At 40.7% G+C, this 144,179-nt stretch overlaps 2 protein-coding genes and 1 long non-coding RNA gene across 3 annotated transcripts in view; 2 read left to right on the top strand and 1 right to left on the bottom strand.

Annotated features, from left to right (window-relative positions):
• Positions 1-68,506: 68,506 nt before the first annotated feature.
• Positions 68,507-78,608, bottom strand: LOC115946415 (uncharacterized). The gene is made up of 3 exons (XR_004080491.1): positions 78,341-78,608; positions 70,381-70,484; positions 68,507-68,686 (listed from the first exon to the last, which is right to left on the bottom strand). It is a non-coding gene; the product is annotated as an uncharacterized lncRNA (long non-coding RNA).
• Positions 78,609-86,764: 8,156 nt separating this feature from the next.
• Positions 86,765-125,820, top strand: BOD1L1 (biorientation of chromosomes in cell division 1 like 1). The gene is made up of 26 exons (XM_034064637.1): positions 86,765-86,962; positions 87,459-87,583; positions 88,828-89,018; positions 90,249-90,881; positions 91,344-91,493; positions 92,877-93,046; positions 94,111-94,234; positions 94,591-94,735; positions 95,428-95,503; positions 96,394-102,505; positions 104,605-104,672; positions 106,115-106,184; positions 106,994-106,996; positions 108,672-108,715; positions 109,584-109,671; positions 110,727-110,806; positions 111,470-111,551; positions 112,545-112,618; positions 113,939-114,014; positions 114,095-114,129; positions 116,058-116,103; positions 120,492-120,526; positions 120,640-120,724; positions 121,178-121,331; positions 122,775-122,918; positions 124,418-125,820. Exons 1-26 carry the CDS (start codon positions 86,765-86,767, stop codon positions 124,524-124,526), a joined length of 9,117 nt encoding a protein of 3,038 aa, XP_033920528.1. The 3' UTR covers positions 124,527-125,820.
• A 17,648-nt stretch (positions 125,821-143,468) lies between these two features.
• The window catches only part of NKX3-2 (NK3 homeobox 2), a 1,283-nt gene continuing 572 nt past the window's right edge, over positions 143,469-144,179 (top strand). The window contains exon 1 of the mRNA XM_034064985.1: positions 143,469-143,868. Within this exon, the coding sequence (XP_033920876.1) occupies positions 143,469-143,868 (400 nt within the window). The remainder of the gene's footprint in view (positions 143,869-144,179) is intronic.

Raw genomic sequence — 144,179 nt, 5'->3', positions numbered from 1 at the left:
AACAGGGACTGTGGTGTCCCTGAGTTATACAGGGGGGTACAGAATCCAGCATTAAGACTTGTTAAATTTCATCCCATTATTCATTACCCATTGCTCCAATCTATCTACATCCATGAAATCTCAAAAGGATCCATCCTCCACAAGTTCCAACCTAACTTGCAGAACTGGGAGCTTCAGATAATTCAGTAAATATTTCAGGAATCAGGAGCTTTTCGGGGTATAACTGTTCTATTTCCTCTGTCCTCCAGTCTACAACCACAAAGTAAGAACATCTCCTGGTGAATTTACGGGGTTTCTTTTGTCCACAGAAAAGTCCTACTCTTTTAAGACCTTAATTTAGCTTGAATCTGAATGCTAGACTTTGAGCATTCTTTTAATTATTTACAGGCAGAAATAGTCTTTCCTCACTGCAACATTCTAAGACTTCAGGGTATTATTTGTGATCGTTCCTATAATTTTGTCTGGAACTCGTCAGAACTGTTAGCAAACTTACAGAACTCGACTTCACACCTAATATAAATAAATGTCATTTGTCTGTACAGTAATGAAACTAGCTCTCTACACTTTACACATTAAAGTTTAAACAAACACCCTTTGGCATGCTGTAAGCATTTCTACCTGAAGAACAATAACAATTCCTTTGATTAAAGCTTAGCCATCTTACAGATCATTGATTAATAGGAAGAAAAGTGTGTCAAAACTTTCAAGGGGGAATGGATATTGAGTGGATCTCAGATATTGCAAAACACACAAATTTTTCTTGTTTTAGCAGGCATAGTTTTCTGAAAGATGGAAATTAATCAGGGTTTTTTTTAATAAATGTACTTTCACACACTTCTAAATCTCCATATACACTTGGCCATCTCAGTAGTGCTACGTGACCTTTGGAGACACAGCTCTTGTTTGCCCAGAGCTCTTTTAAACTGACTCACAGGTGAGCAGGCACTAGGCTACAGGTATTGTGCTGACCTGCTGGCAGCAACAGGAGGTGCCGTTTTTTAAATAGTTGGCTGTTACTCAGCTGCTGAAAGAGAGCCTGGTGTTTCTTGCTGTTTCTACAAAAGGCTCCTCTTGGTTGTTCAGGGCACTTCATTTCTTGATTGTATTGTGTACAGCGCTTTTATACTCTTTTGTGGCTAAGATACACTTATTTCAGTACTGCTTATTTCAGTACATGGGAATTCTTTTGAAATCATCTAGAGATTTGTTACATTTCAAGCCAGAAAGGACCATTAGATTGTCTAGTCTTTACATCACGGGCAAATTATGTGTCACACTTGCATGGAGCTTAAAGACTTGTTTCTAACAAAAGTGTAGCTACTACAAAGCTATGAAACCTTGATGAACATTCTAAGCAATGGAAGAAAATCCACCTCTCCTGTGAATAATCTGCTGTAATGGAAATCATTGCTAAAAATCTGTGCTGTATTTTTCAGATTAATGTATCAGCTTCCTGCTTCCAGACACTGATTCCAGAGCAGTCCTTTAGAAAACCAGATTTTTGTTCTTTGTTAAGATATTTGTACACTGTCACCAAGTCTTGTTGGTGAGTTCTTCTTTGTGAAGCATTTCCTCCAGGTCTCCCATAATTTGTGTGTCTCCCTGTAAGTGTCTCCAATTTCTAAACAACTTCTTAAAATGAAGGTGCTGTTAATCTTACTCTAGCATGTGGATGTTAAAATCAGTTCCTCATTTCTCACCAGTGATTTCCAGTGTATACATCCCGAGGTGACACTTCTTGGCAGAATGTAAAAGGAGTTTTGGAATCAGCAGTTTATAACCCTTAAACCCATAGAATAATCCCATTCAGTGACATTTCCCTCTGTGTGTTTATTCCTTGAGATCTATCATTTAGCCGATGCTTAATCCCATTTCAGGTATTCAATACTGATATTATAGGAAGCAACTTTTAAAATAAGGGTCAAATGCAGTGCTAAATCAGATGTTATAGAAGTCTATCGATCTATAAATAATTTCATAAATCAAATATAAATTAAAAATCAAAAAATACATCAGATTTATTTCAAATATTTGAAATAAAAACATATTGTTTCATTTTATATATTTCACCCCTTTTACTTCTTTTCAGATTTAATCCTTCATCAGTTTTTCAGATGTTCCACCTTGTACAGATGGCAGGATAGCCATTCTCTATGTAATCTGTGTTAGCATAAATGGTATTCTTCCACACATCTGTCATTTCCCTGGGTTTCCATAATACCTTACTAGCCAGATCTTCTGGAGATCTTGGGAAAGTTCTCCAATTTTTAAATATTTCTATTTTACAGACACTGTTGTCTTCCTTAGACACTAATGCTAAAGAATACTGGACAGTAATTCGTCACACTTAATGTAACGAAGTACCTCTTGTCCCTTTCCATATTCTCCAGAGCCCATTTGCCTTTAGTAGGCAACAAAAGTGTCAGATACGTTCTAGGCCATCTGTACATCTTGTCAAAATACTTTTCCCGTGGTTCTTTTTGTTGCTGGTGGTTTTGGACAAATACAGACTTCAGTGGTTCAATCTGCTGCTAGAACGTGATGTAAAGGTCTTACATTCCTGTTTATTAACTAGGTTTATTAACAAAATTATTAACCAAAAAACATTTCATCAAACATTGACTTTTTGGATTTGGAAAAGAAAAATCACACACTATTGTTGGGGGTCGAGCATGGGCGCTTTAACAGGCTTGCAGCAAGCTGTGAGAAAGTGAGCCTCTGACCCCAGGCTGGAAGAGGAAGCATCAAGGTCAGCAAAACAGGAGAGCAATAACAAGATGCCAGAAGCATGATGTAACGCTAAGCTGAAGCGAAGGTGTGAAACCAATCAGGAGAGGCAAAGTGGAGCGTGTACCTCTCGCGGGCAGAGTGAAGTAGCCAATCAAGTAGTGCGTGATTGCGTGTGGGACAGTATATTAAGAGCAGCCTTGTAATCAATAAACGGAGCATTTCGTGAACCTACATCGTGTCGGTGTTTCCTCCCCTCCACCTGGCCGCGGCACACTATGTGACCTGAGCTATAATCTCAGACTTCTGTTTCCCACATCCTGCTGAGATTTTCATCTCTGTCAGATGTCCTTGGACTCACCCAAGGGTTCAGAATTACTGGGAGGGTATACAGAGGTGTAGGCACTGCAGGGGCAACATATTGCAGTTTATTCCTGCTTTAAGTAAAGGCAAGCCCAGTCATGGGATTGCTTTTACTCTGGGACCTGGATGCACGGGCAATGCTGTCAGATTTACTACAGATAGAAGCATCCAGAGTGCTGTTGGGCAGGGAGCTGAGATGAACCATTCAAGAAGAGACATGAGATTCTGGCTTGATTTGCATTGGCAAAAGAAAGTCTCAAATGAAATTTCATAATACTGCATTTAATAAATGCATTCTGGGAGATGGGCCAGTATGTCTGAAGGAGAAAATCTGGTCAAAGTAGCAGTGTTGATACCAGTATAAATGGGCCACTACTATGCAGAAATAGACATAAGCTGAAGTCCCTGATGTGAGAGGGCACACTGCAGTATCCTTGCCCTTGCCATCATCCTCAGCAGTTCCTCTCTCTGCTGTGTCCTGTGTAACTGTCGTGGTTTCAACCAAATCCGAACAGCTCGTTACCCCCTTTGCTCCCCCAAGTCCCGGAGAGTTAGGAAGGAGAATCCAAAGAATGTAGCCCCCACGGATTGAGATAAGAATGGTTTAATAGCTAAGGTATAACATAAATCACTACTGCCACTACTACTACAAATAATAATGATACAGCAAACAACAAGTGAAGAGAATACAACACATCACCAGCCACCGACCCATAACTCACTCCACCCTGCCCGGCTGAGCACCGCGTGCTCCTTCCTCCATTTTTCTCCAGAGCTCCACCCCTCCAGCTCCCTCTCCCAGTTGCATACTGGGCATCACGTGCTATGGTATGGAATACCTCATTGGCTAGCCTGGGTCAGGTGTCCTGTCTCTCCTTCCTCCCAGCCTCCCCTCCTCCACCTGGCTGGAGCACGTGCTCAGAAAAAGCCCTGAACAAAAACACCCTCAAAACATGCTCGCCACCAAGCAACTGTTCCCAGCCCAGAACTCAAAACACAGCACTGCACCAGCCACAAGAAGAAAAATGACCACCACGGCTGAACCCATGACATTATCCACCCCTTATTCCATACCATTCACGTCATGCCCCGATCCCACATTTCCAATACACCATCACTCTTAAGTCCACCCCTCAATCATGAGTCAATCTCTATGTTGCATCTCTGACTGATGGCCTGAAATATCTGGGCCCACCAGGCTCAAAATCATTCACCATCCCCTTCAGCAGTTCTACAGCTTGCTGCTGGGGACTCCATACAGCTGCCTTCCACTTCCAATGCTTCCAAAGCACTGGAGGAGCCCAGTGGACCAGATCCCTGGCCATACTGTCCCACATGCCCTGCCACTCATGACTGTCCAGCCTTGGGGACAGTCTCCTGGTGCTCCTATGTACTTGTCTAACCTTAGACAAGACCCAAACCTGACTCTGCTTAACTTTTGGGATCGGCGCTGATGTAGCTGCCCTGCTTGCCAGTTCTCCCACCACCATCTTCTCTTCTCCTGAGTCCGGATCTTCCTTCTCTGCCTTGCTGGGAAATGCTGCGTGGTCTCCTGCATCCTGCTGGGGCTTGGCGGGCGACTTCCGGGGGACACTCTCGGCCGTCGGGGGGTTGGGAACGGCCGCGGGACTCACCTCCCCCGCTGCCTGCTCCCGCTGCTCAGCTACCGCCTCCCTCCGTTCCTCCCCCGCCTGCTCCCGCTGCTCTGCCACAGCCTTTTGGTTCCCCGTGCCGCTCTCCCTGGCAGCCTCAGCTGCCAGCAGCTCCCGGGGCCGCTCCTTCCCGGCTTCACGCAGCCTCATGCAGACAGAGGCGAGGACAAGGACAAGGACGACGAAGAGCAGCAGGACGGCCTGGTACAAGTCCAAGTCCATGGCCACGTCCATCCCCCCCTGGTGCCGGAGCCTCACCATATTACAAGCCTCTGACATAAAGTACAGTGAAACAAGGGCTTTAGCCCAAGCCCCATGATTGATAAACACGAACACAGCTAATCCATACTTAAAGTACCTGGCAAAATCCTGAAACTGTGAGATCCAGAGAAAAACCTCTAAGAGCCAATAAATCAGCATTGTGACAAGAGACCATAAATCCGCTCAGATCTGTTCTTATCTCAAACCCTCGGGCCCCACATTGGGCGCCAAAAATATCATGGTTTAAACCAAATCCGCACAGCTCATTACCCCCTTTGCTCCCCCAAGTCCTGGAGAGTTAGGAAGGAGAATCCAAAGAATGTAGCCCCCACGGATTGAGATAAGAACGGTTTAATAGCTAAGGTATAACATAAATCACTACTGCCACTACTACTACAAATAATAATGATACAGCAAACAACAAGTGAAGAGAATGCAACACCTCACCAGCCACCGACCCATAACTCACTCCACCCTGCCCGGCCAAGCACCGTGTGCTCCCTCCTCCATTTCCCTTCTGAGCTCCACCCCTCCAGCTCCCTCTCCCAGTTGCATCCTGGGCATCACGTGCTATGGTATGGAATACCTCATTGGCTAGCCTGGGTCAGGTGTCCTGTCTCTCCTTCCTCCCAGCCTCCCCTCCTCCCCAGCAGAGCACGTGCTCAGAAAAGGCCTTGAACAAAAAACACCCTCAAAACATGCTCGCCACCAAGCAACTGTTCCCAGCCCAGAACTCAAAACACAGCACTGCACCAGCCACAAGAAGAAAAATGACCTCCATGGCTGAACCCATGACAGTAACCTGTGTACATTTTGGTACGCAAAAAACATGCCTTGAGAGTTACACCGGTCTACACCAGTCTCTGTCATCCTTGAAGAAATAGCTTCAGTTGCAAAGGAAGGACCACTTTTTGTTTATTTCTCAAATGATATTAAAAGTGTTTGGGCAGAAGACAATTTCTGAAAGAGCACACAATACCCTGTCTTGAGTGCTTATGCAATGCAAATAAGGATTTATGTGGGGAGGGAATCAGGTTTGCTTTTCATATTATTTAGTTTTGTTTGCTTGCTTGTTTTATTTTCTTGTTAAACCAAAAATATTTTCCCTCTCATTTTAATAATCATGATTACTGCAGTACCACCTCTGACAGCTGTAACCATTATTTAATAACAAAATAAATAGAAGATAGAAATAATGTGAAACTGCAGTTGCAAGTATAAAGAAAAAGTTCTTTTACACTACATGAGTGAAATGAGTAAATGGGTATTTATTGTTTAGACACGTGGTACTCTTCAAGCATATTGGAAGTGACCTTTCTCCTTCCAGAGCTATACCTTTTTTCATGGTGTCCACCAAGTGTCTTATACTGAACCAATTAAAGTGTATGAACATCCAGAAGGCAATACCAAAAAAAAAAATAGCTACAGTAAAATAAAATATGTTTACAAGAAAACAGGAAAAAGCAGTCAGGTTTGAAATACGTTTTCCTATTACTAAACTAGGCAGCAAAAGCTGTATAATAGAACTAGATTATCACAAACCTGTTTATCATTAGGGTAGGAAGGAAAAGGAAGAAATTTTGAAATAACTTTGCAAGCGGATTTTAACTTTTTAAAATATATATGCCATTCTTCATCATTCATTGACTAATTTTCTACTGTACTTCACTTGGAAGATGTTAGCTACAAGATGAGGACTTCTGATGAGAAACAAGCCTCACATTGTGAATAAGAGGAGCAGAGTCCTTAAAATTAAAGCTACTAAAAATACCACTCTAGTATGAATGATTATGGCTTGTAGGTTGATAATTTTATAGCATGTATCCTTTACGTTTATTTCCTCAGGTCTTAGTCTGTTTTCTGTATTTGCAACAGATTAAATTTATCTTGCTGCCATGATCAGAATGCTTCTCTAGTCATCAGCAGCATATATGAGTTTCCCAGCATTTTCTGCAGACAAGAAACAGGACATAGAGCATCATATTGGAACTTTGCTGTCTGTGCAGGTAATTGCAGACATCTGTACTTGTACACCTGGAGTCCTGTTTTGACCACTGCCAGTGTGCATAGTCAGTGTGAGATCTTCACCTCACTAGCCCCCTGTCTGATGACTGCAGAAAACCAAAGGCTTCGTAACAGCCTTTGTATGGCTGAACTTCACTTTCAAAGAGAAGAGCCCAGTAAGGAAATACAGCAGCATTTTTTATCTCAAAATAATTGCATAATAAGTTACAAGATGTTGAGGCTGTGTCACAGCTCTGAGTAAATCTGAGATTCTTTTGGTGTTCCCTTTCTTCTGCCCATAGCAAGACCCTGGCTGTTAGTGTTACTTTTCATACAGCACCATATTTCCAAGGTGTGGATATCCCCATATGTTTAATATTTTAGATCCTATGCCTTCCAAATGCAGCCAGGTCATCATGACTTTGTAATTTAATGGCAATGGCCTTAGATGAGATAATCTACTAGATAATTAAGCTGCCACAAAATAAAAATGTGAACACCGAGGGAAAAATCCTGCTTGCAGTGCATCCAGCACTGCATTGCTCTTGGATTCAGTCTCCAGCCTGGTTTCATGTACCCCTGCTTCCCTTGACAAGGCTGTGGAGCAAAACCAAGTTAAATATTCACTAACCATCTAAGGCACCCAATATCCTAGGGCTCTATAGATGATATTCTGTCAGGGGAACATACAAATGAAAAACCAACCAAGCTGCAATGCAGCTCAGTAGCAAAGTGCTTACAAATTTGTCATACATACTCTCATTTATTTTGGCCATCAAAAATCTTTCAGCTAGTTAAGTGGTTCAACTATTTGTCAATTTTAAGGCCAGAAGGTATTTATCTGTTCATGTAGCTGACATCTACAATGTTGATGAGGTCAGAGGGACTAATACTCCAACATCTGTCTAGAAGTTGTAATTTCCAGGTGACTTTTAGCTGTAACACATCATCTATAAGGACATCTTGCTCTCTTGAAAGACTTCAGATGGGGAAGTCCATCTACCACAGACCAGTCTAAGGTTTTCAATTATGTAAATAAAATACTACACTGCATGCACTAACTCTGCAGACAGACTAAGAAAAAGAATGAAACACTGTATATAATTTGCCTTGCTTAATATGAAGGAAAGTCCACTGAGGAGTAAACAGTCTTCTGAACAGAGAGACACTGCAAACTCCAGCAGAAAAACTAAGTGAAATACATTGGTGCTCACATAGGAACAAGCTTTTGGGCTTAAGCTTTCCACTGCCTGGGTCCATCTGCCACATTTACCTTGGGTACCTATGTACCTATGTGTAGAGGTACTCTGAGAACAGCATGAAATCTAGCAGCAACATGGAGTTAAAATGTATCATCATTGTCAAAGGATTCTATCTTCTAGTTTCTGACTTGTCCAATACCCAATATTTGTTTCTTTCTTCTCCTGAGAAAATTTATACTGACATTCAATGCTCAATCATTCCTCTCTCAATAAGCACAGTAATTACGAGTCTTTTCCTACCCAATGTACAGGGTTATGTTCATGTCTTTGAAAGTTGCTCACTTGAAAGTTGTCCAAACATAGATGGGTAGAATATTGAACACAAGACACAAAACTTGCTAATATATTTTCCATTTTTACACATTCCTCCCTGCCTTCCTAAATCCTACATTCATCAACTTGCAAGTAGTAGAATTTAATTACTGTAAAGTATCAATCACTGGTTTTAGGTCCATTGTAAAAAGTAAATTAGATTTCCTTGTATATTACAAAGGCCTATCCTTTGTTTTGCAATAGGAATGACAGCACAGACATGAAAAACACAAATAGAAAAAAAGACAAAAGAGAAGAATTGGACTGTGAACATAAAATGTCATAGTTATATTGGTGGACACAATACCACCTCTGGAATTTGAACTTTACAAGCCTGACACATAAGTTAGTACATATGTCAACAGGAGCTGAATGCAGTCCAGCAATCTCATTAATGTAAAAAGAATAGAAAGGCCAAGAATCACAGAATCATAGAATCATTTAGGTTGGGAAAGACCTTTAAGATCATCAAGTCCAGCTGTTTAACCTAGCACTGACAAGTCCACCACACTTGAAAAAATCCCTCCTTTGCCAGGGCATTGCTACTCAGTGAATATAAGAATAGCCGAACTGGTGAGACCCAAGATCAACAGGAGACAGGGTCTGAGGTTACAGTTGCCATAAGGGGGTAAACTAGGGAGGAGTAAGCAAAAGGCAAGAATAGACTATACCTGTCCATGATACTTTCCCAGCCACCACCTATGTTTCAGCTCAGGGACTTCCTCAGCCAAGTCTGGTGACTGTATAGTTGGTATCCCCCAACGTGATCATCATGATCTTCCATTAATGTGCCCAGTCTCTCCTTGGTCCCCCCTAATCCTTTAGTATTCAGTGAATCCTTTTGCAGGCAGTATCACTGACATATTAAGAATATGTATTACTGACATATGAAGAGGTATCACTGACATATGAAAAATAACCTATTTGTTTTGAAGCTTGTTCCTACTATTTTACTTTGATGATCCCCAGTACTTCTAGTGGAAAAGACAGGGAACCATCAAGCTACATCCATCCTCTCCACCTCACTCCTGATTTTATAGCCCTCTAGCATGTCCCCTGTAATTTGTCTCTTTTCCAGAAAGAAGAATCTTAGCTTATTTAGTTATTCCTTACACAGCACATGTCCCATATATTGATAGCCCTTGACAATCAAGGACAATTGAACCTTTTCCAAGTTCTCCTATGTTCTTTCTGAGATGAAAAGAACAGAACAGTATAAAGACACAGACATGCCATACATTTTTATAAAGGCATAATCATGAGCTCTGTTTTTTTCTCTATTGTTTTACCAATAGGTCCTAACATTTGCAGTTTTGTTGTTGTTGTTCAGTGCTGGGGACTGGGCTGTCATTTTCACGGAATTTTCAATTGTGTCCCCAAATTCTCTCTCAAACTCGTAAAGCTTAGGTCAGAACCCCTTGTTTTACAAATTAAATCAGTGTGATGTCTTTCCTGCGTGCATCACTTCATTTTGTCATGCATTTAATATCACCATCTATGCAGGTTGTGCACATTTTCATTCAGATCTGTCTTTTCAGTTATGTTCTGTTCTTAGCAATGTTTCAACAGCTGCTAAGGACATAGCACACCAAAGCCTTAACACAGAAACTAGTATATCTATTGCTACATTCACTAGGACACCTCCCAGCCAAGAGGTCCTACTGAAACATCAATGTGGGCAGAGAGCAGACATAGAGTTCCAAGAAAAAAAACAGACAGGGAGGTAAAAGAATGAAGCTGAAAGAGCATTCTGTCTCTCAGCGATTAATAATGTTCCTCTTTTGGAGAACCTAAACTGTAACTTGTTTAGTCATTTTATAAAGAAGAAAGTGAAATTCAGCCACTGTGTGCACATGGAAGTCCTGTCTCAGGTCAGGAAATCAAAAAGAGGAAAAAACATTTCCTTTAAATGGAATTAAATGGACCTAAGCCTTTCTTAGGGTCCTTATGATGAAGTTTCCCTGTGGGCATATCTAGCTTGTGCCACTGCTTTCCTTGTAAAACTTGATAATGTTTTTTACTGAGGTTATAGGAAGTGTTTATTATACCATTATATATTGGAATTTTTTGCAGCTATGATAAACAAAGGCCAGAAGATCACAAGGGAAACTCTACTAGTAAGACACCAAACAGAGATCTCGAGCTTGTATATTCTATGTTTAGTGAAGAGACATGATTATATACAGTTTTATAAGTTTGTGTGCACTCACAGCACTTTGCTGATCACAGTAATGCAGACCTATCCTATGATGTTTGAAAGCATAATCTGGTTTCTAATTTAGGTGTTCTCTGCAAGGGACATTTACATTATATATTTTTTATATTTTTTACATTATATATATTTACATTACCCTTTTTTTGCTCATATCCATTAAATGTCTCACCCAAAAGACCTGCAAAGGATATGTTCTAAGTTTATTTTCCACTGTTGTAGGTATACTTATTTCCCTGTTTTGGGTCCAGATAAATAACTTCCACTATAGAATTCTACCAGACAGCTCTGCGAAAGAGTTTAAATGTTGATAGTTCATGCAAAGAGAATTACTTTTCAACAACTGTTGAAAAACAATTTTTTTACCCAATGTGGCTGTCTATAGCTAAATTCCACTGGGCTTCTCTAAATGCCTTCCTCCTTTTGTGCCATCCCCAAATGCTTCAGACGGTCACTTAACATTTCATTTGTCCTAAACTATTGAATACCACTGCCCATTGCCACAATTACTGCTTTTCATCTTTCCCTGCAGCTTTGCTGAACCCTCTTTTATGTTAACGCAAGTAGAAACATTTGCAAAGTGCTTAGGGATTCATCTGCTTAGCAGAGTATACATGTAGGATCATTGCCACTGATAATAGTTAATAACCTTCTCCATTCTTGGGGAAAAACCTGTATTTATTTTGTCTAGAGCCCATCTTCAGGAAATAAGATGACACAATTCATCATGATCGAAGTTTGCATTTTCTTAGGTCAGGGAAAAAAAGTTATGTAGTCTGGGAAGTCAGCCTAAAAGCTTCTTAAATACAAATGATGTCAGGGCTTCAGGGGAATGCCAGGGCAGCGTCTTGCCAGCTGCACCCCATCCCTTTGCCTCAACAGGAACTAGGGGAGCAGCCAAGGGCACAGCCAGCCCAGGGCATCAGGCACCTTCCTGGGCACAGGGTTACAGCCAGACTGGGATGGGGGTCAGCGGGGCTGGAATGGGATCCTGGACTAGAGACAGGGTTGGGAACATCCCAGGAGAGTATGGCAGGCACAGTCCATCCCATTGGTGCCCTCAGGCCATGGCAGTGTGCCCTTGGGTGAACTCCAGCTAAACTCATCTTCAAAGAGAGTCTTCATCCTTCATCCACTCTGCGTCTATTAAAACTCTTGAAAACTAGTACCAACAGGTCATAGCATACTAATATTCCTCCTGGCGTGTTGGCTGGCCAAGCTTTAACTGGTGCATGACTGAGTGTTTCAGTCCTGGCTGCATGTCCTGATATTAACTGGGTTTGTCATGCTACGTAAGGGCCGTGATCAGCAGCTGGCCTCAGGCAAAGGGAAAGTAATCAGTCTTTTGGATAACTTTTCCAGTGGCTGCCAAGAATTTTCTGCATGAGGAAGCCTATTAACAAGCATCATGTGAGAGAATGTTTACAAAAACTCAGAAAATGCTGACCCAGGGTAAGGAAAATGTCCCCTCTACGTAGTTTCACAGCTGAATAACTCTCAGATATTTCATTGAAGGGATTTATAGATAAGAGTTACAAAATAACTGGAAAAAAAAGGCTTTTAGAACATGTTTACACCAACAACAGCCCCGTCTTGTATGGTAATTTTTGAGCAGAGATTACATTGCAAGGGACAAAGGAATGTTCCTGGAGTGTAATATGTGTGCAAAGTAAGATCTCAAAGGTCAGATGAAGCATCCGACCCCAGGAGCTGCTTACTCACTGCCTCACCTTGTGACTGAGCCATCGTAACGATAAGCTTGTGAAACCTTGTGCACAAGTTAACTTGATGTGCTCCTAAAGGAAACTCAATAAAACCTCAAGTTGTGTAATGAAAATAAACTACACAATTACCAATGACAGCTATTCTATTATTTATAATCCACAAGGAAAAGGGTATTTTAAAATTCCTTTCCAGGAGCTTTGCCAGAGAAGCAAATATTCCCATAAACTATATCTTTTAATTCTGTTACAATTTTGCTTTTTTAGGCTATAGGAGTTTGTTCAGAGCTGAAACATGGAATTTAAGTGTTTAGGCTGACAAAGTCATTTTCCTCACAAAAATATATATCATAGATTTTTTCTGAGACCAAACATTCACTAATTATATCAGTTCAACAGTTGTCTCTTGCTTGCCTCTAAACTTTGACATGACTGAAGCAAAGCAAGTTCTCAGGTGCTTGCAGGTTGCCTGCCCTAAGCTTGTCACCAGAAATTTACCAGACCCTTGGCAGAGCAGTGCTGATGACCTGTCATCTCATGTTGATGCCCTTCTGTCACCCATGTGATTGCTTTCTTGTCACTGAGCTGGAGGACAGGGAACAAGCTTCCAGCCTCATCTGCTGCTATTTGCACTCAACTGCTGAGACTTTATTGGCCTCATTTAAATTCAAATGAAAAAAAGAAGAACTGAACCAGTTGTGACAGAAGAGATTAGTCCAACTTGTTGCCACATGACATGCCTGAAGTTAATACTCAACATCGCTGCTTTGAAATAGTGACATTTCCATTAAAAAAGCCGGTAATCAAATCACCCTGAACTAAACCATCTGCCTTTGTAACTGAGATTCTATCTTCAGTGGCATTTAACATAAACTGTAAACACAGAAAATGATTTTTCCTTTTATGTATTACCTTGTGGTCTTAGCAGATAGATTTCAAAAGGTGGTATGTTTTATCTCACTTTCCAACTCCTTTGCCTTCTGCCTGTCTGTGCCTATGGACACTGACGCACATGTCCTTAGGTTCTATGTACGCATACAGTGGTAATACTATAAACAAAGTTTCAGAGCAATTTAATACACATCCTTCAGGTGAGCTTTGCTAACTAATTGTGCCTGCATCTCCTAATGTACCTAGTTTTCAGTCCAGCAACTTACAGAAATAAAAGACTCCTGTTAAATGTTCCTGCTTTTCTCAAAAATGCCCAATCTGAAATTTCCTCCACAAATTATACTGGACTGAGTTTTTAGGAATATTGCTTGGTTTAGGTAAGAAAGATACCAAAATCAATGCTTTATGGCAAGGGAAATAAAGTAAATAATGAAACTGCACAGAATCGTGTTTTCATGACCTCTCTTGTGCATCTACTGATGGAAAACAGTATAAATGGTCTATACCCCACACTGATCATGCAGACACTGAGCAGTGTTTCAGCAGGTAAGCAGCCACACACTACCGCAGCTGCTCCTGGAGCTGTGGGTACAGAGATAACAGAACTGGTGGGAATGTGCCCTCAGTGGAAGATGCATCCTTTACCACCTCCTGAAGAAAGGTGTTCATTGAGCAAGAGGTTATGTCCCCTGGGTCTGCACACCCAGGGATGCTCCACTTAGGGAGTCCAAGGCAAAGCTGAGGTAATGTTGGACATGGTGCTGGACATAGATTGAGAAGGCGAAGAACTCTACCCCAAGAGGTGGTGTGAATTCCCTCATGTGGGTTTGCAGGGGTGGTAGGCTGACCCCCAGAGAGCTGCTGTTGTTAAATATTAATGATTAACACACTGCTAATGAAAGGGAGGAGGCCACAGGAGCAATTCTAAGTGACCTGGTGAGATGAGAAATATTGGCAGAAAGTAATCAGCCCTGAATGGAGAAAACTCAAAGAGCAGCTTCAGAACTGCAACTGGAACAGCAAACTTCAAATAGTGAAATGGCAGCAACAAATGCAGAAAATTAATTTAGGATATAACAATTGTATGGTTGTGCCTTTTGCTCACTGACTTCTAGAGATTTTCTTGTACACAGCCAAGGTACAGCAGTTCTGCACTCTCTATATATGCAGCTTATATATGAAGCAATTGGAGCTTAATGGCAATAATTAATGGTTTTGTGAGGAAATTTGAAACATATTCAGTGAAAACTCTTGTGAGGTTTAATTCTTCTCACAATACTAATTTTAAACTGCAAACTTAAATAATTTTCAAAAGTATTTTACTTTTTTCATAAACATGAAATCATAATTCCCTAAGCTCTACAGTTATATAATGCTCTTCGTGACAAAAGCTTTGCTTCTGTGAACACAAAATAGTCTTTTTCCAGGAAATCTGATTCAATCAGAATTAAAAAGCAGTTGAACACACATCTGGTTTCTACAAAATATTTTAACAGAAATCTCCTGACAGCCTTCAGACTCCTACACAGCATATTGTAAAACTAGCTCATTTTGCTTATTTTGACCAACAAACACCTAAATGTGGCATCAGACATTATATATGTCTGTGTTATCATTATCTAGATGAGTACAAAAGATTTAAATTAAAGAGAAAATAAACAATATTGGCATGAATGTCTATCTTAAAAGTTACATGAGTGGTTATTCCTAACGACTGTAAGTTTTCCATCTGAACCTGATTCTTCAAAGCAAGTTCCACACACGTGTTCGAATCTGTGAACAAGTCATGGCCAACACTGGCCAACACAACAACAGCCCGGCTTGGCATCAGAGTAACACAAAGCATTGCTGCCATCACCAAGGTCAATAAGCTTTGTAGTCACACTGTTTGCCTGGAAGCCTTCTCAGGGACTGCTCTGGCCATGCCAAGCACAATCTGGTGTTTGCAGGCTCTGCACTGAATTACACAGACAGAAGCAATCCCAGGCTCTTGGCAGAGACATGCTGGAATCTGGGATGTGCCACCTCATTCCATCACTTTTTTACCTTATGGAAGACATGATTTTTCCATTTAAGAATGCAGAAAAAGCAGTCTGCAACATCTAACTGGCTGATAGAAGCAGCTTTTCCAGAGTGCAGCATAACTGAGGCCTCAGCACAGATCTTGTCACCCCCCTTGCTCCCTATTATATTTCTCACTCTGTACTAAATCCCCTTTTTTGCTCCTGCTTCCTACCCACTTCCCACACATTTCTGACACCCTGATATAAGTACATATAGCTTCATGGGCTCAAAGGATAATGTGGGCTAGGAGGCCTAAAGCCCAACCTGCTGTTCAAAGCAGGATAAGATGGGAGATCAGACCGAGTTGCTCAGCACACATCTGGTTCTCAAAAATCTCTGATGGAGACCACACAGCCTCTCTAGTCAACCTCTCTGTCCCACTGCTTACTATCCACATAGAGAAAAAGCGCCTAAAACACAGGGGTTTCTGACAGTGGCTTTCCATCAGAACTACATAAGCATATATAGATAGAAGCTTCACTCTCCTTTCCATCCAGTGTCCTCAATGGTCACATACTAAACAGCCAATTTGGTATCCTCTGGACCGAGCTCATGGCAGTGTGAATCCTGTGTGGCAGCCTTGGGGAATCTGTGGCCAAGAGCAGAGCTGTGTCAAACCTCTGCATACCCTGTGCCTTGCTGTTTCTGACACCTAAACATGCCCATTTAGAGGACAAAACTCTGTGTCTTCTTCTCTTGCCATCTCTATTTGTCTTTGCTACACTGATGGTAAATGGGAACAGAGACAATGTGACCATCATGTTCAAAAAAATCTCTGGGATTTTGGTGCAAAAGCAGTTAAATGAGCAATGCCAAGATACTTCTCAACTGAAGAAGCATGGAAGGCACAAACGGGTGGTTTTTGAGGACAGCAGTTCTAAGAGTGACAGAAATTTGCAGGCCACAACGCTCAGTGCAGTAGATATATTTTCTCTACTCTGGAACAACAGCTTAGCACTGTGAGAGGCTTTCCACAACTATTTGTCACAGGGTTGGCAAGAGACAACTGAAGGAGATGCACAAGAATCTGACTGACCTTTTGCAACCAGGACCACACAAATGCATTCAATGCAATTACCCTGTGCTATTGTGATGAGAGAAAATTTAATTTTATCTCTGGACCCAGACAACAAGTGTTCCAATACCTTATTTTTTTCCAGTAATAATGTCTGAGGGAAACTCTGAGTCATCCAGAGAGGGAAGAGATAAATAACATCCACCTTGAACTCTAGACATAGATGAGAGCTTTCCAACCTGATGTTGGGAACGAAAAGTCTGTTTGCTTCCTATAAAAGAAGGGTACTATTTTGTGAGAAAAAGTGGAACAGGGGGATACAGAAGCCACTCAATACCTAACTTGTCAGTTATTGCACAGTTATGCCTTCCAGCATCTTCCAGAGCAACCGGTTGCAGCCACTATCAGAATATTGGACTAGTAAATCCTCAGCCTGATTCAGTATAGCATCAATCTTGCATTAGAGCCGTGCTGCAGGGCAAGCAGATTCATACGAATGTTGGTAATGGTTAGCAACATTTTGCTGGGTATGTACTCTGTCACAGGGACTTGAAAGAGAACCACAAAACAGGACACTGACTTGTTTGCCAATATGGAAGCAATTCTACAGGCAACTTTGCTGGCTATACAACCCTCTCCTACAGATTAAGAGCACTGCTATCAGGCACACATTGTGCAGCATAATGGGTTTGAGCCGAGAGTTTGCATACGTCTTTTTGTTATTTAGCTTCCTTCTGATTCTTAGAAGCAAGAAAAATCTCAGAAAAGGTTGATTGGTTTAGTTGTTAGAGCAAGGAGTAAACTGCGGTTGCTCGAGGTCATTTCCCACAGTCTGTCTGGTTTACCAGTGAATGCCTGACAGCTGCTAGTGAAACTGCTGAATTTGTTGTATTTTTTAAATGGTTGAAGACAGAAGCTTCAGCACAGAGAGATCAATTAGCCTGTGGGAATGACCTTTGCAGCATCCTAGATCAATTTGAGCTCTTACATGTGTGCAAAAGATCTGAAAATGTGCAGCAGGCATTTTTTGAAGGGCTCGGATTTCTAAACACAGAAGTAGCAATTCCAAGGAAAACACAGATCCAACAAACTATCAACATAAAAGCCTGAGCTATTTGTGCTATTGGAAAGGAAAATAAAAACGAAGAAGGCTTTCCCAATTAAAATCTCTAGACTACTTCTAGAGTAAAAGTCATACCCAGCTGAATGCAAAAACAAAAATGCCAAATAGTCTGCATTTTAGGATCAGAAAATCAATCTTGGCCTGTGGAGGGGACTTGGGGGAGCCTCCCAGGTTGTTAGTGGTGCCCAGCTCTGGGACTGGGCCTGAACTTTGTGGCTATGGTACTCCCTTCTCCATCAGCATGCCCAAAGCAAAAGGAAGAGTTTGAGCAAAGAGAGAGGTTACCAGAAAATCTGCAATGTATGAGCTCTCACTGTCTTCATCAGCATAATTCCTGCAAGATCCTGGAGTCTAATAGTCTTCAGCACATGCTGAAAGCCTTTTTTGCGGCTGTCTCTGTAATTCGTCCCCATAAATCCTACCGAGGTATGATCTGTCTTGTCTGGGTAAGTCCTTAGTGGCTTCCACTTGGTCACATCATCTGTTACGCCAATGCACACTGCAATCTCAAGCTCAAACTGAGATATTTAGAAGTGGCTGCATTCTTCATATGACACAATGATTATATGAAAGCATCAGTCTACACTGTATGGTCTCTGGGTTAAACTGATCCAATCCAAATTACATTTAAACAGATTCAAATGCACAGCTTTTGGCTCCACTACAAATGAATAAAATTGAAATAATGCCTCCTATAAAGGCAACTGCTCTTGCCAGCTTCTTTAACAAGGCCCTTGATGGCTGGTCCTGTATTTCACCTCAAATTTCACACTAATGTGCATCTATAGGAATTTAATGAAAAAAAATGCTTTGGGCTTTGAGTGGATTAAGTACAAGAGACTTGGACCATCAGAGTGCAAGAAACATCAATGATTTGACCTTTCTAAGCGTTGGACCATCTTGAAGTATTTGTAACCTTGGCTAAGTCAGCAAGCTGGGCCAGGAGCATTTTAGACTAGCCAGTTGGAAATGCCACAGAGAGAGACTATGTCTATGCCTGTGTAGTAGCAACATCAATAAGCTGGAGAAGCAGCATGAGGAGGTGATGACAGTGCTAGAGAAGAGAGAAAAAAAGACTCCCCCCATGCCAACCATTCCTGGCTGGTAGAGACCAAGCCATGATATATCTTACACTAACAGTTATTACTCTGCCTATGTACAGACATACTAGTCCCAGTTAAAAATTTAGAACTCTCTTTGTTTGGTCTTTGACTTTGTGAAACACTTTGTCCTTTTCCTTACTCTGAAAAACAATTAAATAGGATTTACGCCTTGGCAGATGTGGAGCGAAGCCTTTTCCAAATCATGGGAAGGATGCAATATTATTCTACAGGCTTTGATGAGTGAAAGTAGAAAACCAAGAGGCTGGGAAAGGTTTACACATTGATGAACACAGGGCAGAATTAAGGGGAATGAAGAAAATTCCTGGAAAAGTCAATGCACTCTCCTCGAACTATCAGATATTTTGATTCACTTAAGCCATGTGTTTATATTACTATTATTTCCTAAGTTCACCTTGGTAAAAACTAACCGACTCTGTCTTGGTACAATGAGAAACAATTGAGCAGGATAAAGTGAAAGAGAATGAACAATGACCTTTACTTCTGCAGAGCCCATTGCTGAGAGAGGCAGGAAGAGATCTATCTGGTAATGTTTATCTGACTAAGGCAATTTACTGGATGATAGCTTTCCCCAGAAGATCTAAGGACAAAAATGGCATAATATCAACTCACAAGGGACCCACTAATATGAGTCCTAAAATGAAGCCCTCCGTGCTGAACCGACTGTATATTTCACATATAAGCCATGCCATTGGGATGTTTAATGTTCATCTGGAGAGCAATAGACCAGTGACAAGAAAAATAAACAAGAGCTAAAGATGAAGATGTCCTTCAACTGAGAGTGCTTCACTTTAGGAAACCCAATAAAGTGAGTGAGAAACTGTGAAGCATGATTGCATTAAAATAGGCAATATTTTTTGTCTCTTCAGTGGGATGACTTGGGTATTTTATGCCATAGGTTTCCATGTAATTATGAGAACAGTGGTTTCAGCTTGCTGTGTACTACTGAAAGGTGGAACTCCATCTCCTGATGATAAAATCTCATTTTCAGTGGGAGTGGAGGCTTAATCTGTAGCCTCCTATATATGCCCAGGTATCCTCACTATTGGGCTATAGTGTCCCTCTGTCCTTTCTTCCTCATGCATACATTTCCTGACATTTCAGCATATCAATAAAAGTGTTGCTGAATCTGGCTTTTTCCTTTAGAACATTTGATTTTTAACCAACAATTGCTTTGTCAGAAAAATCCCTGCAAGCACCACATGAAATGTACTAACAATTGGGTTAATCTAATAAATACCTTTATTCTCATGCAGCTCATGGCCACAATATGCCAAGCTAAACAATCCAAAAATACACAGAGGTTTGTCGACCTTGTTTTCAAGCACCTGCCTAAATGCATCAAGCCACTAGATCTTGAGTAAATATAATTAAGCAAGCAGAGGTGGAAGGCTATGACTGGTTTCATAAAGCATGTACACACATAAGCACCTATAAGGGTAAATAATCTTTTCTTAGGGTGAAATAGGAAGCAAAAATGTCTGGAGGCATAAAATGATAGAGTTTATGTAATTCCAAGGTTTTCAGAGTAACTGGTTCCTTTGAGGTCACTTGCAGAGTTGTTTTTTTTCCTGTAAATTTTCACTTTTCCATAAGTATTTCAGCATTTCTTATCCCAAATTGTTAGAGATTCCCATTCTGTGAGGAAAAATATATTTCCATCTGTCCTCTTTACTTAAAAGTTAAGCAGAAGTCAAAAGTGTCAAGAGTAGCTTGAGGGGTAGAAAATTCATATATTTTTCTGTTCTAATTTTAAACTTGGAACCTGTGGCCATTCTTAAAATTAAGGTATTGATCATTATTTCCAATCAGTCATGCTACAGTCCTTATTTTCATGCCAAGGTCTTTTTTTAAGCGTGTCGAAAAGTAATCTGCACTATTACTTTCAATTACAGTTTAATAATTTATGAAATTACTTAGTATCATACCTGCAATATGTCAGTCAGGCTTCATTACATTGCAATGAGGTCTGATTTAACACAGTCATTATTGCTGCTGTTAAGAGTTTGTGGGGGAAAGATTCCTGCAACTGTATTAATTTTAGCCATTTTAGACTAAAATAAGCAGCTACAGATAAATGACAGTATACATTGGGGTACTTACGCATACCTAAGACTATGATGTCTCCAAATTGCAAATACTTGCCTTTTGGAACAGCTCCATGCTTTGCACTCCATTAGGGAAACGGCCTCCTACTTTCTAACAGCAGATTGTTTTACAAGGATGAGCTATGAAAACTCATGAGGAAGGCAAAGGCTTACATAGCGTTCCCTGGCAGCTAGCATGCAGGCAGCTTAACGAGCACAAAGACTCTTTGCAAGTGTTGATAAGGACATCATCTTCATACAAAGCATGCTCAGGTCCGTTCTTGGCTTTAAGCTGGCCCCTGTGTTGTGGTTACGCTGACAGTGGGTTTGAGTTTATACCCCTGATGTATGATATCACTGGTGGCACAAGGTGAAACAGTATGCCAAATAATAAGGAAAATCTTTATTCAGTTCAAAAAAACTTTGAATGAAACAACATTTGGGAAGGAAGATTATGAGGCTTTTTCCTTGGCATTAGTTCTCCAATTTACCTTTAGGTGGCCAAAACTAAAGCTTTGCCAACTTTGAGATCAGGGGTTATTGTAAACTTTGAAATTAACATAATAAAACACACGTATCTGGGTTTCTCAGGGCATGTTCTGTTTTGTATCGAAGCATGAAATCCTACAAACATGTAATTCAGCCAAAGCATCATGCAGCATGTAGAAAGTTGCACTTCTTTTTCACTGTTAATATGAAAAGCTACTTTCTCATGTCTCAGTCTTTTCACAAAAAGGCAATCTAATGTTCCTAATCATGTGCATAATGCCAGGCCAGGACAAGGACTGCTTCTTTGCCTGCATGTACCCCAGACCAAGGTAAAGTAGAGGGAAAAAAGCAAACCAAAACCTCTCTTACTTACCCAGGATTTCATCAGGAACAGAATTAAAGCAAAATTTAACTTCCCCAAATAATTGGAAACAGCTTTTACTCCAAGGTTAATGCTTCTGACTGCAAGCCCCGAAGGCAATATTGTCTTCAGTTTGTATTTGATACAGATCCAAGAGCAGCACATTGAAGAAATAATCAGTGTAATTCTTTTCTGTTGCTTTCAGCTCATTAGGTGCTTTTTTTCTGACTCAAGCACCAGTGGCTGAAGATGATTTGAGGCATCAATCGGAGGGGCTGTTTGGGTGCTGTGCTGCTCAGAAGCCACAGCAGACTGGCAAGGTAGAAAGAGTTAACAGAGGCTTCTGCTGGGGAGGGAGATGGCAGACTGGTGTGCAGAATTAGAGTAGGAGCAAATATAAGGGGAAAAATGAATCATAGTATTGATGTCTGGAAAGAACAATATTATGACTATATGGATTTAATGACTGTTGATATCTAGTTCAGTGACAGGTAGTCTCATCCACAGGGACAAAAGTACACTGTGTGCTTCGAGGAGACCTGGAGGCAATCCTTCAACTCAAATCCCATGAGAGGATAATATGCTATGGCTTCTTTTATGCTGGAGGTGGCATCCTTTCTAGATCCCTTCTGAGTATGTCAGTCGATGATAACAGCATAATTTGCCTTAGAAATTTTAATTCCCCACACACGCCCTTTTCCTTACAAAGAAGAAAAGCGTGAACGTTCCCTTTGAGCTGTCCTGAATAAATACTTTAAGAATATTAAAAATGAGAAGTGGATTAAAGCTTTCTGAGTGAATTCCAAACCATGTAGGGCACATAACTAATTTTAAAAGGAGGGATGTTATAACGTTCAGTGCTCACACTGTGACAGGCATCGTTGGTGTTAAAAACAGGCAGAGTCTATCTGTGGCTACAGCCAGATGTATAATCTCTCTTGGAACAACATCTGTCTGCCTCTACGCTGTCACAGAGGAAATTTAGTGAGGAGCAGGTAAAGCAGTCCTGTGACATCATGGTTGTTCTACAGGAACTCCTGGATGTCATTAACTGTTGCACTTTGTTTGCCCGTATTTTATATTCAGCATGCATTAGCAGTTGCTTGTTTTGAAGTTCTCCAGGGTATTCTACAACGAAGTTGCCTGGTAGCAGAACAATCTGTGCTCCTCAGATATGCAAGTGACTAATTTTCCATCAATCAGAGATGAGACTTAAATAAATAAAGGTACTTCATGGGGCTGCTGTGCCTAATGATAAGCAATTATATAAAGTCAAATTAAGGCAGTTCTTTGTGAAGGTCCTGTGAAATTGGTTAAGCAAAAAGAATAACTGCACCATTTCAATGATTCATCCTATTGCTCATTTCAGTGGGAGCATTATCTCAGTTAACTGATGCAATTAATATGAAAATGAGGAAATCATTGTTTAAGGAGATGAGGAGAGAGAGGGGGTCTTAATGCGGTAGCAGTGAAGAAAAAGAGTCACAGAGATGGAAATTTGCATAGGTCAATGGTAATGTAATGCATTTAGCACATATTCAAAGCTTAACTTGCATAGTAATACAGATCCATTAAATTCTCATTATGATGACCTGTGTCCAACACAATTCAATTTTTCTGAATCTTAATGATAAAAAGTTAATTACATAAGGTGAAAACCTTTTGTACTTGGTCTTAAAATAAAGCATTGAAAGGGCATTGAGACTATCTTTTAGATATGGCAGGTAGTTTCACTTCTGCTTAATTCAATATTTTATTAAGCATGACAAGATCTGAAGTTTGGCTTCTGTGTGCACTGCAGATTTTTAATGTAGTCAGTGGCAATAAATAAGCCTTTGTCTGCACAACTACAGTTTAGCGCTAGCCATTTTCTACTTACAGGCTTCAGTTACAGATTACATTCCTATTTTATCCTGGTTTTCTTATTTTTAGTAACCAGAAAGCCTGTCCAAATTTGGGAAAGAGGGGAAAAGACATCTTTCCCCTTTCAGCACTGTATACATATTCTAGCTTTTGTTCCCCAGACAAGTCTAAGCCAACAGCTCTTAACACGGTACAGTGCAAGGTCTCCAGCAGCTGTTTCTTGTCATTACCTGATTTTGATTCTCACCACAGCTACAGGTGGAAGATAAGTGTCTGAGTGCTGTTCAGCCTCACACCATTTCCTTCCACTTATCCCATATTCACAGATAATGGTCATTCTTTGACTTACTCATCCAAGACAGGGAGCAAATGTGCCAGTTTCCTAGTGCTCTGAATCATATTTTGGATTAAGCAGAAGGTGGGGAGATATGCTGTAATCAGATTCAACAAGGCAGGTTGCCATGTGGAACAGGTTGTTGTTCTTAAAAGAGGACATGCCAGAGCAACACCTTCCTTACTCATTTACATTAAAGCCACCATATATCATTCAGGCCATGTCAGGCCATTTTAAATGGTGATTAATATGCATTTAATAGATTTATAAGGCACCTTTATTAACATCTGTGTAATGTAAGTGAGGCTTAGTGCAAACGAAAGCCAAATCCTGCACATATTATTCTCCTTGTCAGGGTCTTTTATCCTGAAATCTGCATTATACTCCCTGCAGTACATGACTGGTGTTTGTGGAGGAGATCCAAGCGATGACTTTAGCCACCTATCACAGAGCCAGATCTTGGGATTCATTTGACAAAATGCAGATATCTGCAGAGCAGATGCCTGTACCTGAGCTAGACACGCAGGGCTATTCATGCAGGAAGTGAAGACACCCAGGCACAACACATCACAGAGCAGACAGCCACATGTGGTCCTGGGCAGCAGCTCAGCCCCAAAGATGCAAAGCTGCATGAAAAAAATATGACACTAATTCTCTAAACCCAAGCCTGATATCCAATCCCTGCCTTACTTTTAAGGCTACAATTCACAGTAGTTAAAATTGCCACAGTCCCCTGAATACACCAAAGTTCTGTTTTTACCTTCCTCTAGTGTTTATCTGAGTCTCTGAGCAGCTATTTGGCCTACCAGGGAGACAGCTCAGCTCTCTCGGCCAGCATAAAACTAAACCAGCCCCTGCCCAAGCATACACACATGTACACGCATGAGAGGGCTCTGGTCAGAGCATCACCAGTGCTGGTGCAAGGCAGGCCATAGGCGCATCTCTTCCCAGCAGTGCCCTTTGCTCCCTGTTGGATCTCTCATCGCCCATGTTACAGTTTCTTAGCACCACACAGGAGATGCACTTTAAAACCATTTCAATGCTTTGGAATGCAGATAAGCTTCAACATCTAAAAGTATGTAAGAGATAGGTAGCTAAATACTTTGTTGGGCCAGAATCCTGTCAGAAAATAATTGATCTTAGTAAGAGTTAAATGTCCATTGTGGCCCAGTCTTAGGTGTCTAACTAACTTTACAGATTTAAGCATATGTGTTTCAAAGGTCTACATCTTTACAGGCAGTTTCCAAACCACAGTTCTGTGTTTTGGAAGAGGTAGAAAATAGATGCAGCACATAAGCTGCAAGGTTATTCAGTCATTCTGCCTGCTCCAGCTGTTTCCATCAGCCTTCTTTCTGGCAACTTGCTGACAGTCACTTGCTGCCCCCCATGAGGTGTCTCAATGTGTGTACAAAATCTATTTGAAAAGTAACTCAGAAGAAAAAAAATCACTCATTAATATCTTGCTTTTAATCTTGTCTGGCTTGTCATTTCACAGCATGGGAAAAGCCAGCAGCTCTGGATGAAACCATGTGGTCAGTCTTGGAGAATGTGGAGAACTGTAAGAAATGGTTATATAAAATTAATTGTGATTAAACCTATAGTAGAAAACAACTTGTAGATCACACTAATCTTTCTTAATGGCAGCATATTCACCAAACTACTTCACAAACACCACTCTAATTAATAAGCTTCAGTTAAAGAAGAAAAATCAATAAATACTGCTATTCATAGGAAATAGGTATTATGTGAGGAAGAAGGCTGGATTTTAAAATAGGTCAGTTTTCTCTAAGCACAAATTACGATTCTTTTAGTGAAAAAAGAAATACCAGGTAGTGACAAATAGAGGAATAATCCAATTAAACTTCCACTGGTTTCATTGTTTATGAAGACTTGATGAAATCATTTTATCTCAAGCATTGGTATTTACCAAAAGGGGAATTCTGTTTCTAATAATAGAGAAAATCCACTTTTCAACACAAACACCATTGCATATTGCTAAAAGAACCTCTAATGTGCCATGTAAACAGAGCAACAAGCAAAAGCAATGCTAGGAAACCCTGATAACTATAAACAGATACCAAGAAATTCACAGTACACGCTGTGAATTCACAGTATACGCTGTGTGATATAAAATCTTTGAGATTAGATTGATTTCCTTTATTGTCACTATAAAGCATCAGAAGAGTCTCTGGATCTTTTTCTTTTAGCTGTACAGGTGTTTTGCAACAAACAGCAATAATTTGCCAACAAAAGAAGAAAACTGGAACATGTCCTGTGATTCCCCACAAAAAGTTTTTCAGAGGACATATTTTTATAAGCTATCAAAATCCTTTTCTTTGTATCTTGTTTGTGTGAGCTGCTTGCGTTTTGTGACAGTATCATGAAACATTGCTGTCCAGTTTCATCTGCAGCCTCCTTGTAGAGGGATGATCTAGAGCCAAGCACTCTGCTGGTATAGATGATCCACTGGGACCTAAGAAGCTATACAAGGGACATGAGAAGAGTCTTACTGATGCTTTGGTATCGTGTTTGTAATCACAGTCTGTTAGGAAAGAAAAATCTTTGAAGTTTTTTTCTCACAGATTTACAGGTTTCAGGTCCTTCTTGAGCTGGACACTGGCAGTGGACATCCAGTACAGTTAGTTTCATGCAAGAGTTGTGTGAATCTCCAGGAATTAGCCTTATCTCTTTGTGGGACACTCTTGGCCCTTGCAACACATGATAGCAAGGAGCTCCTCAGCATCTGTGTTTTAGGCACTATGAATATGTCTCCCTTTCCATCGCTACTTTTTTTCCTGTCCACTTTCTTTTGCATCAAAAAGCTCTCCAGTGGTCTTCTCTAATGACCACTATGGTATCCAGGTCAGCCAAGGACAGTAAACTATTCCAACATGCTGTTGGTTCTTCAGTGCTCATCAGCTTCCACTATAATCTGTAGTTGTTCTTACATAGACTGTCATCCAGGTTCATCTGTATTTTCCACGCCTGTTAAATATCTTTGATCGTCAATGACCCTGAATGGATTTGCCTTCCCTAACTTCAGAGGTATGAAATTAAGCCTTTTGTCTACACTTCCTTGTCTGTGCTCTGTCTTTTCAGATAGATCCCTCTAGAGAGGTATTCAGATCACTTATCTCAGGCCCCTATTTTAGAATGAGATTAATTGCTGCCTGTGAACACATTTCCCTCTCCATTGATGAGGTGACTGACTTAGGCTAGACACACGGATTTTTGATAGCCAAATATAGAAGAGATGACTCTCATGCTGGGTGCCTTCCAAAAGTCAACCAAAAAAAAACCACCCAAAAAAAACAATCCAACCCTACCTTGCATTTCCACATTGTTACAAGTATTAGAAAATTATGTAAGTCATTGGCATGGGCTCACATTCCCGTAGTTCCTTAGCTACTGATTCTGCAGTACTGAAATCAATATAGGCTCTATGCAGAATTTTCTAAAGCAAAAGATGCAGAATCATTATCGATATTATAGGACTAATAGGACACACAGACCCTAAGTGTGTAAGCAAACCCTCTGGAACAGCCTTCTGTCACTCCCTTCAGTATCTGCTCTCTGCAACCCTACCCCAGAGAACTTGCCCAGCCTGTAGACGCAAAAAGCTTAACTCAGCATTAGAACCACATTCAGATTTCACAAATCCTCAGAGCTAAGAGGACAGGTCCAGAGACTTAGGAGAGACCCATTTCTGTTTTAATGCCATCAGTAAAATAATGCTGAAAAACATTCTCCCATTGCCACTCACCAAGGCCAGGCAGTGACCCCTGTGCAGCTCTGCTACTTGCCAATACCCACCCTGGGAAGTCAGAGTCCTTGCAAGCAGCGTTTCTAAGGGCAGTGTCTTGCATGTCATAAATAGGATATCAGGGTTTCTAAAAAAGCTCAACTTGCTTCACTGCTGAAGTCCTGGAAAATCAAGGAAGACAAAAAATGGCATCTTGCCAGCCTGTCAGTTCCTTTCTCTGCTTGTTCCCAAGCTTTTGCTTTTGGCAAGAACACATCCCTCTGCTGCAGTGATCCCTGCATAAAATTTAAGTAATCATCCTGATAGTTTGCTAGACTAAATTTTGCTGGATAAGCATACAAGAATGTGAAAAGCTATTTTTGTGCAACAAATCTTGCTCTGTTCTAGCTCAACAATAGAGAGGAGGGTAGAGCAATGGAAAAAAAGTTAGTGCTGTGGGAGAGGCAACGGGTTTTATTATTTCACTTACACCAGTATAATGCAGCTGTGTCCTTTGATAGCTTTAATGCAGTTCCTTCTAATTTACATTGGTGTAAGTGAAATCAAATAAAACCCATTATGTCCCTGAACCCCAGTAGGCGATCAATGTAATGCAGACTTTTACAAGCCCGGTTTCTTTCTGTAATAGCAAAGGAACAATATGGATTTACAGAAGGGCCAAGCTAAAGATAAACCTCCCCTCCCTTCTCTTTCTTAAGCTGCAATCAGAAGAATCTAAATGGCCATTTGAGTATGAAGACTAAGGTCAAGAAGGACGACAAAAGATCAAGTGAAAGCCTGGAAGCTGAAACTGGAGATAATCGTGCAACTGAAAAATGCTCAGTGCACAGAAGATCATCTACCAATTATGCAAAGATATGAAAAATCAGAACATTAATTAAGATTCTTTTATTACTTCATTAATAATGAAGTCAAATTGAGTTATAACAAGTTAGGATATGAAGATGATTTCTTTGTATTGTTAAATGTACTTGTTTCAATTTTACTGCCTCAGAACTGCAGTCTAAAATGTATTTCAAAATAATAGATACATTTGTAGTAATTATAGAATAGGGGCACACTCAAAACACTTTTAAAATCATGCACTCTCCAGACTCCTTTCAGCACCTCCTGTCTCTGTTTATTTTTCTCTAGTTCTCCTCTCCTAACACTGTCATCTTCACTGTGAGTCGGCAAAACCCCCACCATGTCTGGTGCCAAACCTCCTCTGCAGCTCTGCCAGCTAAAACAGTCTGTCTGTAACTCCTTATTTCAGCACTTTTCTGATCTCCTCAGGAAAAAAAATAAATGGTACAATGGATTCTTTCCTGGGGAATTTGCAACAGGACTCAGAATACCTCCAGGGGCTTCAGTGCAGCTGAACATCAGTTTACCTCAGATGAAAACTGCCGTTCTCCATTCTCGTTTTTCTCATTCGTACGTCCTTTGGTCATATTTCACTCTGCTGCTCTGTTTAATGCAAGATGTGTTGTAGGGACACTGGTTGTATGAAATACATGATGTTAAGCAAATTATATGCTAAACAGTCAAGAGAGTGACAATGCCCTTCCTTGCAAATATTATCTTGAGTCAATGGAAGTGGCTATCATACAGAATATTCAGAAATCAGCTCTCTAATGCAATAGCAGTTCACTTGTGTTGACAGACAGAGATCCAGCTTTCTGGGGCTGGGAGTGACTTGTCTTACATTATTAATTGAAATGAGATGAAGGCATCTTAAAACTAGTGACTTCCACAGACAGCTTGGATGTGCTTTCTCACAATGCAGCACAGGAGCCTCCTAGATGAACTGCTCTACCCCAGCACAAACAGCCTGGGACACAAGTAAGGGAAGAAGGTATCTCAGACGAAGAAAGTGTGGTGGTATTGCCCATGGTCCACTCAGTCCACAATTTCACCTGCACAAGCAGAGGTAGAGAAAAACCCAACTGCCCAATGATGAGGCACAAGCACTCCTAGGAAAGAAATTTCCTGATTCCCAGTCTTGAATTTCTTCTGAAATGAAATATTGTCTGCTCCTACAGTCTCCTGCTTCAACCTTTGCTTTTCATTGCAGATATTGAAATCACCATTCTGTCTTGACACTCGAAGATGCTCTAATCAATACCACTGGAAATGTCATTTAACTTTTCACTTGGGCGAAAGGTGATGCTGACATTCTACTTTTCCTGAGTTTCCCAGGAGAATATTTAATCTCTCTGACCTTGCAGATATTTAAGGAACTATTCACAAGATAACATTGCATCGTGGCAGCCAGCAGGGACTTTCTCACAGACAGCATTTTGCCTACAGGGACCACAGATAACATATGGATTCAGATAGAAAATAATAATAAAAAGGAACACATTATTGTTGTTCATCAGTATCACTCAGGGATGTATTTTTATTTCTGCCTGTTGGAAACAATGCTATTGTGTTTTAAAAGCAAAATGACTGTGACCTATGAATCTGACGATGAGAAACTGTGGTGGTAAAAGCATATGAATAAGATTTACAGTTGCTGAATGTAGACTAGCCCCTGCCATCAGTAATACTTCCTCTTCATGTTTCTCATCCCTTTGGAGGGGATGCGAATGCATTCTATGGATATGCTATCAGATTCAGTGGTCAACAGGGATGGCAGTCACTGGCAGGTATATCTAAAGAGCTCTGGCATAGGCCTCAGAGGAAAGCTGTTTGCTTTGCAAAGCAACAGGGAGAGATACAGGGGTTAAATAGCAGAGAGCATTGGGACCCTAGTGGAGCTGCTTTGGTTGGTCAGGTGTGGGCACAGCAGAAAGCAAAATAAATTAAACTCCTCCAGCTGGAAAATAAATATGAAACAGCAAGTGAATTTGTGCACTTCATGACTGAGTGAGCAAAGCTTAATTCTCTAATTATTACCTCTATTCTACCCACTGAGATAAAGAGCAAGTTAGGAGAGATAATCAGGTTCTAAAATACTGTGCCCTCTTGAATTCAGCCCAAATGTAACAGTCAGCAATCATTCCAAAACTGATGAAGTCTCTTGAAAGATCTATAATAATATAATATTTGCTATTTTGTAATTTTAAGTCAGTAGCAAGTGAAGAAAAGCTTCATTTTTTATTTTTTTAACCCATTTTTCATTGCTGATTCACATGGTTGAATTGCAGAATTGTGCAGGTATTGCACAAAGGTCTGGATAAAGCATTCTACATGACATTGTTATAATATTCATATTCTTCTAATTTAATATAAATTCTGCTAATACCACCCAGATGTAATCTTGCATTCACAGTCTTTAGTTACGTCAATGACATATTGTTTTAGGATTGATCATAAAATTCCCTGGTTTCACAAAGGCGCTCTGTGCATGTAGCTACTCTACAACAAAAAAGAAGGGGGTGAAGTTCTTTTTAGTTTTTGCAATATGAAAAGAATAAAAGATATCAATAGAATAATTCAAAATGCTACTTGCAGTCACATTATGCGTTAATTATCCCATGACCCTTAAGAGTGCCTGATAGCTAAATAACACTCTAATCATTTGTTTCAGCACTTCAAGATTAAATTTTATTCATTCAATACCTGCAGTAGATAAAAGAAGAAATGGAAGAGATTTGACTTGGGTCCATACAATTAAGAAGGGTATCAAGGAAGCTGATCAGTGCCTCCTTCTTATCTCATCCCTTTCTTCATGAAAAAGAGCAGTTAAGAAATAAAAGTCTGACTGAATAGCATCGAAACTGAACACAAAGAGGAAGACATGCAAGCTCACACAGACAGAGGTAGCTACTGCAAGGCAGTAAGTCAGTTGGCAGAGCTTCAGTTTTGAAGAGGTGACACAATTCTCATCACAAACAAAATTGTTACCACAGGAGACGCTTTTACAGAAATGGTTGTTACCATGTGTTGTATATAAGGAAAGGGAACAAGGGAGGAAAATGTATAGCCTCAAAAGCCATAGGTGACTGGAAGAATTATCGCTACTCTTCCGAGCGATGGCTATATAAAGAGGTAAGGGTCCCAGCTTCTTCAGCAAAGCCATGCCAATTAATGGTGCTCAGAGAAGCACGAGATGCTTCTTGATGAGGTGACTGTAGGAAGAGAGAAGTCTGAAATGGTTTTTTGATCACAACAGAAGTGGATCTGCAGAGCAAATTGCTCCATGCTGCACAGTGCACACCTCTGTAGTCAACTTTAACAAGCTCTAGGCTGAGTTTTTAGGTTTGGCTCTAGCATGAGAATGGTTAAGGTGTGCTTCTGGAGTGCACCTTCCAGTTTAGTTTCATTTCAAAGGAACCCATTTTTATGCCTCCAGGTTGCCCTGTGATACTAATCAAAAGTGTATGAAATATGAACAACCGAGTAATGCAAGGTGAAAAGATGCACAGGTTCCAGGATAGGCATCTTTTAAATTATTTTTATTAATTAATTCGAACAGCCAAATAAATGGCCATGAGTTACTCAGTGCAGTGTTTCAGAGAGCTCTCTCATATGTCCTCCTCAGCAGAGTAAGAAAGCTTCTTTTCTTTTCATCTTCTTGTTGATTCATGCTGGTTTCCATACTCTGGTAAGTCTGAAGCCTGTACTTGCTCTTTGCTCAGTACTTACTTTGTCAAATTCCTCAGGGCTTTTCTGAGCAAAGGCAGAAGCAGTGTTCCCCAAGCTCTCCTCACTTGGTATGCAACATGATACACAGGGGCCTTCAGCTCTGAGCTACAGGCACTGCTGTGGGGAAAAAACAGGCTTTTCAGAGCAACCTACCAAACAGGGAATCAGACATATAACACAGAGGCAAACAGCCCAGTGCTGACCATCAGCTACAAGTGAGTGATAGTTGAGGAGGCTTCTCCTATTGCAATCCATAAACCTGGAGTTAAATGTTTCTACCCCTTTTACAAAACATTAAAAAGAGCAAGGGAGTTTCCAGCTCACAGGATCCAATAATCCAATTAGAGCATCCTGGCAATGTCAAAGAGCCAGGTTCAAACCACTCTTCTGTATGATTTGATTTTTGTCTATTCTGTGATGGGGATCCCTCCCGTGGGAGCTATTCATTGTGCACACAGCATTAAACATTTAGCAAGGACTGAGACCTCAGCTTCCTAGATCTCAGCTGAGTGCACTTACCAGAGGGTATAGACTCAGTTAAACCAATATAGAATTGACCTGCATTGAAGTTAGCTGAAGTGCTCCAACAGGAGGAAAACCCATAGAGAGTGACCGGTATCACTTTTCTGGCACATGAGACACCAAAGCCTGCTTCAAAAGCAGAAATTTGAGTCAGAACTTTGCCTGTCCCAGAAAGCACAAGCTCATTTTGGGAGCCAAGGACTGTAACCCATAGGTTACAGGTTATCTTTGCATCCCTAATGCCTCAGGTCATGCTGTTAAAAATTGTGCGAGAATGGCTATTCTGAGAAAACAACAATGGTCCTGCATGGGCAGGGCGATAGAGTATGTGCAGCCTAATGCACTTTCCCCTTCCACATTTTGGGTGAATGTATCTCTGCTGTGCAGTCCAGACCAGTCCATTGCTTGACAAATAAATAGAGCAAATGAACTGGACAAAGATTGAATTCTTTTCTCAGTAATGATACAATTCTCCAAGGTTTCTGATGCTGTCAGTCACTGCAAGATTACAGGTTTTCAGGACAAAGCAGGTGTATGAATATGACATCAGTGTAAAAACACCAGGATCTACCCCCTGCTGCATTGTTGCAGTGACAGGTATGCATTTCTGCCATAAGAAGGGTTGCAAACACAGACAGGTTGTGCTGACAGGACAATACATATATTTTGTGGAGAAAGCTAAAGATGCCAAAAAAAAATGGTCCTTCTATTTCTTTAAATGTAAGTGATTACACAGATAATCTCCTGTCTCTTTGAATCACTGTTTACAGGTCCGCACTGAATCATTTAATCTCAGCAGGCACCATGTTGTTCTAGAATCCTGATGGGCATTTTCTCCCTGGCATATGTTGAAATTCAAATTCACTCCCTGCCCTGTGCCAAAAAAAATTATCCAGATTGTGAACTGGAGCTGGGTATTTGTTACTATCAGCTGACATTTGAGGCATGCTAAGAATTCTCATTATACGGGCTTTAACCCGTGCACTCACATGTCAGCTCTACAGGACAGGCAAAACCACTCTGAAAAAATACAAGTTCTCCAATGATTCACCCTAAAAAAAAATTAAACTTTATGTTAAATTTGCATTTTGTTATTTTAAGATTGTTATGCTTCTATGTTACTCTTCTAACTTTTAGGGGAAAATCACAGAAGGCTGCTTTAGAAATCAGGAAATCTCAGCAGCTTAAAGAAAGGTTTGCTGGATGAGGTAGTGAGCTTCACTTTTAGATCAAGTCTGACCCAGCATGGAACTTCTCTGGACTTCTGAGTGCTGCACATAAAAACTTAGTATAAACCTTGTCCTATTTGAGATCTTTCTGTGTTAATGCTGATTGAGGCATTAAGCAGTTGTAAAATCTGCTGCATAAAGTTTTGAGTAATATAAACTACTAGAATATAGAAACTAACATTAATGTAAAATTCAGGTTACAAACAATAATGCTTAAAAATTAGGAAACAACAAATTTATGTCAAAGTCAGCCATTAATTCTCATCCACTTGCTCCATTATATAGATTATAACACAGGATTTTTCTGCCTGTTATTTTATTCCACCTTTATTCCCATTGATTGCTATAAAATAAGAACATTACAGCAAATTATCTGTAATCATAAGACTACTTATTTTTCGTTCAAATAAAATAGTATAATCACATAAATACAGCTGGGCATGCACTGGATTTCTCTTATACAGAAAACCTTTAATTAGAAGAATCCTAATCCAAGATAGAATGAAAAGCAAAACAATAAGAGGAATTAAATCCCGAAAGAAAATCAAATAGAATGGGCAATTTAATATTAAAATTAAATCATCTTATCTGGAATCTGACTTGCCACAGGATGTGACAGTTGCTAGAAGTTCATATGAGTGCAAAATGCATTTCAATACATTCACAAAAGAATCTGGTGAGGTCTAGTGTACACAGAGATGCCTCCTCTGCCTCACAAAGTTTCTGAACAGAAAATTGCTACAGACTGATAAAATGCTCTGTGAAAGCACATCAAAGTGCTTCCTGAAAGTAGAACAGTTAAATTTTTCCCTGGATATCTGACATTCCTGTGTCAGAGACAAGACACAAAGTTCTGGCATCCATGGATAGGATTGTTGTGCTGTCCCCTAGAACCAAAGCATCACAGAATGGCTGGGGTGGGAATGGACTTCCAGAGATCATCTGGTCCAACCTGCCTCCACACCAAAGCAGGTTCACCTGTAACAGTTTGCACAGGATCATATTCAGGTGGGTTTTGAGTATCTCAAGAGCAGGAGTCTCCAGAACCTCTCTGGGCAGCCATTTCCAGAGCTCTGTCACCCTCAGTGTAAAGGAGTTCTTCCTCATATTCAGATGGAACTTCCTGTGTTACAGTTTGTGCCCTTTACCCCTTATCCTGTCACTGGGCACCACTGAAAAGAGTCTGGCACCATCCCCTTGACAGCAGCCATTCAGGTATTTGGACACACTGATAACATCCCCTCTCAGTCACTCTCCAGGCTAAACAGGCCCAGCTCTCTTAGACTTTCCTCATAAGAGTGATGTTGCAGTTCCCTAATCATCTTCATAGCCCTCTCCTGGACCCTCCCAGGTACTTCTTTGTCTTTCTTCAAATGGGGAGCCCAGAACTGCAGCCTCACCAGGGCAGAGTAGAGGAGAAGGATAACCTCCCCTTGCCTGTTGGCCACACACTTCCAAATGAGCTCCAGCATACTAGTGGCCTCCTTGGCTACTAGGGCATGTTGCTGTCTCATGGTTATCTTGCCCACCAGGACGCCCAGGTCCTTCTCCACAGAGCTGCTTTCCAGCAGGTCAGCTCCTGACCTGTACTGGTGCATGGGTTTATTCACTTCCAGGTGCAGGGCTCTGCACTCACCTTCGTTGAATTCCATTAAGTTCCTCTCCACGCAGCTCTCCAGCCTGTGGAGGTCTCACTGATTGGCAGCACAGCCTTCTGGTGTATCAGCCACTCCTCCCATCCTTGCATCATCACAAAATGTGCTGAGGGCACTCTCTGTCCCTTCATCCAGGTCATCAGCCAGTAAAGTTGAACAGACCCAGACCAGTACTGACCTGGGGAACACCACACACCACAGGCACTAGCCACTGATCACAGCCCTCTGAGCTCCGACATTCAGTCAATTCTCAAGTGCTGATCTAATTTCCATTAATCGCATTTTATTAAACTAGAACAATATAAGGAGCAGGAAGCAATCAAAACAGAGAAATGAGCTATTCCATGCTGAAAAGACCAGGACATTCCATTTTCAATTAGCTTTCCAGAGGAGGATAACCCATCACTTTCCAAAGTAAAAGGGTTACATGAAGAAACATCTTACACCCAATGTTCTCTATCAATCAGCCTTGATGTATAGGTCTAGCAACTAGCAATACAGAAACTCTTGAAGCGAGACAAAAATTAACATTTTTATTTTTACAAGATCGGATTTCCTTTGATCAATGTTTGTAAATGTGGAAATTACATAGAAATGAAAGCAAACTGTAATATTTCACAAATAAATTTACATTGCAGTGACAAACTTCAAAATAATTGTAGGTCTTTCAAGAAAAGGATGTCCAAATTTAAGACTCTGCTTTCACAGACTCCCAAAGACACAACCTTGTTCTGCTTAAGGTCCTGTACTTGCCATTCATCTCCACATCCATTCTGAAAGATGAAACTAGAGGCCATGGATATAAGTACATGCACACAAATGTGTACATTTTTCAGTAGCTGTTTCAGTTAATGTCTATTAGGAAGAAACAATGTGCTTAACACATTAAAAAAAAATGGAAACAAGACATATCCAGAAAGTCTTAGAGCATTAAAACTAACGTGCATGAAGTATCCTAAATGGAGAAACAATCTGGAGTGTTTTCATTTCATTCTTATTACTTTTAGTCTTGTGGGCTCTATGGAAGGTCTCAGTGTTTAGGGGTCTCTGGCATTATGCGTTATTCATTATTGATAAGTGTTTACAGTTCTCCAGGTGGAAATAAAATGTTAAACAATATCCAGCACCATTGTCACATCATTGGATAAGATATTTTCCATCTCCAGAAGTCGAAAGCACTACAAGTGGATAACAGCCCAACTTTCCACAGGCAGGAATTTAAGAGCTTGCAAAATACGCAGGGTTTTCTCATTGAAGAATCATACCATTACAGCTAATGGAGAAGCAGAATGATCTGTTAGAGCTATTGCAAAAATGATTTCAGCTATAAATGTTAAAGGCAAAGAACAGGAGCTCATGAATGTAAAACTGTCTGTGCAACTATAGAGACATGCCTCTTAGTGCTATTGGCTTGGCTGCAGCAAACACCATCTTCAGGACAGAAATTTATACTCTGTTGCCCAACTATTTTCCTCCAGCAGATGATGGTGAACAAATAGAAATGAATGAAGCTGCAATCAAAACATTATTCAGATGCCCACCTTAAAGAGTTCCTATTGCAAAATAAAAGAACAAAGCAAAATAAAATGGCTTTCCATTTCAGCCCTTGCTGCCAGACTGATTCTGGGAATGTTCTACAGGTTGTTTCAGATAAAATATATTTTTTAAAGCCCTTGAAAGAGGAAGAGGTATACAGGATTCCTTTCCCTCATGTGAGCTCCTTTGACCATACCGGTGCAGCTCTTCCATTTCTGACTTAAATAATGCTCAGTTAATATCTGTGGCTTTAAAGATGAGGGTGGAGAAGGGTTTCTTCATCTCCAACATTGACATGGAGAACTCATCCCCACTCCCCACTGCTCTCCAAATCCAAAAGGGTACCAGGAATTTGGTGTCTCTGGACAGGAGACTGGTCTCCTCACCGGTTCTCCTGCTGAGTTCTGGGTGAATGCTGAGCCCAAGCCTGGGACATACATGGGAACTGATGATGAAGAAAATTTGTCAGCTTCAGAGAAAGACCATGCCATAACCATGAGCGATTGAAAAGATGGTGATTTACTTTCACAGAAGTCAGGTAAAATAGAAATAAAAATCAGAAACCAGGATGATCTCAAGATTTTGGGCTCTGGAGACATTTGACAAGTCTAGACCTGAAGGACATGGTGCTTAATGGCTCGTAGAGTAAGTAGTTGAAGAGGAAATGCTTTTTCAGACTTAAAAAAACAAGCGATACTCTAAAGAGGGGGAAAATGGTTCATTTATGTAGCCAAGCCTTACACATCAAGAGGAAAACAGATGTTGACATTTTACACTTTTGTCAGTGAATCCCCAAGTATGAAGCACCCACAAATAAAAGCTTCACATCCATTTTTAACTTCACTTTTTTAGGTGATGAAACTTACTGAAGCAAAAATAAAGCAATGAACTAAAGTAGAAGGCAGCAGACTGAAGTTGTTAACAGGCTAACAGCATGGCCATTGCCTAAAGCCAGAAATAGCTGATGGATGATACAACAACAGTCAACAGACAAATCCTCATTACAATTGTAAATTTTGTGTCCCAAACAATTTACTCTCTTCACTATCATCCCTACACTCACTTTTTGCAGCAGATGCACTACCACCTTTCAGTGCTGGCATAACATGCTTATTCGCCGTCCCTGGCACAGACAGTAAGCTCTGAGATTGCCACTGTCAAAAGTAGAATGATGGTTCTGGAGGAGCATCGTGGCAGAGGGACCAGAGGCAATGTCCAGGTGTGTACTGGCCAGCCTACAGCATGCTGACAAGAAAGGCTGCCTAGTGGGGGATTTTATGGGCAAAATAAATAGGGGAAGGGAACACCCACCCATGATCAGGTGCAGTCCGTACCACATGGCAGAGAGAGAATGTGCAACTATAGCGTGTCTGGATGAACTGTACTCTCAATCCTCAGTTCACAGGAAAAATAAGTCTTCAAAAGAATATAATAGTATTTCAGCAGAAAACTGATGGAAAAATGAGGCATTCAGAAAAAGACACAATGAAGTTTGACACTAAAAAATTCCTCTTGCCTGTTGATGCATATAAATATGTGGTGGCATCTTCTTTTCCACCTAGCACTCTTTTACATATAGTCACATAATTATGGTCTATGAAAAGGTGCCTGGGTAATCTTTACTCTTCCTTCCCTAAGCATCTGCAGGTTCTATTTGCAAACTACAGAATGCTTTTGATATGTAGGATTGGTGTTGCTCACATTACAAATAGATGAAATGGAATAGAACATGCAGAGCTAACTTCCAGTCTGCTGTAAACTCACTGGAATCACTAGAGGAACACAAGTTGCAAACGTGGTCTGCATATAAACAAAGAATGCTTTTTTCTCAACTCATGTGTATTCTGGTTGGGCACTGAGACTGGCTTTATAGAAGAAACTTAACTTACCTTCCTTTAAAAGTAAAGTGGTGAAAGTAACTCTCTAGCTGCTTGATTAATGAAAACAGTCTTCAGTGTGAAGCCTATGACTAACATGTTCAATAGGTCTCTCTTTATTGATAAATTACCATATATCTCCAAGCATGCTATAATTAGGTAATAGGGCAGAGTTGTAAATCTAATTCAATTTTTATTGATGTACCTCAGCTCTGTATCCCATCCTGTGGGACTGCTAGAAAACCAAAGGGTTGTTTTTATACCTTTCTAATTTCAGAGAAATACATCCACTGCACTCATAGAAATCTTCCAGCTACAAGCTATTGCTGAGTGCACCAGACAGGGAACTCATTACTCTCGCACCATTTTTTATTACTTCTTCACCTCTTTTTGTTTGTTCCTGACTTCTAAGCTCAAAGGAAAAAAATGGGAAGGTACTTTCTCACTGTTTAGATGTTGCTGCCTGAGCTTCTGTTTTCCATCTCATTTGAGCTTGGATTCAGCTCACCTATAAATTCATTGACATGTTGAATCTGCTTGAAACATGAAGTGCCAGTGGAAGAATGGACCGTCTCAACTTATTAAGGTCCTAAACAAAAAGGTATCAACCTCCCTGTTCCAGCTGGAAGGATTGAGTCTCCTTTTTTGGTTTGAGTTATTAGCCTTTGCTTTATAAGAAGTTTGCTCATGTGCTCAGCAAGGTAGCCTGAAAGGAATTAAAATTCACCACTGGGATCTAATTATCTCCTCCTGCATGTCATTTTGCACAGTGCAGGAGGAGAAAAAATAAATAAATAAAGATTATCAAAATCTACACATTGGAATAGAAAAATTACTGATCCAGATACTCCTCCATTTATTTCACATGGAAGAAGTAATGACCTGAATCGTTTCAAAGGTGAAATTCAAAGATGAAGCAAACTTTTGACTAATCCTAGCTTTACATATTTCCCCAACCCATGAACCAAAGTGTGTTTGCCAGTCAGGTTCCCCCTCCCAGTGGCAGAGTTTCAACCAAGAAATGTTTTCTTCATTATCCTCCACAGTTCTTTTGCCTTTTTCTGTGTTGCCTCTGCCCATAACATAATTGTCTCCCAGAGTTGCTCTGTGGCTAATTAGGGTCAGACACTTGGATAATGTAAAGCAATTTATTCTGTGGACTTGGAAGAAGCCAAGATGTTGCCACACACCTACCAGTTGAGAACATGGGCACTCTGTATTCCTCTTTTTCTCAAGCACTAGGCTCTGTAGCACACCAGGATTCTTGGGTAATAGGTTCCAAGGGAAACATCAAAAAAGTAGTTTGACTGGATTAGCTTCTCAAATGTTACAGTACATTGATATATCCTTACAAAGGCAGATTCCAACATTTAATTTCTGAATGTCTAAGTTCCCTCTGAGAATTGGAATTCATTTTCATATCTTGTATGAGTGCAGAGAGACATTTACCAAGGTTTATAATGCCAAATATTTAACTATTCCTTTGTATGACAGTGAGCAAGCTTAAAGACTCTGATAAAACTATAGGTTTCTTTAACAGTCTATACTTAGTCTGCTACTATTTCACTTCAAATATTGATTTATTTATTTTTCTGAGTTGTTTGTTGCCTCTCTATTATTCGTTGCCTATTACTCTTAGGGAATCTGGCATATTTTTCCACCAATTGGCTAAGTTTAAGGGCTGATTTACAGATAAGTCAGACTCTTCAAAAGCTGTGGCTGTTGGTCATCAAACTGTCTTCCTCAAAGCCACTAAAACTGTATTCCCTTCTGTTGCCATATCTAACTGCTTGTGCATAGAAATATATGTTCCTTAAGTTATGGGGTGTTGGAAGGCATCAAAGAAAAGGACTGTAGTAGGTATTAATAAGAAGCTGCTGACAAGATGGTCATTGGCAGAAAACATCTCCCTTTTGTATAAAACAGAGGAAGCTGGGATTTTACTTGCTGGATAGAAAGACATAGACATGAAATAATTTTTATTTGCCATTTAATATGTGAACTGTTATTTCAAGACCTGTATCCTGATAAACAATAGCAATAAGACAGGATTGGGCATTTTGAATATTACTGCAGGGCTTATGTTATGGCTTTTTTAGTATGCAGAACTATATGTCACACTTACATCACTAGGCAAATCTCAGCCTTTGCCTAATTTATGGAAAGATAAAAACATCACTGGTTAGAACCAGCAGCTTTTTCAGAGGGGAACACAATAAATCCACAAAAGTACATACTTTTCAATGGACAATACTAGATCATTTGAAAAAAAAAATGGCTGTTTCCATCTGGTCAGCATCTGTTAAGCTCCATATCACTACAGAATGTGTAAGATCTTTTTCCTCTAGTGTTTGCTAAACTTGATGTGATTTAATTTCAAAATCAAGCAATGAACATCTTAGAAAAGAAGAGAAACAGAAAGATAATCTTCTTTATACCTGCCCTCGGAGATACCTGTACTGATCATCTCTTGTATTAAATACAAATGAATTACTTGACTCTTTCTACATGATTATCCAAACTCTCTTTATTTCAGTTCTCAGGGACACTGTCCTTTAATGAAAACCACTATGGACTGGAATATATTTTCTATCCTTTATTTATTATTAGCAGATTTCATTGGCTAGAGACTGTGCAAAATATATAACAATTTCTTCGGTCAAGGACAGCTTCTTAAACTTACGAGACTAACAAGAGATGACATGGGAAAACTGGTGTGCCCAGGATCACTTGCTAGGTCAGTAGCAGCTCTAACTGAGCCTGTCCCTATGTCCCAGCTCAGTTCTCTGTCCGTCACCCAGGATCTCTCTTCATGGTGAGGTTCAAGTAGGTAGCCAATTTACAAGCCATGGTTACAGATCTTATATTTCTCACAACAACCATGAGGCCTTTCTCTAATTTACTTGATTCCCTTCACATGAAAGCTAATTACAGTGGTGAACAAGGCCACTATTCTACCCATTAGCATCATTTGATTTTCATACTTGATAAACATCCAGCTTAATCTTTTGTCACTTCAAGTATTGTAAAATTTCCCCTTTGATAAAATACAGGTGGCAGAAATAGATATGAAATATATGTCTGCTGTATTAGCAGCCATAATGGGGTTTTTTTGGCATCAATGGCTTCTCAGCATGGCAAAGCAGTAAATCCTTTATTTATATGAAACATATTTTCATCCAAAATGCCTTATTATCATGTTTATTGGGTCACTTTCACCTATTTTATATCATTGTTATTCCACTTCCCACAGGGAATCACTGCTGATTTGAAGCACTATTAGATAAAGATGAGCCCGTACCATACCTCAGCATAACTTCAAGTTTATTTTGTGAAAGGTTGATTTAGCATTAGATCAAGCATCTCTTGAGACCTTTTCATAAAATTGAAGTTCTACTGAAATACCATGTTTTGAGATAATCACATGCCTTAGAAGTCGTGGATTATGTGTATCATGTAAGATATTAAACCTGTCAAGATGTTGTTTTTAATATGTCTTTTAGTTAAGACCATATCTTGACATGAATTATTCCTAGCATAGTTTCTCACCCACTGGTTCAGCAAGCAATCATCCACTACATCCATCATTTCTGTTGCTGTCTCACCATATGTCTCAGATGGGGTGGGGAAGGGAAGTTTCCAGTTAATCATGTTTTTTGCATTTGGTATGCAAATCACTGAAAATTGAACGATGTGGCAATTTCAAACAGCATTGACCTAAGGTAGATGGAAGGTTTAAGATGGAACTAAGTTTAATAGGTTTGCTGGGCGTTTTGGTGGTGGGTTTTCTTTTCTTTTGCTTGCATCTTTGCAAAATCTTACAGCTAAAACAAGCTCTCATGATAATCTCTCGCCTATTTCCTCCTCAGAGATGTGTTTGCAAAAATTGGTTTTCTATTATCTTAGTGAGAGGCTTCTGCTTCTGTAATATTTCAAAACTTCATCTGTCCTTGGCTGCCATGACACTCATCCATCTGATGTAAATGGGGAAAAAAAGTGCCTGCCAATGAGTGAATGCTTCTTTAATTTGTTAAGCAGGCATAAAGGGTACTGTGCTCACTGGAGCTGCACTGGCAGCTACATCTTCAAAGGTTTTGTGTCTCCTACAGGCAACGTGTAATACAGGGCAGCAGAACTCATGACTGGACATTCGAACGGTAGCACTTTTGCTTTTAAGAACAATGAGTTTCCACCAGCTGTGAATTAATCCACAGAACAGTGGCACTGCATAGGTTGCTCTTGGCTCTCTGAAGATGCATATAGTGAGATAAACAATGGTTTGTTAATTTTTTATTCATTTTCTAACCTCATGAAAAGTTCCATATACTGCATCCCAACACTGGGAATTGTCCAGCTAGAAATGCACAACAGAAAGCACAGAAGGCTCAAATTTAGGAAGCAGAGCCTTTAGGAGCCTGAATAAAACCTTTGCACAAAACCATCAAGGCACTGACACCTGAGTTTCTCAGCTTTATAAGCCAGGATGCCTGTGCAGTCATGCCTCAGCTGGACACAGAACAACACAGGCATAAGGAGAAGGGACATTACGAGGTTTTATCCTTGTGAAGAGTCCATGCTGTGCACAGGCTCCCAGATAGTCTCTTAGGCTGCCTGCACTTTCTTTCTCTGTAGACAGCAGGAGGGATCCATGGAAGCTATCACCACCAGCAACAACTGGGTTTGATTTCATACTTTCTCTGCAATTAAGACATATTTCATAAGCAGCTCTTTGTTTTGAGGGATCATCAGGTCAGCTTGGAGCTTAGCTCATAAGACAGATACAGCAGCTTACTGAGCATGTTTCCATCTTTTCATTTAGCAAGAAAAGCTTCCTACTTCTGATAAGGGCTCCTCCTACACAGAGCACTTGCACACAATCCAATTAAACAGAAAGTGGATACAAAGAACATAAGGTCAGATTTATTTTTTTTTATGTTATCCAGTGTTTTTTCCATATAAAAGCATGCAGATATGTGTAGGAGCAGGGGTGGTATGCAGATTTCCTTCTGCCAGGTGACTGTAGAAACTGCGAGGTGATACAGTCATATTTCCTCTTGGTCCCTCTTTGATCTACTGAATTATGAAGGTTTTTCTTTGAGGGTAACAGCTTCAGTCAGAGGCACAACAGATGCTCTCTACCCCCTGATGTTCCACTCCAGTTCCTGTATCAGAATCATAGTGGTTGGGCCTTTCATATGGAGAGGTGAGAGATCTGGGTTTGAACCACCCACAGCAAGGCAGAAAGCTGAGATAGAGTCTCTAAGACTCTTCACAAGTGATCCAGCTTTCACTGTAAAACAGACAAACAAACAAAAAACATATAATATCAGGCAGCTGTGGAGTTTAGATTCTTCTATATGTAAGTAAGAGCTGAGAAAATGACTTCAAAATTACAGTTTTTAATATATGCACTTCCATTTTGCCAGGTTTAGGCATCTACACCATTTTTGCAGGAGCTCCTTCTACTGTGTCCTGAAAAGCAGTCCCATTAGTTCCTGAGCAGAAGAGCCACAAACAGTACATTCTCCACTGTTGACAGAGAAGTGGCTGTGTCTCAAGCTGCCTGGATATTACCAGTGACCAGATTTTACAGCTGAGATTATTTCTGTTATTCACTTGTGGTTTACTGCCTGTGAGGGCAATTTTAGCCAGCATAAAGTAGTTCTTTGGAGCTCAGCTGTGTCACTGCACCCAACAATTACTAAGGTATTTTCCTTGCACATCTGTACTTTGAAGCTGTGCCTGAAGTGATCCTGAGTTACATTTGGGGCTCCAAACCTCTGAGTCTTCATTAAAATACAGCCCTGTGTTTCACACAAAGAATATTGGGCTGCTGAAGAGGTAGTCAATGGCCTCCACAAACACCTGTCTGGATCCTCCCACCTCCAGTCACTGAGCCACTGAAAGTCCCATTAGTGGACTGCAGCTCAGAAACTGCTGACCAAAACCTCTGTGGGTCATGCTGGTATTTGGATCTGAAAGTATTTATCTTTCAGACATAGAGCATCTAGGTGCAGAGCAGCCTGAGGCAGAGGGGTTGTCTCCCACAGCATCCCTGTGCTATATGCGGGAGAAGGATGCACTGTCTTTGTCCTAGATCAGTTGGAAAATTATTATCTCCCTTTACTAAAAATATGGGGGGGAAAGCAGGGGGTATTTTACGTTAAAGTAGGGCCTGGGGATGTGACCCAACCTTGATTCATCTCTTGCAAAAGGAAAAAGGAACCACATGCAAATGGAAAATATAGAATAGTCTTTGGCCAGGAACCTCAGCTGAAGACGGCCTATGGAGGGCTGCATTTCACACCATTCCTAAGGGGAAAGGACACTCCTTTAGCCGAAAAAATAATGACCACTCTCTGAAAATCATATATTTTATTTTCCCTGGGTATCTCACAGACGTTTTACAATGGCAATAAAGTTTTAATTTAAAGCATCAATGATGCAATCTTTCAAGATGTAATGCTTGGTTTAGTCTCTGGCAGCTCTTTGGTCCAAATCTCTTGGTCTTCGCTTTTCATGGGCCATTAATGACTAGATGAACTGCAGAAATGAAACCTGATCTATTAAATCCACGCCATTACTTCTTTTGTCCTCTTTATCAACTCTATCCAGACCCAGGTAGTAACTGGAATTTTCCATAAACACCTATTGCTTGTTCCACATTTCTTTCCTCTTTGGGCGGTTGTTATTTTAGTCTATGGATAACTTTTGCCTACAAGACCTCTTGCATGGAGAGGAAACTTACTATGAATACTGATGCTATATTGACTCATTTTATTTCTCAAAAAATGCTATGACTTTGCATAACTCCTGATCTGGAATATATTGTTTTGTTGCCTAAAGAAACATTAATCACACATTCAAGAAAGACAGGGGAACAGAAATAACAAAGATGAAACTGGAACAAGAAATGCATAAAGCATTGGAAAGATGTAAATAAATTAACCAAACATGCCTGTTAAATTCTAAGAATAACAACGATTTTACAGAAATAATTGCATACATGCTAAAGCAAAATGTTTCTGATCGTGACTGTTGTGTTCTGTTTTGATAGCCTAAGATATTCCACTGTCTGAAGCATCTGAGGCATTGAAGTAATTTTCCTTTCAAAGTAAAAAGAAATATCAGATGCATAAATAGAGCCAACAATAAAAGTTTTTTCTACCAAAAAAAAATAAAAACCAAACTAGAACAAAACTAGAACTTGAGAGCTTATTTTAAAGAAGATCATGAAACCAGATTTTCTTTTAATCAGAAAAAAAATGCTATGAACATTTTTAGCAAAAATAGATATTATTTTTATCATCTCTTTACTTGACAAGCTATTTTATTTGAAATATGAACCCAGAAATTTCTCAACCATTTCAGTAACTGATATCATAAAAGGCAATAACTTTTGCTTGGTGGCAATGTCTCTGTGACAGCCATTTTGCTGTGTGAGTTTCTTAGACTCGCTTATCACCTTAGAATTTGGAAGTCATTTAATAATATTAAGGAAACACAAAAATTGTCTTCCAAACACAAGAGGGGACACTAAAACAGACAGACATAGTTAAGCCAAAGCTTCAAAAACATCTACTCTGTTTTGGATGGTGAGTTTGAATTCTTCCAAGCTAAGCACAGGAAAGACAGAGGATCTGAAATTAATGGGCCTGTATTAATAGCCTAATCAAGGACACTGAGGAGAAAACTACAGAAACATACATGAATTCACTCTCAGTACCGTTCCCCATTGAGGCTGCCTTCCCCTTCCCATCAATGTGGTGGGAGAGTCAGTCAAAGCTGGCATTTATTCTTCACCACCCTGACAGAGGGTAATTTACAGTACCAATGGCAGGAGGAACCACTAGCTGCTATAGAAGACTGGGCAAAATATATCCAATCCTGTAAAAACTGTCTGATGGAGGAATCTCTGTATAACCATGTGGAGGTACGATTTCTGTTGAAATAGCAGTCAGAGGTTGTAACCAGGGACATGTTCCTACTTCCGTATCATGGTTCCCTTCCTTCCCTTCTGGGGCAGGAGTTTCCAGGCATAGAGCTGGAAGAAGCAGGACACAATAGCTTGCAGACCTGTCTGAACACACTGGCAACCCACTGTATGGTCAAGGTCACACAGAATCACAGAATCACAGCATCACAGAATGGCTGGGGTTGGAATGGACTTCCAGAGATCATCCAGTGACACACCACCACCACCAAAGCAGGTTCACCTAGAGCAGGCTGCACAGGAATCAGGTTCAGGATGATTTTGAATAGCTCCAGAGAAGGAGACTACACAGCTTCTCCGGGCCTCTGTTCCAGTGCTTTGTAACCCTCAAAGTAAAGAACTTCATCCTCATATTCAGATGGAACTTCCTGTGCTTCAGTTTGTGTCCACTGCCTCTCATCCTGTCATGAGGCACCACTGAAGAGTCTGGCACCGTCCTCTTGACACCCACTCTTGAGATATCAGTATGCACAAATAAGATCCCCTCTCAGTCAACTCTTTTCCAGGCTGAACAGGCTCAGCTCTCTCAGACTTTCCTCATAAGAGGACTTTCCTTACCTTCATAGCCCTCTGCTGGACCCTCTCCAGTAGTTCCTTGTCTTTCTTCAGCTGGGGAGCCCAGAACTGGACATATAGTCCATGTGCAGCCTCAGCAGGGTAGAGCTGAACTCCATTAGGTTCCTTTCCACCAGGTCTCCAGCCTGTGCAGGTCTCACTGGCAGCACAGCCTTCTGGTGTATCAGCCACTCCTCCCATCCTTGCATCATCAGAAAATGTGCTGAGGGCACTCTCTGTCCCTTCATCCAGGTCATCAGCCAGTAAAGTTGAACAAGACCAGATCCAGACCCGTACTGACCTGGGAACACCACCAGTTACCCACTTTCAACAAGACTCTGCACCACTGATCACAACCCTCTGAGCTCTGCCATTCAGCCAATTCTCAATCCACTTAAGTATCCATTCATCTAACCCACACTTCCTCAGCTTACCTGTGAGGATTTATAGGAGACAGTGTCAAAAGCCTTGCTGAAGTCATGGTAGACAACATCCACTGTTCTGTCATGTACCCAGCCAGTCGTTCCGTCATAGATGGCTATCAGATCGGTCAGGCATGACTTCCCCTTTGTGAATCCATGTTGACTACTCCTGATAACCTTCATTTTCTCCACGTAATTAGAGATAACATCCAGGATGAATGGACCTATCTCCTTTCCAGGAATTGAAGTGAGGCTGACTGGTCCTCCTTCTTGCCTTTTTGAAGGCTGGAGTGACATTTGCTTTTCTCCAGATGGCACAAACAGGCATAGTTTCAATTCAGATAACACAATCAGCCTCTTATTTCCTTACATTATACAGCAGCACCAGAACCACTCATTGTCTCAGTTTGCCATGTAGACTACCTGCTTCCATACTTCATCCAACACTCTTCCTCTACAGGAATTTGAATTTACAGGCTTTGTCAGCATATGAATGTTCTTCATCTTCTGAGGGGTTGCTAACATCTCATCAGTTAACTCAGGATGCCAAAAAAACCCAATTTTTTTTTTGTTTTCTGAAGCTAAAGGAAAAAAACCCCAGCAGCAATGAAATTTAAATTATGCATTTTATCCCATTTATTAGCCACTAAATTTCATTGTGCAGATGTTTCTAGTGTACATCACTGTTTCCCTGTCTTTTCTTTCTTCCTTCCTTACAAAGATATGAGCAATTCACATCCTAGCTAATATGGTACTGACCTGTAAAAAACACAAAGAACGTGTTTAACAGAAAGGAGAGAAACACTAAATCAATGTATATTTATTTTGTTTGTCTCAGAACACACACAGACAAATACACACACACAGAGGTTTCAATGCTGTTTTACTAAAACAAATCTTTAGACCCCCATCAACAAACAGCCGGTCACTTATTAGTAGGAATCCAAATGGATATTACAGAACCTGACTACTTGTGCTTTTGAGATGTAAATATCGAAATTGCTTTTTGAAGAAGCAAAATGTAAAAGCAGTTAAAGTTCAGGATTCAATTTTTTCCTCTTCTTTTGATAAATGCATTTACATTTTAATTTTCAGTGTTTTCAATTTTCATCAGTGAAAGGCTGCATCTCTGGATGAAAAGTACAATAATAAAATGTTCTCAACTCCATAATTTTCTTGTAATTCACGGAAATGATCTGAGGGCATATAGCTCACGACAATATATATTATACTGTTCAGTGCAGAGAACTCAATTGTTAGGGCTGCAATTTCAAACATATGTATATTAATGAACTGGCTGTGGCTTCATTTTAAATTCCTATAGACTTTTTTGCTGACATAGAATCATCACTGCTGTAATCTTACAAATCTGCAAAGATTGTCAGAACTGTGCATGTTATTTCATTTATTCTATCAATATAAGTGTCAACGCCAATTACACTGCAGAAATCCATGTAATAGTCCTATTTTTTTAAGTCCATATGGCACCATAGATTATGAAAGGAATGGAACAATGCAACATGCTATGTCTCACATAATTTGGCAAAGCAGCGTGGCTTTATTTATAAGAAGAATATACTATAAATCCTTTTCTGCTTTTACTGCAATCAGTTCCCTTTCTGTGCTCGAAATGACAAAGATTTTTCCAATGTAACAAAAAATGTCCAACCAAACACTGGAAACATTATTGGTCTTCATCCATAGCATGGGATAGATTTTAGCTACACACTTTAATCACTCTGGCTACTAGAAGCCAAAGAAAAAATTATTGTAACTTGCCAAACAGACAAACAGCAGCTACAGTTAACAACTGTTCAATGCGGTACCCATTGTAAAATGTAAGACTGGTGTGCAGAGCTACAAAAAGCATAGAGGCTCTGTTCTCAGAAAAGCTGGTACATCAATAAATAAGTTGAGAAACCAGAGAATAAGGCAAAATACGTAGGAGGTCAACAAAGTCTGGTAGATAAAGCTCAGAAGTGAGGCTGAAAAACAGCACAGGATGGAGAATACATTCAGCACGTTGCCGAAGAATAGAGACAGGCTGCAAGTAATAACAGGCTTTCTTGGGGGAGCTGCAATTTCATCTCAGCACAGAGAGCTTGCCGATGTAGGAAAGTGTCCCTCTGCCCATGCTAAGGAAGCCCAGGGAGCTGTTTGAAGGCTTGCTCTTTGGGGAGACTGCATTCTTCTTTATTGCACGTACTGCAATAGGGTTTTCTTTCTGCTTGCAGCAGACACCTTTCCCTGCTCATGTTCTTTCTTCATTCACTTTCATTCTTCACTCTTTCCCTCTCTAAAGCTTTGTTTCTTCCTGCCCAGGTTTGCAGATGCTCCCACCAGCATTCCTTGCACTGATTTATGTCTTCTGATCAAGTTTCATTGTTTAGGTTTGATCAGCATTCTCCTCTACCCACAACTGTCTGGTTTATTCTCTTTCAGTGCGGAGAGATGGAACTAAGAGAGACCTATAGCCCTCCCTCCTTCAGCTCTGGTGCTTGTGAAGGTACTTCCCATAGGCTTTCTCCTCCATCTCCACATCATCCCATCTGGACAGAAGAGGGTCTCTTTTAGAATAGGAGGTGAAAAATCTGGCCCTAGCAATCCAGTGACTGAGAGCTGGCTGCTTTCTGGAAATACATCTAAGAATAAGCACCAGGAAGATCTGTTTAAACTAGAAGTTAGTACTGGCACTAGCATGGTCGGAAAGGAGGCATGAACAACATAAGACTGGAAACAAACACACACAAATAGTTTGGTCTAGCAGCCTAACTTATTTTGAAAGAATAGTCAATAAACATAAGAATATGCAACATAATGCTTGCTTGCTCAAATCTAGTGTCCTAGGCCCTGATACAACTGATACCATTTCATATGATCAGTGAACTTTAAAAATGGGACGAAAGCATGTTCACTCCTGCAATAATTATTCCTCATTATATTTACAACATTATACACATTATTCTAAACATATGTGTATTTATTCACATAGTGATATTGTCAATATTGTTTTCCTGAGAAAGCCTCTACTGAAGTAGTGCTGAAACCTGAATACTTTGGTGGAATTGTATACATAGCACTTGTTCACTCACAGGATTAGGTCCTTTGGAAACTTAGTCAAGATTGTTGTGTTTACTCATCCTAAATTTATTTGACCTTAATCCATGCTTGATGATGCACTGAAAAAGCCAGAAGGGACACAGCAGACATAATAAGAGATGTGCCTCATGGCAGGGAACAGTTTATTCTAATGATTATTTATAAACCCCTTCAGTTCCCCAAGATGTGCTTTAGCAGTTGATTATGGGGCTTTTTTCAGTGTCTTAGAAGCTGTTCCTAATAATATAACAGATTTTTTTTCTAGGTGTTAGAATTGTTTAAGTTTCTGATTAATTTTGTATCAGCTGTGATACTAAGAGGAGATACTTGCCCCTAGTCACAGCCTGTAAAGCCAGAGATAACTTCACTGCTAAACACCTACCCTAGTACAAGCAGGCAGTTGAGAGGGTTTCAAAGATGAAACTCCCTTTGATTGCTCCAGATATTTTTTTCCCCAGGTTAAGGCTGCAGGACTTGGCTGTGAGTTTGCAAGTGCCGAGGAGCTGAACCAAGTTTTACTACTCCATTACTCATGTGTCTATTTTTCCCCAAACTCTCTATATAGCTGCCACAGTTCCACTGCACCTTGCAAGAGACGGATGAGCCAAGAAACACTTCTTTAGCAATACATGCAGCACTTCCCAAGTGCCAAGTCATCTATTTTACGCAGGATATAAGCAGTAGCTCTGTGTGCTAGACTGCAGGCTAACTGTCCTGTATATAAATCCTGGTCTTTCCAAGCTCACTCTCTGTGCACATTTAAACACTTCATCCTGCAGGACTCAGGGCTGCACTGTCATGCACAGCAGCTAGAAGAAGGAGCCTGCAGTCACAGCCAGCCTGCAGTAAACTACCAGGGGCATCAGTATAGACAGCTTCCCAGAGAAGTTGTTGATTACCAAAGTCAGGATTAGAATCTGACCACTTCTGCCTCAGACCAGGACGTTGCTGCTCTCTCTTCTTGCACAGGTTTGACCCTGGGATTACAGGAGCTGAGGTTTCCCTTACCGTCCTTCTTGGCAGCTAGCTGCAATGAAGAGAGAGTCCACAGTGGGGTAGAGAGGACAAGGGAAATAAATAGTGGTGTTAGCCAAAGCTTGCTGTTACCTGTACATTGCATTCTCCACTGCAAATGCTTGGCAGAGATGTTTGTTTCTTAGGAACCATTGAAGCTATTTGCAAGCTGCTTGTACCACAAAATGACTGATTGTTCCTATTCATAGGCAGGGCTAATTTACCTTTCTGCCAAAGCAGTTTTCATGGAAAACAGAGTTTTAGACAACTGCAAAAAATACCTTCTTTGTAGAAAGACACAACTGACAAGCAGTGACCTCCCTGACCCCAGCCCAAAGATGTAGATTTTATGCAGGAGTCGGAAAAAAATCTACAACTGGTGATGAGGGAAATCACTGCATCCTTTCAGGATTATTATGTGCTCTTCCAGCACCTACTTCTCTGAAGGGCTGGATCCTGCAGCATGACAGCAGTCACTGTGGTTCTGTGCATGCTGCAATGTCACTGCTGGCCTGACAAGGTGAGATAAGCTACATTGTGCTGACTCGCAGTCCCACACACTTGCTGTGACCATTACATGCACAAAGACACTGAGCATTTGACTCACTAAATCCGTTGGGGGTTATAATATTGTTTCATTAGCGGCCATGCAGTGGCATTCTTCCAAAATCAGGTTCTCCCACACTTGGGCAAAGCTATGCCACAGTAAACTGCACGAATGGGTTTATAGCTTGGAAATAGCTACCACAGTCAAAGTATAGTCCTGTTCCCACTGCAGTCAACTGCAAAACGACTTGAGTACACGGGCATACATGAGGCTGAATTAAGCCCATTCCCTCTTCTGCAGCACAACTTCTTCCCCAGTATCCCCCCTTCCCATTTAAGCACAAGTAAAGAAGCTTCTCACTGTCTCTTCAACCTGCAGCCTGTGCAGAGCATCTCAGCTACGAATGCCTGCCCCCCCCCGACCTTCTGCAGCCCACAGTACCTCAGTACCATGCCCTGGCTTATCCCAGGTATGAAGTGGAAAAAAACCTACTTAGAGGGGGCTTTGGTTTTGTTAGTCTGTATCCTCTGGATTTGGTGGGGTTTTCTGGTTGCAGTTGAGCTGACTTTCACAGCAAACAGCATAGATTAAGGTCTGCGCTCTGAGCAGGGATTTCTCATTTCATACACCATTTATAATTTTCTGCAGCAGTTCCACAAAGTCAGTATCTCTCCACAACACAAAGATGAGAAGGATGGAAAATACAGCTGAAAAAGTGACAAACCTGCAAATTGCATTTACGTGGAGTTTTGGTGCCACAAAGCTTCCACAGCAATTTTATGGAAACCTAGCAAATTCAGTATAAATAAATTTGCAGTTTAGGAATGTTATGCATTTATGGATTTCAGCACAGTGCTATATTACAGCTTAGGAGAGATGCTAAATATCTTCACACAAAATGGAAATGAAATCCGCTGTTCTATTTTGTCAGGGCTTTGCCTGTGGTATACTGGGCATAGATTTCACTGCTCTTCTCTCACAGAAGTTGCAGTAGCAGTGAAAAATCACACAAACAAAGCCCACTTTTGCAAAGGTTGCAGACACCAAGTACACCAGATTGCTCCGTAACTGGCAAGTGAAGTCTTTTTTCAGTTTCTCTGGGGTATTCTGTCCATTGCTCATTACCAGAAACTGAACAGAGGCTATTATAGGAGAACCCCAGGATATTTTGGTGACATCCTGATTCCAGTGAAGTAAGCAGCAAAAATCCCACAGGTTTTATTAGAGCCACAAACTGCTCCTTTGTACTGAGTGCTTGTTTTTATAGCCAGAGCCAGTTGCCAAAATGCTGGTCCTGATCCCACTTCCATAGCTGGATATTCAGGATTTACAGTGACCTAAATGGGTGAAGTCAGGATGGTGTAAACGAGAGGGGAACTGTGGCCATCTGCTGTAAATTCCAGACACCAGAAAGCAACTGAAGGAGTGAGAGACTTTTTTACCAGCCTTTAATTCCTAATGGGCAAAGGTTTACAAAGAAAAGTCCTATCGTGCCTGTCACCCATATCTTAAGTCAGTAGGAAATAACGTCAGGAGTATACACACACTCACAAACACACACATATGAAAACATATAATTGAACTCAGGTTGAAACGATTTTCATTTCAGAACAGCATATTGCCATCAGATAAAATACATATATATATATATTATTCTCTGCCTCTTCCAAAGGAAATAATACCAAAGGTTTAAGAACATGCATTGGCTTCCTTCCTGATAGGATTTAAAATGTTCTTTTCCAATGTAAGTGCAAAACCAAACATTAAGGTTGAAAATCAAGCACACTACTCACGCACATTCAAAACTGATGTGAAAAACCTGGACCTGCTGAAGCCAGTGGCACAACTCCCATTGACTTCCATGGGGCCAAGATTCCATCCAGTGCTCCTAGGAGAACATTCAATTGGCCACATTGTGTATCTCATTTAAAGAGCTACACAAACAGACATGATTTATTAAGATTTACATCCAACAAAGAAATCAGTTGAATTGTAGAAAGTATTTAAATTAATGTATCCATAACAATAGGACCTCTAAATTAAAGTACCATTTGAAATCTTATATTTGGTACTGCCTGACTTCTTGCTTTCCAAAGAAGCATTGCAGTAAGGGAATTTTGAACTTAGTTTCCCACTTTTCTCAGCAGCAAAGGGATCAGCTAACATATGAGTTTTATCAAAAGCCTCCTTAATAAATAAATAAACCTTTCAAATCAGAACATATTAAGGCACAAAATGCATAGAGACATGGGTAAATTATTTTGCTCTTATTTTTCTCAAACCAATTCCCTGCTTATTTTTAACCCGATTACAAATGTAGTGGCTGCCAGTAAAATTTGGATCTAAATTTTTCTGCTAACCAAGTGAAATCATTTGGATAGCAAACTCAGGATTTCTAACATCTTAATCAGGTTGCTTTCTGACTCTTTTAATAGCAAAAGTAATTGGGTACATTTAACTCCAATTCTTTAAAGTCAAGACAAACATCATAATAAAACACCCATTTCTTTGGGGAAAATCCTAATATGAGAATGAAACCAATAGGATTTTGTTGAAATTACTTCAGTTAGCAGTTAACAGATCAAGCTACTTTCTGTGAGTTTGGTGCATCTTAGGTAGTTTCATAGGAGGACTGGAATTACATATTCTATTACACAGCTGCTACACATCTTAAAAAGTTATGAATTTCTTGCAACTTCATGGTGGCCAGAACAGACAAGCAGATCATTCCTATATGGCAAAGCTGGAATATTCTACTCATTTTGCTTTGTGCAGTATTTGGCCTCAAGCACCTCAGTAAGCGAGAGACTAAGCTGTCATGCCCTGCCAGTCACCCCAGGCTGGTCACATTCTTCTGTGCCCCTGCAAGAGCAGTGCATTGACTGGCAAGGGAAAGGCAGGCAATACCAGCACCCTTTGTGCTACAAATGGTGGGAGAAAGCAGCTGAACCACAGCACAAACCCTGCTGATTCTCAGCAGGGGCACCCACTGATGTGCAGGCAGGCTCTGTGCCATGCTATGGGCCAGAGGCAATGCTTCTGTGTGCAGGCAGGGGCCCAAAAATGGCCATCGGGCAGACCCTGAGCATGTAGAAAGCATACACAAAACAACCACTGAGAATGATTTTAACTTCCACGAGCAAATAATTGCCACCCCCACCCAGCCCCAGACAAAATATTTCCAGGCAAATCTGTACGGAAAGGGAATAAAGTCTGACTACTGTAGGCAACTGTCAGAAACTCTAAATAATGAGCTTGGTTATAGGCATTTCTTAATGCAGAACAGCAGTAGCAATGAATATGCTGGGACAATGCAGGGGTTTTTGTTCACTTTCTGTGGAAGAAAATAAATGGGGAACTTCATATATTCACTGGTTCCAAAGCCAAGAAAAAATAATCACAACCACCCAGCATAACCCATTGCACAAGCAAGTTGTATAACTTCTCCCGAGTGCTTGATTAAATAGCCTCCTAAAAGATGTGCTTTATTTTTCCCATAAACACATAAAGAGATGCTGAATTTACCACATTCCTTGATAAATTATTCCTTTTCTCCCTGCTAAGAAACTGCATCTTTTCTCAGGATTCATTTTATCAAACTTCAATTTGCAGCCATCTTGTTATGCTTTTCTCAGCAAGACTGAAAAATCCTCAGTAAAGAGCCTCACTGAAGAACTGTGCTGCATTTTGCTATGCATTAAGCATCCTTCCTCCAAGCCATCTCTCAACTTTCCCTTTGATAAGGAGTTCAATCTGTTCACAGCTTCTCACACCATGACACTTCACATCCAGCCACTGCAGCCCCTCTGTGCTTCATAGCCCTTCCAGTCCTGACCTTTAAATAATATTCCTGTCTTGCATATGCTCTCTCATTTGTGTTGCAAACTTTACAAACCCAGAGCCTTCCAAACACCCTATCAGTATACTGTAACCAGCAAAACTCTCACTGAAACTCACCTGTTAACCACTGAAATGGGATCTTTTGCTGTGTTTCTACAATAACAAGAAACTTTTACAGCAATTAAATCACATCAACTTGCTCTAAACCCCGACCTGTGGACATACCATGCCCTGGATCTCCCCTTGAAGTACCATGGGAAATACAGCCTATCACCATAAGTACTTATATTCCCTTTCTGTTACTCTTCCCAACCACGACAGCTTCCTACCAGCATGGTGCAAGGTATGGTTTGTCTGCAGAGCTGCAGAGGTGCTGCCCTCCCTTCCTCACCCATCTCCTCCTACTTTCCACAGCTTCACCTGGCCACAAATATCTAATACCATGCCTCAGACCGTAATTTTTCTTCATCTGTTGGGGTTTTTTTTTTCACAATGGAAAGAGAATACAGTTTATGAGTTGGATTCTGTGGGTTTTCTAAATATCACTAGAGGAAGCCAATATTTTACCGACTGAAAGAAATTTATAAACAGCCAATATCTAAATGAAACAGATGGCTTATTAAAAATGAGCAGTCACTTCTCTGGCACACACAAAACTACTTTTAATTCTTTTTGTATTATAATATTACTGGCTTTGTGTATGTTACAAGAAGAGTAACAGTTCTCATAGACCCATCACGTTAAGCAACAAATTGAAAAAAATCAGATGTTTTTGTTACAAATTGCAAAGATCCTATTACCTTCACTTCAATGTGTGTAACAGAACTAAGGAAAACATGAAGCTAGTGCTGAGCTCTTGAACAACTGCATTCATTTATTGCTAAACATTTGCAAAATTGACCCAGACCTGCTAGACAGAAAAATCACCACACTGGACTTCAGAAACGAGTGCTGATGCCATGGTGCCCCTTTTTCACCTAACTCACAGTTAGATCGCTCACCCAGGATGTGGGTAATCTAAGTTAGCCAGAGATGTAGGGACTTCTTTTCTTCTTAGAAAGTGAAGAAAACCTCATAGCACATGAACAAAAGCCTCAGTAATTCAGACTGCCCACAGATGTAGCCTAAACAAATAATCATGTATGAGACAGCCTTAACTTCATAATTGCAAAAATGAATAAAGACGTTTTCCTGCTGAGTTGGACAAAAATCTAAAGGACTTTCATTTTTCATCAAAACTTTCCACATAAAGCTTCACACAAGCTTTGTGTATATATATATATATGGACATATATGTATTACATATATGCTGTAGATGTGTCATTCAAATACAGCTTTAATTTCTAAGAAGTTAGGGAACTGGAACTTGGTTTCTCTCCATTTATCACATCTAACCAGAACACTGGAAACAGCACACTAGTCAGAGTCAGAACCTCACATGCCCAAGATTTCATAAGACATGAAAACAAATTAAAAGACAAACTTGCACGTTCCTTATCCAAAGACTGTGACTGTTCATCTGAATGAAACTCCTGAGCTAAATCCTGAAACTTGTAAGATTTCCTTTTCTTCATCAGTGTACTGTATGGAACAAGCAGTTTTGAATATATTTGTTTGAAACTGAAGAATATTGCTCCAGAAGAATATCAATAAACCTAAAGAATATTAATACATCTATACCGGTGAAAGGTATGATAATTCACCATCTGAAATCGCTGTTTGGATTTTCTTCACAGACACAGAGCAAGCAAGCATTGAACTCTAGAACTATTTTCAGCAGAAAAAGGGGGGTCATTGCAAAACCTATATACACACCAGCAAGCTAAGATATTTTGCAGCCAAGGATTTGCATGTTTGTTGATTATCTAGTGTGTAGAGCTTTCAAAAGCTTTAATCAAGCACCCTCCATGGCGGAGAAAAAAGTTATCACCTTAGTCACAAATGTATTTCCATAACAAATAACTTCCCCAATCTTCCCAAATAAGCCTACACTCTACTTTTCTAGAACCACGTTGCTAACACTGTCATAAGATATTGGTATATTTGAGCTAAGTTTGAGGATTTCAAATGACGTTCAAAGATAGTAACCTCATGACTTTCTAGAACTGGGTCTCTGTCTTGATGCTAATGAATAATGAATTTGCAGTAATTTCATTTAGAGAGAAGCATAGAAAGGTCACTTCAAACATGGGAAATTAGGCAATATGATTCTATCAGAAATCATGTCGATAGGATTCATTTCTTCAAAAATAAAATAAAAGAGCAGATAGAAATATTAATCTTGTTCCAAAGAAGTTTGATAGAAAAGAACACATGAAAGACGCCCCCAGCCTGGAACAGATACACTGCCACATTCAGTCTGTGATTCAATTAGACAAAGACAACATGTATATATATATATAGGCTGCATTTTATTTCAGTTGTTGCTTCCCTTCTCTAGGATATTACGTGTTGGAAACTGCAGCTGTTCAGTGCCGTGCTGAAGGAAACAGCACGGTCTCCCGCTGCTGCAGGATGTTGTCCAGAATACATGAAGACACCATGGCATTATTTCACCATCTTTTCTGGGCATTAGGAGAAGAGTACAAGGAAAAAAAGAGTACCAGCAGTCCTGACACATTGTAGGTACCATGATTTGATTTTTGATAGCAACTGAGCTCATTTCTAACATCCATGTTTTATCAGATCATCCTCTTTAACCAACAGTAGTTTTAGATGCTGACGTGTGCTGCAGTCCTTCAGTAGCTTGCCTTTCCTGTGATAAAACATGGTATTTTCTACCTTATAGCTACACCCCACCCTAAAAGGTTGTCATTTTTGCATTGGCCATACCAGATAACATTTATACAGACTAACAGTGATTGATATTTTTCAGTCTTAAAATATTAGCAGTATGGCAAGCATCTAATTGCTCTGCTTAGTCTAAAACCAGAAATAATATCCAGTCTGAGCTGAATTAAACGCCAGACAGTGACAAAACCAAGAGGATTTGTGTGTGTGACAGTGCACTTGATTTATTGCCTCAGATTGCAAGTAGTAAAAAGCAATGTCAGTACTCATTTTCAGGTGACAAAAGATATAAAGAGGTTATTGTAAGGACTCGAACAAGTTTCTACAGGTCTGATTTGAGAGAAGATAGTAACATTAGGTGTTACATAGGGGTGCAGCAGAAACACAGGAGACCGAGAATAACTGTCCATGGAGAAGCTTCTCTGTAAGCAGCTGAGGGCTTCAACCCTCAAGAGCTGTATACACTCAAAACACAGATTTTCAAAGCTTTTATCTAGTCCTGAGGCATTCAAGCTGCTAACAAACAGTGAAGTCCCCAAGGCATGTAGTATTTTGTTTCTAGGCGAAAAACTATGATCAGAAATGAAGAGCTCAGCACTGAGCTCATGCTTAATTCCCAGCAGGACTGGCACAGTGAGGTCCCCTGTCTCTCTGCGTGGTTTAGCCCCACAAGGTCATGCACACTGGCAACATGTACCCCACTCAGAGCAGACAGCGTACCCTTTGCATCATTTAGGGGGGCTGTCAAGGGAAACATACTCAAATCCCTGATGCTTACACAACCCATTTCTCAGAGCAGGACCCCAGCATCCAGCTTCAGGGTACTCAGAGGTGAGCCACTGGTAATAAAAATCAATGGCAAAATCTCAGCAGTCACATATTTCACACTTGTCTCTTTTATGCTTTCACTAGGCCACTGAAAAAAACAGTTAAGTCAGTTGGGGTGGGTTTCACCTTGTCTAATTTCAGCTGCCTGAAAGTTAAGTACCTGTTCAAGGGGATATTGTCAACGCAGAGACACTAGCAGGGAGCAATTTATCCCATGGATCTCAGACACCCACCTTAGGATCAGACAGCTCGCTGTCTGGAGGTGTCTCTTTCTGTTAGGGATTGGGTATGTCTGTACTGCAGGACACTGCAATCCTGTAGGCCAGCTCACTCTGTAATGAGCCCAGAGAAGTACTGCGACTCTCAGGGCTCCCCACCCAGCCCATGGGCTCAGGTTTTCCTGCAGAAACAGGCAGGGCATGCAGAAGGACAGCAAAAACTCCAATTTTACCCAAAAATTTAGTTGGGTTACAGCTTCATCTGAGGATGAAGACCATTGAGGGTATTACAGTACTATACATTGTAATATAAACACAGCCGTGATCCATAGCTTAGGTAAGGAACATTTTAGACAGATAATTAGAGGAGATGGATCCAGAATTTAATTATACATACATTAATGACACTTTTAATGCTACTTATGAAGCAAATGACACCAGAATAAACCTTCAATACACACTCTCTCACTGTCTTTCAGACTGAACCCATGCTAATGGGTTTTAATGATGATAACAAATCTGGTGCTTGATTTGAAATAACCATGTTGCAAAGAAATATTCATTGAAATGTCACTTAAAGAGAACTTTACATAAATAAGACAAAAACGGGTCATATTTTGTGAAATTTTTTCTTCTTTTTTCAACTCAAATTGGCCAAGTCAGAGATGAAAAGAAGCTTCTTTCCCATTCTGTTTTACTGTCTTCTGAAAATAAGGTCTTAACTGGTGTTACTTTTCAGAATTATGTCAAAACTAGAAGTAAACACCTGCCTGCACATACATACCATTAACATGGTAGCATTTAATATTACAGTGTTGAGGTACCTCTGCTAGTGCTTTGCTTGCCACAATTAAGTCTTTAACACTGTGCTACCCCAAATGTTTTGTGGATCCTATACAAAATGATTGGTATTTTGCATGTTACTTCCTTCGGTGAGTGTCACAAAAAGGTGGACAACACAAAGACTGCTCTATTAACTGAGTACACATTCCCAGTTGTTACAGGTTTCTTTTGAATTGTCTCAAGTTTCTGTGGGATTTATGAGCTTAGGCATGGAGCTATCTACATAACATAGGGTAGGGGAGAGAGGAGATGTGAACTATCAAAAAGCATTAATTTCATTTTCAAATGCTTGCTAAATAAAATGCTTCACAAGGTACTAGAATAGCTACTCTAGTGGAAAACAGGAATTTAGCTAATGTGTTTTGGTTTGTAAGTATATAAGATAAAACTAATGAATGTCTGACATACAACAAACAATGAAATATGGGCTGAATACCAGCTATTCTCAGCAAATAAAAAATACTCTCCTAGAACTATCTTCTGTAATCCCAATTTATCTTAGTAAAGCAAGTCAGGACCTTCAAGCAGTAAATGCTCCATCCCTGGCAGTGTTCAAGGCCAGGCTGGACAGAGCCTTGGGTGATATGGTTTAGTGCGAGGTGTCCCTGCCCATGGCAGGGGGGGTTGGAACTTGGTGATCTTAAGGTCCTTTCTAACCCTAACTATTCTATGATTCTATGGACTCCTAGAGAACAGAAATACTTTTACAGCCCCCTTATCCCCCCAGTTCATCCAGCCAAGTTCATAGGTACAGTGCTGTCACTGAGCTCTTGATCCCATATAACCTCCATGTCAGTACCACCAAAACAATGTCCTAGCAGCCTTTTGTCTAACAGCTACATATGGAGTGTCATACCAGGTTAGCCAAAAGAATAAATGAGCTTGAAGACCTCTGGTTTTCAGTTACTACCAAAGTTTGCTTTTTGAGGGAAAATGGGCGACAGTGGGAAATTCTCTCCCTTATTCGTGCCCTTTCCCTAATCATTTGGGGTCTGATGACACATTTGGATTGCACAGAAAGCTCGACACTATGGCTTTGTTCTTATATCCACTGTCTTTGCTGCACTGGACATGCAGCCCACATACCTGTTACACACATACAGTGTTACTGTGCTCAACACATCAACAGATGTAAAACCTTGCTGATAAACCTTGCAATAAACATTGCAATAAACAATAAACGTGGCACATACACACATAGGTTTGCTCAGGAGAAAAAGAGAAGCACAGCTTCTGTGGAGCTGAGCCCCTTAGAAAATACTAAGAAATAATCAGGTAGGAAGGCAATTGGTTTTAGAGGTTAAGGAAAGCAAAATAGGTGCATATGCTGCCATTACAGCTTTAAGAGAACATTCTCTCTTCTGGGGATGCAAATAGAGCAAGAGCCCTGCAGGCCTGCACCTGGACTGGCCCTGCTATCGGTTCATCTCTTTGAACCTTTGTCTGGCAGATGCTGTATGGAAAAAAATAGGTTTGTACCATCTACCTAGAGCATGTGCCATCGAGGGTTCACTAGAGCAGTTCTGATTTACCGTGCCTGGTCAGTGAACGGTACACTGAGCCAGGCAAGTCTTTGCAGCCAGGCGCGAAGCAGGACGAACAGGAACCTGGTGAGGCAGATCATTCTCAACAACAGTCTCTAATTCAGAATGAAGTGGCAGAAACAGTACATTATGGATATTATCGTCATTATCTCTTGCTACCTCTAATAGGTTTTTATATCATTTTGCTCATTTTTATAGCTTGCTGGCTCAGAATCGACATTCTTCGTAATTCAGTGGAAGAAATGCTTGATTTCAGATCCCCTTGTTCTAGCCATCCACAGAATGGATGCAGTGGGGTTGTGATTGCTGGGGTAGAACAACTTATTCTTGCATGATTCAAACTAAGACATTTCTAAAGCACGATATTTTTATACACAAAGGGATAAAGGAAATTTCCTTTCACATTTCTTTTGGTCCAGATTTTGTTGTTGGGTTGGAAAGTTTTTTATTTCTTTGTGCTCATAAAAAAAAATACAGAAAGGAGCAAACTGGGCAAAACGCAGTGTTCTTGAAGCTGCAAGGAGAGATTCAGCAGTGAAAAAATCTCAGAGGACTACATAAAATGGTTACACAACCACCTGAACCAGGATCTGTAGGATTTTCCCAGATGACAATTGATAGTCTGCCTCTTTCAAACTGTCTCAGGACACGGACTAGAATGATGCCTCATTATGGAAATATCATAAATTGTCCCTCTGTTTTTATCATCTGAAATTGAAACCTCTTCTATAAGAAGGCTAACAGCAGGTTAGCAATCTGTGTTTCGATAGAAACCCTGCTGTAAATACACAATAGTTTAAAATAACCACTATCCTGGGGTGTGCCAAGAGCCTGCACCAGGGCAACTCTTGGGTAGCAGGTAATGTGTGCTGCTTTCTACTTCTTCTTTCAGCAGCTTATTGCTCTTCTCATGTGTTTGCTGCTATAAGCAATGCCCTGCATTTCTGCATGTTCTGCAGGGATGAACACCCCAAGGAGGGAGCACAGGGAAAGCAAGGAAGTTCCAGTTTGGGGACATAGAGGAGAACAAGGGCCAATGGGCATTGTAGAGGGTGGAGAAAAGCAGAAGCTAAGGGGCAGAGTGGCAGCTGGACTGGGAGGAACATGACAGTAGAGAGGCATGAACAGGATCCTGGGGAAAGAAAGCCAAGTTTGGAAATATGGTGCAAACACAGATCAGTGGGAAAATGGGATTGTGCACAAAGCATCTGAGAGGTAGGAGGTGTGAGATGAAAAAGAAGTAATCTACCACAGGTACAGGAGAAAAGCAGGGATACAGCCACCAGCAGCACACTGCAATGCTGATGGACACCTGCAGCATGGGGATTAGGAGCTTGCAAAACAAAGTAAAATATACATACTGACAGGCAGCTTCAAGTGTCACATCCACTGCTGTTTCACACCACTAAGTCTTTATTAGCCTGCCCACACATTTGCCTTGCATTCCCCACTCATACTCTTACCTCTGAGTATTCTGCTGGCCCTGTTCTTATTTCATTCAGTATTTATCAAAATGGTGGGTGTTTGATCTGTTGTGGGAAAGGAACAAGAGCTCACTGGGGAATTTGGGTGAGTTTTCCACCTCACTTTCTCTGTATTCTTTGCTAGACAATGCATTATTCTCTTAATGTCTTTTCTATTTTTTAAGGTAAGTACAGTTAATTCCTTGCAGTATCTCTTATGCTGTTTACTACTGACAGTGTTCTCTGCTAACACACTCAGTACTGCTTCCAGCTGGGCTGGGCCTGTATTGCTTCATATACCTTCCGTATTGCTCCAGCTCTTCTAGATAAGGTCCAATCAGAAGCAATTCTGGATGACGTGACAGACAGTAGCTACACATCCCCTGAAAGACTACTTGCATACACCTGTTCAGTTTTGGTAGGAGTTTATACATCATCTCTAAATGTTATTATGCCACTTAGGCAAGTGCAAAGACTTGTGCTTGAGGAGGAAGATAGTAGGTTTGGGATTATACTCATTTACTGTGGGTGTTCTGTCTAATCTTAGACAGTCTGTCAAGAAATCTCTATTCCCAACACAGCCAAATGTAACCTTTATCTGTAGGAAGTTCTGTTATGCCGGAGACATAGAAACCTTGAGCATAGTCTTTATTGCAAAGCTTTAGACCCCCAGCTATCAGAGGTCTGAAGAATGAGGTCCAAAGCCTTGGATTTATCCTGGGGATCTGCAGGTTGGTTTGGGGAATAGAAAAGGTACAGGTTGTGTGGGCATATGTTGTTTTCCACAACTTGCTGGGATGGTCAGTGCCAAGCATTTCCACACAGGTTCAGGGGATTGCCACTGCCTGCAGGAAAATGGAGTCACAGGGAATAGGTTGATGTTTCTGAGATGGAGCTAGGGTCCTCAGGATAGCTGGAGATGGTAGAAAATATTCCATGCTGCTATACCACTGTGCAAGAGCTTGTTTGAAATCTACATATCTGACTGGCAGTCAGGTGCCTATTGTGTAATCTCTTATGTAGTGTTTGAAAATATAAGTTAAATAAGGCAGGGTAAAAAAGATTTTATCCTGCAAGGACTCTACAAGTGAAAGAGTCTCATAGGGAACACTGACAGGTCCTAGATACAGTCCTCAGGGTTTACACTGTTAAATTCTGTATGTAATACATGCTCACACTCTGCTGTTTTCTAAGGAGAACTGAAACACATACAGGTTTTTATCCCCCTTGGGCAAGTGGTGTCATTCTAATGCTTCCTATATATTTCTCAGAGATAACATCCCACTATACTATGCTGTATTTTGTCTGGACTGCCTGTATGTAAATAAAACCATCACCACCAAGGAAGAAACAGATATATCAGCCAAATACTGTTTCCTTCTCCAAGTTCTGGAAAAAAAAGCTGTGTTTTATGAATAAATATTAATCTGATTATTAAGATCATTTATTTAATCTTAGATCTGTAAGCTTATGTAAGACTGTGTTTAAGATCCATTACTGACTGCTTTTCTTCTGCATGCAACCATGCTTTGTGAAAGGAAATAATGAAAATCTCATCACTGTCCCTATTAAAGTGGATGTTGAAGGTTTGGTTTCATCTGTTGAAACTGTTATTGACATTACCTTAAGGCCACACACCACTGGTAGTTTGTTTACATATCCCACAAAAACAGTACAAGCATATTTTTAAACTGGTGGCTTCTCACACCACTGGTTTTCTCTTCTAAATGTAGGACTAAACTCTGATGAAAGGGATGTACATGTGCAGTTGTTAGAAAAGAGCTCACACCTGTACAAAGCAATGAACCTCTGCCCACAGATTTCTTCCAGATGCCAGTAAATGCACCAGTCTATGTGTATTTTTCTTATAGAGTTACTACTATACTATTTTTCATAAATCAAAATATGCACGAATCCTGTCCCCAAATTAATCAGCTATAATTTTCAGCCCAAATAGTGGCACAGTGTAATAGATACAATTTGTTGCCAATCCAATTTCTTGATCACAGTTGACTGTGTTGGACAATGCTGTGAGTAGTAAGAAAACAAAGCATTTCTATTTCATAGTAATGCCATGGTACTTTACTGACAGTGAAGATTGTTGCTGAGAATCCTGATTATAAAACTGACTTCATACAGTTCCATCCTAGGATATGTTTTTCAAGCTATAATTATCTAATCATGCATTCATTCAACACGAACTTTGTCTTCACATGAAAAAATATTATATTATACAGTTTAAAATAAAATGTGGAACTGCAACCACATATTTTAGTTTTTCTTGCAATGCTAGAATACACACAGCCATGCTAGCTTTTGAGAGGAAGCACACATTAAAAATGTGTGTTATGAAATGCATTTCATGTGAATAGATGTCAAAATGGCACAGTTTCACCCCTTGACTAAGCTAAAGAATCCATTTAACATATTAAAATGAAACTAGATAGATTACAATGGGTAAAATATAAGTAGAGTATCAAATTCAGATTATTATTACCTGCTATCCTACAGAGACTGTCTTGTTTTTCTACTTCAACCCACCAACCATCCTGCTCACTTTTAGAAATCATATAGTTCGAGAAAGCTATACTGGAGTGGCAGATACAGCCTGCACATGCCTTTGGGTGAGCTAGTAATGCAGAGCTGTTAAATCAAGAGAGCAAATCTTAGGAGCAACACTGCGCATTACAACCTCTGCATCACGCAGCCCAGTGCCGTGACTGCAGGGATACTGCAGGGTGAGAGCACACCAAAGGTACAGCCCTGTTTACAAGCTCTTCATAGTACTTGGATAATAAAATTACTGTTAGATAGAAAGGAAAAAGAAAATATTGTTACCTGTGCCATATTAGCGACATTTCCTACAGCAGTGTTTTTTTTTTTTTCAAGGATAAGCAGAATGTGATGTGCTTTTTAAAGAAAAGGAGAAAGAGCTAAGGCATCTGCACATATACAGCAAGTAGCTTACTTCGGAGTTCTCTTCTCTACTTGTGCATGGAAAAGACAAACATAAGTGCTTACAGTAGAAGCCCCATTTTGGGAGCATTTTCCACCAGAAGGAAGTATGTCACAATACTATCCCATGGACACTAACCCCACATATGACATGTGAAGAAGCTAGAGAAAGTAGTTTGATAATAGGAAAGCAGGAAAGCATACTGGGTGTAGCTGTTCCCTTCATGACCCTGAATCCCATTCAATCTATTACATAAGGGCACAGGTAGTTAAAAAATAGCACTTACTGGAGCCTCAGATGCTCAGCTTGCTCAAGGGTGATACAGGAGAAACTCTCTAGCCAATAGCCATTTATGTCTTCCTCCTGATTTACTTACTGAAATGTTTTTCCCCACTGATTAAGGTAGTTAGGCATGGTTTTCCATGCACCTGCTTTGGGGACTTGCAGCCCTGTAACCAGTTCAGCTGCACAGGGGAAGGCTACAGGAAACTTGGGTTTCATTGTATAAATTTTTTAAGCATTCATTGAGGTTAGTGGCATCAGACTACATTCTAAGAGAGAATGAGGCCAAACAATAGTTTCTAAAAGACATGAGTATTTAGGAAGAACAGGCTTCTTCTTTACAAAGAGGAAATGATAGAGACAGAAACTGCTTTCTGCTGGGAAAAAATGTACCACATATGCAAAACTGGAAGATGCCTAGGGGAAAAGACAAAGTTGATATCAATGTGAGTGGCATCTTGGGGAAAACCCCAGCTGACAGAAGGAGGCTGCATAGAGGGAGGAGTGCTGGGAACTACTAGACGACTGACTGGCACATATGTGGTTTCTGGTGATTAAAATAAGCCATTTAAAAACAGACCTGCTTGAAAAGCAAAAAAGTAAATTACATTATACTGGATGGAGCAGCTACCAGATGGTCCAGTTACCAGAAGCTACTAGATTTTGTCTGGAGGGGGAGGGTGTTGTTGGTTTTGTGGGGTATTTTAATACACACATGCGCTCACACGAGCAAACGCTCATGGGCCAAACTGGACTGTAAAAGCCATCTGGCACTGCCTGTGTAAGTTTACTACATTGCTAAACCTCATTCTCTGTGACATTATTTATGGTTAGAGGACTAATTCCGGTTTCAGCCAGGCAACTAGACTGCAGTCTGGAGCTCAAAAATCAGAGGGCATGGAAAAAAAGCAGTGAGCCATAGGGTGGATTCTCAGCTGTGAAGAGACAATTTCCAAAAGGAAAATGAACTTCACTTTCTCTATTCCTAACATGAGTAATGGGATGGTAAAAAGAAAATTCCCCTCATTCTTTGCTATAAATCAAGACCTGTAAAAACCTCCCCCCACCCTTTACACACAGCCAAGCTCCACAATCCTTTTCCAACCAGGATTTATTTTTTTACAGTCACCCATTGCTTTTGTCCATCTTCTGTCCTTCAAGACTTCATAACATTTGATAAGTTTCTGTTCTCCATTCACTCATCTTCTTCCAGTCCAATTCCACTTTCCTGCTCTGGTATATTAAGGGGGTTGTGATCATCTCCAGGTGTATCCTAAAAATCATAGAATCATAGAATGGTTGGTGTTGGAAGAGACCTTAATGATCTACCACCATGCACAAATGGCATCTCTCACCACAAAGCATTTATAAAACACACTTATACAACTCACTATATTACATCTCCTGTATATCTTAACTTTTAAGGAAGAAGTTTAACAATGCTGGCTTGAAATGAAAGGATTCAGTAACAACAATAAGATCCTAAAGTATTTTATTCTGGTAGTAACTGGGCATTATTTTTATAGAACAATCACAGCATTCAAAAGAGAGCTGAACTTTCACCAATGAAAGAATCTATCATTGTACTAGAGACAATGTCCTTGCCATGGGGTCTAATCTGGCAAGTGGCTCAATACAGTCAGAATTTAGTTTAGTTTCATTAAATACTCCCTTTGGCTGTAATGCAGAATTGGAGGGGAAAAGGGGGCTGTGTAAAGAAAGAAAAAGAAACAGATCTATGAATGTGCAACAGAAATCCATACAGAGCTAATTTTCTAGCATATTAAAAGCTACAGCTGCATCATATATGTTAGGTACCTCTTCCCTCTCAGCTGAGATCTGAGGATGCAACAACAGTGTTTCAACACTGTTGCTAGACCAAAGTCCACAATCCAAAATAAGACTCAACACACAGTACATAGTCCAGAGTAAACACTTGGCCCATATTTACCTTACAGTCCCTGAAATTCACTGGCAAGGCTTTGAGTTGTGTGAATGTGAACTAGCTCTGATCTACAGAGCATCTTGACAAAGCTTAAAGCACTGCACTTAACATCCAGGCTACTAACATACATACATAACATGTAAGGGCAGAGACACCCAGGTTTATTGAATTTATCTATATAGACTTGCCTTTCTGTACTTCAAGAAAATTCAAGTCACTTAAATTGTGGCTGAAGGCATTTACACAGGGATGGATGTGGTTCAGTTTGTTTTCAATATTCTGAGATGAAAATTTAGAGTTCTGAATTAGAAGGTAATGAAATTTAAAATATAACAAGAAAAATACTTGAGAAGGCAATAGTGGAAGTTGCAAGCTCCCTTCTGCTAACACTTTGTAACGAATTCAACACAAAATGTTCCTGGGAGAGTAGCAAGTCAGGGAAGATACTATAAAGAACCAATAACTCATTCTAAAATTAATTCAAGTCACAGATAAAACCCAAAAATGCTCTGATCACAAAAGATGACACGTGCAATGCTTCTTAGCTATTTTCCCCACAGAAACACTCATGAAAAGTAAACCAAATAAACTAATGTGAAAGCTAGGACAGTTCACTGTGATTTCCATAATCCCTTTTCCTCTCTCCCTTATCTTAAATGCAGATTTTATGTTTGAAAACACTGTTGAGGAGGCTGATCCAAAGAGATTCAACCCAATTCTCTGCAGAGGTCAGGGACAATGGCTCCACCCCACCTCTGCTTATTGGCCATATATTTCAGACTAACTTCTAAATGTAGAAGTATCAGTACTTTCATTATAGGCATTTGATTGATTATAATCAGGCTGTCAGAGTTTCATTTTACAGTAGCAGAAACACTAAGCTTCTGTTATGATAATTCTGCGGAATTTATAGAGAAAGATCCATCCCCCAAGGATGTGTGTATCTCTCCACCAAATGTTTGGGCAGATCTCTGAACTCTATGGGACAACCTGAAACCTGCAAAGGCTTTACACGTACTTACCATGCCTTTAGTGGAATTTCACTGATGATAAATAGCTCTTCAAAACTTCTTGCTATAGGACTAGAGGATGACAAATATATTTCTCTCTCTTAATTCCCAAGAAGCTGTGTACAAAAACATTCATGAGTCAGACCAGAATTTTTCAGCTCTTTCCTAATTGCATTGCAAACAAAAGATAGGCTGAAGGTCTCACTTCTTCAACATGTAATAACCATGCTACTTTAAAACAGTGGCACTGGAAAAATATATCTTGCATCATATTTGGCGCATTTTAATGATTTCTGGTTCATCTGAACTCAAATGGCAAATGCATCTTTGCTGATGGTATTGTTGCAGATAGATCACACAAACTAACAGGCATTCCTTCAGATTTTTAAGTGTTGGACAAAACTAATCATTGGGGTGCATTGCTAGACACATATAGTTGTCAAGCCATACCAAAAGGTGAGATATGTGAGGCTTTCCCCAGGGAGGACATAATCAGAAGCAGTACTGCATGCTCTGTTCCTGTGCTCCTGGAATCCCAGGTTACTCAGTATGTCACCTCCTATTTATAACCAGGTTCTAACACTAAAAGAAAGTTACCCCCACTTTTCTGCAGGCTCCTGCCTCGCCTTCTCTGCTTGCAGGGCATTTTCTGGAGAGGGAAGAAAGGGTTAAAAGAAAAACAGCCTAATCTCTACACACACATTTGTCACCTTCCCCAAAATAGCTGCAGAATTTGAACACAGTATGCCATTTTCTTCCCTGACAGGTTAATCCGTTTATTATTCATCCATTTAATGAAAATAGTGTGTCTCTATACTAAGAACAAAACAAAACCTCCATCAACACTGGTTCTCTTTAAATCATATTCATAATCTTCCACCATTTGATTTGTCTTTGAATTGAGCTTTATTTTTTTAACTATAAATTCGAAGCAGGAAACCTATTTCTTCAGATTTTGCATTGTTGCCTCCAGCCATGTTTATGGAATGCTTTCTGGGGTTTGTAAAATTATCAGCATTTCATTACCTGCTTCTGCAACAGCCATGTATCTACTGTGAAAAGGTCACCCAAAAGTTAATGAACCTCATGCTTAGCCAAACTGCTCTGCTCCTGTGGGACAGAAATTTTCATGAAACTCTGCAAGGCTCATCTTGCAAAGTTTCCTGAACATGCTCCAAAAAAAGAGTAGTTAGAAAGTCACAGTGCAAATCTATCTTCTTTTCACAAGCAACTGGCTCCATTAAGATCTCTGCAAAAACATGGGGCTCAAGTTCTCAATGGCACCATTTCCAAAGGAAAACTACTGCAGTGTTTTTAACCTGTCACAGAAGTATTAAGACCATGTAGCTACGCAGAACAATCATATTCCCTTCCAGGTTTTAATTCTAAAGAATTTCCTATCTCCACTGGAAGCACCTCATTTCATGCACTACATACTTTTTTTTTTCTCTCAGATTCATCACATTAGAAGACTGAATCCATTCAGGTGGTATGCCTAGATCTTTCTCTTCCTCAGGCCTTTCCTCATGATAACTATGTTGAGTACAGAAGAATTATATATTTCATTTTGAACTACCAAATTTCATCGAGTCCTCTTACTCCAGTCCTTATTTCCATCTTATATCCTAGCCTTTTTCTGCATGAACAGTGCCTCCTAACTCCAGCCAACCAGCATGCTCCCCTGTGTTACAAAGGAAGTGCTAACAAAGACATAAAATAGGAAAAGCCCCATGAACAATATTTGATTATCTCTCTGATACTTCCTTTCCCAGCACTGGCAACTGTTGCCATGTTCTCTGCTTTCCAGTTCCCTCAGGCAGCCTCTACTCCAGCAGCTTCCACTTTGGGACCATACCTAAAGTTTGCTCTTATCAAGGAGTGACATCAGAGAAGTTCAGCAGAATCTACTCTTCGCGAGCCTGTGTTGTTGTACCCCACTTTGCCTTTCTTAGGTCTGAACATCAGAAAAAAAACCCCGTGGCCATTTAATTGCACATTTAATTGGAGCTCACAACATCCTGAAACATCTTTGTGGACCCTGACGTGGTCTCGAAAGTGACACACTGCTGTTAGTTAGATTTTGAATCTGATCTGCTACTTAGGCAGAATAACTGCATGAACATGCAGGAAAAAGATGACTGGATGATTACTGTTGTTTTATTTAATTTTTTGAAGGAATGTTCTTGCACCAGGGAATACATTCAAAAGGAAAACATAAAAAAAGAGGGGGGGGATAAAAGGAAAAAAACATGTGAAAGACAAGGGCAATTGTTCTGTGGTTGTTCTGCTTTGCGCTACAGGCAAATCCCTCCAACAAGAAAAGGGATATTTTGTTTTTTTATTAGAGGAAATCATTACAGCATCAAATGTTTGTAGGCAAAGCAGAAATAGAGCAAGACTTGAATTTAAGGGATGTTAATTCAACTGAATGCAAATTCTGCTAGATTCTGTGGTGTCTGGATCTCATTCACTGGTAACCAAGAGGTGCTAGTTCAAATGAACTGTGTTTTCCACCTGCATCAGCCTCTTAGTTCAAATAATGCCATTCCCAACTGAAAGAGACTATGTTGTCTAATGTTGTCAGCTCATGATTAGGAGCTGGGGTTTCCCAAATATATAAGCCAGATTAACAGCAAGGTAAAAAATTAATAGGACTTTATTGTGAGGGGGGAGAAACCCAAATAAGTTTGTAGAAGCTGTAAAAACTGGTAACCACTAGAAAAAGTCTAGGCAACCCCAAACTACTGAAAGGTTAAAGATCTGTGGTATGCCTCATTGGTCTAGAGATGTTAACTTCACCTCTTATATGTCCCATAAGTGCCCTTTCTAGTTACTGATTGTTCTTGGCTCTGAAAAAAAAAGTCTCCATCTTTCCTTTGAGATGTCCTGGTTTCACCCAAGTACAAAACAGGAAAGTAATCTGGGGTTAGAAAACAGTTCCTTCTCTAGCTGCATTACCAAATCCTAATCTCCGCCCTTAACAAGGCCTCCTCCCTGGGGTTTCAGCCATGGTCACCTTTTCCGTGTTTTCCCCAACAGTACAGATAACAACTCACAGAGCTACTGAAGGTTAACTGTTGTTCAAAGCACTTCTTGGAAATTAATAGTATGTGCAGAGGTATAACTCTTAGGACCAGGACTTGTAGAGGCACAACAGAGGTTGACTAGGTTCGAGCAGTCTCTGGCACAGCAGCAGTCCATGTGCACACCACAACCACTCAGCCTGGAAGGAACCTCAAGAGGGCTCTGCTCCAACCTCCTTATCAGAGCTGGGTCAGCTGTGAGATCCGACTGGGTTGATCAGGGATTTTTCTAGCTGGGTCTTGAAAACCTCTGAGGACAGAGACTGCAGAAACCCTCCAGCCAAAATGTGTATTTTAAAACATCTGTTGTTCAAGTGCTGCCTCAGAACAGCAGTTTTTTCAGGCCTGAATATCCCACTGGTTTTATAAGTCAGCAACCGTTCCTACTTATCTGTCTTGACAGAAGTCATCACCATGGCACTGAAGCACCTGGAAAAACTGCCTAAGGGACAATATGGAAATTGTAAGGCAGCTCCCAGCACAGCTATGAGGACTCAAGGACAACACAGTGCCCGGTGTGTCTGCAGGCTGCCAGGAGCTAACAGCATGCTCTTATTTCACCCAAAACCTGGGTGACTCCACTCCAGCATGAAACCTCCAGCTGCCTGCCTGCAGTGAAAGCAGACGGCGCTTCCCAAGCTGTCAGCAGATGCACAGGTACCATCAGAAATTACGAGCAGCAGCACAGAAATACACCTGGGCGTAGGTGGAGCAATAAGGCAGGTCATAAACAAAGTAGATGAGGTTCTTAAAAACAGCAGCTCTCTTTGAGAAGTTATGCCTGAAGATGTAATGACCCTCACTTTTTATGTTTATTCCTGAGACTACACAAACTCCACACAGCCATCACTGTTTCTTTAAGTGAACAAAAACAATGTTTCATAATCTTTTTTTCGACCAATAGACATAATGAATCTGTGCAGGTTCATTTGTTCTGGGGGACTGCATGCCCTCAGCGTAATTATTTAACTTAGCTGTAACTTACTTAATTTCCTACTAATCCTCAACAAATTTCCTCAGTACAGACTGTATTGAAATAGCAGATTATAGATATTAATAGGCCAGAGCAAATGGCAGTTAAACAATTAAACATTTTTTTTCTTGCCACTGCCAATAGGCAAGTAACCAACAAGGCATTTTAGCTTGCTTGTGCACCTCAAACAGCAAGGCTAAAATCAAAATACCTGTTGTGAAAATACATATGCCTCTCCCAATTTTAAAGAGAAATTCAAATTTTGCACAAAGCTTAGGCAAAAAAGTCACCATTCATTTTCATATGAAACCATGTACTGCTGTACATTTTGGTATGCAAAAGAGGCCTCAGAATGGAGCAGGGAGGGGGCACGTCAATACTAAAATATATTGAAACAGCCTTAGATAGAACTGCTTTGCAACACTGGCACAAAGCAGAGAGTCCAAGGACTTGCTGACTTTGGATATGTTTTTGGCCAATTGTTCCACAAGGAAAGGACATTAGATTGCTTAGATCTAATAATCAAGGCAAATACTTAACAACAGGCATGGAAATACCTGGTTGGTTTTTTTTTTTTCTTTTTCCATCATCTCTTTGCAAGATTCACTTGAAATATTAGTAAGTGATATTAGGCCCAGATCCTAGAACATGATAGTTTATGAGGTCTGAGTACTGGCATGTTAAGTAATGTCTATGGCTTATAGTAAAATATATGATACACACAGCTCCATTTATATGGCTCAGTTTTGAGTTGTGGGAGTTTCTGAGAGCTGGGGATGGGAAAGGAACAAGCATGACTTGTAAAGCAATGGGCTTTCTAAGTTCTGCTTTTAAAAATACTTTGATGACTAAGTAAGCGTTTAAATGTTAAGAGAGATTTGGAATGAGATCTCACCCAGCTCCCAGTCAGAATACCCGAAGCAAAGCAGAAAACAGGCTATTTGAATAGTTTGTGTTGTGCAAGCAGAACTTTTAGGATCAGACGAAAAGTAGAGATTGCCACCTGCTGACCAAATGGAGAGTAGCAACGAGGACGAGAAAAGGAAGCACTTGCAGCGAAATCCAGGCTCTGCCGAAACTAAGGGAATTTTGCGCTGTTTTCAGCAAAGCCCTCATCCCACCCTTGCTCTTAATTTTTCTCGCCAGCCAAACCAAGACGCGTACTCATAAAGCCCCAAAGCTGTCTACTTTATGTACAGAAGGAAACAGCTTGACAGAACAAGATACATATTCAGGCAGCAGGTCCCTGATTCTGCTGCTTTCAGCTGACGAGCTCATATTATCATAGAATCATAGAGAATCTAAGCATCATAGAACCATGGAATGGTATGGGGTGGCAGGGACTTTTAAAGATCACCCTACTCCAACTCTCCTGCCATGGACAGGGTAGACCAGGTTGCTCAAAGCCCCAGCCAACTTGAACACTTCCAGGGATGGGGCATTAACAACTTCTCTGAGCAACTGATTCCAATATCTCACCACCCTCATTGCAAAAAAATTCTTCTGTATGTCTAATCTAAGTCTCACGTCTTTCAGTTTAAAGCCATTGTCCCTTTTCCTGATGCTACAGGCCTTGGCAAAAAGTCTTTCTCTGTCTTTCTTATAAGCCTCCTTTATATATTGAAAGGCTGTACTAAGGTCTCCCCAGAGCCTTCTCTTCTCCAGGCTGGTCCCCAACACTCTCAACCTTTATTCAAAGAAGAGCTGTTCCTCTGACCATTTCCATTGCCCTTCTCTAACAGGTGCCATGTCTGTCTTGTACTGGGACCCCAGAGCTGGATGTAGTTCTCCAGGTGACATCGCACGAAAGTGAGGGAAAAGGGGAAAACCAACTCCCTTGATGCTCTTTTGATGCAGCCCAGGATACTTGGCTGTCTGGGCTGCAAGTGCACATTGCTGGCTCATGTCCAATCTTTCATCTGACAATTGATCAAGTGAGGAGGAACATCTGATCAATAGGATTTGGTTTATAGTGTGGGGTGTCCCTGCCCATGGCAGGGGGATTGGAACTACAGGATCTTGAGGTCCTTTCCAATCCTAACTGTTCTATGATTCCGCAGCAGCCTGAGGGCCCAATAGGAGACAACTGGTGGAGACAGGAGACAGCACTGGATCACAGTCAGGGGCATGTTGCTGCTGTTTCAGACAAGTGTGGAGGCTCCTTCGCACACCAGAAAGAGGGCTGCAAATGCACCTGGCATGGCTGTAGCACCAGGAAATGCAAGGCCTGGAATGCACTGTATTTCCCAATGAATAGAGGGCAAGAAGGAGAAGGGGGCCCCCTTTGTACTCTAAGATCTTAGATTATGACCCCTCAGGACCTACCAGAGCATACACATAGAATGGGGACTTTAAAAATGCCTCAACCGCAGAAGAAGCTTCAAACCAGAGCTCACATGTTTTTAAACACCAAACCTCATGACTTTTGGATAAATCTAGAGGAAATCAGATCATATCTGAGCAGTGCCTCTTACTTTACCAGGGAGACAAGACATCATTTTGTTATGCTATTTCCTTTCCATACTGACATGACAGAATAAATAATAAAGGAAATATTTGTTTTCTTTCTGCAACACAGTAGTCCATTTCAACAAGATATACATTGCAAATGCTACCAGAGACATGTAAAAATACAACCCTCGTATATAAACTTAAGCGTGTTCTTTTCTTTTTCCCCAGATTTTGGAAATGTATTTTTCATTCTGGGTTTAATTAAAAGCAAATCATGATAGTTTTTAACAAAATTGAACATTCACCCTGATGTACTCAGAGGTAATCGCAAGAGGACACAGGACTGAGGCCATATGAGTTTACCTGGCTCCTAGCACACAGCCAAAGGCACACAAAGAAAACTAGAGGAGAGAGATTACTTTTGTACAGCCCCTAACGACCTCCTTGTGTGGACTATTACTACATCATCAGCACCTAACCTTTGCATTAAACCATGCTGAAAGAACTATGCAAAACTCCTAACTGTCCTAAGGAGTCCTTCACTTTCCCCCACATCTCAGCCATAGGCTCCTATAGCACAACACAGCCGTATGTGCCTGCAGCACAATGCAGTTTTGCATGGTGCAGACACATACTGTAAACTGATTCAATAAACTGATCCTGGCTTCTTTTCTGCAGAGAAGAGAGAGACAATTTTTCAGCCTGGCTCAGTTCAGTGATTTGGCCTACACCAAAGACCCAGTAGGAGTTATGTGCTGGCAGGTAAAACAGTGATGGAAATGTAGGAATGAGCAGTCTGAGCTGGCACGGACTCCTTAAATTCTTTAAGTCAGCTTCAGTGCTCAAGTCAGAACACCATGGAACTACAGGATCAAGAAGTTGTGGCTGGTGACCAACAATACGTAGCAATAGCAGCAGATCTGACCAGCACTTCAATTAGGAGTGCACTGTGGAGAGCTTATTAACGAATTATTTCAGCAGAATGCTTTTAGACTGCATTTAAGGTATACTGGATTGAATTTATATCAGTTACATTAAAATACACATCTCAAATCCAAAGCGAAGGGAACTAGGCTTTGTAATGTCATGAACTTCACACATAGGCAGCACTTCTCTTAATACAAGGGAAGACCAAAGAAACTACAGCCCTGTAAGTCCAACTGGAAAAGTTATGGAGAAGATTGTATCACGTACTATTGAGAGGCATTTATTGAATACTGCAATCATCAGGCACAGTCATCCTGGGTTCACAAAGCACAAGTCCTGTTTAACAAACTTGGTAACCACCCAGCCCAGAAACCAGGCCTTGGCACCTCGCTGCGTAACTCAGGGACACCCACCAACAGTCCCTGTTTTCATTGCAGTTACGAGTTTGGGGGAGTCTCTGCCCACTTTATCAAGACAACCCCTGGGAGCTTGCTCCTGCTGGGCTGGTGTGTACTTGGTGTGATGTTCAGGCACCTACCTGAGCCTTGAATAGGCAGCAGCCAGCTCTATCAGCAGCACACCATGGCTGGAGAGTTGTGCTGTTGTCAAGATGCTGTTTTTCAGCCTCATGGTGAGGCAGAGCCAGCAAGACAATTTCCACCTCAAAGGTCATCAGCTCTGCACACATATCCTGGTGGTCACAGGCTTTTCCACCCATGCCTGTGACCCTGAGGACCTGCTTTCCTCCTTTTAGTTACGAAAGTGGCAAGACTGACACAGCTTCTGGGAGAAGACCATAACAGAACTATCATCCTGAAAAAAAAAAACAAAAAACAATGGCTATTGTTACAGACCAGAAGAAGTGGAATTATACCATTCCTGTTCGGAAAATCAAGATTTTTAGACAGAAAAAGACTAGATTAGATATAAGACTAGGTGTTAGATACAGATATAGATAGCAGAAATAGACTTACAATAAATAGACATGTAGAGGCTGTTGGTACAGGCGGTAGTGTATCTGTAGTGTTTAAAATTAGTTACTTTATGTCAAAGTGAGGGAACTACAAGAGGGGGGTTAATGACAAAGCAGACAGAAATAAATAAGTGCAAAGTTTTAATGAGTTTTGCAGTCCTTTAAAAAAGATGAAAGGCCATTGGAGATTTAACAACGAACAAAGGCAAGATAGAAAAGAAAATCAGGTGCATGTTAGTGGAGATAAGAGCAACATGCAGCCAAATAGCACATACTGAACAAAAATTTCCACCTCATTATATTTAAACCTTGAAGAGAAACTTTGCTCTTTTACACTATCACAATATGAAGCCTAAAAGTAAAATTGTGCTTTGAGGCTTTAAATAGATTGTGTCTCCCTGGCAATTTTAATTAGCATGCTTCTGTTTATACAAATGCGTCCATAGGGAGCTGGTTTGAAGAATGGAAGAATAAGCCTAGATAAGTATACAGAATAATTTTAGTATCCATAACTTAAGTTTCTGCCCATAAGCAAAATGATCAAAAAACCCATAAAATTAGTATTTTTAGATGATCCCAAATCCCTGTTAATTTAATACCCTATTTTCCTAGCTCACTCATATGCTAGTGCAAATAACCATCTCCAATAGAATCACCATTACACAGAGCAGTATTTCAATAAAATGAGATTGTGAGAAGGAAGTTCTAACTGCAGCTAAACTGGAGCTAAAAATATCAGGAGGGGGAAGGGGGAAGAGACAGAGAAAAAAAGGAGAGAGAAAAGAGAGCACAAGAAATGGGAAAGGAAGGGCAATTGCTTGTTATGTCTCAGTGGAGGGAGACAGACTTCAGACTTCTGTTTTCTCACAACAAACATTTAACAGTCCTGGGAAAGAACTTACGGAGAGTCAAAGAAATAAATTTCCATCTATGCTCGACATTCAGACTGACAAAGCCATAACTACTTTAGATAATTTCCTTTGAAGCCAGCAGTCTTGGAAGGACTGGAATATTGTGTTATCACTGATAAACACTGCAAAACATTTCACTGCATGCATCACTTGAGGGCAGCAGAGCAGTCTGAGGTCCAAGGAGTATTCCTCGTTTCTCGGGCTAGGCACCCCGGCTACCAGCCTCTGAACCTGACACATTGTTTTCAGCAGGCCAAAAACCCCCTTGTCCCCCTGCAGCATGCAGAAGCATTTCCTTCCCTCTACAAAAACCTGCCGGCACCAGCTCAAAACACTGATGTTACTGCAATGGCAAAGGACAGAGATGGAAAGTGGGCTCGTGCTCAAGAGACTTAGTGCAGAGGAGCACATAAAGCTTAGGAGCACATAAAGCTTAGGCTGTGGAGAACAGCAAGCAGAGAGCAACTGTCATGCAGTTTGTATTTTCATTCTCTAAGCCTTTCATTGTTTTTTTAAACCTGCCTTTTTTGAAGTTTGGGCTGCTAAGACATTTTGGAGAAGTCTGCAGGCAGGTAGTTTGGGCTCAGGTTTCCTTCCATTGATCCACTGTCACAATACACAGGAGAGGAGGGCATTGCTCAAAATGTTCCCAGCACCTTACTGATAAAAGTAAAGAATATGCCTTTTAATTCAGTGTATAATGGGAAAGAAATTAGAACTGCCTTTATGTAAAGCATACCATAGAGCTGGCTAAAAGAGCCTGCGGTAAATGGAGATAGCTTTAAGATATTTCCAACTACAAAATAAATCTGCTGAAGTGTAATGCTGCACTCTTTAAGAATTACTTTTACAAAACAAGCTGTATGACATTAACAAAGCCAGTCAGGTGATGATCATTAACACACAGCAACAAAGACCACGGGGTAAAACAAAGAAAGGACAGGTTTGTGATTCTTGAGGCAACGTCTGCAAAAGATGCTGCAGACAAAGCAGTTTTGCCCTCTGTGCTCAGACCGGGCTGCAGACAAGCCGGCTGGATCCAGCGGCATTGTGACAGTAAGGCTGCGCTCCAGCAGCCTGTCGTCTTTCCAGCCAGCATGCTCTAAAATCAGGAGAAAAAGGCTCTTGAAAAGTTGTTGACCTTCTTTACAGCCTAAATAGCTTCTTTTTACTAAGCACAAAAAATGTTCAGTGTTTTTCACTAATCCCACTGCTGGAGCAAACATGATGCTTCTCCATTTCAGGATGGTTTCAAACGTTGCTAGGAGCAAATAAAAGCTAAAATCACCAATCCATTCAGATTCCTTACTCTCATAGAGAATAAATTTTTAAAATGCTCTTTTTCCTGCTGTAGGATCAAACTTGGGATGCTTGAATGTTTGGGGTTAGCATTAGTAATAGTATTAACACTTTTCCCTAACTGTCCTTCAGATAAACCAATGACACAGAAAACCTTGCATTTCTCACTCTCCCCAGCATGAGTGCACCAGTCTGGGACTGCTTCCCCTTGTCTGACTCCTGCATCAGTTCCTACTCGGAAAGCAGCTGGTCTCTGGATATATTCAGAGCAGGCTGTCCCCATGTGCAATATATCATAGTGAATCCCGGCTTCTTGGTTGTATTTTTTTTTCTTCCTGCAGGAAACAAGTCTGTCAGTCTTTCTCCAACCCCTACCCTATAACTTGAAATGCTTGGACAACTTTAATGAAATCTGGTGGAAAACCATGAATCTTAAAAGACATTAAACTCCTATCATCTTTTGCAAATCAACAGGTGAGGAGGAAAGACTCTGAGCAAGTAGTATTATTTCTGCTGTTTCACTGAAGATATTTTTTTTAGTTCCATGTTCCACATTCTTCAAAACAAGTCCCAAGGGCTGCCTTGAAGTGCTCCAATTTGGGATACTCTTCTGAGTAGGCAGAAAAACTCCAGGCTTCTATTCAGGCATAGCACCTGAATTTAGAGTGGGACCAGCCTCAGGTGGCCAACACTCCTCTAGCCCAGATTGATGGACAGCCATTCAAGGATGCCAGGTTTGCTGCTGGGGTATCCAGTGGGATCTGCACAGACTGGGAACAGAAGAACAACATTGGCTGTACCTGACCCATAGCCTCCACTCACAGCAGCACTCAGACACGTGGTGTGTTTTACCTATGTCTCCTTAACACCTGCCCTTTCTCTGCATGCTCCCGCCTTACCAATGACTTCAGCTAGAGTTGGCCTAATTGCCCAGCAGCAAGAGGAACCAAGCACAGAAAGTAGGTCAACAGCAACAAAATGACCCATCTCCTTCCCTCCCTCCACTCCACCTCTCCTGAAAGAATGTTGTCAAAAGGTGACTCACCATTCCTCTTCCTCTGAACATGTGGCACCTCCAACACAACAGAATAAGTCAAAACCCCAAGTTAATTTTTTTCTTTTAAAATTTAATTTTTCTAAGCAAAAGATTCCTATGTTACTAGATACAGAAACTCTTATTTTTACTTAAGGGTTACAACTAAGGTTGCAAAAATTATGGCATGAGCAATTCTGAGCACCCTATTATTTAGCAGCGAAGTCCTGCTTTGATCCTTCTCCCTGCTGACTTCAATGGAACTCTACTAAGTATAAATTAAAGCAAAATTCAGTCCATCACCTCTACTTTAGCCTTCATGCATCCCATTTAAGCAATGCCTCCACCTTGATTTCACCTTGCTGTAGTCAGCAAAGAATGCTGATATAAATTGTGTTGTGCTTTCATGTATCTACTCACTTTGCTTTCACTTTAAGCTGTACCATTTTACCTTACCATTAGAATTACATCTAGGCAAAAGTGAAAGAGTGTAGAAAGAGTGTATAATCTCTTGCGCTCTCTCTGGAGAGCAAGCCTCCATTAAGATTTTTCTGTCTCCCTGTACACAAATAGCAAAAACGTGTATTTTCCAGTCAAAAACAATTAGCAAAGTAAAAAACATATTAAAGAGAGCACAGTCGCTCATTCTAACATTTTTCATCTGAATGGAGAAATACTGTTATTTCTTCAGGAGGCAGGAATCTACACTTCAAAAATGAAAAAAATATGCTGAGATCATCAATCATGTTAGTGGGAATTAGATGTCCAGTCCCTCAGATACTAATAACAATCCCAACCATATTGCATCAATTAGCCATTGATTGCTTGTGAAGAGGTAAGAAAGCTTAAGTGCTTCTCTCACTTCCCTCATTATCATGGAAGAATGCAGCACAAAGAGCCATACCACAAGTCACAGCCATGGCCACACGGATGAGCTTTCCTCTCATGGGCAAGTCAAGGTTCCATTTGCCCTTGAAGATGCCTTTCTCGTTTCAGGGGGAAAAAAAAATCAAGTAAGTCTGTGTATTAAAGTTATTTGTGACAGTAATTTTCCTTTGTTCTCAAATGCCATCTGCTGAGAAGGCTCTACTCATCTTCTCACAAAACTTGTTATTGAAGAACTAATTCTTTGGCCTTGGCAGAGACATAAAATGAGAGAAAAGAAAAAAAGAGGCATAGCTGTACCTTCCTTCAAAATAATGCACTTTAAAAACACCATGTGCAATCTGGGTGTCACACAAGTTCTGAAACTGGAAAAATAATCCTAACCTTTCAGATAAAGTTACACTCAGAAGTGTAATTTTAAATCCTTTTACATACTAAAGCTAGATAAAAAAAGACAAGCCCACTTCCCTGCATATCAATGAAAGCTTACTAAAAAATACAGTTTGTTAAAATGAGACAAGACTTTACAAGTGGTTTTCAAACTTTAACTAGACAGTCTGGTTAAATACAACCAGCAGTACAAGCTGCTGAACATGAAAACCTTAGCATTTTTAAAAAGCACTTCAGTCTATCTATTTGACTAGTCACTTTGAGGAGCCACCACATGCTTTTGCTGTTGAACTAAGGCATCATTGACAGCAATCCCACTGCTCAGCTCCAGTGCCTGAATTAGGATCCCACAGCAGGCTTAGTTTTGCTCAAGGAATCTCTTTAGAAGTTGCAAATGAAAAGAATATACATTATCTTTGTATAGGCTTGAACAAATAAAACCACTGCTAAACATGGAAAGAAACATGGCTGTAAAGCCAGGAAGAGCATTTCAAGTATGCTTTATTAAACAACAAAGCCAAAAGCAAAACAAAGGAACCCAAATGTTCCTTATATACCTGGAAAAAAAAAGACATTAAGATCATATTCCCCAGGCTTGGAAGTCCAAGAGAATTTAACCCACCGCAGCTATCGCCATGTAAGAACATGGACATCACCCTGATCATACCACAGCTGAAGATACAGTCCATATCTTGACTACATTTTAATCTCACAACTACAGCATTTCATGCCACACCTCAGCTGAAGCCACATTTGCTGTTATTAATGAAGCACAAAACCTCAGCAATGTTGGCACCATTGCTCTGCTGTTTCAAAACCAGGTGAACTAGATTGTGACCAGTGGTGTTGCTCCTACGCAGAATAATTTTGCCTTTTTTGGAAAAAAGTCCCGTATCAGCAAGCATCAGAAAATCTGAGATTTTATTTAACTAGAGATGATCATAAAATACACTGTTTATGCTGTTTATGCATGGGGAGAAGCAAATGTGAAATATGCATGAGGAGATGCACATTTATACGACAAATCAATTCATCACCAACAGTTCTGGGTTTTATTGTGCTATGATAAAAAAATGTATAAGCTACACACCAAAAGAAAATAAACCTCAAAGAATGGAGCAACAGCAGTAACACAAATAGTGCAGGGCACAGACATATTACCACATATGTAGAGCAAGAAATGAGCAACTCATCCGGGACAGATCTTTAGCTGGTTTTGGGTAGCTATAGCATTTTTACTAACCAAGAACCTGCTCTGGCATTTCAGTCATTCCTGGTGAAAAGTCTTTATTTTCCTAGAAAACTGGAATTTCTTTTAAACAGCCCTCCTTTCTGTGTACCCTCATTTGTAAAAGACTACAGAGATTTAGGAGGAATGTTACCCTTGTAAGCTAATGCTGCCAGCAACACTTACTTTATCTTTAGTGTACAACTTTGCAACAGATCTCATCGCTGAGGAAGGGCATCTCAACACAACCAAACCTGTTCAGATTAGTACTTCACTCCTACGCAAAGTGAAGAATTTTTACTTTCTTTTTGCTTTCTTAATCCATCTTAATTCAAATTCATGTTTTGCTTATTTTCAGGAGACTTCCAGTCTCCTTATCTGCATCATCCCATAGGACAACATACAGTTAGGCCAAGATAACAAAAAAGCCATTTTCAGACAGCATTGAGGATAAAGATATTTTATCAATATCTGATGAGCCTTCAACACTCAGTAAGTTGCATGAAACATGGAATGGTACATAATTCAGAGCACAGAACAATCTTGTACATTCAGCTGTTGAATCAGAGTATGGACTATTTGTTGCAATAGTTTCAGACCACCAGGCATAAATCTCTGATTGCCCTTAAATTCCCAAGCCTCATTCCTGCTCTGTATCCTTCACGGTGCCGTAGGCAACAGCCATTCCAGACAGTCCATGGCACTCTGTGTATGGTAAAGTCTGAATTTTTTGTTCACTACTGCAGTAAGTCACAATGTCTACAAAGAGTAGGGAACTAGCTGTAAGCTTTACACTTCTAACCTGCTTTTATGTCTGAAGGAAAAATCCTGACAGTCTTGTCATTACAACCAAGCTGATTTTTAAGGATCATTGCAGAGGGAAATTCCTAACATTTGTAGCTTGATTTGTATACAAAATTTGTATAGCCAATCCACTATTACTGCCAACTCCCTTTTCTTTTACTGTAAGCCAGTCACCATTTCTAAGTACATTCTCATACTTCCTTTCATCCTTACCCAGGATAAGATTGGAGCTCAGCCACCACGGCAGGAAGAGGTTGGGAGAGCCAAACCACATGTAAGGAGGATGATCCCTCAGCTACTGTCCCAAGTACAGTAAGATTAACTTCTCTGCTTCCAGATTTTATTTCCTCTGGAATCCTGCTTTTAACAGGCCAGCCTGGGAATTACCACAGAATTCAAAGACTGTGGAACCACAAGACACACAGAGAAGTGACAAAGTGGGGAGAACTGCTGACAGGACTTCAGGGAAGCATATTGAATAGCTGTGACCAAACAGGAAGGTAAGTGACAGGTGTACAAAGGAAGTGGCAAACAAGAGACAGCCTGAAAATATCTTAGAAACTCAGCATTCTGGGGAAACACGCAGGAATCTAAAGGAAACGTGCTTAAAACTCATGTATTTCGAGTTATCAACTCCCAGCTGCCTCACCTCACGGCCCGGAGAGACTGAAAACCTAAGACACAGGATGCCGTATAAGCATCACAGCCTCCTGTCACTCTTGGGGGCAGCTGCCGGGCAGCAGCGTCCCCTGAGGCAGAGAAAGGCGGGTCCGGCGGGGAACTGCCGGTCAACCGCCGCTAGCAGACCCCGGCTGCCCACAGCGAACCGCTCAACCCCGCCGGCCCTGCCGCTCCGTCAGCGCCCCAGGCCCCGCCCCGCGCCTCAGGGAGGAAGCGCGCTGCGGTGCCCCCACCATGATGGCGGCCGGCGCAGGAAGGGGCGGGCCTCGGGGCGGAGCCGGGAGGGCACGGCCGGGGTGCGCGGCAGCTGCGCGGCGCCGGGAGCGGGTGCGGGAGGCCGTGAGCTGCCCGCAGCGTCCATCCGCGGCCGCGCGGCGCGGGGGGCTGCCAGCGAGGCGGGCGAGGGCTGAGGGCCGCTGCGGCCGCCAGCCCGCACCCCCTCCCCACACCGCACCCCCCCGCGCCGCTTCATCGGGGACCGCTTCGGAGCGGGCCGCGGGCGGCTCCGCCCCCTCCGTCCCCTTAAAGGGCCCGCGGCTGCTGCGAGCGGCCTCCGCCAGTACTTGCCTGGCGCCGATGGCGCCGCTCCCGGCGGCCCTGTTCCCCTTCCCGTCGCGCGCTGCTTCCTCCCTCCGTTCCCTTTCGCTTCCGGGGTCAGCGCCGCCGCGGCTGCTGCTCGGTAACAAGCTCCGTCCTGGGGTCCGGCAGGGAACGCCGGCAGCCGCGCCTCGCGCAGGCCGCGCCGCCTCGCCGTCCCCATGGCCAGCAACCCCCAGCCACCGCCGCCGCCCCCACCGCCGCCCCCTCAGCAGCCGCCCCCGCCGCCGGGGGCTGGGGCCGCCGCCGTGGCTGGCACGGCCGAACCCGAGCTGGTCTCCATGATCGTCAACCACCTCAAGAGCCAGGGGCTCTTTGACCAGTTCCGTCGCGACTGCCTGGCCGACGTGGACACCAAGGTGCGGGCGGGCGGGCCCGGCGGCCGGCGCCTCGGGAAGGAGGGTGTCCCGGCTCCCCGCCGGTGACCCTCCCGGGGTTCCGGCACGTCGGAGGCAGGTCGGGCCTCTCCAAGAGCGGCGAGGCCCAGCCTAGGGAAGGCGGCGGGTTGCGGGGCAGCGCGCTCTGCGCTCGGGGGTGCGGAGCGGCCGCCTGGGCCCGCGCGGGCCTCCGGCACGGCCCGTACCCGGGGACTCTTCCCGACGGCTTTGGGGGCAGAGCTGGAGCCGCTGTTTTAGGACGGGAGCGCTGGCTCTTTGGCAGTACAGGCACGGAGGGTTTTGCGGAGTGTTTTCAGCGATACGCGTGTGTGCAACACGCTGCGAGTGAGCGGGAGCGGCTGCGCCTTCAGTGTGTTGAGGGGGTCCGACGGTGCTGCTGGCTCTTAAAGCCCGTTCTCCGGGAGGGTAACTGCTTATCCGCACGCCCCTGTCCAACCTCTCTGTTGTTGTTTTCCAGCCAGCCTACCAGAATTTGAGACAGCGTGTTGACAACTTTGTTTCCAATCATTTGGCGACTCATACATGGAGTCCTCATCTCAACAAGAACCAGCTGAGAAATAGCATTAGGCAGCAGGTTCTCAAGTAAGTGATGGTTTGAGAGTTTTCTGAATGTTCTCGTGTACCAGAGTAGGTAATGGAGGTTCTAGGTTGAGTGTAAAGTGGCTGCTTTCCTCAAAGGAACTTCTGAAGTAGCTTTTTTTTTGTCACATTTAAAACCTGGTATTATTTCAGCAGCTCATCATTAGCATTAGTAAGAATTAGACTGCAGGTACTACTTTGGCTTGTTTCAGACTGGGATGTGACACCCTAGCTAAAGTCTGTCTTTACTGTTGCTTTGAGCTAAGGAAGATTAAAAACATCTGATAAACTAAACTCTGTGGGTACAAAGCTGAATTTACAGAACAAAAAAAAAGGGTGCAGATCTAGTTAGAGATGAGGATTTTCAGAACTGCTGTTATGTCAAAATGATGTCAAATACTTGTCTGGTATTATGTCTTTTCATGAGAGTTCCTTTAGTTTTTAATCTCATAATTTAGAATAATAAGAAATATTAGGAAATTTCTTCAAAGTAGCATGAGTTTGGTCACTAAATTGAGTCAGAAAAGGGATTTGGGAACAAACTTACTCTGCTGTGCTCTAGTGGAACCATTGATGACTTGTACTGAGGAGCTGTTTCATCTGAGGAAAAGGAAGCAGTTATTGTTTGGCATTTATTTAGTTCTTTTTAAAGAAGCAATGAAGACAAGAGGCAGTACATTCCCCACAAAGGATTACAGGGGTCTAAAGAGAACCATAGAAAGTTTTCTATTGCCATTTATTTGATTTTACTGAAGATTAAGGGGATTCTCTAAAGCAGCAGAATTCTAAGGTGTCACCTGTCTTGAAAGTAACTTAAGGTAGTAATGATTAGTTGACTAGTTGTCCCTTGTGCCTTCTGTCATTTGTCTGTTTTGTGCTATGGGATTGATAACATCAGGTTCCTTCGTTTTGTTGTTTGGGTTTTTTTTTACAGCTCTCCCTTTTATAGTTAGATAACATTTGTAGCTATAACCAGTAATGATATAACAGGCTGTTTGTTGTGTTAATTTCATGTGGCTGATTTGCATTATTCCTCTAGAATTTTTTTTCTTGGTTCATAAGGTATAGAGAGAGCTGTTGAAATTCAGGCAGCTGACTAAATACATAGCTGCAGTGATGCTCAGAAAATTCTAATGCTTCATCAGAGGCTCTTAAAAGTGTTTACATCACATGCAAATGAGCTTTTTCATTAAGATGTTTTTCAAAAGTAATTTTGCATAGTAAGTATTCATGTAACTTTGTTCCAGGTCTGGAATGTTGGAATCTGGAATTGACAGAATTATTTCTCAGGTTGTGGACCCAAAGATCAACCACACATTCAGACCTCAGGTGGAAAAAGCTGTCCATGAATTTTTAGCCACATTGAATCACAAAGAGGAGGCGGGCCCCAGTACAGCTCTGAGTGAGGAGAAAACAGATGCTTCTATTACAGTTCAAGGTATTCTGCGATTTCTCTGAGCAGTCTAACAAAAGTTTGGTTTTTGAAAGAGCAGAAACATTGAATAGGTTTTCTGCTAGCACAAAATTGTTAGCATCAGTATTAACAAGGTTGAATTCCAGCCAACATACTGTAGTACTTAACTCTTACTGTATGTATGAAGGTAGAAGAGAGATGTCACCATGTTAATGCCATGTCTGTCGCTTCTGCTTGACATTACAATGGATCAATTTAATGTAGGGAAGGAAGTTGGCCTCTAAGTATTATAGGATCAGATAAGACATAGATTTAGGAGAAGTGTGATTCTTTCTTTTATGCATTGGTAGCTTGGAAAGAAATAACCTATTAGACACTTACCTGTCTTAGTGCAGTGGTTGTGTGCAGTAAAATTTGGATGGCTAAGGTCCTCTCAGAAGCCTAAGTTCTGCTGTAAATCAGCCAGTCTTTAGTTTATTTATAAACACAGCACTTTTGCTATATGGTTTTCATTTATGTTGCCTGGTATTGACTTCTAAACACTCCTGTAGGCAATTGTCCATTCTTTCCCTTCCTAACAGACTCCACAGCAGTCCATCTATTTGTAACCAGACCCTTTATTTAAATCTCAGCCCTTTTCCTGTGAGGCCCACTTCCTTTAAAGTAAGTGGGTTAACAAGGCAGCTGCAGCTCTTAGTGCTAGTGCAGTTAACCCTTTCCCATCCATCTTCAGAGCTATTCCCAAGAGGGTGGAAAAGTGAGAAGGTATTTCTGATAGTCCTGTTGTTACAGAATCAATATGCTGCTGATGAGTCCATTTTCCATGTTGTTTATGGACATACCAGAGGTATAACATAGAGGCTCTCTGATGCGGTATTCTATATGGTGGTTCTCTGGAATCATGCTACTTGGGATGATGATAAAATTGAACGGGGCTTGTGTTCAGAACAGCTTTCCCATTGACAACCCCTGCTTTCTTTGGCTGATCTTAGCAGCAGTGGCATGTCACAGAGCAAAATGAATCTCTGGTAGTCAGATAATTGCTCCAGGAATGCAGCTTCTTGTTTGGTGGTTTGTTTGGTTTGGGATATTTTTTGCCTTTTTTAAACTAAAATTTCTAAATGCAGAATTAGTCAAACCTTTTAGAAGATTTTACTTTTTAAAATAATTTTTTTTCTTCCATTCACTTGCTTAACATTCTGTCTGACCAGAATTAGAATGGATAAGATTAACTAAAAATATTTTCTCTTCAAGGTGTCTCTGCTACAGCTCCTAGTGGCAACGTAGCTAGTGATGCAATGTCCATTTTGGAAACAATAACTTCTCTTAACCAAGAAGCAAGTGCTGCCAGGGCTTCATCAGAGAACTCAAATCCCAGAAGCAATGACAAAGTTTCAAGAAGACTCTCATCTCAGCAGAGTGTGGATGGTAGCACTGACAGGGAGAGAAATGCAGAGGACGTGACAGACAGAGAGAAAGCAGTTTGTGATCTTTCTGTAGAAGGGACTGAAACATTTGTAAAGTGTGAAGATTTAAATGAGCTTCCCTGCCAAAGTGAAGAAATAAAGAATTCAGCAAAGGATACTAACAATTTGACTTTTACAAGTAAAGATACAAGTAAAGAAATTCAACAGGAAAGTGAAGATCAAAAGAGTAAATTGTTAGAAAAATGTGACAAGAAACCAGACAGCAGTGAAAAAGTTGAAAGAAGAAAAGAAAAGAAGGAAAAGTTTGACAAGAAGTCTGACCATGTAAAGAAAAGTGAAGATACTACAAAGTCAAAAGAAGAAAAGCAAACAAGAGAATCAGAAACAGTGAAACAGTTAGTTCCAGAAAAAAATAGCAATAAACATAAAACAAATGAAAGCATTAAAGCAACTAAGGAAGGTATGGTGTGGGCAATGCTCTTCCTTAAAATTGGGTGAAAGGGGGTGAGTTAAGTGTATTCAGGATTTGAATTGGAAATATATTTGAAATGTAGGTTCTCTGCTAGTTCTGGGAAATTTGTCTAGCTGGCCACAGGTGTGTCTTGATTCATCTGCTTCAATTGAGGTTCCCATGTTAGGAATCAGATGAGTTTTGATTCCTCAAGTGTACGATTGGTCATTTGTCTTATTCTGGCAAGTTCTCTCAGTGACTCCAGTCTTCATTTAAAGTTTGTGTTGTACCTCAGGTTTGATTTTTGCTTTGAGTAAGCATTACTAAGCTAACACACATTTCTTAAGGTGTTACTTTTTTTTTTCCTCCTGTTTTTTTTGTTCTGTAGATGACTTTGTTTTCAGTGGAAAAAGTTTCTTCAATACAGTGTGCTGCATTACAGCCTTTTCTTTCTATTTTTTCCTTTGCAAGAAAATACATCAGTAGATTCAGATATCGATGTGCTCAGTGACATCACTGTCAGCTCTGTCCACACCAGTGACCTTTCTTCCTTTGAAGAGGAGAGTGAAGAGGAGACTGTAATTTCTGACAGCACTGAGGAGGGGGAGATCACATCAGATGGTAAAATACTTAGATTGTTAAGTAGCAAGAAAGAATGCGCAATGCTTTTCTTGAGTGTATCGTATCATAACTTTGAGGGTTTGCAGCATGTTTTATTGTATTTATTTATGAAAAAAGAATTTAAGTGTGGAAGAGATAGTATTTGTGCAGTTATGAAAGACAAGTGGTGGACATACTTCTTGGATTCTTTTTTTTAAATGGCTTGATATATTCTAAACATTGTAAATGTTATTTGTACTAGAATATTTCATAGACAACAAAAACATTTTTAATGATGATGGATATGTCAGTCTTTTCTGTTGGTTTTTTGGTGGTTTTTTTTTGACTCCCATCCATTCTGCCATGAATTTGGTATAACATTGGAATGCTTTGTACCCCCAAGGTAGAGGCTGTAGCTGACTTTGCACATCAGGTCAGGTTTAGAAGTTTAGGGTTGCAGGAATTTCCAGACTCTATGTGGCCACAGTGGAAGGAACTAGAATGGATCTAGCTTTAAGAGTTTGGAAACACAAAATTTTTTCACTGACTGAGTTCCCTTTTTATGTTCTCCTTGTGTAGAACAGACCCTAGACTTTGATTTCTACAAATTATGTGGCTTTTGCAGTTAATAAGACTTGCCATTTCATAGTACTAAGTGCCTTAGTATCTGAATTGGTTGTCTCTAGTATGATGTGAGCTTATATTTTTTGCCCTAAGAATATTATTTAGAAGCACTTAATTACTCGCATATTCTCTGGCTTTGGTTTGAAGCATGTCAAATTGTGTTCAGTTGTAACTAAATATTTGTCAAGTGAAAACAAGCCTGAAATATGTTTCAGGGATACGGATAGTTTGCACAGTATGGAACACAAGTGATATTGCTCCATTTCTAATCATTCTGATAAAATTGAAGTAGATTTATTTTTACTAGAATAAAATTTATGTGAGTGTAAACATGGTTTTGTGTATATATTTCAGTAAGCCTGTCTACTTTGTACTTACTGAAATATTGTACAGTTTTTTTGATGTAGGGAAGAAGCTTTACTTAAACGTAGCAGAAAGTAAATTCTGACTTCTTATGTGGTGTTAATTACTAAATACTGTGTGTAGAAAGACAGTGTGATTACAAGCAAGAAGATAGGCCTAGTTGTTGTATCCCAGGTTATTCTGGGTTTTGTATCTTGCAATTTTTGGGCTAAATGGTGAGCACAAACATGTGAATATACCCATCAAGTTTTCATAATCTAGTGCTATTTTGATGTTGAGGGGGTTATTTTTTTTAACTGTTTACATTTTTAGAATAGGTAATTGTTAATACTTTTTTAGTAGCTTTACCTCTTCAAAAGTTACGTTGAAACCACTAATTTGTCACTGTATCTCTACATTTCACTAACCTTTCTTCAGATGAAGAGGAGAAAAACAGTCAAAGTAAGGCAAAGCCTCACATTAATGAGCTGAGCGATGGGAAAGCCAAGCCTGTTCGTCATGCTTATGTTCGCAAGCCTTTCTTGTACTCCAAGTACTTCAGTGATTCTGATGATGAACGAACTGTAGAACAACGCCGTCAGTCCATTGTAAGTGTGGATTTCATTACTGCTCCTTGCATTCTGGCTTCTTGAATTTTCTAGCACAAAAATTCCACTTCTTATGTGGTGATGGTTTGTGAGGGGGAGTCTTGCTTTTTCTCACTGCATTTTTAAGTTGTTTTTTTCCCCCCTTGTGTTATAACTGCCTCTCTTTCAGACTTCTACCATTACTGTTGGATGTAGTTGAAAGGCTTCTGGTGGTGAAAGCAGTGACACTCTATTCAATCTTTTTTCCCCTACTCTAAGATGAGCAGGTTTTGGGTGTTGACAGAGGATTTACTAGTTACATGCAATGTCTTCACAGAATCATGCTAATAAGTGGATTCTTATCTGAATGATTTAGTGGGGAGAGTAAGGGCTGTTACACGTGTGAGAAAACAGTTCTTCCATGGATGTAATGTATATCATGGCAATTCTGGGTGCAAAAAGACAGCCCCATGCAGCCTGTCTTCAATATGGGCTTATGTGTAGTTTGGGTTTATTGACTGCTGCAGGCTTTCATCACACCATATCTTTACAAATGTAGTTCTTGCTGCCCAAGAAATCAGTAGTTTGTGGCACATCTGCAGCCATTGAGAATGGAAAGAATGTTATAAGCATATTCACTGTGTTCTGTGGAAGAAGGACCAGCATACAGAAGAGGGAGCAGCAGTTATTTTAGATCTTTCTCTTTTTACTAGATGTATGTTTTTATAGTTAGATACATGTTTTATATATATATATATATATATATATATAATAAATGTATACTATATATTATATGTGTTATGTATGAATAAAAAAAATAATACATTCTTTGAGAAGGCCTCATAGCCTTGGTCTGCAGTGTTGAGTGGCAGTTGGACTCCTGAACTCAGCTAACTTTACTTCATAGAAATATTAGAGGATTCCATTAACTTTCATATGATGATTTCTAAGGACTGTATTTTTTTGTTTGTTTCTCTCAAGCTACAATATTATTTGTTTTGTGGGTTTTAGACTTACATTTGTAGTCGAAGAATACTCTTTGAGCTAATGCTAAATTAATTGTTTTCCTTGTTTTTTATCTCCAGGCCAAAGAAAAAGAAGAGAGACTCTTAAGACGACAAATTAACAGGGAGAGACTTGAAGAAAAACGTAAACAGAAGGCTGCAGAAAAAACAAAATCCCTAAAAACTGGAAATCAAAATGCTAAAGGTATGAGAAGTATAACATCAGCCTCTGCTGCCCTGCTTTCCCTCACTCTCTCTGGAAAAAAAAAGCAAATCAACTTGAAATCTTGGTAATAGGTCTCTAGTCATTTCCCTTAAAACTACAACATCTTAACAGTGATGTAACAGGAAAAGTGCATAATGTGAATTATTAATACAAATTTCATATATTTTCCATATATCCATACACCCTTGCATGTATCATTACATTGCTTAATTGAAGTGAATACCTGTATACACTAGTATTTTCTGCTACGCATAAGTACTTTCTGTACTGCTTTCAGTCATGTTTAAACAGCAATATAATAGCATGCGTATTTCATCATTTGCTTATTATTTTAGGAAAGAGTGGCTTGAACTTGGAAGAACCTTCATCAAGAAGTCTTGAGTCCAAAGCTACTGGTACCAGCATTAAGGATGTGCTTAAGGAACAGAAATTTTTAGAAAAAAAAGTAGCCTTGAGCAGAAAAAGAAAGAGAGATTCAAGGTATTCCTATATTTGCTCAAAAGGAATTAAGTTTTTCAATGTTAATTCTTGCAGATTGAAAATGTTCTCTTCAACTTTGCAATTAGCCTTACCTATTGTAATATTTTCCTCTTAAAATATTCACATAATTTTGTTACTAGTAAGTATGAAGTTCAGGCAGAAAATCAAGTTACAGCTGCTTTAAATATATTGCAGCTCAGACTGTGGTTACAGACTTTACACAGCTTTTTGCAGACAGAATGGTAATAAAGGCATGAGAATGGAGAGCTTTTAGATATTTGTGCATCTAATATGTAAGTTATTCAATGCACAAATTAAAGACTTGGTTATTAAAGACCTGGTCTTTAAATTGATGTTTTTACGTAGGTACATGCATGTGTCTGTATCTGTCTACATATGGGTATATCTGGGCCAAGATATCTTGCCCATTTTACAGGGGCAAATGTAGTACCAATATTGTACTAATATTCTCTGCTTTAAAGTACTGATGTCCAGAGAACATGGTACACATAATTTTCCAAGAGAAAAAAGCTTGGGCAAATTGGCTAGACAGAATTTGTGTGATGATGCTCTATTTCAGGTTTTTTAGTGTGCATTTCTCTCTCCTTCAGCTTTAAAAGTAGAAGGTCTATAAACTAATGTTAGGCTGATACTGATTTTTCTTTTTGCATTTGTCCAAATACCTCTTTCAGGCGTGCTGAAGGTGGCTGCCGAAAGAAATATGAGCCATTTGAAGAAGATTCTAAAGAAACGCAAAAGACAAATGAGGTATGTGTCTCTCAAATATAAAGCTTGTGATCTTCCTTTTTAATTGTAATAGTACTTGTTCATAATTCAGTACTAAATTGCATTTGGTCTTACATAATATTCTTTTTCTGCCAGTTCTTTCAGTTGTTAGTGATCATCTGACATTGCTGTAATAATGTCTTCGAATTCCAGTAGCTGCTAGAATATACAACCTATGTATTCAGTTCTGATATATGTTGTAGTAGAACGTGAGCTATAGCTAAGTCCTATTCTGTGAAGCATGTTGAGTTTTTAAAAACAACCAAGTGTGTCCTATGTACAAAGACTCAAGGAGTGTGATCTGTTTAAACTTCTCACTGAGAAGTTAAAGAAAAACTGAATGTAGTCCAAACACTAAAGGAAAGAGAATTCTTATGGTGAGAATTTTTACCAACAACAAAAAGAAAAGTGATAGTTGGAAATTCAAATGAAAGTCTTGGTTTATCTTTTGTGGGTTTGGGGGTGTTGTTTGGTTTGGTTTGGAGATGGGGAGTTATGGTATTGCATTTTTAAGAGACAGCATAGTAGCTGTTTGTAGTAATGTATGCAGAACTCAAAATTGTGCTTGTCCATTTAAAAATCCATTTAAATAATTTTAGAAAGAAAAATCACATTATAAAGAAAAGATGTTCAAGTTCAAATGGACTGCTTAACATTAACTTCTGTTTCTTTGGTTTCTCCGACAATAGCAGAGAGCTAAAATGAAAATGGCAAGTTTCATTTTCTTACTGACTATATTTTAGGTGAATTTTTATTACAATGTATTCTCTAGTGTATTGTTTTTAAAGAGAGTTTGCCCTTAACAATTCTGTTTGGTCACATAGTGAAGGAGCTGTTTAACATTTGTTTATATAAAAATTTCTGTTTTGTAGACTTCTGAAAAAAACGCTTCAAAAGAATTAAAGCATAATCATGGGAAAACTGAAATCTCTAAACAGCTTAGAAGACTTTCAGAATCAGTGCATTCAACTGAGGAAAGCAAAAGTGATTCTAAAGCAGAAAAAGAACATAGAAGAAAAACCTCCACTTCTTTTCAGTCTGAAGGAGCCCAGCAGGACAGTGAAAAGGATTCTAAAAGACAAGTGGATAGAGCAGAACTCAATACTGAAGAACTACAGAAGCAGAAATCCATATTTAAAAATGAAAAACATCCGAGAAAGGATAGTGACATAGAAACTCAGCATATGAGAAATGCTGCCAAAAAAGAAGCCAAGTCTTACAGAGATAAAAATGAGAAGGAAAGAGCTGCTTTAGAAGATAAACTTTCTTTAAAGCACAAATATAAAGGAGATAGTGTTCACAAATCAGGTGAAGATGTTGAACTCCATTCATTTGAGAAAAGTTTGAAAGGAGAGGATGGTGGTCAGAAACATAATCAACAAATAAAGGTTGCCTCAGATGACAAATCTGAAAGAAAAAGTAAACACCGAAGTGAACGGAAAGTATCAGTTACAGGAAAAGAGGGAAAAAATGCTTCTGAGTCAACCCCAAAAGCTGAAGAATTGCTGCGTAAGGAAAATAAAAAAGACAAACATCTCTCCACAGAAAAATCAAGAGCAGAATACAAGTCTAAAAGGTCCCTGAGTGATTCTAGGCCACAAAAGGATTCCCTAAGTGCCTCAAAGCAACTTGCTTCTGCATCACACAAAAGGAGCGAAAGCTACTCAGAAGATAAACATGAAATAGAATCAACTAACTCTGATTGTAACTTGAAACAAAATGATGGTGTTCATAAAGATAGACGAAGATCTAAGAGCTTAGTGGAAGACAAGATTTTGTTGAAGTCTAAGTCAAAGAGTCATAATAAACAGTTCAAAGCATCTGAAACAGAATTACAGGAAAATTTAACAAAGCAAGAGACTGGTCAAAAGCTAGACAAAGATAAGACAATGGAAGAGAATGACTCAGATAAGCAACACAAATTCAAGCATGAAGACAAAGTTTTTGAAGAGAGTTGTGCCGAGTTTGAGCTTGTAAGTGGCACACAGTCAAATCAGGGATCACAAAAAGACTTCACTCACAGGGTTAAGTTACATTCTACAGATAAAGTATCTACAAAAGAGAAATACAGAGGTGATAAAGATTTAAGCAATTCCAAACTAGAAAGAAGGTTCTCTGCTGAAGGCCACAAAAACAGAGTCGTAAAGCACAGCAACAAGGAAATAAAGAAGAAGGAAGAGAGTATTAAATTGGAAGATAAAGGTACTAAAGAAATGGATAGTGGTCATGAAAAAGTATTGAGCATCACAGTGGCAATGGAAAAGAAACAAAGTAAGAAGGTACCCAGTGAAAACAGAAAAAACAGCATATCAAACCAAGGTTTACTTGGAGAGGAAAAGCAACCAGCAAGCACAACTGGAAGTCATGCTGCTGCCCCTGAAAAGTCAAGTATGAATAGTGATGACTTGCATTCTGTTCATGAGGAAGAGCTGATGGAACTTGATTTGAAACAAACAAAAGTACAGGAAGCATCTAATATTGAACGAAAAAACATTAAAAACTCATTGCAAGCCACAGATGCTGAGAATGCAACCAAAGAAAAAATATATCTCTCCCGTTCAAATAAGGAATTAAATCACAGCTTGGCAGATCCTGAAGCTTGTGAATCGCAGTTTCTGCCTGCAGCTGAAAAAAATGTTAAACAAGAAGATATCCCTAATAAACAAGTTGGTGCCTTAGACACTTTTTCCAAGCAAGCTTCCATGGATCAAAGACCTAATAAACAAGGGGCTTACAAAACAAGCATTGCCTACAAAACAAGTGGTAGAATCTTACAGAATGTTCCCAGTAAGGATCAAGCTTCAGAAGAAAGCAGAAGACCAAAGAATTTTAAAACTGTGATAAATTCTAATTTAGAAGATGTTCCTTTAGCAGTTAATTCTCCCAGAGAAGATGCTGCTGATGTAAAGTCTGTGGATATGGATATCTCAGATTTTAGAGATTCCTTGAGTAGTATGTCTAAAGAATGCTATAATTCAGATGGGACTTTATTTGAAAATGCTTCCGTTTTGAAGAGTGATGCAGCACTGGTTGTACACATGGAACAAGATGATACAGTGCCAAGTTCTGTCATGAAAGATGAAGGTGACCACACCACTATGACAAACAGTATAGAAAAAGATAACAGGGTGCCCCAACCTGATGAACAGGCAATGGAAGAGAGTACAGCTGGGCTACCTAGTCAAGAAGATTACAATGGAGCAGCAAAGTTAGAAAGCACACAGGGGAGTGAGTTGAAAATAAAAGAGGAAGACTTAATATCTGACATAACTGAAGATTGTGGAAGTATACCAACAAAAGAACTTCTGAAAACAAAAGAATGTCCTTCCACACAGGAGGGCAGAAACACAATGATGGATAATGTGGAAAAGGACGAGATGCATGATATTGATGATATGATACAATCTTCCTCTGTGTTAGTGCCTGAAAGAGCTCCTGAGGAAACAGTCAAAGGCTCTCTTACAGCCAGTGGGCAAGAAGAGAATAATGTGATTGTCATAGAAGATAAAAATGAAAGCAACGCAGCAGATACCAGTGCAGGAAGTCGTAAACTTAGTTTGTTGTACAGCAGCCTACAAGCAACTCCAGCCACTGTAATAGGAACTAGCACAGAAAAGATCATTGAGAGCACTGTAATGGCCACTAGTACAGAGGAAGAAAGAGCTGAAGGTGCATCACATTCTGAAAAGGACAGTGATGCTACAACCACTTGCTCAGAAGAAGAAAGTGAGGTGACAGTAATCTGCACAAGCATAGAGGCTGATGAAGGTTTCACAACAGGCATATGGGTAAAAAGAAATGAGGGCAGCAGTTTCATCACAGGAGCAGATATTGGTGAGTGTACTGTTGCAGCAGCTGAAGAAGGTGGTGGCAGTGTTGTCACTGAAGGATTAGCAGAGAGTGAAAGTTTCCTAACAAGTACAGAAGAAGAAAATCATGACAGTACCATGGTCGATGCAGAAGAAAGTGGTAAGGATTCAGTCAATGCAAGTGGAGTAGAAATTGAAGACAGCGTGAACAGTGCTGGGGCAGAAGAAAAAGATGATGCTGTGACTAGTGCAGGCTCTGAAGAAAAGCGAAATACCTCAGCTTCTGTAGATACAGGCAAATTTGAAAGTTCTGTATCCTGTCTAGGTGAAGTAGAGAGTGATGGAGCTGTAACTAGTGCAGGGACAGAAACAGGTGAAGGGTCTACAAGTGATAACAGTTCAGGTGAATTTAGGGGCAGTGTGAGAGCTAGCCAAGTTAAAGAAAATGAAGGTACTGTGACTTGCACAGGTGCAGAAGAAAGAGGCCATAACTTCATCATCTGCTCAGTGACTGGTACAGACACTCAAGGAGAAAGCACTGTAACTGGTGCATGTATTGCCATGGTCACAGACAACAGTGCCGCAACTGGAACTAGTGGTGATAAATCTGAGGATATGGTAAATGGTGAAAGTGCAGTGACCAGCACAGGCATAACTCCAGAAGATGATGCTGAAATTTCAGTTGTCTGCACAGGGCTAGAAGACAGCAATGAGGGGTTTGCAGTTTGTTTAGAAGCTGAAAAATGTGAGAGTCTAATGGACAGTACAAGGGCAAAGGAAGAAGCCAATATCGCTACAGTCAGTGTAGGTCTGTGTGATGATGAAGGTTTTGTGACTAGTACAGGCTCAAAAGAAGAGGATGAAGAGGGTGAGGGCATTGTGACCAGTACAGGAAGAGGAAATGAAGAAAATGAGCATGCTTCTATTTGTACAGGAATGGGAAGTGATAATGCACTCATTTGTATAGGTGCAGAAGAAGGTGAAAGTTCCATTATCTGCATCGTAGCTGAGCAAATGGAAGCAGAGTCAGGAGTGGCTGGCACAAATACAAATAAGCTTACTGTTGACAGCATGATGAGTGCAGAGAAAGAAGCTAATTCTGACACAAACTGCAAAAGTGATAAAGGGATTGTTGAAAGCAGTGTAACCAGTGCAAGTGCTGCCGATGAGGGTGCCTTGACTGCACATACAGGAAAGAATGGAGGTACCTTGATTCACTTAGATGCTGAGGAATGTGAAGGTCCCATGACTAGTGCTGTGGCAGTGCAAGAGAAGAGTCACTCTGGTGCCAAAGACAAACATGAGAATGCCATGACTTCCTTTGACAGCAGAGAGCTTGATACCTCTATAAGTAGTGCAGTTCCAAAAGAAGGTGAGACTTCTCTTACTCCTGCTGATAGAGAAGAAAAAGTAAAAGGTGATGTCATCTCTACCAGTACAGTAGAAGAAAGTGATGCTCCCTTACATTCAGCCATGGATGATGAGGAAGGTCCACTTGCTGTTGCAAGAACAAATGAAATCGGGGAAAGCTCTATGATCTTAGTAGACACTGAAGACACAGAGGTGCCTATGCCCAGTACAGCTTCAGAGTTTAAAGAGTGTGTGCATACTCTAAGCAGTAAGCAGGAGAAGGATGAGTGCACTATGATTTCCACCAGTATTGTGGAAGAATTTGAGGCTCCTATGTCAAGTGCAGCTGTTGAATATGATGATCAGCTCCCCTCCATAAAAACAGAACAAACAAATGAGAATGCTGCAGTTTCTATAGATACGGAAATATATGAGGTTCCCATGCCCAGTGAATCCAGTGCAGGAGGAGATGATGATGATGATGAAAGACACCCAACTGCTAGCGGTAAGGAAGAAAAAGATGAGTGTGCTATGATTTCCACAAGTGTTGTGGAAGAACACGTAATCCTAATGTCAGGTGAGGTCACAGAAGAGGCAGTTCAACATGTGTCAGACACAGAGTCAAAAAATGAAACAGTAATGATCTCTACAAGTACAACAGAGTGTTTTGAAGCTCCTATGTCTAGTGTATCTATACAAGATGGAAACAAACTCGCTGCTTCAGAAATGGAAGGAAGGTATGAAGCTGCTATGATCACTACAAGCATGACAGAAGAATGTGAGATAGTTCTGATCAGTGCAGCACCACAAGCTGAAAGTCAGCTCATTGTAGCAGAAAGAGATGAAGATGCCATTATCTCTCCAAATGCATCAGAGGAATGTAAGATTGTGGAGACCACTGCAGCTGTAGATGAACAGTTTGGACTAGCCACTTTCAATGCCGATGCAAAGAGCAAAGGTTCTGTGATTTTTGTGGGAGAATGTGGAGCTCCTGTGCTGAGGGTTGCCACTGACAGTGAAAATCAACAAGCTGCTTCAAGCATAGGAGATAAAGAGGAGGGTGCAGTGATCGCTCTGAGCACAATGGAAGAATGTGATAGTCTCTTCACCTTTACAGTCATAGAAGAAAGTCAACTTGCTGATGAGAGTACAGAAGTAAAAGACAAAAGTGAAGAAATTTTTAATACTGCTGACCAGATTGAATGCATCCTATCAACTACAGGCCCAGAAAAAAACAGTAATTCTTTGCTTGTGGTTGGTAAAGAGAAAGAAAACAATGAGAGTGGTGAGAGGGGAGAATCAACAACATCTCAGGCTTTAGTAGATGATGAAATCACAGAAACAGAAGAAAACTCAGTGAACCTCATGAGTGTAGATGAAGCCCTTTGTGTTGAGATTAGTACAGAAACTGCTGTGAGTCCAAGTCATTCCTCAGAGGCAGGTGAGGATGATGAGCAAGCTGAAGATGTTTTGCATGAGGATGTTACATCGGAACTCTCTTGTACTGTTTCAGAAGCAGAGGGAGAAAGTGAAACCCTAAGGAATGTAAATTATAAATTTAATTCTGTTTTAGAAAATGATTTTTCTGAAATAAGGACTCCCCTGCCTAGGGCACAAGCTCTTTCGTTAGTTTCTGTAAATGAAGTGACTGTAAATACCAACCATGATGAAGTGACAATAGAAGCAGAACTGGGGGGGAAAAGTGACTTCCCTTTGTTGCATGTAGAAGAGCTATACAGCAGTGATGACAAAACAAACTTAGTCAAAATGGATGATACTGGAATTGAAGTTACTATTCAAAAAAGTAGCACAACCCTTAATTCAGGTGAGAATTTCTTCTTCCTTTTTTTAACTCTTCAGTTTACAAGCTGTCATAAATAGATGTGTTTTGCCGTTTTATTGTAGTTAGAAATAACTTACACTGTTCAAATATACTGTATTTCTTTTTTGGTTGCAAAATAACATATATTTGAGATTTGGTAACAAATATTTAAGCATGTGCTTCTGGGACTACAGGAGTGACTGAACACAATTATCTGGGGTATGCTGGAGATTGTTAATAGAGTACAAAAAAGCCATTAAAATTAGCTCATTTTAAGTCAATGTATATAGAGTGGTTTGCAAGAGGGGGTTATTGTGGAGCTACAGATGGGTTTTGCTATTAATGTGTTTTGGAATTTGAAAATGCCTTTATAGGAAAGGGGATGTGTTTCATTTAGACATACTTTCAGCATTTTTAAAAGGCAACTTCTTAATAATTTTAAAGGTTAGGAATAGCCATCCTTAATTATAACTGCAGATTTTCATTGGATTATTATTTGATGGTCATATTCAGATTCACTCCCGTATGCTGAATTTTGTGTTGTGAATATAGTTGAAATGGTCCTCCTTTGTGTTACAAATGGATGTCATCCTAAATAAACTAGTATTTTTAAGCAATGACAGGTGTTTATTTTAAATACAAAACTTAATGATAGTTATGATGAAAGTTATTATAGTATATGACATTAAGGATATCCTGGTTTATTTCAAGATCCATTTTTGTGGTAGATAATATTTGAAATGAATTTGCATGGTTGCTAGTTCCTAACATGCTGTGTAGTGAACATCTTGCTGTTTTCAGCCTTTCTCCTCTTTGACCCTCCAAAGTAGTTGAAGCACCAAGTTTATGAAAATTGATATATTCTCTAGAGGCCATACTGAAGTGAAGATTGACTTCATTATAAATTTGGAGTAATTAAGCTGTAGAAAAATAACAAAGAAACGTGATCCTTTTTCTTTGTACAGACGGATGTGGAATGATGTTCATCAAGTACTACTTTAAAACCTTTTCTTTCTCATGTTGTTTGCTGTTGATTTAAAAAAATATTTTATAATGTGAATTAGGTCTAGTTTCTCAAAGTTTAACTCCATTCTCTAGTTTTATTGATATTTGGGGTGAAAAAGCTCACTCTGCAGATTTTTGGGAGCTTGGGAATTTGTCAGGGAAAGATACCAATCTAGTAAACTTGAAAAATGTTACTCAGTATTTATACAGGAGACAAACATGAGCCATGAGAATGTAAACTGCTACACTAAGATACTTCTGTCTTGGTGCTTTGCTCAATCCTTGTTGCCCATTGATGTAGCCTCTTTAAGTGCCAGTGGTAATGATAGTCTTATTCTGTGGACCACAATTTAATCACTTCATGTGCATCATAGATGAATTATCATATTACAGCAATTTCTTTTTGTTTATGAAAAGCTGTATAAACAAGCTTCTGGAATAGGTGTCCAAAAAGGCTGTAGAAGTCATATGAAGATGATGTCTGCATGGCCTGTTTTTCAGATGTTATAAGCATACGGCTCTTCCTGTGGGGAATGTAATAGATGGGGGTTTAAGTTTTTCTCAGATTACATTGTCACTAGCAGGAGCTAATGAGCTTTCAGTCTCTGTGGAAATTGGATAACTTGAGTGGTTATGGTTCTAGAGCTTATGGTTTTGCATCTAATTGTCAATACTAAGGATAACATTTTTTCTTAACTCTGCATTCATTAATAGGTGATTTGCTGTTTGGAATTTGCTATGAAAATCTGCTGGTGGGCTTTTTTTGCTTTGTTTTTTTGAAAGAAAGGCAAGGGGAAAAAAAAGCCAAAGTCAGAATTCATAAATAAGCTGCAGTAAATCCTGAAAGAGCCTATATTGCCAATCCTTTTGTAATTAAGGGGAACACAGAGGTACTTGAGTTCTTGCAGATGCCAAGTTAGGGGTTTTTTGAGCTGCTTTGCTACAGACAGACTTGCTATTGTTTCTGTTGCGTACAGGAAAGGATTAAATTCATGTGCTGTGTTCATAAGGTGGTACTGAGAAACAGCATCCTACTGTAGATGAGATAAATACAACATAATGTAATTAATAATTTTAACATGTTTGTATTTCATTAGGCGATAATGCAGCTTTACCAAAGTTGGCAGAAGAACTAGAATTTGAAAGTAACTTGAGAACTGACGAGGTATTTATATTTTGAAAATTTTGACTTACTGTTTGTTGTATAACTATACATCTTGCTAGGGTTTCTTACTATATCTTTTGATTTGTGTGAAGCAGAAATGGCATTTGAACTTCAAAACTTTGGAAGAGTCACTTTTCAGATTATTCAGCTGTGCTTTTCTAAGCAGCTGGCATCTAAATTGTAGGCTGTCCATGTTATTCTGTGGTAGAACCAGTTCTTTCCCTCAGCCATGCTCCTTCTGTGGCCATGACATCCAAGTTTGCTTTTTTTTAGAATTGGTCATGCTGTATGCATGTTGCTTGTGATAGTACTTGTAAAATAGTCACACATGGATTAGTTCTTTCACTTAGCAATTGGTAGTTTAGTTGTTTGAAATAGTAAACATGCACTGCTGTTCATTTCCTTGTATCATTTCCTTGTCAGTCTTCAGATGCACCCATTCTCTGTGTTGAGGAACACTTGTTCCTGTTCTCTACTGTTATTAACTCTTAGCCTGTTATCTGTTGTAACAAAGGAGTAGGATCATCCTTGATAATCCAGGGTACTGGGGCTCATAACAACCTATAGCTGTGTAAGAGCAAAGATGCGCTTGTCTGTGTGTCTGTGCTGTGATCTGTGATAGCCAGGATTCTAGAAGGGTTAATTCTTCATTCAGATACTGGAATGGATCTGTGTATTCATATCTTGCCAAACTCTGATAATACCCATTTTGATGATGAACATGGGCCAGAGACTCCTAAGCATCTGTGGAAGGGTGGATCTACACAGAGCTCCTGGCTGCAGCTCCAGGGCAGACCAGCTGAGTAGTTCTAAACTATGGTTTTGATGCCTGGAATGCACTTCAAGAAAATCCAAGTCTGGTGGGATATATTGATTTGAGTTCCACTTGCAAAAGTCTGTAATGTTTGCCAGCATAAGATGGTCCTAGAGTCAGTATAGGCATGTTCATGTGACACTGTAGCTGAGTGTACAATGTCCAGATCTGACCCAAGTGCACTTTACTCCATACAGCACTATCTATGCATTTGTAACATATAGCTGATCTGCAACTTTAATAAAAAAAATCCAAACAAAAACCCCCAAAACACAAGTTTTAAGAATTCATAGTACCTTGCTATACATTGCAGGTACATATTTTTCTTTATATGTGACATTTCTAGAATACTGCTCAGAGTAAGCTTCTTCACTTGGGACCTCTTTTTTTAAACTGATCCCTGGTACCACAGTTAACTCTAAGGTCAAGGTCGGTCACTGTACTGTTCACAGTAATTTAACTTAGCCCAGCTATTGTTCCTTATTAATAGTTTTACTGCTCTTTTAATAAAGCTTTTTAAGACTATTCTAAATCATGATAAGACAATGTTCATCATGACATGAGAGGAGTAAGGCATACTTACTTTGGATGTTGGCAATATTTTTGTTTCTTTTGATTTTGTGTTTAGCCACAACAGCCTGAAAGTCCAAGAAGTGAAGAGGAATATGCAGATCTTCATACTAAAGAGTTTCAAAAAGGTGATTTTTATCTTGATAGCAGCTTACTTTTCATACCCGCTTAACTATTACTTATGATGGGAGGGTTGTAGATTTGATATATACTATTTGTAGATGGACTGAAGCACAACCTGCAGAAATCTTAAGTATTTCTAGGAGCTCGTGTGGCTTTGCATTTGCTTTGTAGGAAGGGAGGGTCAGCTTTGTTTTCTAATATGATATGCTGAAAGAAAGGTAGAAAGCATTTAGGATTTTTAAAAGTAGACTGCTTAACATTCTATTTGAAATCAGTAAATATAGAAGAACATCTGCCCAGGAAAGATGCAGAAACTTCCCCAGAGAATGGCTTTCTTCTTTATAACCTTAGGACATCCTGAGTTTAGGTGTTGTAACAGGCCTTATGAGAACAGGAGTAAGTACTATCTGACTAAAGCCACAGAGACTTTAGGGAAAGTATTTTATTCTTTACTTTCTGACTCTCCAGGTTAAACTATTTCTGACCATCCACTGAAATTGAAGAGCACATTTAAGTAGGTAATCACCTAGCTAGAAATCTCTGTTAGTCAACTTGGATCTGTGCTAAGTAATTTCCATGTACTAAATTTGATAAGACAAAAAACAGAAAATTCCCCATTTCCCCAACTCGCATATTTTAAAATGTGTTGCAATCATTTGGCTTTCCTATTAAAGCAGAAACAAACCCCCCTGCTTTGTTCCCATCTTGATGGATTTTGTGCTCCACATGCATTACAAAGTTGCTTACAACACTACCCAGATGAGAATTAATCCTCAGTTAATGGAGTAACAAGCAAAACTAAAGCAAATTTTAGGAGGTACCAGAGATACTGCTGTATATAGAGTCCAAAGAGGTTAAAGATGCATTTCCTCTTATGAAAAGTTGCAGCTGAAATGCTATGAAAGGACACAGTGTTAAGATCCTTCTAAATTTTTAGATGTGCTTACTAGAATAACTGTTTATCAACTAGAAAACCAAAATAGGGGTGAGATATGAGCATTGCTATAAAACTCTGAATTCCTTTTTATTCTTGGGGTAGGTCAAACTCACATAGCTGGTTTAATGGTGGTGAAATATTCATGTAAGTCATAAGAGGCATGCGCTGCTCACAAGAAAATGTAAACGCTGAGAATCAGTTAGAAGAATGTGGTTTTCAGGACAGCAGAGCCAAAACTTGAACTAGTTTTTCTGTACTGTGAGATTCCTTTGAAGTGCCTAAAAAACCACATCATTCCACATCACTCAGTCACCCAGACAGACAGTACTTAAACTTTAAAATGTGCAGATTGAACTAGCTGTGATAATCTTGTTCCATGTAAAATGTTTAACAAAAATCCATTTGTTGTGTAAATCATGTTGGATATGGCATGCACTGAAGAATAATGCTTTGTAACTCTTGGTACAGAGCTTTTTCTCCCCCACCACGCAATAATCTCTCTTTATATGTATATACATGCATATATACATATAGCTCAACGTACGTAAAAGGAAGTTGTTTAAAAGACAAATGTGTGTCCTGTCATGAGTATGAACAGCAGACACAGTGGTTGAGTAGTCCAAGATTCCTTGGAATGTAAACAAATCATTGCTGTTTGAGTGGATAGGATCTAGCTCTTCAGTTGACACTGCTTTAAAAATTGGAAGATGTTGTGCAATGGAACAGTATAGCTGGGGAAAAGCTGTTGCTAAAACGTAGATTTAAGAAATGAGATACAAATTATATAAAATTTTATGTAGGGTGGCTTATGTTCTTACTGTAGCTGAGAAGTGCTTGGAATGTTTTAGCAGTTTTTTTCATTAAAATATTCATAGTCTTTATGAATCAGACTTAAGGGGGTGCAGCTTCTTTATGTTCCTCTTTAGGTATTGAAATGGCTTTGAAAGTTGTCAGATTCTTTCAGAAGTGAAGGGTATTCATCAGCTCCCATAATTTGTAATTATTTTCCATGTTTTTGGGATATGGAAGGCAAAGGCTTTACTTCATCAGAGTTAAAATACAGTAGGATCTAGCAGTTGAACAATTACCTTGTGTGCACTGTATCAGCTACAGGTCTCATTAGTACAATTACATAAACTTTAGTTGTCTGGAAACATAACATTATGGCATAGATTTCATTGTGTTTTACTTCATTCCATTATCTAGCATCTAGTGTTGTGATGGATCAAATTCTGATTCATTCAAATGCTAGAACTGTACTTGAAATGTCAAAGTTATCATATATTTCGTAGATGGCAGCCCCATGATTGCTTGTCTACTAGCCATAAAGTGATTCTCGGTTATCCTATACTTCAGAAATACATGTTTCTTATTTTTATTTTGGTTCAAATATTGTTAATAAGAAGATTGGATACCTTTTACATCCAACATTGAAAGTAAGTTTTATATAGTTTCAGGTACTCTGGAATCCTTTCAGAGAGGTGAAGTAGAGGATACTATGACACTTCACTCTTGCTCAGCTTTTCTGATTATATTTGTAATTATTTTTTAATAGATTTGCTGCAGAGGAATGTTGCTTTAGAAAAAGAAACTTTTCATGTAAGTTCTTGGGTTTTAAACTTCCTCTCTAATTCTTCAATTTTTTTTCTTACTTGCATTTCCTTCTATTTACATTAAATATTCTCAAAAGGAAAATACTATTTTTGTGTGTTAAGAATTATGTATATGAGACTGTGCAGCTGTGTAGGTTGATGCCTAATTTGCCTAATTTACAGTCTGCGACTATTTCAAGACTGTTACTGGTGGAAAAGAGAAGCCTGATTGTCCTCCTTGAGAATAGAGGGCAAAAATAGGGATTGTCCTTGGGGCGTTTGATAAAGACTATAAATCTGTTATTTTAAAGCAGTCTACTGTGATTTCACAAGAACTTGGAGCTTATAAGCATAAATGGATGACTGGGAAAGTTGCAAACATTAAGTGTTTCCCATGGAGCAGAAGCAAGACATTTAACACCGATAACAAGATAGTTTGTGCTTTCTTAAATTTGGGTAGTAAATTGATTTATTACTGTGTTGTTACGCTGATGGGACACTGATGCTAGTGAGTTACTTCTGTTTCTGCATATCGGAGAGTGTCTTAAATTTAAAACTATTTTGTGTGAATTGATGATAAACTGCTTTTAAAGCACACGGTAGGGTGCTTAATTAAAACTCACTTTTCTCATTAAAAATATCAATTAGAAATTCTGATTAGAATAAGTCAGAAGTTCTTTCGTAGTGTTATCCTATAGTAGTAGCATTGATTAAGCTGTAGGAATAAATGGCTTTCATAATACTGCTACTGTCATTCTAATGAGTGTTGTGCTTGAAAGTAGTAAGTAGAAAAAACTTTCTCCCTTCTGTGTTTAGAAACTTTGTGGGGGAAAAAAGAAGGTAAGGAGTTACCTTTCATCGTGTTTTGTATGTAGGTGGAAAACTTAGATACCCAGATAACTGAAGAACACAGATCTAAAGGAATACGGTGTAAATCTTCAGGATCAACGGATAAAGAAAAATGTGAGTGATGCAGAACTATACCAATTAGTGTAAAGCTTTTCTGTTGAAAAGCAAAGTTCTGTTGCAATTAGGCCATAAAATGGTATTTTGGAGGAAGGAATGGAGTATCGGGAATTCCAAACTCTAAAACAATTATTCTTCCCAAAACAACTTTAATATTGCAATTAATATATTTGACAAAAAATACCACAACAAGTTTGATACTGCCCAGAAGAGTATTGCAGTAGCTTTTTTGCTCTCAAGTGAACAAACTTTTTTTATTTAATCATTAAAATCATTACTAATTTTACCATTTTTTGATAAAACACAATGAAGGAATATAAAGCTGAGACCTGATCATCAGAGGAAAATCTACCCCATTCTGGCTGAACGCTTCCTTCTGTTAGATTGGAAAGAACTAAGTTTTAATGTAAAATTTTGTCTGTCTAGAAGCCAAAAGTAAGAAGGAAGTCAGTCCACTGAATGGCATAAATATTTTTAACTTAAAGTTAGGTAGAGTTAACTCTTTGCTAATGAGACATTTTGTTGATATAATAGTTATGCAGTGGAGTATGTAATGCCTATTCAAGCTCTGCCCTCAACTTCTGTTTTCTTTTCAGGATAAGTATAATAAAAAAAAGGATATTAATATCTTTTTCTGGTAATAGATTATTCTGTTTCTAAGAATTTTGATTTGCTTAAGTGAATAATTAGAAGCCATGCTGTATTCATTATAGTGTCCCACATAGTATTAGCTGCTTTCTTTGGGTGAGTTGAAGTTAAGGTTGATGGTTTATTTCTTGGTGTGGTACCTGACACATTTAAGTTTTGATCTTATATTTAAAAACAAACAGAAAACCCACCCGTAAAGTACAGGAAACACAGAATTCTTTTTTGCGATTGTTTTGCCTTCACTTTTTGGAGAGAGGTTAGCAGAACTTTCTGTTCTTGTAAACAAGATGCTACTTTTCAGTATCTTTTGAATCACAGTAATGAGCTGATATGAAAGTGGCATTAAAAGCTAACAAATGCAGAAGGCACTTCTCGAACAGTTGAGCTGTTGTTTCTTTTTACAGGCAACCAGCTGATTGCTCAGGATGTGAGAAAAGATGATGAAGAAAGTCAGTGTTCCAGAACAGAACCTGATAACAAAAAGGTATTTTCAAGAACATTTTCTTAATGTTCTGCAATTGTAATGTAAATAAGATGGAAGTTTGAGTTTTATTTCTATAGCAGGTTATTTTGGGAGATATTTTCATTAACTATAAACTACTTTTGCATTGTCTCTTTAGTACAAAATAACTGACTATAGAACTAACAAACTTTTCAAGCGGGAGATAAAGGAGATAAAGATGAAAAAAACGCAGGGATCTGGTTTGCTATGCACAGGAGCTGAATCCCTTTGAGGTGTGATGGACAGTTTTGCACATGATTACGGAGCTTGGGATCATGTGGACACTTGCTGGATCCCGCCTGTCCAGTCAGTTCAGCAGTCATACTGACCTGGGATCTGCAAGAGGGCATTGAACCTTACCTGAATTCTGGCTTTGCATAGATCCTTCTAAATCAAAACAGGAATTCAGGTCAAAGTGGATGTTTCTTTTAAGAGCATGCATGAAATATATCTAACCCACTAATTTTGATGAAGCTTCTCAGCATCAAAATTTTTGAGAGACATTACACAATCTTGATGAATAAAATAATTACTCCTGTACTGGGATGTGGTTTGGTTTGTGGGTTTTTGGGGGTTTTTTAGTGTAAGTAACTGACAATGACAGAATTTGTAGTAAGCACTCTTTGTTGTTTCAAAATAATCTAGGAAGTTATTTCAGATGATACAGAAGTGTCCAGAGAAATTGATGTAATGCATACACCTCCTAAAAGTACTACGGAAGAAAAAGGTAATGAAACTGGCTGTTTGGGGCAATTTTCTGAACCCATATTGAATGATAATTTCTTTGCATTTGAATGGTTCTATGAGAAATTAGGAACTTGATCCCAGGAAATACTTGCAGATATTCTCTAGCTGTTGTCTGTTCTAGTACTGCTATCCAATAATGCATTAGTCCCAGTTCCTTTAACAGTGAGAGCAGATTTGATGTTTATGCTATGCTGTCACTACTTCATTGTTACTTCAGCATGTGCCTTGGGTAGGAAAGCTAATTGCAGATAAGGTAATGGATAGGGAAATGGCAAAATTCAGGTGTGTGACAAGAACTTTTCCTAACTGACCACAAATAAGATATGTCCTTCCACTTGGGGGGGGAATATATATATGTATGGTATATGTTATATATATATTTTATAATATTATGTATATGTGTGTGTTTATGTATGTGTGTACATATATATATATATGTATATATATATATATACACAAATATATTCACCTTCAAAATCAGTCCTGTTTGTTTCTGTAGAGAAACTAAGCAGGAAAGAGCAAGCAAGTTGTGCTGTTATATTTGACTTATTAATTGCACTAAAATATGTAAAAAAATGTGGTGCGTCCACAGTGTTAATACTGGCTTTGATATAACTTCAGTCTGCAATGGGCATGTATCAGCTTCCTGTTTTGTGGAATGTTGGAGAAAATTGAATAGTGGATTGTGTTTATCTTGCCATTTCATGGCAGGTCATGCTCTTGAGCTTTTGTTTTTGCCTTAAATTAGAAGACCTGTAACTCATCTAGTGTTAGGGAAGCATTCTGGCAGACCAGTGTACTGTTGCTGTAAGGTAGATAATGTTTATTTCTGATTGATGTCTTTAGGGGATTTTGGAATACAGAATGAAATAATGCTTTTAATGCAGAGGTTGTGGCTTGTACCCTCTGCATAATAAACCAACAGTGTACATTTTCTCTCTTCTTGTTTTTTTTTTTTTTTGTATGTGTGAAGATGAAATTATCAGTGAACAGGAAATGTCTGAAAAGGAAAAGCACGATCTAGAATCAAATGAAAATTCTCCAGAGGTGAGTTCTTGTTCATGGTAGCAAACAGAGATAATGCAGGTCCACACTAAAAATAAATATTTTGCATTTTGTTAACAGCAATATTAAAACTTTGACTAGACCAGCATAGCTTGAATATTTATGTTTGATACTGTAAAGTACCAAAGACTCACGCAATTCTGTGTCACAAAGCATAAACTTATAGACCATAAGATGTCAGTGGCTGATTACTGAAGTAGGATTAAATCCCTTCCTACATTTAATAATACTTGTAAATTGTGTAGAAAGCAATTCTATAGAGCTGTCTTGTATAGAAATCATGTTTTCTGAATACCCTGTAGTTGAGGACAGTTTAGGCACTAGCAAATGTGACCTGGCTTTACAAAAATATTATCACTCAACAAATTTAAAGTTCTTCATGTTATCTCTTAAGCATATACTTGTGATATTCTACAGTGGTGGCTGTAAACCAGTGTCTGAACCCTACAGATAAATTTGTTGATGACCCCTAGAAATGGGTACAGTTCTCATAAGGACGTTGGGTTGTCATTTGGGGTTTGGGGTTTTTTTGCCTCTAATTTGGAAGTGGAAGAAAACTTGAAGAATAAATTGTTACATTTGTTCCCTCAAAGCTTGGGTTACTAAAATCTGTTGTGAGAGGAGACATCACTAGACTTCAGTAAATGCTGAATGAGGGACTTCATGTTCTTTCCTTGTAAACAGGAGAAAGTTTTGGGGTTTTGTGATCTGAACGTCTGATCATACTCAGTGCTTAAAGTTATCTTTCAAAGCTTAAACTTGAAAATAAGGGGCCTTTTTCACTAAAGGCCTTGTTTTTATAGAGAATGTCACCAATCTGTATATTGGGATAGCTAGGATGTTGGCTGTTTAATTGCACTTGCTCTCAACTGTTACAAGATGTAGCCTCTGCCATATGCTATTTTGTTAAAGGGTCTCACAAGGTATAAAGTTTGCTGTTCTTGTAAGATTGAAAAGATGTGGTTGGGTATATAGAGTAAGCTAGAAGTATTTGTGAGATCAAGTGATAAGAGTTGGGAGAAAGGAGGCTGAAGGCACTGTCTTCCCAGGCATGCTTTTGTGCCTGAGGCCAGCTGTGGAGTATTTGGTATAACTGGGAGTTGTTTTGTTTCTTTTCAGCTCCATCAGTGGATTTCGTAACAGGCAGAGTGTCTCTTCCTGCCTCATCTATATTTTTCAACTGGCAATCACTACTTCTGCCATTATTCCATTATGAAGTCAGCAGCAATCTTTGTATTATGTTGCTCAAATGCTAAATGACAGTCACAGTAATAGAATATTTTTGTCCTATACTTTTAATAGGAAAATCAGCCTGTGATAGTGAAACGAAAAAGGGGAAGGCCTCGTAAATACCCTCTTGAAGCAGTACAGCCTGGTGGTAAGTAGTTCATAATACCTGTGTGTCAGAACAAGGAAAATAATGACATTCAAGTTCTGAATTCATATTTCTTCCCTCAGGTGGGGAGTCAAAAGCTGATATGAGCACTGGGAATGTAAGTGCCTTTATTTTGTTTGGGTGCATTTAAACACAGTAATTTAAGAGCCATTTATTTGTTTAACAGTTAACAGTATTTTGGAAGTATCTTACGGAAAACTTGGTAACTAAGTTCAGTCTAAGCAAACAAGGACTATTAATAGTATCTCCTAATATAATTGAATTTTGTAAGTAAAATAGACTGTTAGGTTGGAACATAGCAAATAACAGGATCAAATTTAGTACAACCTACTTAATACAAATCCAGGTGTTACAATGGCTTGCAATATACTTGCACACAGGGTGAAATTCTGATTCTTTTGATTTATGCTGAGAGTAGTTTGGCCTGAAGAGCAAGGATTACTTTGTTTCAAAAACTTGAGATGTTTTTGTACACTGAACCTACCATATAATAGCTCTTAATATCTGTAAAATAAAGTATTTTGTAATGCGATTTTATTACCTATATTAGCATGTGTACAGCTCATTGAAAGGATAGAGATGTGAGTGGTAGTAACTTAAGAGCTCATAAAATATACCTCTATGTTTTAAAGCTTAGCAATACTTTGAATGTACTTCACAGGGGTTAAGAAATCATTGCTAAGAAGGTACTCTGTTGGGGTTGTTTCTGGAATCCAGTTGGATTACATCACAGGGTAGTAATGGGTCAGCCATATTTGCATTGTATGACTAGTTGATTTATTCTGGAGGAAGGCTTCTCTGTTGGGAATTCCTCTCTGTCAGAATCAATGTTATTGCATAGAAAAGAGGTGATTTTAAAAATGAAACTGTAATGGAACTTAAGTTTTCTGTCTGCCTGCCCGGTCATGCACCAGGCATGGCTGTTCAAGTCTGGGAAGTCACCTAGGCTATGGATAGCAGGAGTTCTCTCTCGTCCCTGCTTGTTCCATCCTGCAGCATTCCAGGCAGCCCTTTGAGTCCTGTCCCTTCTGTGGGTCTGGTGGAGCTAATTCCTAATCTTTCCTAATCAGTTCTTCTTCCTATCCTTCTTCCCCCCAGTATTAATTTAATGAAATGGGATTTGGATTGGTGTGGGGTTTGGCATTTTTGTTTTGGTTTATTTGTGGAACGGGAGGCTTGTTGGGATTGGTGTTTTGTTTTTTCCAGATAAGAATGGAAACTATTTTAAAGTCCCCCTCAGAAATAGATATACCTTGGCATCCTCAGTATTGGAACAAAATCATCTTGTTCTAGTTAGACTTTTTTAAAGCTCTTGTACTTCTCAGTGATGACTGATTGGTGTGTCAGTCAGTTACAGGCTGGCTCCAAGAGGAGCGATATCTGCCCTCCATCTGAGACAGTGGTTCTGTAAGGTGAGATATTATCTTTGCATGACAGTTTCCCCTAGGCTGCTTTGAGAACATTTTGCTACTTCAAAGGAAGTGTAGACAACCCAGTGTAGTTGTTCAGTGATGAAAGCAACTGGATTTTTTGGACTGTCATCATAGGAGGTTATGCAATTATACATAGCTCTTTCTGCATTCTGTATAAATGAAATATTCTGGTTATACATAAATCTGCAAATGTGTATGTGTCACATAAAGTGACTGCACTAAACTATTTTTGTATTGCCGATAATTACATTTTCAGAAATGTAGATGACTGAAACTGCTCTGAACTTTGTCTCTTACTGCAGCGACTATAGTGTCAGTTAGTTTACTGCAGCTGCTATGTTTTCTTTGGTTTATGGGCTGATTTGACCCACTGCAAATTTTGATCATAAATGGAAAAATGCATGCTACTTGTTAAGAAACTCAGTGCAGACTTTCTGTGTGCTTAGTAGAATGATCATGGGTTCTAGATATGCAGATATGTCCTGCTATGAATGGTAGTAAGTTTCTGTGTTTATGTAATACAATCCTTGGGTTTTTTTTTTTATTTTTCTTTCTTTTAGTTAAAAAAAAACAATTTTTTTTTTTATTTCAGCTGCAGTTTCCTATCTTGGCGAATAGAGTTAAAACACCTCAAACTGGTAAGCAAATGATATCTGCTTTAACAAAGGAAATAAAGCTGAAAGAAATGGAAAATCATACACGTCCTTTATAAACATCATCTCTGGCAGTCAGTACTATCAATGGGGAAAAACAGAGCAGTGAAGACTTGTCCCTAATTCCTACTGAATTTTTAATTGTAAAAATGAGCAGCTTGATAACAACTAATTTCAAAGATGCAGCTGCACTGTTAAGTGCTAAATAATGCATTGCAGAATATACAAAATAATTATTTTATGTGGATAAGTATATAGCCAAGCTTCAGAGGAAGGTAGGTACCCCATCAGACTGGTTCCCATTTCTGCTTGCTTTCTTTCATAACAGCAATTATCAATCACACTTAATACATTAACTGCTTTAAAATTTGGAATTCTGTTCAGTCAATTGGCTTATCTGTAGATACGTATCTGAAGAGCTTAGTGGTAGTTTGAGGGGATATTTCTTTCCCCTTTCACAACTTCTCTAGTATCTTCAGATCATCACTTAACTTTAGGCAGAAATGTACTTTCAGTGCTTCAAACTGCTATCAAAAGTGAGATACTTCTCTATTTCTCTTCCTGTTCAGACATATGTGATTTGCAAGAGGTCAAACTGGTGAATTTTAGGTGGCACAGTCAATTCTTTGTGTGTGTGGAGTCTGAACTGCACTGGTTAAATATTTAACTGTGTCTTTGTTATGGCCCTTCATAAAATAGACTTGAAAATCCATTCAGGAAGCAGACTGGAAAGGCAGGTTAAAAATGGCTTGTAAACAAATACAAACATTCATGCAACAAGTCTGGAAAAAAACAAGTCTTCAAATCTTCTGTAAGTTTCCAAAAGTTCAGGTTTCTACAGAGAAAATAATTTGGCAGCACTGCACATACAGAATCATGGAATAGTTAGGATTGGAAAGGACCTTAAGATCATCTAGTTCCAACCCCCCTGCCATGGGCAGGGACACCTCACACTAAACCATATCACCCAAGGCTTCATCCAACCTGGTTTTGAACACTGCCAGGGATGGAGCATTCACAACCTCCCTGGGCAACCCATTCCAGTACCTCACCACCCTTACAGTAAAGAATTTCTTCCTTAGATCCAATCTAAACCTCTGCTGTTTAAGTTTTAACCCATTACCCCTTGTCCTATCGCTACAGTCCCTAATGAATAGTCCCTCCCCAGCATCCCTATAGGCCCCCTTCAGATACAGGAAGGCTGCTATGAGGTCTCCATGCAGCCTTCTCCAGGCTGAACAGCCCCAACTTTCTCAGCCTGTCTTCTTACGGGAGGTGCTCCAGTCCCCTGATCATCCTCGTGACTCTCCTCTGGACTTGTTCTAACAGTTCCATGTCCTTTTTATGTTGAGGACACCAGAACTGCACACAATACTCCAGGTGGGGTCGCACAAGAGCAGAGTAGAGGGGCAGGATCACCTCCTTGGACCTGCTGGTCATGCTCTTTTTGATGCAGCCCAGGATACAGTTGGCTTTCTGGGCTGTAAACGCACATTGAAGCTGGCTCATGTTCATTTTCTCATTGACCAACACCCCCAAGTCCTTCTCCTGAGGGCTGCTCTGAATCTCTTCTCTGCCCAACCTGTAGCTGTGCCTGGGATTGCTCCCACCCAGGTGTAGGACCTTGCACTTGTCATGGTTAAACTTCATGAGGTTGGCATCAGCCCACCTCACATGGTCCCTCTGGATGGCATTCCTTCCCTCCAGTGTATCTATTTCCCATTTTCTCAGTATCTGTTAAAATGTCAGCTTTAATCCATATGCTTCAGAATTGTCTCTGGAGAGTTAGCTGGTTGTGTAGTGCTTGGTTTCTGTCAGGTGCAAAGGGAACAGACAAGAATGTGAGGAAGGTGTAAAAGTGCATTCTGGTTTGCTTTTTGTTCTAAAGTTTGGACACCTGACTGTGCATATAAAGCTTAATTTAGCATGTTAAGTAACATTTCATTTTCCAGGTAAAAGGCTGCTGATGTCACAGCAATTCTAAGAGTGTATAAAGTGGATGAAATGTCCTGTTAAATTTTCCATCATGTTAATGTTCATATGAGAAAAGGGGTTGAAAACCCCTGGCAGTGAAAAGAAAACAAAGTGGAATCTCCCTCTGCAGTTCACTTATTCTGGTAATTTCTGGATGTTCTGCATAGCAAACCCTTGTTCACTATGGTGACAGACTTGCATGCAGAGTGGGAAGCAAAGAACTTCTTTTCAGTCAGTACAGCTTGTGCAGTTAAGAGACATCTGGCTTCTGAAAGCAGCATTCTCCTATAACACTGACACTGGACTTGAAACTAAAATTGTTTTGAACTAATCAGCAGTTGCTTTTACTACTAAAAGTCAGTAAGATTTCTAGATACTGCAGCTTATTATTATTTATCTTTATATATTTATCTTTATGCATTATTTATTATATTTATCTTGAAGCAAAGATACATTTTCACATCCTAAAGAGAGAGTTGTGTCTGTCAAGAAAGGTGTGTCTTCTAGTTACATATTCTTCAATCAAAAACCTTTTTGCTGCAACTTTGCCAAAACATTGCTAGAATTTTGTAGTATGTCTTTTGAATGCAATGGAACTACTAAATGTTGTTTATGTGTTAGATTTACTTTGTGTTAAATACTTAATACATTTGTCAGTCCTGTTTTATTGCATTTCTGTATTGAATGGTTAAATATCTATTTTATTTCATTTGCTTTCATGTAAGCTTTTCCCTATGGCCTTAAAAAGGGAACTCCAAAAACCATGTGTGAATTCAAGAATGTCTTTCTGTTCTTTGAGATCTATTTTTGATCTGTTACATTGATATTCTTCTATTTATTCTACCAGTCTGATTGGTGATGGGTTTAGAGTTGGTGTCATCTTTTGTGTACCTTTCAGAAAACAAAAATAGACAGCAATTTTATGGCAGGGAAAAGAGGTATAAAATTTGCTTTCGTTTAAGTTGCTTCTCTCCTTCTATTGCTAAGGGTTTTTATCCTTGCAGTGTTACACATAATTCAGTTTGACAAAGTTCAAGAACTTTGAAAAATAATCCCTTTGTTATCAGAGAGTTAGTAAAGATAGAAGAGGGAAGCATCTACTATGGAGAGAGATCAGGTTGAAATGTGGATTATAGGGATTATAAATGTATTTTAACATGCACAGGCCAGTCGTTAGGAAGCACTGCACTGGAAATAAGAAATACTTTAGCAGCAAAAGTCATACTTGATAATTTGCATAGGACGTATTGATTCAGAGAAAAGTCCCGGAACAAACTCGCCAACAGAGTTTCAAGTTGACAAGCAGGTATTCTTTATTGCGGGGCCGGGAGACACGGGGGATAGCTCCTCCTAACGTGTGTCCCCATATTGCTCTACAGGCCATTCTTATGTGGTCACTGGGAATATTACATCATTTTACAGAAAATTTCCGGTATTCATACAAAAATGTGATGGTGGTCTTTAAGGGTCGTTTACTTTTCCCAGCTTAATTAACATTACAGACATAGCAATCATCCTGTCCTTCTACTTATCAGTTAGTTTAAGTGCTCCCATCCTGGCCATCAGCTAGTCCCAGATACTCCCCACCCCCAGGTCCTGTTCTTCCATTCTGCTTTTCTCACACCTTTTGTAGGACCTGAAACTATGTTAGCTCCCTTCAGGCATCAGTTATTTTCCATTACAAAGCCATCAAACTTATCATTACTTAGAACTGATTACATTTTGTGCTTTTGTGCCTCCTTGTATCAGTACTAAATAGGATTTAAATATTGTCCTTTTGAGCTACAGCGATCTTGGTGCTTCACTACAGGCATAGTCAAGTACTAGAACAGACTGCCTGGAAGGACCATGTTTTTGGAAACTTTTGGAATTGGGTTGAACAAGATCTTGAGCAATATGATCAGGTCTATTAATTTAGCCATGCTTTGAACAGGAGGTTGGACTAGATGAACTCCAGGAGCTCCTTCAGAACTAAAATTTTCTGAGATTCTGTAATTAATAACAATCATAGAATAGTTAGGGTTGGAAAAGACCTTAAGATCATCTAGTTCCAGCCCTCCTGCCACGGGTAGGGACACCTCACACTAGACCATATTGCCCAAGGCTCTATCCAGTCTGGCCTTGAATGCTGCCAGGGATGGAGCATTTACCACTTCTTTGGGCAACCTATGCCAGTGCCTCACAGTAGTTAAAAGGGGTGAGTAACTTCTGCTTTTCCGTTAAAACAAAACAGCATATGCCACAAAGCAATAAATGTCAGCCATATAAAGCCTTACTACTAAAAAAATAAAACATTAAATTAATCATTGTCCCAGTCTCTGGGACATATTCTAAATTAGATAAAAACATTAAATGTTCTGGATGTTTATATGAAGTTTTGTTCTTTCCTTCCTTTTTAGGTACAGACATATCTAATAAGAAAGAAACAACAAATGTGAGTGTACTCATCTTAATTTATAAGTCTATAAGCAGCACGTAAGGAAAAATGTCTGTCTTCTATTTAAATTAAACTGTTCTTGCCTTACATGCTTCATTTTATTTTTTCAGGAAGAGGAAGCTGAGAAAGCAGAAATGATTGTGCGTAAAAGGGGAAGGAAGCCCAGGCGTTCTCTGGTTCCATCAGAGGAATCTGGTAAAGGAAAAAAAAAGAAACTGTGCTATTCCTAACAGAATGAGAGGATATTACTGTGCCTTTTTGTTTACTAATAGCAACAAGATAAGCTTTACTGAATTTTCCTTTCTTGAGAAAAAAATCATTCAGTTACATCTAGTGTAAATATTATGTAAATATGTATAAATTGCTGTAATTTCATGTCAGAATTGCTACATCCCAGATGCTTCTATAAAGTCTCATGAATTTTCTATGAATTCTGGCTATGAGCTGCATAAGTAAACTCTGGTGAATGTGTTAGCAAGATGAAGTCAAACAAGTATGAATTAAAAATGCTGAGGCATAAAGGAAATGGAAAAGTACTTACTTAAAGTGGGATTTGTGAATAGAATACCTTTTCTAAAACAAGTGTCCATATCCTTTTGGAGGACTTTTGGAAAATTATAGCACATGTGTAAAATTTTACATGGACAGAAACACTGGAACCTGAAAGAAAACGTCGGAAATTAACATCTTCTGAAGATGAACTTAAAGAGCAGGAGGAAGGAGAGGAAGAAGATGGTGAGGAAGATGATGAAGCACATTCTGGGGCCACAACAAGATCAGCCACAAGATTAGAAGCTCAAAGGTAACTGTCTGTGTGTAGAGACCAAAGTAGCAAGCTTTTCCTACATTGTTCTCAGTTGCTGTGGGGGTGTTCAGGTGGTCTCAGTAGACAGACTTGGTAAGTAGGTAAGAATTGCTCCTGTTGTCAGTCTTAATCCTAGTGATATCTTTGGAAGCTGAGCCTGAGGGCACTTGGTACTGATAGGTTAAAAGGGACCTCTGACTCGACTGCAATTCACCATTTCATTTTTGGAGTTGGAACAAGGTGGAAAATATAATTATCCAGGTCCATTTGTTTTATCAAGTATTATTCAAGTTAAAAACATGAATCTACATGAATTTCTAGTCCAGTGATCTGAATGCTCCTTGTACTGCAAAAGATTAGTGTGGTAGCAAGAGTTTTGTTTTCAAGAAGGTGTTTTTCGTCTCCCTTAGCGTAACTGCCTTTCTTTAGGATAAGTCCTGATTCATATTGCTGCTTTCCAGAAGAGGACTCCAGGCTTTTTTTTTTATGTTCAGTGTAAATTCACCGGACTTACTTCATACCTGATGATATCAGAATATATGTTGGCTATGGGGCTTATTTGAATCACTATCCACAGTATGCTCTTGAATTCATACTTTCAGAGCTGAATCAGAAAGTACTTAAGTAGTGTTCATTTCAATAAAAACTGTGAAGGTTTACTACTGCCACTTAGTAAACAACAGTTTTGTTTTGGTAAAGGCAAAGGGACTTCCTTTAGTCTCATGTAAAAGTTTAGATATTAGTGTTTTCATTCTGATTGCTTGTGGAAACATCAACTTTTTTATTTATAGATTTCTTTGGATTGCACCTCAGAGCTCTATTACTATTTTTCTAATGAAGCATCTCAAGGTGCTGCAAACAGTCTGCATTTTATAAGCAGCATTTGGGAATAATTCTGTGGAAAGGTCTGCATCTTCATCTTTAGCACTGGTGCATTATCAGTTTTTCTGACTTAGGTAATCTGTTTTGCTAACTATGAAGTTGATAACCAGTAACGAGTTCTTCATATTTCTGAACTGGTGGATGCTGAAGTTAATGAGTTTGTCCTTTACACTCGATAAGCAGGTTCTCTGTGCTGTTGCTGCCTTTGCTGCTTTGCTTTTTCTACCGGCACTGCAAGCTTTTTTTTTTAAATATGGACAGTTATGTACCAGAATTATTGCAGTTTGGAACTAGGTTTTTTATTTAGTTAAATATTGTATGTAAAGTAGCCTTTTGATTCTACATTTAATATGAAAATGCATGTTCAGTGTTACAATTTGTTGTCTCAATGCATTGCAGGTGGTTTGGGTTTTTCTTTTCACTGTTTCTTTTGGCAACTTTGATTTACTTGTTACAAATACTGTACAATCTATATCTTCTGCACTTGGAATGCAAAAAGAAAGTGACTCAGTAAAAGTATTTTGTTATATATACATTCATCATTCTTTTGTATTACAGAAAGCAGCCCAGCAAGCCAACCACACGTGCAACTTCTAAAAGCAGCAGTCCAAGTTCAGTTTCTCCTAAAAACCGACAGAACCTAGCAACAAAAAAAAGAACTCCAAGTGACTCAAAAATGAATAAATCTCCTCTGTTGACACAGTAAGTATTGAAGCTGAATCCTCTTATATTAGTTACTTTGGAAGCCAGTATATTGATCCTTTCTTTATATGTAATGTACTGCTACAAAAATCTGAACAGCAGTATAGTTTTGCTCTGTTCTGTTATTCTGGGATACATAACAGCTTTTAAAGGATTTTCTTCTGTTTACGTCTTTATCTTGCTTTCTTTAACATTTGAAAGACTTAGATTCTATTTTTTTTTTCTTTCATCCTCAGAAACCTCTTGGGAGAATCTTAAAATGCTGTTATGCAGCGTTTTAACTTGAGCTGTGATTCTTTCCTGAATGGGAGGAAGAGCAGCTGTAGTTGAGGTTAAAGCAACATATGATGACATGATTCTAGCTTCAAAGGTCTTTCTAAGATCAGCTGATAAAAGACTCTTGAGAGTCTTTATATCAAGTTTTGAAAATATTTCCCTTTCTCTCTTTTCCCCTTTTTAAAGTTGAGATCACAATGTAAAATCCCGAGGGAGTAATAAATGTGATGCACGCTTGCTATTCATCTTGTAGTTTACCTGTAAAATGGGTTATATGCCAAATACATTTAGCTGTCATCCACTCTGAAGTGTGACTGTCTTCAAAATGAACTTCAGGAGCATGTAACGTGCAGTCACTTATCGACTGTCTCAGTTAACCTCATGTTAATTACTTTGCATTGTTATGAATAGCCAAGAGTTTAAGCCACATTTACAACCAATTGCAGCTGAAATGTGGTGGGGTTATATATGGATGCTTAAATACAGATGAGATGTATGGATGCTTAAATATATACATGATACTTGCCCTTTACTCCCCCTTGTGTATGCAAGACTTAAGCCACTATTGCTATTATCTTTGTGAGACAGGGTTACAAGATACTGTAGTTCATTATATTCCATTATAATCCACAAGTCTTTCCAAAAGAAAGTGGAGGAAGAAGGAGAGCTCCTTCTACACCCAGAGCACTCTCCAACATACAGAATTAGTATCAGTATCTTGCTAAGATACGATGCAGATGTGCAAGGTCTCCCTATGGTTTCTGCTGGTATACAATGTCTTGGTAGTAAACTACAGGGATGCTGGGGAGGGACTATTCATTAGGGACTGTAGTGACAGGACAGGGGGTAACGGGTTAAAACTTAAACAGCAGAGGTTTAGACTGGATATAAGGAAGAAATTCTTTACTGTAAGGGTGGTGAGGTACTGGAATGGGTTGCTCAGGGAGTTTGTGAATGCTCCATCCCTGGCAGTGTTCAAGACCAGGTTGGATGAAGCCTTGGGTGATATGGTCTAGTGTGAGGTGTCCCTGCCCATGGCAGGGGGGTTGCAACTAGATGATCTTAAGGTCCTTTCCAACCCTAACTATTCTATGATTCTATGTACTTGTCATTTATCAGAGGTGGCCAGTTAAGTTCTGTCCTCCAAACACAATTGTGCCTAACCACCCTTTCTGTTTTACAGGTCCTACCACTGTTAAAATAATTATTAATATGTTTTTCAGGCTAAAGGTGCAGTCCAACAAGCGTAAAAGGGAAGACAGCCCAACAGTGGTACGGAGAAAAAGCCAGCAGAAAACGGAGGAGACACCAGTGAAGAAAGCAAAACGATAATCTTTACCAGCTAGTACTGCTCATGGAAGAGTCAAAAAAAAAACATCTGTGCTTATATTTTTTTTAAAGCAAAGGGATTTGCACGTGCTTGTTTCAGAGCTCTAAGTTAATCAATGCAGTACTTTTAAGTTACAATTTAAACAGCTTTATAAACTATTGTTTATACAGAATATTATGTACATTTATTTCAGATGAAAAATAAGTTTACTTTGTATCTGAATGAAAAACAAAGTAGTTATATATTTTATCACTGACTTGGAAAGTTGGAGTTTCCCAGTGTGACATGCTAATGCAGATGCTTCCAACCCATGAGGCACCTCTGGGCCTACTAATACACTTTGTACAGAAACTTGTAAAAATTGGTTGTATTTTACTCTGTGTATGAATCTAATCGACGATGAACATTTTATTTATTATATGGAAAGCATTGGTCTGTAAACTTTAGTATATACCTTAGGTTTTTTTAATTATATATTTTACATTCTATGCAGACGTCAGTAGGAGACTTCCCCTCCACTCCCCCAAGGCTGTCTAGAACCTGAAGTTCTCTTAAATCTGCGCTGACAGTTGGTAAAGTATTTTTCTCGCATGCATTAAAGTGTAGTTTAGCATAGTGAAAGGGACCGGGCTCCTTTCTGTTCACACTTGTGACAAAGTATAAAATTTAAAATGTAATCTGAACTAGATTATATTTTCACTTGTGAATTTACTACCAACTGCAAGAAATGGGATAGTATTAGCTTAGGTTCATCCAGTCAGCCGACACTACCCTGAAATGAAACAGTTTTATTTTGCAACTAAACACCTGTTCTTTCAGTATTTGTCTTTTTCAACAAAGAGGGACCCATTGAAATCAAATGTCACTTCTTAACTGTAGAGCGTCAGCGTTTTATGTTACATTTTATACACAGGTATTAAAAAGAAAAAACTGGTATTATTGCCAGAATCTTTTTTTAATGTATATTAACTCTGGTAAGAGCAAATGTTCAAGTGAAATTGTATATAAAGTTAAACTTTTCTTATGATCAAATGTGTCTCTTGTTATGATGTGATGAGTTGCCAAACAATCTGAGATTATTTTAAATGTTCTGTTGATATTCTGGTTTATAATTAAAAAGGATTATGGGGGGTTGGGATTTTACTTTTTTTCTTTTTTTTTACTTTTTTTTTCTTTTATTTTACTTTTTTTGTGAGTTTTTTTGAACTTGTAAGGCAGATGTTTCCGTCAGATATTCTGCTTGGTTTCTTACTGAGATTTTTATATAAAAACTATAAAATGTTTGCCAAAAAAAAACCTCTGAGTTGCCCTAATTTATTATCCTTTCATTGCATTGCTGTGGACCTTGGTTTTACAGGTGTATTTGGATGGAGTCATATCTGTAAGCTTTACCTGATTAGTGTCTGTACAAGTGTACAGGTGCTTATATTCTAGGTTATATGAACAGCAGAGAAAGGACCCAGCTTAAGTACACTAAAAAAGCAGGTGTACACATTTTTCCTAAACAAACTTGAGTCTTAGAAAAACCCTCTTTGCTCTGAAAATTAACGCCTTTGGGTTTCTGCCTCAACTCTGGCACCATACTAATACATACCTTGCTACCATGCCACTAATATATACCTATCTATTACTAACACTGATGTTTCTGCACTTCTTATGCAGTTGTAGGTTAACTTGAATCTTTTCCTCTAATTTTCCTTTTCTGCACTTCACCCCCTGCAGTATGCATAGACCAAAACTAGGTTTCCTCTCAGCCTTTGTTCTGTAGGGCTAAATAAGTTGAACTGTGTTTGTTTTTTCAGTTGGTGCTTTTCTAGACTGTCATCATATCTGGAGTCCTTCCCTGTCCCGGTAGAGATTGCTCAGGAGGTTCCTAAGGAAGTCCCCCACTGGACTGTATGTTGTTACCGTTTATTCTCTCTGCTGGTAGTACCTGTCCTCCCACAGTACAGTTTGTGTTTGCCTGTTTCATAGGCACATCTCTTCTGCTGGACTATAATGATTGGCAGAGCTCCTACTTCTGTTGGATCCTGTTGAATCCTCTTGACTATCTGTTGTCTAATTATCTTGGCAGAGAAACACAACCCTGAAGATCAATAACAGTCTCTTGTATCTAACCTCCTAAGTCTACTATCCTTCCCCTTAGCGATGGATAAAATTTAGGAAAATCCTGTTGTCTATGGAACGTATCTTTGATCATTCATTAAATTATTCCTTAATGTGAAGGTGCTAAAGGAATTACCTTTCAGCAGGAGAGCCACTTCTACTTAAAGGGAGGGGGAAAATATGCCCATTCCACAAACTTTCTAACTTGTGCATGCTTCACTCACTGCATGGTTATGAGAACAGCTGCTTGTTTCCTGTCAACAAAACAGATATTTCTGTCAGGCCACATCACTGTCAATCCATGTTTAGATTTGGGGGTTTTGCTTAGGAGTTTCAAGGGCTTGTCACCTGAACTAGTATTACACTTTATAAGTACAGCAGTGGTCTGCTGTATTTAAACATTACTTGGGCATAGAAACTGTAAACATTCAAAGTCTTTCATGTACTCTTGTCTCCCAGATCCCTTCTTGAGCACAAGGAACAAGATGGAGCAGAGAAGTATTTTAACATGGGATGCAGCAGGAGCCACATCCATCTTGTTCAGAAGATAGGTTTGTAGTCTAATTAGAACCTTGATAGCTGTATAGAATCATAGAATAGTTAGGGTTGGAAGGGACCTTAAGGTCATCTAGTTACAACCCCCCTGCCATGGGCAGGGACACCTCACACTACACCATATCACCCAAGGCTTCATCCAACCTGGTCTTGAACACTGCCAGGGATGGAGCATTCACAACCTCCCTGAGCAACCCATTCCAGTACCTCACCACCCTCACAGTAAAGGATTTCTTCCTTGTATCCAGTCTAAACCTCTGCTGTTTAAGTTTCAACCCGTTACCCCTTGTCCTAGCACTACAGTCCCTAATGAATAGTCCCTCCCCAGCATCCCTGTAGGCCCCCTTCAGATACTGGAAGGCTGCTCTGAGGTCTCCACGCAGCCTTCTCTTCTCCAGGCTGAACAGCCCCAACTTTCTCAGCCTGTCTTCATACAGGAGGTGCTCCAGTCCCCTGATCATCCTCGTGACCCTCCTCCGGACTTGTTCCAACAGTTCCATGTCCTTTTTATGTTGAGGACACCAGAACTGCACACAATACTCTAAGTGAGGTCTCACGAGAGCAGAGTAGAGGGGCAGGATCACCTCCTTTGACCTGCTGATCACGCTCGTTTTGATGCAGCCCAGGATACGGTTGCTTTCTGGGCTGTAAGCGCACACTGAAGCTGGCTCATGTTCATTTTCTCATTGACCAACATCCCCAAGTCCTTCTCCTCAGGGCTGCTCTGAATCTCTTCTCTGCCCAACCTGTAGCTGTGCCTGGGATTGCTCCCACCCAGGTGTAGGACCTTGCACTTGTCATGGTTAAACTTCATGAGGTTGGCATCAGCCCACCTCACAAGCGTGTCAGGTTCCCTCTGGATGGCATTCCTTCCCTCCAGCGTATCAACCAAACCGCACAGCTTGGTGTCATCTGCAAACTGTATAAAGCTACTGTACTTTTCTTCCCCCATGCAGGAAAACCCTACTGTTCTTCACTCTGATGAAACAATGCCATGAACGTTTTTCATAAATTACTTGCTTAAACCAGTTTCTTGCAACCGTTAGAGCAAGAATACAGCTACCCAGCCACCCAAACAAATTTTGAAACCACTTGGCTGGGGTTTATTTATGTTATAGGGGCTGGTTCCTTCTCTTGGAACTGATTCATTTCTCTGAATGTTAAAATATTGAGTGAACAGGAGCTATCCTGGTGGAAGATGGAGTTCAAATCCCCCTGCTGAGTTTTACAGAACAAGAACTGTACCTAGCTGACTGTTGGCTAGTTGGCAGTATCCCTTCATATACTCATGCATTCTACTTAAAGGTTATTTACAGTTCCTCACTGTCTTCAGCTTATAATACTCTGGGGTCACTCTACTATGTTGATTTTAAATTGTATAAATGGATTTTGTTTGGTCTGGGGTTTTTTTGTGGGTTTTTTTTTTTTTAATCAACTGAAGGATCATCAGTGAAAAATCATTTGAAGTTTTCATTTTGGATGGGATCTGGCAAGCTCTGAACTCTTGCATCTGGTGACATTTCCCCCTAGAACCTGATCCAAAGTCAGTAGGTACACTCGGCAGCTGGGGCAACATTTTTGCTGATGTTGGCAGATCTCTGAATACCTCAGTTCTCTATTCCAACAGCTTCTCTAGTAACACATCTGCCTCTCAGGTGGTTTCAGTGGTGGTTCCAAGTCTGCCGCATCCATCCCAAATACACATGTCCACTGTTTCTCCTCTCAACCTGTTTTCTGAGAGCATCATGTACAGTGTTTGATTTCCTTGAAGCTGTACCAGTTATATTGCAAAGAGTTAAATTTAACAGGTAAATTTTGAAGTCATTCCATGTGAGATGTTTCAGTTTTAAGATTTAATGTGAACCTCTTAACAAAGGTGACTGCACATTCATATGGCATATGCTTACTTCCAGATCTTGATAACTTAGGTGTTCTCAACATTGCCTGCTTCATCATTTAACATACCAGCTCAGAAGACTGTTACCGCCACGATTTCAACAGCCTTCCATCTATTTCATTTGCTTGTAGCTTCAGTTCAGAGGAAATTGCCCGTGTCAGCCGTCTGCAGGTATTGGCAACTTGTTAAAGATGCTGTGCTTGCTCCTTCCAGTAGATTCCGTGTCCCAGCTATGTACGTCACACTCCATTACTTCCATCAGCTTCTCAAGAATCCTGGACCTGTTTCAAGCAGGGTGTTTTTTTCCACTAAAACATGGAATTTCAAACACCAAGGAAATTCTATCTACATTCTAGTCTTTGTTTCCAGATTCTGTTGTTTCATCAAAATTCCTTGAAAGGATAGTTCTGATTTAAATCCCCCTCCTCTTCCAAATATCAGCTTTATAGCTCTTATCCTTGCTGGCTTTGTGAATAGAGTCCAAAAGAAAGAAAAAACATAATAAACATAAATGTCTCTCTAGGAGTCCCTAGATAGCTGTATTTAAAGCTAGGAACATCACGCTCTTGCCAAACAACCAGGGAAGGAAAATATGGTTTGAAATGGCTGTAACTTAGTAGGGCAGCAATAGGGTTTTGGCACTGACTATGCAATTAATTAGCCAAGGGTAGGGGTTTGTGGTCAGGCTGCGACTGCAAGGGCACCTTTCAATTCCCCTCTTCTTCTGCCCCTTGGCCAGTGTCTTCCTTCATTACAGTGTTGAGTTGTACAGTCCCTGCTGGACCAGGGAGCCTGACATTTCCTCTACAAAACAGAACTGCAGATGAGTTTTTAATGTGGTCACTTCTCTGTCGATGAGGCTGTGCAAGTGCTGCTGCCTGCCATGTGGCACGGAGGGAATGTGGAATCACCCCTCCATTCTACCATGGATTTGGGTACACTTAAGTTCATCATGCAGGAACTCCAGCAACCCTCACACACATTTATGGTAGCTCTGTATCAAGTAACCGCTGTGTAAGTGGATAGTGAGTTGATTTGTGGGCTTTATCTTTTCCTAGTGACAAAACAAGGAGGATTCTTGCAAGAAGTATGGATTACCAACTGCTCAGGGGTTCTTGCTGTCTACCATGTCCCAAGGAGAGCTCATGCAGCTTTTGAAAGCTGAAGAGAGACAAATTTAGATGAGAAAGTAGAGATGAAAACCAAGTACTGAAAAACTGTTAGAAGTATTTTGCTGGTGTTGCTGACCATAATGTCACTCACCCCATGCTGCTGTTGGCTTAGCTTTTGGTTATGAAGTGTTCACAGGCATTGGCATATCTGCTTTAGAGTTAACTGTGAATGTGAGGCGCAGGTGTACTGTGGTTGTGCGTCTGTGTCCCCACCATCAGCATCCCTTATCAGCAAGCTAAGGTAATGCAAGAAACTCTCTGAGAGTTCATGATCTCTAATGTCACCAAGTACATTGAAAATAAATATGCTTTCCACTGAGGAAATATAAACATTCTGTCAGTCATGAGTTTGGTTTGCAGATTACATACCTCCTGCATTCATGGTGAGCTCTGCTTTGGGCTTTTGCTTGTGGAGGGACAATGTTTATATGTGGCTCCAACTAAGCCACACAAGAAGTGCAGCTCTTTCCTGGGAATAGAGCTAAAGAATAAAAAGCTCTGCCATGTATTTTAGAGTAATTTGGGCCTTCCCTCACTGGCAAACTACATGAACAGACTAAATTCAGCTGTATTTTAAACACGATCCCTTTCTAATCAGACAGCCAGAGAGCAACGGGCACTGCCTGTGCCTCTGTGCATGTACTGAGAATGTAATTGAGAATAACAGAGGATACCAAAGCTATCAGTCCTGTTGTCAGCTGGACAGCTTAACCCTCTAATGATGTCTCTTTCTTTTCTACATTTTATTGTAACATGTCACACATGATATATAATGGTTTATATAAGTCAACATACATTATGGTGAATGAATAAAGAGGAATACATAACAGAAAATTGCTCCACAATCATATGCATGATGCTCCCACACCAGTTCTCATATATAAATTTTAAAATGTTAAATAGTCATTCCTGCTGCAGTGCCCAAAGCAAGCAGAGATCTGGAATGTGACTTTCCTTTCAGACAATAATAGGTTCACTCTGCTCTTTTTATATAAACAAGAGCTAAGAATTGCTCAGTAATATAGTGCTTATTTAACTCTATTCAGCTAGGAGCTTTCAGGCTAAGTAAATAGGTAATATAAGGCCACTTAAAATTCAACTGATCATAAAGCTTATTTCAACTGATTCTGAACTTAGAACTCTGTTCACCCCCAAGCATGAGAAACAGCCATTTGAGGAAGCTTTAATAAAAGCAAAGCAAAGCTTCCACACTCCTGGCTGCAATTCCAGTGAGGTGCCAGCTCCTTTTCCATATCAGAGAGGGCTGGGACATGGAGACTGGACATGAAAGTGGAAGAGGGAAGTCACCAGGGATATGCATTGGGAGCTGCTGTACCCTTCTCCTTCCCTGCTCCCTACATGGTAGAAGTGATGGGAGTGCCAAAGAGGGGGCTAGAGGTTGTAATGAGTTGGTTCATTTCTTTATGAAGGTCCAACACCAGCACTGCTCAAAGTCAACTGCATGATAGCCACTCTCCTGGGGGAGGTAAGGACTGGCTGACGCAGCAGGCATGTTGCTCCAGGTAATTCCAAATATGTGATGTCTAACCAGATCCTACAGATAATGTAGGATTAATGGCAAGCCCCATGTCACCTCTCCCTTGTTGCTTTCAGTTTTAAAACATTTTTCTAACCTGAAATTCTCTGTTGCAATTTATGCCTTTTGTTTCCTGTATGACCGTATATCTTTACAGCAGTGAGCTACCTCCTTGAAGATGGCATTTTGCTTAATCTAGTTTCATTACTTTTCTGTATTCAAAACTCAAAGCTGTTTTTGTTCTCAGCTTTCAGTGTCTCATAGATTTGCTTTCCTCACTGAAAAAAAAATAAAAAAGAAGAAAAAGAAAAAAGGAAAGGAAGGTCTTGAAAGCCTCAATTTTAAAAGAAGCACACAGCGAAGTTTTCTTCTGTGTTGAAATAAACACATAGAACAAGGAAAGTTCTGCATAAAAAATAAAAAAATTAAAATTAAAAAGTGCTTGCTTTCCTCACTGTTAAGACATCTGTGATTGTTTTTTCCAATTTTTTCTCATACAAAGGCTTCAGATTCTTGCCCTACAGTCAAGCTTTGCAGGTATACGTTCATTTGCCATAGCCTGGAGCTAACAGACCAAGGAGCCTCTTCAAGTGTAGCCAAGAAAGGAGAAAGGCAGCTGTGCCATATAACACATTCACAGAGCTTTACTGTTACATGTTGCTAGCTTCATTTTTCTGGCATGAACAAAACCCTGTCCAGTTACCATTATACCCTCACAGATGCTCAGACAATTTTCTTGTATTTTCAGAACTGGGGAAATTTTGCCTCTGAAAACAGCGATAGGTTCAGGGTGTAAGTGCTGAGTACTTAAAATACAATTGGGTATTTGCTGCTATGATTATATATTACAATGGCAATAATCCATAGTGGAATGATCCCTCACAAGTGAACACAAAGAAAAGTAAATGCTACCACAGTACTGGATGTGGGGATGTGTTGTGCTGAGGTGCTCCATAAGGTAGAGAATGAAAATTCTTTCATTCCTTCATAGCAGTCTCCCTTTTAAGAAAACAGCAAAATCTTGTGGGGGGTTGTATTTCACTTAATTCATTTAATCCTTCTCTTGGGGTTTGTCAATTTGATTTCTTGAGATAATGGGATTGTCCAAAGACACCAGTGAATATAGGGCATCCTTCCCACATCTCATTCTTCTGCTCCTCTTGCTCTTTTCACACCTTTCTCAAATTTTCTTAGCTTTTATCACTTTAGAAATACTGGGGAAAGGACTGGCAGCTTTTAAAACAGGGAACGAAGTTCAATTACTTTTGTTTTCACTCAAGGGCAGTAGACTTGAAACAGTCCATCTGCACCAGCTCTTCAATTTTCATTGACCTGGGGAGAGAGATGGTGCAAAGCCAAAGTGCAGTGTATCCATTGGACCAATATTTGCTCTGTGCTCACCCAGCAGCTGCAATATTGTGTCTTGGTCTGGTTTGGATCTGGCAAGGGTGAATATACTAAAATATAATGAGAAAACTTTCAGCTTATTCCAATAATCTGTTGGGGCCAGAATTATTGCAAATGAGAGGCGAAGATGCTGGTGGGGCTGAACTCCTTGGAAGCATGGCTGCTTTGTCACTAAGGAGCCAGCCTTTTCTCAACAGGGCTGATGTCCCACTCAGGTGGGTTTGAGACCTTCCCAACCTTCTCCCAAAGCAAAATGCACACCTAAAAGGCAGGTGAGTAACTTGCCTGAGTGCACAGGAAGGCCAGATTTTGCATGCTACAGAAAGGGAAGCCCATTCTCAACTATATGCATCAGCCATATGCAAGTGTATCAGCAGCCCTATCAGCATGCAGGTCACTAAGGAAGCTTTGGGGCAAATCGTGCAAATCTGCTCTAGAGAAGCAACTGCTGGGCTGCAGTTTGGTTGGAAAAATGTTTTCCACGCAGAGATAGTCCCAAAATAGCCACTAGATGGCAACTGATGCCTGCCAGGTAGCACAGCGTGGGCCCTGCGCCGTACACACGGACACAGGCACGACCCCGGAGATGGATGGACCCAGAGCCTGGTCCAGGTTAGACCAGACCCGAAAGGGCTCAGCAGAGGAGCAAGGAGGCATGTCATCATCTTGGGGCCACCGCTTCTGGGCATCTTCACCTGCCCATCCACCAGCTCCTCCTGGGCAACGTGCTGCACCCATCAATACAGGCAGGATGCCACCGGCTTCAGCAGGGATACCTTTGTTCAGCTCTGTATATACTGTATAGCATACCACACATAGGTCTAAATCCATCAAGTGTTATGTTTACAGGTACAACATATGCATGTTAAATTCCATATAACGTGGGTCTCTGTTTATACATCAAACTGCTTGAGAAGCAATGTATTGAACATTTTTTTCTCAAGTGTAACAAGTTAGATTTGGAGGCTTAATACGACACCAGACCAACCCCAGACCTTCTCGTTTCTCTCATTTTCCAGCCCCCTGCTCCTAGTACTTTCCCAGTGTAAATCCCTCCACCCTCACTTTTCATCTGACCTGTCTTTCACTGCTCAGTGCCCTTTTGTTCCCATCCCATGCACTACAGTTCCCTCACATGGTCCATCTCAGCTCTAGGTTCTCCCTGTCTTTCCTCTTTTTCTTTCCTTTTTCTTTCCCTCCTCACTTTGTTGCATACTTCTGGATCAGACCAGATCTGAGATCTCCCTCTGCCACTGTCTTCCTTTTATTTCTTTGGAAGTCTTTCCATCAGCTCTATTTTTGCCTCATCTCAAACTTCTTGAAATGACCAAGAATTTCTGTGGATGGACAGACTGACCTCCAAACACATCAGAATCAGGCTAAGGGGCCTTCATGTTTACTCTTACTAGTCACTAAGAGTAAAGATGATAGAAGAAGTTGTGAAAATACTGAGTAGAGCAATTTCAATACCCTTTTCATAAGTTATCCTTATTCCTCCATTTAGTTTCCTATTAACTCTGATGTGACTGGAATCAGGCTCACAGGACCTAGCAAGCAAGAACTGGGACAGAGTCAATATCCAACACCAGCTGAGCCAGCAGGTGGGAAAACAGATCCGCTCTTGAAAGAAGTCATCAAACACTCTTTGCATCTTGGAGAAAACGCTCAGGGGATTTCTCTGTGCAGGCTGGGGCCCAGATGCATGGTAAGGGATGCTCATCAAAGCTCAGTACAGCCAATAACATCCCAGTATTTTCATGAGCTGGTCTTACCATGAGGCTCAGAATCAACACTTCTTGAAAAGGAGTTTATTAAATGCAAGAGTTTGGGACTGTGAAGTTCATGAGAAATATCACTACCACATATCATGTCCAAAGAGCTAGGGCTATTGCAATGAAGCAATGCACAGATTCCTGTCATGACATTGATTTGGAGATCACAGGCTACTTTTCAGCTCCACAGCTGGTGGTCTTGTATTGTCCTCCCTGAAAGGATCTCACTATCTCATTATCCAGGTGTTCTGACATTTAATATTCTCTCTGTAAAAGCAGCTGTTACCTTATACCAAGGCAGTTCCATGATCTGCCCAGGCCTGTTTCTGAAGTCACCATGCATTAGAAAGTAGCTCCAGGAGCTGTAGTAGTGCTCCTGGCCATATCCAGACCAAGGAGCAAGGCTTTTGGGGTTTGAAGGTGGGCACTGTTCCATAGCCCCCATGGACTGCAGGGATGTCAACTCCTGCCTCCAGCATGCTGCAGCTCTTCCCACAGTCTGCCAAGAGTTCTCAGGGTCAACACACCTTATAGCTGTAGAGGTTTCTTACTGTTAGCTCTAAAGCAGCTAAATTAAACTCTGTGAATGATGTATGAAGGTCCTTTAGCCTTCAGACAATTTTTATACCCTCCATGATAACTGTGTGTAAAGTCAGAGATATGAATACCAACATGGGCATGACTGGTTGATGTGCATATATACCATTTGTATTTGGGGTGTTCAGTCAACCAGACAGTCATCAGGTAGTACATGGATACTAGACTAAAAGGACTTTGTTGCATATTCTGCAGAAGACCATACTGCACACAGCATTTTAAAGCTATGAAGCATAACACTTTGTTTTACTAAGATCTGTATTTCCTGATAAAGAAGCATATCTAATGCAAAACAACACATTGCCCTGCACAGCCCTTCTCAAAAGGAGTTCCTTTGACACAGAGGTGTTACACAAAGTGTAATCTGTGTGAAAGAAATACAGCCACACCAGAAATCCTCCAGAGATATAGAAGGACAGTTGATAGCAACATTCTTGGCTGAAGACTGGGTTTTACAGCTCCCTACAGCCATCAGTCTGCCGTGGTCCTGTAAGGGGCTGGAACACTGAGAGTACATAGAGAAAAACGTGGGTGTTTTAATCAACTGTTATAAAATACAGACAATACTATAAAGCACCAGAAGGCCACACCACACACTACCCTCTTTCCAAAGCAGGGAGAGCAGAAAGTTCTCATTCCTCCTGCCAAAAATAACCTCATCCTTAGCGCAGGAAATCACAACTTGCCATCTTGAAAGTATTACCAGAATGTCCTTCCAGCCAGCACTCCTCTGCCTTCCCGTTTCACTTGCAGGCACATTTCTGCATCCCTTTGTTGCAAAAAAACTCCTGGAGAAATAAAAGGACTTCCTCAATTTTCCAATGGATTCATAACTGGTGTTCTGTCTCCCCTCATGTCTGGTCCTTCTCACATTGCAAGTATTCCACTAAGTCACAGGAGACCTTTAGTACTGGAGACTTCTTCACTCTATTCAAGCAGCAGTAGGTGCAAACTGCTTTTGCCATATTACACATATTTATTCTTTGTCATCTGATACCTGCCTAAATATGTATTTCTGCTGTGAGGTAAATGCTAAATATGTCTGGCTAATAAATTGTAGAGAGAGCTCCTTCTATGATACTGTCATAGAGTACTCTGAGAATACACTCACCTCGACACCATACAAATGCTCAGAAGGAGACAACTTATATCTCATATTTTATTTACCTAATATATTACCTAATATTTACCTCATATATTTATTTACCTAAATTTAGGTAAAGATAACACTAATGAAGATAGGAATACTGAGAGAGAACTGAGTGTCATAAGGAAAAGATAGGGTGCATATTTGCAGTCATCTATAATTGACATGTTCAAAGTCTCTGTTCTCTAAAATGTACACAGAATATATGAACACTATCTGCATCTGCAGAAAACTTGCATCATGTTTGCTAATTTTCAGGCAGCCAACTAAATTAGCATGTGAACTGAACAAATCAGAGCCACTAATTTATTTGTGAAGTGTATGTAAGTATTTGTGTTCTCTCTGGCAAGCCAAAAGAATTAATGATTGAATGTAAAAGTTGTGTTCAGTTGAAATGTACAGTCACTGTGCATACAAAATCACTGCCAGCGGAAACAGTTCACACAGTGAACCTGCTAATTGCCCTAACTTCATAAATACAATGCTGGATCCAAGTTCTCCATGTTTAAACAGCTTGGCTTGGCTGCTCCATCATGGGTTATGGGGCATGGATCACAGTAAGGCCCACCATGGCCACTGAGGCAGCTGCAGGCATGGAGTTCCCTGTCACACAGCATGTGGAACTGGGGCCTTTTTTTCAATCAGAGGTGTCAAAAGCTTCCCGCAGAGGCAGGGGTCCTTTCAGAGAATGGAGCTACCACGGGTGAGATGCTCAGTATGAACTGCCTGGGCTCCTTCTTGGCTCAACAGAGGGGTGGATGCTCTCAGGAACATGACCAATCACCCTGTGCAATTACTTGCTGAACTCACACCTCTGATTTCTCTTCAAACGCATGAAGTCAATCACATAGCCAAAACAGGATGGATGTACCACGATTCTCATCTCTGCACCTGAGTCCAGCACTGGAGCTCCTGACTCAGATCTGCCTCTCTGAGCAGCCTACACTGCACACAAGAGATCACCAAAGACATGTACAGAAATGCCATGTCCCACCTCCTTGGGTTAAGTTTCCTATTCAGTGTGAGGAGGATGTGAAAAAAATGAGTCCTTGATCTCAGATTCTGGAATTTTTGGGTAATCAGTGATCTGTATAAGTTTATAACAGGTAAGTCCCAAACACTCAGATATTACTTTTGGTGGGTGCCTACTCCTGATATGAATAATAAAGACAGAGAAGAAAAATTAATATAAAAAGACTGTTGACTTGCTATCGGTAAAGATGTGACTCTTCGACGAAGGTGTGAAGTCACTTTGTAAATGTAAACAGCTCCAGTATCCTGAGAGGCCGGCAGGCTTACTTGATTTACCTAAGTGTCAGAAGCAATAAAAATATTTAAATATTACCCCAGTGTAGCCATTGATTTAATTACCAAGTTAGTCCATCACACGTGAAAAGTGAGCTCAACTATTTCAAACACAAAGTAGGAAAGGTTATTACCTATTTATAGATTGAGGAGCAATGGTTAAGGAAACCTGGACTTCATATGATGTTGTACCAAATAAACATCGAATGATTAATCTGTGCTACGAGTGTTCTTAAAAGCCCAGAGACTTGTACAAGGCAAATGCACCTACTGTAATATGGCGAATGTTCGTTTTAATGTTCTAGTAAATAATAAGGAAAAAACCAGAACAAGCTGATAGATCAAATACTGTACAGATGACTCACATGTATATTACCCTGGCATAAGTCATTCAATCTATTTCTACTTCCATTTTTCTATCAAGAAAATGCAAATTAAATAGACTGCCTCCTCCTTTAAGAATTGCTTGAAACAGATAAAAAGCTAAATGCAGGGGCTAAATATTACACTATTTTTTTCACAAAAGAATTCAAAAGCTTTAATTAATGCCTATAAAATGCATCTGGCCATTTGGATATGTTAGTTTGCTTTTTGTTAGTAAGTCAAGTTAATCTTGTCCAGGTTGTATTTCTGTGCTACAGATAAATACATCAGAAGATGAGGACTATATTACCATTTACTGGGGTAGTAGGAAGCTGGGCATGAAAATAAGGAAAGAAGCAAAAAGAAAAATCCATTTCAAAGAGAGTCTGGCCTGAAGGTGTTTGTGGGACAAGGCTCAGGGTGAATGCAGCTCATGGCCTCCTGGCACCATGCAGCAGAAACAAGTTCACAGCTTCAGTCTTTCTTTGGAGTGTGATGATTAGAGAGCCATTACATCCTTTTCAGGTCTTTTGAGGAGGAATAATTCCAGAGACAAACTGCCTTGCAGTGAGCCAGATGTTGGTAGTTTTGTTTTCATGGTTGGTACTCTGCATGCTGAACCTTCACTTCTTATTGTAGTGACCAAGGAACAAGAGGATGGTTTGGATTGCTTTTCCCAGAAATAGCACCTCCGAGCAATAAAACTGGGCCAAACTGTGTTGCTGTATTTATGCAACCAGCAAGATTCAAGTGTTCCTTCCAGTTTGGTTCTAAACTCCTATCATCAGAATGCTTGTTTTTGAGCCTCAAAGCCTTAAAGGACACAGACTTTTCCCTAAATAAGGGATATGGGCAGAGAAGGGGAGTGCAAACCAGCTATTGAAACCTACTGAACTAATTTGCTAAGAGGCTGTCATGTTAATAAGCTCAAAGTTCTCACTGTCAGTATTACATTTGCACATTCTCCAAGTTTAATATTTAGTTGAGTACTAAAAATCACTTGGATTTTTCTCTCAATTGTAGGTGGTGTATCCCCCTCTCACTGAAGTCTGGAAGCATCTGGGAGCTGACATCTCAGCAACAAAACAGGATCCGGGTGTCAACAGCAGAAAGCAACTTGAAGGCTGAATGTTACAGCAGTTACTTACATGAGGTCCCTTGTGAAATGCAGGGAGAAATCCTGCTAGTAACTTGTTTTAGAGATGCACAACTATCACCTACTGTATAGCTGTGGTTACATTTGCTTGGAAATATTACCTAAGGAGTGGAGTAAAACCTGCTCAAGTCCAGACAACCTGAGGTTTTCCTGCAAAACCAGCAAGTTGTCCAGGATGTATTCATGTGCCTTGCTTCACAACCAGAGGAGCGAAGCCAAGGTAAAAGCCATGAACTAAATCTTCCCATCACCAACAGTCACAGAGGTTTGAAATTCCTTCTGAGGGAAAGCATTGTTCGTACCATTCGCCATCTTCCACCTAAGCCCCTGGAAGATACAGTGGGAGACTGCAGTGATTTTCATCCCTCTGCGTATATTAGGAGGCAAACTAGGAACAAGTCTGGGAGACAGCTTCTGTCTAGGAAAAAAAAGACCACCTCTAACTGATTATGGCAAAGGTCTTGTCTACCACCACCCTGCAGGCTTTGGGAAGTGCTGCCAAGAGAGCAACAGCGTGGGGTAGCCCAGGGTCTGAGGAGGGAGAGCTCAGGAGAGAGACAGTGGGGACAGAAGTGGGACTGAGCTGGGCTGGCTCTGCCTGGGAGCTGGCACGCGGAGTCTTCTTCCCTGAGTAATTTCCCGTACTGGGTTAATCCTATCCTGAAGGAAAGGCTGCACCGTTCCCTTTTCCCAGTGCAAGCTGCTCCCGCCCTGGAACCCATCTGGGTGTTTTTATATAACTTTATACAGTGTATAAAAATTGTGTGCTCTTTACGAATGCTTTTTAAAAGTCTTTGCAGCCGCCTTCACGTGTGTACCGTCTTCCACATGTTTATCTGATACTTTCATAAGATGCCCGTGAGCAGGGCACATCCTTCCCTGTTTCATCTCCCTTTGCACTATATGCAGTGCTTCTGTGAGCCAATTTCTCCCCATCTGGAAAGACAACTCCTCGGGTGACTGCGAGAAGTCCCCTCACTCACGCTGCAGCCGCACGGGCTCCGCTCCCGCTCTCCCAGCCCACACCGCGGTTTGTCACCGGACACTGGGGCTGTGCCTGGGCCCTCGATGTGGCTGCGGACCCGCCGGGCGCCTCGAGGCCGGGCAGTGCGGCGGGGCCGCCTCTAGGTGGGGCAGCCCGCCCGCCGCAGTCGGGACTCACCGAGGGGAGCGGAGCTGGTTGGGGGGCTGCCTGCAAGGCTCCCAGCGGGGCTCTAGGGGCTGCGGTTGTGGGGCACGGCGGGGTGAGTGCTCACAGCTGCAGTGCGAACACGGCTGTAGAACGGCGGATCCGCGCTGTATGTGAGGCTCAGCTGCTTCCAAACAGTGCAATAGCGGGTGCGGAGCCCTTGTCAAGGGTGCGGGAAAGGTGGAAGTTGTGCCTCCGCCTGCAAAATTTCAGGCGCTGCCCTGCCCGCTCTGCCTCCTCCTCCCGTGCCCCCCGAACCTTTCACTGCCCCGTTTCCCCCCCCACCCCACAACCCCCGGAGGGGTGGCAGTGCCCGCCCCAAGCAGTGCCCGGAGCCCTTGTCCTCCGGTGTTGCCCCAGCTGAACGCGGCCGGTTCCCAGCTGCGAGCCCCGCTCCTGGCCGGCAGCTGGGAGCAATGCCGGGCCGCCGCTCCCCCATCCCTCCCTCCACCTCTCCGTCCCGCTGTCCGTCTCCCCCGGAGGGGCTGGAGGGCCGGCGCGGAGGGACCACCCAGATGGCCCCTGGCCGCCACAGCCCCGGGGCCGCCTGCTCTGCCCGGCCTCCCTCCTCCGCTCCCCTGCGCCTTACCCCCACAGCTGCTCTCTCTTCTCCCGGCCTCGTCCCCAGGCATTTCCTTCCCTGAACAGTAGTTTTCTGATCGGGAAGAGGGCGCAGAGATCGCCCCGGGAGGCGAGAGGGAGCAAGAAAAAGAAAAGGGGGTGGCAGGGAGAGAGCTGGGTAAATTAGCAAAGAATTACAGCCATTGTAAAGTAACCGCAGGTATTTCCAACTGCTTCGGAGAGAAACCTCGCAAATCAGGGACTTCGCGGGCTGGAAGCTGCCTGTGCCGGAGCTCGGCGGGGGCTGCTCAGAGGAGAGCGCCTCTTCCTCCTCATCCCCGGCCCCAAAGGGCAGTCAACTCGGCGATCTGCTCACCTGAGCAGAGCCCCAGCACAGAAGCGGCCCTGCGCTAAGGTCCTACGCTAATCAGTGCCTAGAGACCAAACCACAACTCCCACCACCCGCACCTCCAGCCTTTTCCCCTTGGAAGCGTGAAGCTCTTCCTCTCCTCACGTCTAAGTTCACGCATCTCCTCCGGTTCCCCAGAATTCACCTCTCGGCTCCTTAGCACCCCTTAAAACGCACGCACAGGGTACCCTTCCTACGCCTCCCGCACATCTCCGCTCAAGCGGATTTCTCGCAGCTTCCCCAGATATCTCTTACTTTTCTCCACCTCCTAAAATAAATCCCCCTTTTACATGAAATACACTGAAGGTGTTTCCTGAGTGTATCGTGGCACCGAAGTCTTGGGTGGCAGAAGCTATGGCTTTCCCTGGAAATAACCTGGATGGGGAAAAGGGGTAACGAGTAAGCCCAAGCGGGGTTAATAAAACGGGCTGGATTTGTTCGTAAGGTTGAAGCCTGCTCTCGCTCAGTCACGCAAAGGTGCTCTCCGGCTTCCCGACACAACCGTGCCATGAAAGCGGGATTATTTATTTCGTTAATTTATTTTCCGGGTAAGAATAATGACCGAAAACATTTATTTGGTGCCGCACTCGTTGATAATAAATTGTAGTGGCTTCGCTGTCTGCTGAGAAGAGACGCTTCTCTCTGCGGGTACAAGGAGGGATGTGCTGGTGGTGGACACATGCCAGGGAAGCAACAGGTTGGCACCGGGAATGGGGTTCCCGAAACAGACGAGTTCTGGGGGCTGAGGGTCAGCGTTCTGATTCTCCCCAGCTCGTTATGCCTCCGCGTCACCCCAGCACCAAAAACGCGCTGTGGCATAGCGCTGGTGTTTCATTTCCCGTGTATCTGCTGGATACCCTTGCCGGGATTTTCCTATTAGCTCCGAAGATACCGATAGTGTCTGAAACAAGGGAAGACGAGGTGCTTGGGGAACCCCGCGGTTTGGCAACGGGCCTCGTCGATACCATTCACGCGCGTGTGATGGATTCCAAAACCGTGCTGTTTAGGGCCGTTCTCTTTCAGGGGAAGCACAACTCGCAGAGTGAAGCCCGCTTTCCTTGAAGCTGCCATAAATTGTCTTCTTACAAAGGTTTTTAAGAGACTCACGGACCCAAGACCGTCCCTGACAAAAGACCGACCCCATTTTTAAACCAGCGGGGCGCGGATAAGCCCATTTTCGAAAACCAACGGATGCGCTGCGCGCTGACACCCGCAGGGAGAGCGGCCGGAGCTTTGGGCGCTGTTCCCCCGCGCACACAGCGCCGGTCCCGGGAGGTACTGCTCCCACCGCGGGCCCCGGTGGGGTACAAGGGGGAGCCCCGCGGGCCTCAAGGGGTTAAAGCTCAGCGCGCCCCGCCGCGCGCCCCGCGGAGCCGCATCGCCCCGCTGCGGGGAGCCAATCGCCGTGCGGGCCGCTCGCCGGCTGACCAATGGGAAGGCGCGGGGCCGGCGCTGTCAGCGCGGTGAGCGATGACAGCGCCGCCGGCAGAAAAAGGAGAGGGCGGGCGCGGGGCGGGACAGAGCGGGGCGGAGGCAGCCCCGCGCCTGCAGGGACCCGCGGCGGCGCCCGGCGGAGCGGCGGCCCCTGCGGCCCCGGCCCTATGGGCGGGCGGGCCGGCAGCGGCGCACACAGGCTGCCCCCGCTGGCGCCCGCCCTCCCGGCGGCAGTGAAGGGCCCGGCACCGTCGCGGCCGCTGCCGGCGATGCGGTCGCCCAGCTGAAGGCGCGGTCGGCTGCAAGCCCGCGGGGGCCGCCCGCCAGCCGCCGGGCCATGGCTGTGCGCGGCGGCAGCGCCCTGACGCCTTTCTCCATCCAGGCCATCCTCAACAAGAAGGAGGAGCGCGCCCGCCACGCCGCGGGGCGGCCGCCGCCACCCGGGCCGGCCGGTGGCTGGAGGCTGTGCGGAGCCGCCGAGGGCCCGCCGCTCCCGTCACCCGCACCCCGCGTCCCGGCACCGCGGACACCAGCCGGCTGGGACTCGGACTCTGCGCTCAGCGAGGACCCCGAGGGCGAGCGGCGCTCCGAGGAGGAGAGCGCCGGTGCCAGCGTCCGCCCCGCCGAAGTCACAGGCGGCGGGCGGCCGGAGGTGGCAGAGGAGGCGCAGCCCCCAGAGGCGGCGGAGCGGGACGCCGCCGGCCTCAGTGACAGCGAGATGTCGGCCGCCGTCTCGGGTAGGGGCAGTCCCGGCAGCGCACTCTTGCGAGGGGAGCGGGAGGGTCCGGGATGGGTATGAGGGGAGTTTGAGAACGGGAGATGATCGGCAGTTTCCGCTGGCCCAGCGGGTTTGTGCGGCGAACTGTGCCGGGGGAAAGAACAACCGAAACTTGTCCCGCGGGGAGAGGGAGGGCTGATCGGGGAGCCCTTTGCTAGGCCGAGCCCCCAGCCAGAGAGGGCGCCCGGCGCTTAACGAAGAGCGAGAAACCCCCACTGCTTTAGCCCTCGGCTCGGTGGGCAGCTCCGCGCCCGTCCCGTCGCCTCAGGC

This window comes from Melopsittacus undulatus, chromosome 7, assembly GCF_012275295.1.
Source record: "Melopsittacus undulatus isolate bMelUnd1 chromosome 7, bMelUnd1.mat.Z, whole genome shotgun sequence".
NCBI classification, from domain to species: domain Eukaryota; kingdom Metazoa; phylum Chordata; class Aves; order Psittaciformes; family Psittaculidae; genus Melopsittacus; species Melopsittacus undulatus.
This window is presented reverse-complemented; position numbering and strand designations above follow the sequence as displayed.

Coding starts and splice junctions, on each gene's coding strand:
- BOD1L1 (XM_034064637.1), top strand. CDS start 86,765: ATGGCCAGCAACCCCCAGCCACCGCCGCCGCCCCCACCGCCGCCCCCT. Junction 110,807..111,469: donor CAGAACCTGATAACAAAAAG/GTATTTTCAAGA, acceptor AAAATAATCTAG/GAAGTTATTTCAGATGATAC. Junction 114,130..116,057: donor CTGATATGAGCACTGGGAAT/GTAAGTGCCTTT, acceptor TTTTTATTTCAG/CTGCAGTTTCCTATCTTGGC.